The sequence below is a fragment of the Nilaparvata lugens genome, chromosome 1 (genome assembly GCF_014356525.2).
Source record: "Nilaparvata lugens isolate BPH chromosome 1, ASM1435652v1, whole genome shotgun sequence".
NCBI lineage: Eukaryota > Metazoa > Arthropoda > Insecta > Hemiptera > Delphacidae > Nilaparvata > Nilaparvata lugens.
In genome coordinates, this window is record NC_052504.1 from 9790560 (window position 1) to 9934738 (window position 144179).

General features: G+C 34.7%; 2 protein-coding genes across 3 annotated transcripts; one reads left to right on the top strand and one right to left on the bottom strand.

Moving 5' to 3' along the window:
• Positions 1–9560: 9560 nt before the first annotated feature.
• On the bottom strand, positions 9561–96693 carry LOC111050778. Of its 2 annotated transcripts, none has more exons than XM_039429733.1 (4): positions 96609–96693; positions 57778–57856; positions 23860–24115; positions 9561–12931 (listed from the first exon to the last, which is right to left on the bottom strand). In XM_039429733.1, exons 2-4 carry the CDS (start codon positions 57838–57840, stop codon positions 11373–11375), a joined length of 1878 nt encoding a protein of 625 aa, XP_039285667.1. In that variant the 5' UTR covers positions 57841–57856; positions 96609–96693; the 3' UTR covers positions 9561–11372. The 2 variants fall into 2 exon arrangements, with proteins under 2 accessions (XP_039285667.1, XP_039285663.1); XM_039429729.1 differs by lacking the exon at positions 96609–96693 and adding an exon at positions 69993–70409.
• On the top strand, positions 88475–98417 carry LOC120349512 (saposin-like protein 11). The gene is made up of 2 exons (XM_039419874.1): positions 88475–88599; positions 98030–98417. The coding sequence occupies exons 1-2, from the start codon at positions 88475–88477 to the stop codon at positions 98415–98417; spliced, it is 513 nt and encodes a 170-aa protein (XP_039275808.1).
• The last annotated feature ends 45762 nt before the right edge of the window (positions 98418–144179 follow it).

Here is a 144179-nt window from a genome sequence, read left to right on the forward strand (position 1 = left end):
TTTTAATTTATTTCCATGTTTTTTTTACCAAACTATTCATTGAGTAAAAAATACTCCAGTGAACTAACAGAAATGAATTTACCATATGATTTTGACACGGAAGATTTTTTAAAAAGATGATCAGGATATCAGGTTAAAATAAAAACAAAACAGCGAGCTGTTGAGAAGTATAAAAGACTTTGTTTTTATTTCCGGTTTCCTAGCAACAATTTCGAATATGATAAAACCTATTCGTGTCGTGTCGAGGGGGCGTGGGGTACTATGCGGTTTCTATTCGGTACCGAATTCAAACCGAATCACCGTTTCACACTTATCGGAATTTGCAGAAAACGAAACGAACCGAACCGTACCGAATGTGTGTGAAAGTAGCCCTTCGCTAGAAACGAATTTGAACCTGATGGAATTCATTAGAGTCAAATGGAAGTTCGGTTCTATGCGATTTCTATTCTGTACCGATTTTAAACCGAATTACCATTTCACACTCATGGGAATTTGCCGAAAACGAAATGAACCGAATGTGTGTGAAACTAGCTTAATAAGATAAGCTTGTACTTTTACTTAAAATCATTCATGGATGAAATTCTTCATATACTTGTATTCAGGCTCATAGCTGAACCTATCCAGCAGGATGTGAATTCATGCATTGACTTAAAAATATGATTAGTAACAAGTGAGTTATTCAAACATGCTATTCAAATTTGGCATTTCCAACTTTTCATTGCTGGGTGCGGAGAGATCCTGAACTTGTATGATAGCTCTATAGTTGAAAGCTACATAACGGATCTTCCAAAACTTACCCACATTTTAACGGTCGTCTAATATTCACATATAGTAATGGAACATCAGATACATCTCTCATAGAATCTGCAGCCCATATCATATCTTGTGATCCTTTTAGTATCACATTCGACATGGAAATGATTGCTGCTATTTCGTTTAGAAAAAGGGGAAAGAGAAGGATAAAGAGTGTGTGTTCTTGTGTGCGTGGAAGGGAGATAGAGTGAGAAGAGTGTACGTATCAGAAAGAGTACTGACAGATTGAATGATTGAGTACTTTATTTATGTAGATTACAATATATACAGGCTTATAAAATTATACACAATAGCAAAACAGCAAAAATAGCAAAATAGCAAAACTGGCTTACAATACAGCAAAATAATAGATGAATTTACATAATATAGACTAAGAAAATAATAATTATTGAACTGTATATGATATGAAAAAGCAATTTGTTCTATAATAACTATAGATAATTAAATTGTTATGCATCTACATAAATTGGCGGAGCTTTGGACATATCAATGTCCATTCTTCGGAAAGAATATTAAAAATATCCTTCCCACTAACTCTCTATCGAAACAGAGTGTACGTATGTATGGTAGAGAGATTAGACACAGAAGAGGAGATACATTAGAATGAGAGATAGAAATAGAGAAACGTTTGATGAAGTGGAGAAACAGCCAGTCTACAGATGGAAATGAATGAGATATTGCAATAATTATGGGGGTGAATTACAGCATTTAATTTGGATTATTGTTTAATAATAATAATAAAAGTGGAGAAAGAATAATGAGAAGGAATAATACGGCGAGAGAGAAAGAGTGATAGAAGGGTGACTTGAAAGAGTTGATGTTTAAGAGCGGGAAGAAAAGTTTGAAGATATGGAGTGCAAAAGAAGTGCCTGTTGACACCATACCAGCATAGCTATCGCCAATTAGTCGGTGAATTCAAAGGCCAACAGAGGGAGAGAGAGTGAGTGAGAATGGAAGATGAATTATTGAGGAGGAGAAAGAAGCAGAGGAAGCAGACCAGAAGAGAAATGAACAGAGAGGGAACAGTGACATACGCACGTGTGAAATAGGTATGTGTGTTACTGCTTTTGAGAACATTTATATATATCGGAGGAGAAGACTAAATCAGGAAGATGGCTAGGAAAAACTGATTTGAAGAAGAAGATGAAAAAGAGGAAGAAAAAGAAGAAGAAGAAGAAGAAGAAGAAGAAGAAGAAGAAGAAGAAGAAGAAGGAGAATAAGAAGAATTGGGGTTGGTGACGGAAAAAGCAGGAGTAAAGACGAAGCACAAATTCCAGCGATTCATTTGTTGATGAACTGATAAAGATAGTATAGAGATAAGAAGGTCACAGCATCATGACCCAATCAAATCCGACAATACATTATCTTCCAATACAGCAGTATTTTTATTTAATGGTTGATTAGAGAATTATCCAATTGATTAATACTGTGATAGAACCTCCCCGTTATTTCTCTACCTCAATATTATTAGTTCGTCGAGAAGCCACAAAGGTTGGATTATATTATGTAAATATTGTCGATTCTCAACGTTTATTAAGGACCACGTTCATATGAGAAATTTTCATATAATATTAAGCATAGTTGACGGGGCGAAGTGGGGTCTAAGATTCAAGTCGACGGTTTGGCATTTCTCTTAATGTTTGAATGTTTATATGTTGCGCATTTACGGCGAAACGCGGTAATAGATTTTCATTAAATTTGACAGGTATGTTCTTTTTTAATTGCGCGTCGACGTATATAAAAGGTTTTTGGAAATTTTGCATATCAAGGATAATATGAAAGGAAAAAGGAGCCTCCTTCATACGCCAATATTAGAGTAAAAATCAGACTATAGAATTATTCATCATAAATCAGCTGACAAGTGATTACACATATATATGTGTGGAGAAGCCAGTCTATCGCTGTATTTCCATAAGGTCCATAGTTTCAATCAGGTACTTGTGGATGAGAATACTGCGTGAGGTCTACTGTTCACAGAACTACTAGTTATGAATACATTGACATTATTTAGTTGATGCTACTTATCGGCCACCCTAATCAATTAGGGCCAAACGAAACGAAGCATTTTCCAGGCGTTTTCAAACGAGGCGGCAGGGCAGGAAGTGTTTTGATTGGCTGATAGGGTTGACTTTCGGGAATCAGTTGATAATCAGTCAGTCGGATAGCTTCCTACCCACCTCTGAAAGTACCTAAAATAACGCTTCATGTGGCTTGGCCCTTAAATTCTGGTATATAATTCTCTTCAATGGACGTTCTGCATGATTTTTGGCAATCTCAGTACAGCACAGTACATTTTCTTCTTTGATTTCCCAATTATAGAAGTGATTTGATAATCAAATCATTCATTGTCAAAAACACAAAGTGTTGTTGATGCTGTTGAATCGATATCCTATTATATTAAGCGAGAAATTTAGGTATATATTTATTGGTTATTTATATGGTTAATTATATGATTATTTGGTTATATAGTTATTTATGTTCAACTGATCTCGAAAACGGCTCTAACGATTTTCACGAAATTTGAAACATAGTAGGTTTATGATATACAAATTTGATTGCACTAGGTGTCATCCTTGGGAAAACTCGCTGAACGACATTGAAATGATAATTCATCCTTGGCTGAAACAGCTGAGACTTTTGTCGTCTGTGGATTGTAAAAAGTGAGCGAGCAATTCTGTGTGAAATCAAAATATTGCATCCCCGAAATTCATAAGCTGACGTATAGCCAGCTGTAAAATATAAACATGACCTGAAAGATAAAGAAACCTCAAGGGTTTGAAAGGTAAAAAAGCTGAACATAACATGGTACATCATTCAAAATTAAAGTATATCAGAATATTCAAAGTTAATCATTATTTTACAGTTTTAAGTGATTACTGAGTTGTTTTTTCTTATTCAATTTGGTTTGTAAACTATCTAAATTTGAACTTTTCTGTTTTTAAATGTTTGGACTGGAAATTTGACCTGAATTCAAGTGTATGGAACATAACCTACTTTTTCGACTAATTATAGTGTATAAAACAAAATTCGATGAAGAAACAGTTTTGGGCTTTGCATATTGTTCCTTCCCCAATCATTTTAAAGAATTGTGTTTTGTTTATCAATAAATAAATAACGAGCGAAGCTGGGTACCCCGAAATTTGTTTCTTTAATCAAGCAAGGCCTCCAAGGCTGGCCACTAATGATGAAACATGCATGATATACATGAAGTCTTACTTTGTTGCGTCATCTCAGCGGAAAGCTTGGAACAAAATTTTTGAGGTTAGATTTTTGTTACTCCGATTTTTTCCCCTTCACTATGTTCTCTTTCCTAGGTTAAATTATTATTCTCTCATTATAGCCTTATTTGTGACTCTCCATTGGTTTATTTATCTTTGATTCCAATTCTTACTGTATTTATTCACTTCAGTAGCTTGTCTATTATTTCGTTTTAATTTATCATTTACTTTTTCTTTCAGCAGTGAAGTAATTGAGTTTATTGGAAAACACTTTTTTTCAAAAGACTATCATTATTCAATATTGATCTCTCATATTTATTACATTTTATTGTCATTTCTTGCTATCTCTGCATATTTTGTATTGTATTGTTTGCTAACGACGTGGTTAAGTGGTAGAGTGGACATCATTGTCCAAACTTCGCCACGTCAACATAAATAAAAGAGTCATTCTATTCTATTCTGTTTATGATTTACCGTTAGTGGCCAGCCTTACATTTCAAGCTGCGTACAGACTTATGCGCCACGAACATGCGCATTTCTCCTCTCATCAGTTGATGCTATGCTTATAATGTAATGCACATTATGCTATATCATAATGTTCCTGTACGAATACAGATGTAATGAGGATATAGTGAGGTCCACTTTATAATGGCAGTGGATAAAGATAGGAGAATAGCGATGCCGATTCTCTGCATCAATTAATTATATTTCTACACTGTCAAAAACATAATTGGCATTGTTGTGAACCTAGAAAAGGATAGTACCACCGGCTTTGTCGAATGATAGACAAGTATAGCAAAACCAAAGTTGATCAAATACTGTCATTATAACGTGGACCTCACTATAGCATCAGTTGATCAAAAGTGAAATGCCTGAGTTCGTGGCGCACAAGTCTGTATGCACCTCTACATCTGCCCATTTCTGGCGTTTATTAACACCACTGATGCCCGGTTGCAGAGTCGTCACATAAAATTAAATACAGGCAGTTAACTCATTTACGAAGCCATAAATTCACCTTCCGTTGCACAGATGTCATTGTAAACTATAGCTCCTATAAAACTAGAAACGCCCATTTAGACACATGATTTCTGTACGGAAATGTACGGAAAAAGTGAATAGAGCTGCAGTGTGTCTTATGTGTGATGCTAATTCAAGATATAGCTAGTAAATGAGCTTCGGCAAACGACTGTGCAACGACCAACTATTTATGTCAGTGATTTTAAACTATGTCTTACATAGCTATGTTTGATTTTATGTAACGACTCTGCAACCGGGCATGAGGCCCGTATGCACTATCTGCATTTTTAACGCCTAATTCAGGCAACGTTAGTAGACAGACTATGTAATTCAGACTTACAACATATGATCACATTTACTATGTGATACAGTCCTGGTTTAAAACAACAGCTGATCAATCTCCGTTCAAACTCATTCGGTGGATATGACCCTAAGGGCCGTTTTCACAGTGAAAGCTTAAATTGAATTCAATCAGCTGTTGGCTTAAACTCAAAATGAATCAATTATAACAAACGAGACTTGATTCGGATTTAATCCAGTTTAAAACTGTTACAAGGGCCGTTTGCACAGTTACAAACTAAGTTTCATTATAACTAGTTTAAATCCATACTAGTAGTTCTGTGAACAGAAAACCTCACACAGTATTCTCATCAACAAGTACCTGATTGAAATTATAGACCTTATGGAAATACAGCAATAGACTGGCTTCTCCACACATCTGTGTAATCACTTGTCAGCTGATTTATGATGAATAATTCTTTAATCTGACTTTTACTGTAATATCGACTTATGAAGGAGGCTCCTTTTACCTTTCATATTATCCTTGAAATGCAAAATTTCCAAAAATCTTGTATATACGTCGACGCGCAATTAAAAAAGGAACATACCTGTCAAATTTCATGAAAATCTATTACCGCGTATCGCCGAAAATGCGCAACATATAAACATTAAGAGGAATGCCAAACCGTCGACTTGAATCTTAGACCTCACTTCGCTCGGTCAATCAAGTCTCGTTCGTTATAATGTGTTTCATTTCTGGTTCAAGCCACCAGTTGATTGGATTCAGTTTAAGCTTTGATTGTGCAAACGGCCGTAAGTGGAAAGCTCTCAATATCAATTATAGTCTTATCAAAATTTTATTTAAAAAATAGAGCCTTACGAATATCCATCCTTCATGAACGATGCACTACAGTAGATCAATTCTCAACCTAGTTTCAATACTCTTAAAATAGCATATCAATTTCAGAACAGTCTTCCAATACGGTAAGACCAATCGGAACAACTTTTTCATCATGTCCACTTCTCATCACCAACAGGATTTTTTCAGGCACCGAAATTTCTATCGGAGTTCAACTTTTCTCACGGCTGAAAAGTGTAACATCACAAGCTGCTACTTGGACTGGTCGCCAAATGGCCTCATTACGTTCTGCGGACGCAAACGGAAACGATCAAGCTTGATAGTTCACTTCCGAATTTTCTGTCGAGTAGAATCATTCAAACTGCCGAAGATTGTTGCATTCTGGACACATGCGGCGTTAATCAATCATCAACATTTTTGAGGCGCGCGATTCTAAATAACACTAGTGACCTGCATATCGACAAGTTCTGACAATTTCTCCTCCGTCCTGATCATTATCACCGTTCTCCTCTCACTTGGAGAGAAAGGAAAGGCGATAAAGCGGCGTGGCTAAAGAGACCAGCCCAGCACCTGACCTTCGCCTCTCATCTAGATCCGCGGAGGAGTGTTTACATCGTTTTCCAACCAGACGAGTAGTGAGTGTTTACATCGTTTTACAGACGTCAAACGAGATCATCTCCTGGGTTCAACCGCTCCACATCTGTCTTACTTCGATTATTATCACTTTCTCTGCTTAATATTCTGCTCAACTGCAAATCAGTGCCCCTATACGTTCCATGTAACTTGACAGAAATGAGAAAGTGTGCTGACCTTCTGTTGTCAGACATTCCGAGCTATCAATTTGGATTTCACACTTACAATCCAGCTTAGATTTTTGTCCTGGAATTCATTTTTTCATGATGTGGCTTAAAGCATTTTTTTTCTTTTTGGGTAGTTGAGGAGTTGATATTGTGGTAATTATTCATATTAAATGAAAAAGACTAAGAAATTGTCAAAAAACCACAGATTTATTGATTTGGTTATTACACCATTATCAGAGATTAACAATGGTGTAATAACCGAAACCGGTCTTTCCAAGTATCAATAAATTATTTTATTCATTATTATTATTTATTTATTTACAATGCAAATGACACTAATGTAATAACATTGTTAGATAAAATAATAACGTAGTCCTTGTGCTATTTTTCTTCCAAATTTATAGGTGACAAAAATCTGTGGTATTTTGACAATTTCTTAGTCTTTTTCAATTGATAGAGTAAATTTTACGATTCATATAACCATAGAAGAATAATATTGGCTAATGCTATCTTTCCTGCATCATATAACGTAGCATAATTTGGTTACCAAGCCTATAGCATCTGATGATGTGTGGTGTCATTTTATTCGAATTACACGATTTATTTCAATTATTTTAGTGCCAGTGTAATAACAATGTTAACTTTTTGATAACACTGTTACGAACACTTTCCGCTTTAATAGGAATATATTCAACATTTTCAACATTGTTTTCCTAAAGGCGTTTTCCTACAGACATATGCGTCAAGAACACACGCATTTCGCTTCTCAAGAGCTGATACTATTCCCATTATATATGTATCTTACTGTTCCTGTACAATATAATACATTGATATAGCATCAACTTATGAAAATTGAAATGCTCGTGTTCGTGGCGCATAAGTCTGTACGCACATTCAGATTGAGTTGGAATATTTTGTGTAATAAATCATAACAGATTATTGATAATAAAGAGAATGAACAAATACATAATTCAGAAGTTATACGTGAGAGTGAGAATTGATAGGGTCCTGTGATGAAATATATTTCGTTGACTAGACCTACTGATACTATTTCAAACAGCTAAATAATTTCCCGCTTATAACACAGCTACTTCATACAGCTACTAAATTTCGTAGACTACAGATATTAAAAATAAACAAATTTCAGGTAATATATGAGAGTGAGAGTTGATAGGGTCCTGTAATGGAATATATTTCGCTGACTAGACTTTCTGATACTATAAAAATGATACTATTTCACACAGCTTACTACATTTCGTAGACTACAGATACAATAAACATTTATACAGAAAGAAATTGTCAGAAAAAATTAGTTCTTTATGTACTTAAAATTTTGAAGGACATTAAGCAAAACATTAAGCAGAGTTCAAGCAGCAGAGATGCGTTTTCTTCGAAGTGTGAAAGATTGTACAAAGTTAGACAGCTTCGGCAATGATGACATTAGAAATGAATTGGGAATATCAGCATTAGCTGCACAACTTGAAATAAACAGATTGCACTGGACAACCCATGTGGAACGAATGCCAAATACTAGAATTCCAAAGGCTGTCATGAAATATAGACCCTACGGTAGAAGGGATATTGGCAGACCTCTAAAAAGATGGTAAGATAAATATTTGTATCCTTTGAAACCGGAACAGGTGTGTACGCCTAATCCTGGAAAGAAGAAGAAGATGAAGAAGAAAAAGAAGAAGAAGAAGAAGAAGAAATTTGAAGGAAATAAATATTTAGTAGAATATATTATTATTTTGATGGAAAAGCTGGAAAAATGTTGCTGGAGATGAAATTCTGTCAAATAATTCTTCAAACCATGGAGGTTTGTTTATACAGAAGGAAATTGCCAACTAATTCTGAAATTTGTGAAACTTATCATCTCAAATTTTATGAAAATGAATATGTAGTAGAACATATTTTTGATAAAAAAGCTGGAGAGGAATAAATGTTGCTAGAGCTAAGAAACTGTCAAAAAATAATCGCCAAAGTGAAGAAAAAGGTGAAAAATATACGGTACTAGATTTATTTTCACACACATTTCGATCTCATTGGACATCAGGAATGCTTTCACTGAGACAGTGCACCTTAAATAATAGATTATGAAACGGTATCAATTCGGGTCAGTGTCGCCGTGTTGTGATGATACTGAGGCACGAGAAAGTAGAGATATGAAATGATTGGATCATTTCATTTTAGAACTGGATCATATTTGTTACGCTCAAAAAACAACTTTCTTCCCTCCAATGTCGTCCGTGGTTCATCGTTTGAACGTGTTCGGTGTTCAGATGAGAGTAAAATTGCTGCCACAGAAAAATATCAGGTGTGAAATGCAGCGGCACTCATAGTGATAGTAGCCCACTGAGATGATGGATGTTGATAACATCCGACGAATCTTCCTTGATGACCTACTTCTTCTATCAATCAATCTGATCCTATCAATAAAGATCACTAAACCGTTTCCAACTAACTGCCAGATCACAAACCAGGGCGATGTTTTCATTCAGATAACGATGCATGCAAATCCGAATCCAAATCTGATTGTGCAGGAAATAATAGTTGCAATTGGTTCACTGATTACAAATAATTATTTATAATGTTTATTACACTAGATTATCGTCATTATTATACACAAGAACTATCTAAATGAATCTTGTTGCTTATTGTTGAGGAATTAATGTTGACAAAATTATTGATTTTGACTTCTTAAAATATTGTTTGAATATTCTGTAGTGATTGCAATGACTTAGTCGCCACTCAAGGTGAAATATAAAAATACATTCACGTGAGTTCTTCTCTAAAATTATTGTCCTATATCAAATAAATAAACTAAATTCAATCTGAAATAAGATGTTTCATGTGTTGCCTGTTTCTGTGCTGCTTCCTTTTGGAAGATTCATATGATTTCCGGTTTCTAATCTAACATATCCTATTCTAGTATGTACATTATACTAACAAGTCAATACAAATGTACAGATAGAATATTATGCTTTTATAGTACACTGTGAGTTGAGCAAAACAATATTTTTCACACTATAATCAATAAGGGAAGCTCCAAAAAACATTGAATCAAAAGCAAGTAATTGATATTTGAAGAGAATAGAGTGAGTTGATAGTTCTTCTCACTAATAAGATACATTTCCAATTTCAATTCACAATATTCCTTTCATAGATCCCATAAAAGCTCAGTTGTAACAAATCAAATAGATAATTGAGAAATAGCATGTGAAGTTTCCACAGAATAGAATATTCTATAAACGATTCAAAAATCATGGATTTCATTGGAAAAGTAGTTGATTTTAGAAGTTTTCTATAAACGTCGAATGAAGTTGACGGATTATGGGTTTTGATCGATATCTCCACATTTGCATTAAAAATTAGGTTCATAACATCTCATAAGCTTTGGCCACTGGAAACAGTCATTAATTCAAAGTGAAGTATAACTATCATTTTAAATACCTAAATATCCTATAATCTATTTACATATAACATTACATTACACTGTATCTTATACAACAATAAATAGCTTAATTATTATTTACTTAAGTATCAGTTCATCATGATAAAAGAGGAAAGATTCAATCATCTCGCTTATCATTTAATACTGCCTGAAAGAAATTTAACTATATAATATAGTGGGAAACAGATTCAATTATTCTAACTTCAACAGAAATAAATATATTGATTCATGAAAATGGCAAAAATTAGGCATTATATTCTCCTAATCCAAGACTGTTATGTAAATCATAATAAGTTTTTCCACAATAATTCTATACTGTTTAATCAAATGATAACGAAACAATTCAATAGACGAGTGAAACATGGAGTATTACATATTTCTAGTTTTACAAGACGGAATTTAGGGAGCATTATCATAATTTACTATTATTAAAGAATCTTTATATAATTGGAGTATGAATAAGATAATTATGAAAAGGTACTGATGAGTTACTTGATGATGGCCAGATAGAACTTAACAGTCCGTCTCACAGGTAACTTATAGAGTTATTTCAAAGTTATCTTATGCTCAGTCCAGTTATCAGTTTATGAATGAGAGTACAGTATTTCAAAGTTATCTTATGCGCAGTCCAGTTATCAGTTTGTGGATGAGAGTAGAGTAATCAAAGTATATAAAAACGACTAAACTTACATAATTTTTCGATTATTGTGTAACATTGAATGATGAGAGTAATGAATGAGTTGTTTGAATCTAGATTTGAGATTAGAATAATAGTGATAGCAAAGGGAAGGTGATAATAAATATAAGATTGATCATAGACCATACATACTCGACGGAACCGTGTTCCGCCCCTATATACACTCGCCTCCTCGGTTTGATTAATGGATAGTGGGGGAGAGAGCTTCCTGGAAGGCTCTCGAACTAAATCTTTGGGACTAGCTGGCCATTTTGACGAATTCAGCGTTATCGTAGCCGGGGTGCACAAAGGTGGTAGTGACACCCTTGCGGTCGATCTGACGCACTCTGACGAAGAGGAAGGCAGCCACCAGGCAGGCGACCACGACAACCACCAACAGCATGATCAGTCCAGCTACGAATCCAGGCAAACTCATGCAGATCGACTCGCCGTCGAACACACCTTCAGGCGAGGACACCACCACTGTCTCGTTGGCTCCTGCAGCTCCTCCTGCATTCAATGCGAAGTTCACGTCGCCAGGTGCCACAACCTGGATGATTCGGCTCGTGTTGACATCGGTCATCTCCTGTGCCTCACGCTTGTAAACATGCGACACAACAAATGTGTGGAGAATCTCACCAGCACCTGGCAGGTCACGTCGTCTCCTAGCTCCGGCCAAGTCGGGGAGACCCTCGACAGATCGTGGTCTTCCGCCCAGTGTTGCCAGATTACCTTCCAGGTCATCAGGTGCTGTTCCCTTACGTTTCATGGTTGTGTACTGAGCTTGATGTCCTGGGAGAGGAGGAGGTGGCAGGTGAAGGTCATTGTTGTGAACGTTGTTGTGTTCGTTGTTCTGTGAGCTGCTCGTGCTGGGTGATGTGTGGTGTGGAGCTGGTGATGATGGCGAATCTGAAGGATTGGATGTGGATGATGGAGGAGCCACAACTTCGGGCTTGTTCTCTGAGTAGGCTCCAGCTGGGCCGGACGGGTGTCGTGGGTCGGGGTAGGCGGCTGGTGCCCCATACTCGGGCAAAGGTGGGGGTGGAGGTCCATATTCAGAGTGAGCAGACAACGCTGGTGGAGGTGGAGGTCCATACTCGCCTCCCAGATGAGGCAGTCCGTAGTCGTTGCCACAACGTGGCTCGGGACAGTTGTAACGGCAGACCTGTATCACACACTGGAAGTGCACATTCATCGAGTCTGGGAACTTGAACGCTTGGAAGTAGGCGAACGACACTACCGATGCTGACGGCCCAAAGTTCTTGATCTTCTGGAACTTGGACATGATCTTGGGCCTGACTACACATCCATGCTGGTCGACCAGTTGGATGGGGGCCCGTTTGCCGTCATGAGCCACACAGTTCCTTACCAACATGTCGAACTTGTTCTCGTCATCCTTGATAGCCAACACCATGGTCATGGTCTGTCCAATCTTCACGATTCCGGACACCTCGCTAGCCCAGGGTCCTTTTCCCACCTGGATCTGCATCCAGCACTGCAGGTTGTCTCCGAGGAAGTTGGCGGTGACGGCGTGGAGCATGTCGACCTGAAAGGGCCGAAAGGTGACCGCCTTCTCGTAGAAGTCGTACCAGGTGCAGCGCAGCTTCCTAGCCTGGTCCCAGACCTCCTGGACATAGGGGTCGTACTGGATGATGATGGTGTTCTCGACGTAGCTGCCGCTCGGCGTCGAGTAGCCGCCTCCTGAGTTGTGATTGGCTGAAGACGACATGCCGCAGCTGTTCAGGAAAATTTCGAATGTGGCGCTGAGGTGGCCCGAACCCGGCTTCAGGTGCACGCAGTGCGGGTCACTGTAGAAACCTGTTGAGAACAAAAACACAATAGTTTATAACTAATTTTCATCATAAATAGCTACCAAAAATATCATATATTTAAAATACACTTATGAATTCATGTGTGTGAATATGCATAACACTCTTATTTCCGATTTGATTGTATGGTATGAGATGTTGTGGTATTTTTCCATAATTGAAAGAATAAGACTTTGATATTGTCAATACCACTTTTATTCATTCGAAAATTAATTTATAATTCAGAACCAGGTTTCATGGTAAAACCTACCACATCTTCACCTTCAGGTGGTAGGTTTTACCATGAAACCTGGTTCTGAATTATAAATTAATTTTCGAATGAATAAAAGTGGTATTGACAATATCAAAGTCTTCTTCTTTCAATTACTCTTATTTCCAGTCAAAAATAATTGTTTAGAGTAGATGACTATGTATTTTCGTAATGGGACCTCGATGAAACAAGCTGCTCCAGGATGGATTTCCCAGAACTCGGGTGAGTGTACATCATAAGAGTATATTTACAATACAAGCACAACTCGCATGTAATGTATTGCATTCTCAAATAAGTTGATACAATCATTGAAATGAGAGTAGAGTAGAATAGTGTTTTTGATAGGGAACAAGCAGTATTACCTATTAATTTTTTATCGTGACAGCTTTTATATATTATATGGATACTCCCAATAACCTCACATAGTTAATACTTTCTCATTAGAAACATGAAACACCTATTCAATCTGTCTGGTTAGTGACGAAACTTCTATAATAACCAACACTAATCCAATAGCTTTTCAAGTCATGATCCTTCAAAAATCATAAATCATTGTGCCTGAGACAATTTTTAGTTTCTTAGTTCTGGGTAGTTTATTTAACTCTATTTTCTTGTGATAAGTGTATGATTTATTAACCTTTGATTTGTTACGTTGTCAAATTTTGCCATAAATAATTGAATTGAATTGTCTTAATTGTCAGTTTAGTTCTCAGGTGAACACTGATAGTTGCCACACAGAGAAACTGTGGAGTAGCTACATTGATTGTTTAGAAAGATACAATGAATGTAACTGAAAACAATACGAAATGAATAGAGAAAGCATGGTATTTTTGTAGTCAGAATTATTTAAAGAAAACATTCCACTCCAGCTACCGTGTTCTAGTGTCCAATTAAGCACTGGTCAAGGCTCTCTGCTTAACATTATGGTGGCATTATTATTTGTGTTTTAGAAAGTGAAACGGAGAAATAAAAACGCAAATTTAATCTGATTGAACATATCCGCCCGACAGGCAGAATAATTGGAGGAGAATATCTTAATACGGAATCGTTTCGAAAGAGAAATCACGCTGGTATTTTTGACAACAATGGCTTCTGTGTTTGTTCAAGTGATGGAAACTAGAATCCACTCCTCGTCCTAAGACAACTTCTTTATTACTCCGAATAAGAGGGCGGTTGCGCTCCAAGTGACTAGGACAATAACCTACAAATCTGATATATCAAAGGTACTGTTATCCTAACCAGAAGTTATTCACAGAACAATGTAACTAGAATATTATTCAATTATTAGAAGGAAGGACATCTGAGTTGTGTCATCAATGGAACAATGTGATGACTATTTTCTGTCGTAATGTTTAGGTTGGAGTGAATTATTATGTAATATGTAAAGGTAGAGGAGCAAACTTTAAACCTAGAGAAGCGACACAATTTTGAAGAGCCATTGATGAATGATTTCAGATCTAAAAAAATTGGAAGTTTATGAGAGTGATTTGCTTATAATTAAGGGAAGCAACTAAAGTCTAGAGGAACAACAAAGTTGTGATAAGCCATTGAAGAATGATTTCAGATCTAAAAAAATGTAAGTTCATGAGAGCGATTTTGTAATAATTATAGGAAGCAACTTGAATCTAGAGGCGCAACCACATTTTGAAGAACCCTTGATTAAAGATTTCAGGTCTAAAGAATTGTAAGTCTAAAGGTGCGTACAGATTTACGCGCCCCGAACATGAGCAATTCACTTTCAATCAGCTGATGACAAGCTTTTTATATCTGTATCTTACCGTTTCTGTAAAAATAAAGTTATAGTCAGCTGATTTAAAGTGAATTGCTCATGTTCGCGGCGCGTAAATCTGTACGCACCTTAAGAGAGCCTGTAAAACATCAACATTCTAATTGATATTATCATTCATGAAAATGCTTCACTCTTATATTCTGTCCCATTGACACAAAGCTCTCATTGGTGAAATAAATATAACACTATTAAATAATAGTATAAGGTATTTCATGACTTGAAGAACAAGTGAAGAAGAACTGCAAAGTGTTTCGTATCAATTGTTAAGTAAATATTCAAGTTGTTCATAGAATTTGCATACTTGTTTTTATGAGATGGGAAGAAGAACTTTAAAGTGTTATTTTTTTGTTTGAGAAGAGAATATTGAAGTGGTTCATAAAAATAGGCTGAAATAAAATATGACCGTATAGTATATAGGATGATTGATCATTTAAGTAAAGGACACCCGTCCTTGAATTTGACTATTCTCCCAGAATGATTGTACCAGCCTCATTGGATTTAGATTTTATTGTTACAATCAGCTTATTTATATAAAAATAAGTCTGCAAACTGGAATATGCAGATATGCTATAATAACATACTGTGACTAATCATCAGCAACCGGAATAGTTTTAAACCATCAATTACTATATTGGAGAATCTGCTATGAACAAATCAATTACGTTATCAAATGGAATAAAAAGATTAAGAAATTGTCAAAAACCACGAATTTTATCGATAGTTATAAGGACCGGTTTCGGTTGTTACAATCTCTGATAAACTCCGTTTAACCGAAACCGGTCTTTCTAAGTATCAATAAAATCTGTGGTTTTCGACAATTTCTTAGTCTTTCTATTTAATATGAATAATTACTACAATATCAACTTCTCAACTACTTACAAAAATTAATTATCTATATTTTTATACAAGTTCAAATTTCGTCAAATAGGAAGGAAACAGATAAACTACTGGAATGAATTTTAAGGGTCGGTTTCCGAGCTCGGGATTTAGCTAGTTCTAGACTTTAACTGGCTTTAAACTCTGGGTCAGAAAAATTGGCTTTCCGAGTCAGAGCGTTAACGTAGCTGAGGATACTTAAATAGACTCTGGAGTTTAGAGATCACGTTAGACCCTGGAGTTTATAATTTCGCTTTTTGAGTGAAGGGCTTATAAGTCCAGGACATGAATTAGATTCTCGCCTCTTTTCCGAGTCGAGGATTTATTGAAAATCGTTAAGTCCAGAACTTGAAACAGCGTAATTTTAAACCCTCGACTGGGGTAGGGTTTAAATTTGAGTTCTAAACTTAACTGAGGAAACACAATTCAGTTATAGTTTTGGAGTAGATGAAAAGCCAAATAGATGTCATGGAATACCTAAATTATTTGGATTAGTTCATCTAAATTCATAATTTATAGTTTGCAAGTTTATTTTGCAATAAAATTGTATCAAAATTATGCGTACCTAGTAAAAAACTAACCTTATTTTACGAATGTGACATAACCTAAAAATGTTCAAGAAAAGTAATTTAAGGATTGGCTTGGAATTTATATTCCAATCTGAATGTTATTAATCAATGTTAAATTCAACATATTAATATAACAATAATAAATTATCATTCCAGTTTTCTTTTCAAAACAAATACGTTTTCAAACTCAATAGCCTAATGAAATTTCTATTCCAATATCACTGGTTAGGATCAATGATCAATAATAGCAAAAAGTAAAATAAAATGTTTATTCATTCATCTTTCGAAAGGTAGGTTTTGCTTTGAATAGGCCTACAAAGAAATCGAAACGTATTTTCACAAAATAGTTTGGAGAGCATGCTCATTTGAATTATCTTGCTGCAATCAGAACAATATAACAGCAAAATATTGTGAATTTCCCTCATGTTCACTACATTAAAGTCCTGGACTCAAATAAGTCAAGAACTTTATAGACCCCGAAGCTTAGAAGATAAAATCGTGTCTCAGAAAGTCGATTTAGACCCGAGCGCTAATTTCAGTCCTGGACTTTGTAAGTCCAGAACTTATAGATCCCGAGCTTGGAAACCGCCCCTAAAACTATTTGGAACAGGCATTTTGTATTTCATGCACTGTTGTATGGGTCTGTTTATTCTGATAACTAATTCAATGTATCGATATTATTTTAATAAAAAAAGAGATCTACGATTTACAAGCAGATATTCGAGGAGACATTTGATAATTATGAGACTCCATGTCCTATTCAACACTCCAGTACTCAACATCCATTTCATCAAGCACCAGTCTCACAATGATGAAGCACACCCAATTTGTCAAGTGCACTCGAATTCCATACCTGCAAATTCACATTTCGATAATTATTTAATAGCGAGTAAATGTTTCCAGGTCGATAGCACCTTAGATATAATGTGCGTGTTGTAAAGTGGTCGTTTTTCGAGGGCACTTTATCGAAAAGTGGGGCTTGGACGGAGATCAAGTATGACGGGCAGTTTAAAGTAAGTATACTCTTGTTTCGGGTTCTCAACTGTCAGTCATCAGTCAGTAGTGGCTTCAAGGAGCGGTTCAGGTGTATGACTTGGCACAACATTCCTATATTTCTCTCTTTCTCTCATGCGGTAGCAAGTTGGGAAAGGAAAGAGCAGAAGTTAGCATTTCCTAGGATCGTGCAGGATATGCCCCGAAGAGAGCGGACGTACGAATTCCTTTCTCTCGCCTTCAAATGTAGGTCTGATACGTATATCTCTGGTGAGAAACGACCTAAGACACTTCTGTTATCAATCACACCAGCTGCATACCTCTATAATGCTCTCATCAACACTTCCATTATAATTCTTTACCGCTGTAAGACACGTTCAATTCGATTATCTCCATCCATCTTTATCTAATCATTCCATCTATAATCTCTCCACCACCTTATCAGCGCTTTCAAACTATCTTCATATTTTCTATTCCATGCCATTTCTATTTTTACTCCTCCATTCCTCATCTTTCTCATTGAGATTTAACGTATCGCAGGTTTTGTTTCCTGATATATTGTTCATGGAATCATGGAATTACCCAATTATTCCATTTATCCCATATGAGATCCTAAGGTGCGTACAGATATAGGCGCCGCGAACATGAGCAATTCACTTTCAATCAGCTGACTATATCTGTATTTTTACAGAAACGTAAGATACAGATATAAAAATCTTGGCATCAGATGATTATATCTGTATTTTTACAGAAACGACAAGATACAGATATAAAAAGCTTGGCATTAGATGGTTATATCTGTATTTTTACAGAAACGGTAAGATACAGATATAAAAAGCTTGGCATCAGATGGTTATATCTGTATTTTTACAGAAACGGTAAGATACAGATATAAAAAGCTTGGCATCAGCTGACTATATCTGTATATGTTCGCGGCGCGTAAATCTGTACGCACCTCTATAGTCTCACGCAGGTTTCATGTCCTGATATATGATCATGGAATCATGGAATTACTCAATTATTTTATTCATCCCATATGAGATCCTAGTCTCACGCAGGTTTCGTCTCCTGATATATCTTCATGGAATCAAGGAGTTACTGAATTTTATGCCATGTATCCAATGAGATCTTAGTCTTACTATCACTAGCATTATTCATCCAATTTTATCGCGTGTACTATTCACTATTCTCTGTCCCTACTTATTTTACTCATATTTATGTTATTTATTTTATACTGTGATGCTTTTTTATTTAAGTAATTAATTTTTATTTCATATTGATGTATCTTATGTGTGTGTGTGTGTGTGTGTGTGTGTGTGTGTGTGTTAATAAATAAATTGAAATTGAAATTGAAATTTTCTCTTGATTTCATCTCACACCCATGAAAGCACATAGAGAGACCTGTAAATAGCTTGAAAACCTGTAAATTACTTGAAGTAATCAACGTGCATTGATTTGATTGAATCAATTTGATTAGTTCCATTATGGAAAACACTACTGTTACAAACTAGTGACCCTTTCTTTCATTATCTCTCTCTTCCTTTCGCCTCTTTACTTTCATCTCATTCGCACCCTCTTGATTCATCCAACCTATCAATTCTAACAATTTTCCCCGCAAAAGTAAGTATCTCATGAAACTGTGAACTACTTATACCTTCTATCATCTACTAACCTTTCTATCACTCCACACTTTATTCAATCCCATCCTCTTCTCTATCTCTCTCAATATATTCATATTCATAGTTTTATCTCTTCTGTTCCATTCACCAGTCGTATTCCAATTAATTCAAGAATTATTTATTTATTCATTCATATATTTATTTATACATTTATAAATACAATATAATTCTCAACTATGAATGATTGAGAAAGGAACAACAGGCTTAAAGCCCGAAACTGTTCCTTTCCCAAATTTAGATAGAAATTATCCAAAAATAGCTAATATACCTTAGGCAACATCAACATGCCAATGTATGAAATTGATTTATTGAACAGAGGAGAAATAATCTTTGTTCAGAATTCAATTGTTTTCATAAAAAGGATGTCAACGCAATGTCTTTGTATGAGACAGAAGTGGAAGAATTGTGAGCGATGAGTTTATTATTGTGTGAGGAAGGCTTATTATGTGCTGAATAAATATAATGTGATAAATGAATAAATATTTGTACACAATGCTGATTGTGCTGTAGGAAATTAATACTCTATGGGTGATAGAAGTATGTTACTATTCATGGATTATTGATGTGTTTATTACACGCTGGATGTGCTGTAGGGAATCAATCAATCTTCATGGGCATTCATACTTGAATGAGTATTAGTTCAATAGACTATCAATTCCATTGATAGTTAAGGAGTCTATTAAAACATGAAGCTATCATGGACTGGGATTTCAAAATAGAAAGTGACACTCAATAGTAATAGGTCTACTAATAAGGAATTGAATTATGTTCTCACCCAATCATTGTAATGTATATGATTTGTGCTTGTTTGTGAATGAAATCGAATCAAACATGTACTTCAAAATGCTACTGCATCATAAATGGAATTGAATTTTATTAGGAAATAGCATACAGTAACTATTGATTCATTGTCTCAACATAAATTATTATAGAAAAAGACATTCATATTCGTAGACAATGGTAGAATTAAAAACATGATCTTGCTAACAAAATCCATCGACGTCCATAGGAACTAGGAATGAAAACCGTGATCAAATGGGGGTGATAAATTTTTTCATGTATTCATATGATACGTGCGTGATTCGTGAACATGATTCAAACCATCAAAATATGATTGTATGGTATGAGGTGTTGTGGTATTCCTCCATAATTGAAAGAATAAGACGTTGATATTATCAATGAATTAATTTTCGAATAAATTAAAGTGGTATTGACAATATAAATCTTCAAAATATGATTCTTTTAATCATCAAAATATGATTGGACAAGTCGATACTGTGATGAATTGGAAACTGTAAATAGGAATCATTGATTCACTCGTATCATAACAAACTGCCTTTTATTATATGATCTTTAAGGAATGAAAATTGTTCCTCAATATATACTCCAATTGAACTAATTAGAATGCCCTGTCAAGTTAGTCAATTTTCTAAGCTATTATGATTCTAGTTGAATATATGTGCTTTGGATAACTACTCTTATTGTTAACTATAACTCAACTATAACTATAGTTATAGTTAACTATAACTTATTGTTAGCCACTCTTATTGTTATTAACTACTCTGATTGGAATGCATTTCCTCATGTATAAGTTTTTAGCAAATGAATTTCAATCTCAATAATGAACTGCAGCTTACAGTCATCTCTAGATCTGCCTTGGTCTTCTTATGGTGAAACTCAATGATTGACAATGAGTGATCACCGAAACTTAGTTGTCATTGTTAGCCGAATCCAGGCTCGACAAGATTTTCAACATACCCACATACAAGTTATGTAGTCATAAACTAAATTTCAAATTAGTTTCCTCTCCGTTTACGGCTGTCATTCGTGACACACTTTGCATCGAAATAAACAGTTTGAGTGGACTCTTTACTAAATGTTAGTTGGCTCACGATCTTGAGTAATATGCGTGTTGTGTGGGTATTTGTATTGTAATTGAATTTTTCTCGTTTTTTGTGTGCAGAGTGTAGTGGCTGCTAACCGTGAGTCTGTGACTGCGTTTGGTGCAAGTCACGCCCAAGGTTGATATACAGTATATATGCTACTATACTACAGTATATATTATATACTACTAGTAAAGATAGTAGTATATATTTTCCTTGAGTCACGCCGAATGGGTGAATGGGTGTCACACGATTCGCCATTTGCATAAGTTACGCTGTTGTACCACAAAATTCGAGTCGGGAAGCTTTTCCGGTCTCGGAATGTTTAGGACAACCTTGTAAAGCTTGTGTGACTTCTCTCACAATTTATTTCTGTGCCCTCATGCTTTACCCTCTGTGTTTAGTTCACTCTATAAAGGTTTGTATTTGAAAAATTAATGATCCCCCCTTGCTTAGTTTACTCTATGGAGGCTTGTTTTTGAAGAAAGAAGGTTTGTGGGGTGGTGGTCTGGAAGTTGAAACTGTAATCTGAATAGTCAATCTTTCATCCTCCATGTTATTTACATCATTATCATTTCTGAAGATAGATAAACAATACAAATCTGGAGTGGCTGAAGTTTAAGCTCAAGATAGTATGGAATGAATATCGATAATTGCTTCAAAAGTTGAACATATTGAATACTTGTGCTTCTTGGGACGATTTTTCAACTGCCTCAATGAAACAGTGTTAGCTCAAGATAGCATAGAATGAATATTGATAATAGCTTTGAAGTGGACCAAATTGAATACCTGTGCTTCTAGGGACTTGTGACGATTTTTCAACTGCCTCAATGAAACAGTGTTGTCGACGCGCATAGTCGAGGAAACTACAATTTTCCTGAGGGAGGAAAAGTATATTTTGCCTCCTCATAAATTCTATTAGATTAAACAGATGATTTCAAACAGATTATGTTTGTCAAGCTCCGTTTAATCTGATAGAATTTAAAAGGACGGCAAATATTGTACGAACAAAAATTGGTGTGTGTGTGTGTGTGTGTGTGTGTGTGTGTTGTGTGTGTGTGTGTGTGTGTGTGTGTGTGTGTGGTGTGTGTGTGTGTGTGTGTGTGTGTGTGTGTGGGGCTTAACGTACACATAATTTTCTTCTCCAGCTACACAAATAACTTCAACGATTATATAGTTTCTAAATATGCTCCAATAACTTCAACGATTTTATATTTTTAAGTTTTTGTGATAGTTCCATGTAACTTCCTCTAGACTACTAACTTAAAATGTGATCTTCAGAAATTTCTGCAGGGAGAATGTGTCAAAATAACCTCATCCCATACCCAAAGCAGATTAGCAACGCAGATTAGAACCTTCATCGTAAATAATAGTTCAATTTCATTTGTTTTCCAGTATTATCATCTGTAAGTTTTTTCCTAAAAGGAAGAATACAAACTCTCAATGTAAACATTGAAAACTGATAACAAAGCTACTTCTACTCTTAGCACAAACTATATTAACTTTTCAAAGAATGTATAGACAACAGTGTAAATACATCATCTACTCGTACAACAACTAAAGCATCATATTAAGTTCTCTAAACGGTTACTCAGGTGATGAAGCTTCCCAAGGACTGAAATACACAAGGCATTCTCTCAGACGAGTTGACACGGCACGACGGGACATGAAGCTCTCCTACTGGCTGATTCTCCATACGCAAACACAATCAGCCAATCAGAGAGCTACCTATCCTGTGGTGTCGTCACAGGACTGGAAGCTCTCCGATTGGCTGATTGAGTTGATGTTTCGAGAGTCAGCCAATCGGAGAGCTTCCTGCCCTGCAGTACTGTGTTGACTCGTCTGGTAAAACGAGTCGTATGTTTTGGTCCTAAGAAGAGCTTCATTTGCCGTTTTGAACTATATTGTCAATATTATATCAATATAGTATATAGTATATAATATAGTATATATTATATACTATATCAATATTATTCTTGACCAATGATTGTAGCTTACCACTATAGGGCCCGGTCGCTCCAAAGTTTGTCAAAATAATCATGGTCAGAATAAAATAAGGGTTGTGCACCAAGCCTTTGTTGTTTCAATTGAAGTCATCACAGGATTACAGAAAAACTTGTCATAATAAGATCACTTTGGAACTATTTAAAACAAGGTCTATAAATACAGGGTATGACACGTTCCCTGGAAGCATTGCAAAATCGCCATTTTGTGGGGTTCTTGTTCACAAATCTTCAAATTTATCAGCTGTTATCATTAGAGATTAAAATGATATGTTATTTGTATTTTTTCAAGGGATAATGCATGGCGTTGAATTGTAAAATGAATTCTTCCAATACAGAATAATAGTATTCAGAATCCAGCTAGGAACTGAATTGTTGATTTTTAGATTCAATTGATTGGGAACTTCGAACTAATTTTGAGGTTAGCCTCTTGTCCCAATTCCTTTTGAATCATTAAAACATATAGTTACAAGAATAAAAACAATTTTCTAAAATGAATAAATAAATTATTGAGCCATTTATTATAGAAATTTCAATATTAAAAATCGAAAACCTGAAATTACATATCATCTGATCCAGAATATTTTTTTTGATTTTGTTATGAGCAAATTGGATTTTCAAATATACCGCCCTAAAAACCTCACAAGATAACCGCTCCCTATGGAACACGGATGTCTTGACCTGTTTTTTATAGACCTTGATTTAAAATACCTGTCATATACTACTAATTTATCTTCTCCCATTTTATCTATATCTCTTGTTATCAGTGTGTTTTCAATAATTTCCATAAATTCTAAAATTAATTTTTGATAATAACTTCACCAAAAATGATGAATCTATACTTGACTGATATATTGAAGAATGTAATTAATTACCTTTGGAGAATATCATTCCATAGAAAGGCCGGTCGAACTCGATGTTGACGCGCATATGCGTCTTCTCACACTGAACCTGCAGATGCTTGATCTGCGGCATGTCGGGGGTGGCGAGAGGCCACGGGTCGTCAGGGCCCGGCCCCGAGGCGGGTGGTGGCCCATACTGTGGGCCCGGGGGCGGGGGCGGCCCGTACACGGCCCGGTGCTCCAGAGGCAGATTGGCCGAGTCCAGAAGTGGAGCTTCACTGCCAACTCCCTGTAACAATAAAATAGAAACGATTAAAGTTGAATTCTCATTCTTCCATAATAATACAGGCCTACACAACAAAACATAAGGTAATAAATAACAAAATTTTAGTTGAAAAATAAAACTGAAACACATTCCTATGCAGTATTAGAATATCTGTATAATAATCAGTCTATTCTTTAGATTGATTTGACCTAGATACATTTGTTAAATGTGGACTCGCTTACAATTTACGCTCATACTTTTTCTCTCTTTTTTCCTACCTTCTTCTCCAATTCTTCCCTTTTCCGCTCCTCTTTACCCTTCATTCCTTACTTTTATACCCTCTACCTGCCTATTACATGGGAAACAATAGTTGGCTAGGTATTTTTCCTCCTTTCTTTCTTTGCAGCACACCCCACCATAAAGCCTGTTTTTGTATTTCATTAAAAATTTATTCTTTATTGTGAATTTTTGTAGTTTGATTTCTCTCATCATAAGCGAGCAATTTCTGTATATCTGTTCATATTTTTATATATGGTTATTCATTATGTTCAACTGATCTCGAAAACGGCTCTAACGATTTTCACGAAATTTGGAACATAGTAGGTTTATGATATAAAAATTTGATTGCACTAGGTCTCATCTCTGGGAAAACTCGCTGAAGGACATGAAAAGGATAATAATTATTCATCCTTGGAAAAACAGATGATAAATTCGTCGTTTGTCGATAGCAGAAGATGCGTGTGCCAGTGTGAGAGATCAGCTGTGTAATCAATCAGCTTACCGTATCTCGCGAGAAATATTATCTAGAAATTTTAATAGACTCGATCAAAATAATCTGATTTGTTGACATGACATTGTCTATCATTCTAGATTGGAGTATAATCATAATATTCAATGTTAATCATTATTTTACAGTTACAAGTGATTAGTGAGTGTTATTTTGCTATTCGATTTGGTTTGTAAACAATCTAAATTAGCACTTTTTATTTTGAAATATTTGGACTGAAAATTGGACCTGGATATTAAAGTATATGAAACATAACCTACTTTTTGGACCATTTATAGTGTATAAATCATTATTCGGGGAAGAAACAGACTGAGCCTGTTAGTCCTTCCCCAATCATTTTGAATAAAATTATGTTATTTTTATCAGTAAATAAATAACGAGCGAAGCTCGGTGTCTCGATATTTAATAATAGTTCAACATAATAATTATTGGATAATAATTTGATCTCAATGATGAAGAATAAGATGATGTTTAATACGGTCAGCTGTTATGATAGAAATTCAATCTTTGAATGAATGAATGAATGAATGAATGAATCAATCAATCAATCAATCAATCAACTTTTACAAATTAATTCGAATTCCCTCCATGCTTGATGTTCAAAGTCGAATGCAAATCAATAAATAAAGTTAGAGTATGAACGGATTCATAAGTTCTTCCTTGAAGAAGTATTCATGTATTCATTGTAGTATTTCATATGTCATTCTAAGTATTCATTAAATGAATACTGATGGTCATTTTGATGCTGAAAATCGGACAATAAGAAATTTGCACAGTGATGTCATTCAAATGTTTTAGGATTGACATTATCATTAGAATAATAACCATTTTGTGGATTCACATGGAAAATGTGTGGAGTCATTTATGCCAGCAATAACTGGAAATTGTATATAGCATAATAAATCACGTAACTCTTATCAAGGTAGTTTATCTCCATAATAGACAGGTAAATATCACTGTTACTGCAGCAGCTAATTAAACTGCATAAGCAGGTAATTTGAAGAGAGAAACTTGGTGAGAATCCTCTCGTTTGTTAATCATCTCATTATCAGGCGGTGTTACAAATCTCGTTAATAGAGACGGACATTGTGATAAGCTTTTTACAGTGTTTTGAGGTCTCTCCTTCTCATGTCGTTTCATTAGTGAGTTGTGGTAGAAAAGTAACTGGGAGACACTGGCCGATTCATTAATTCAACTGACCTGGACAACAATATCATTCAGCCAGTTTGAGTTGATGAGGATTAACTTCTCAACTATAGTGAGGTCCACGTTATAATGACAGTATTTGATCAACTTTAGTTTTGCTATCTTTGTCTATCATTTGACAAAGCCGGTGGTACTATCCTTTTCCAGGTCCACAACGATACCAATTATGTTTTTGACAGTGTAAAAATATAATTAATTAATGCAGAGAATCGGCATCGCTATTCTTCTATCTTCATCCACTGCCATTATAACGTGAACCTCACTATAGATTCCTATTCGAGAGTTTTAGAGGCAATTGTCAAAAATTATCTACTTCATTCCAAATCAGGATGTGTTGGAACTTTTCTACTTTGCCTAAGTCTTTGTAAGTGCAGCTCTTGCATATTTGTTCAGATTGATCTATCAACAGCTTTAAGACCACATGTGACCCTTCTCCACAAGCAATCAGGTTTTTAATAAGGGCTGCAATTCAATTCAATTCAATCTTTCACATCGGAGTGTATGGCACTGTTGCACATAATCCTGTTGAATTTTAATCAGCATTAAATGTCATAATTATCGTCAAATTAGGTCAATGGATTATCATAGTCTTCTCTATCATAGTCCCATACTCTATAGTCAACGTTAATTGTCTGTAGTTCATAGTTCATAGTCTATCATAGTCAATGGATTATCATAGTCTTCTCTATCATAGTCCCATACTCTATAGCCAATGTCTATTGTCTATAGTCTGTAGTTTATAGTTCATAGTCTATAATATAGTCAATGGATTATCAAAGTCTTCTCTATCATAGTTTCATACTCTATAGTCAATGTATATTGTCTATAGTCTGTAGTTTATAGTTCAAAGTCTATCATAAGAGCTCAATGGTTCATCATAGTCTTCTCCATCATAGTCCCATTATACTCTACAGTCAATGTATATTGTCTATAGTCTGTAGTTTATTAGTTTATAGTCTATCATAAGAACTCAATGGTTTATCAAAGTCTTCTCTATCATAGTCCCATACTCTATAGTCAATGTCTATTGTCTATAGTCTTTAGTCTGTAGTTTATAGTTCATAGTCTATATAGTAAATTGATTATCATAGTCTCCTCTATCGTGATTTTTAATATCTATATATATAAAAGCGAAATGGCACTCACTCACTGACTGACTGACTCACTCACTCACTCACTCACTCACTCGCATAACTAAAGATCTACCGGACCAAAAACGTTCAAATTTGGTAGGTATGTTCAGTTGGCCCTTTAGAGGCGCACTAAGAAATCTTTTGGCAATATTTTAACTCTAAGGGTTGTTTTTAAGGGTTTGAAGTTCGTCTTTTAGCATGTATATTCTGCTTCTCCCAATCTTTTAATCATAATTGAAATTTCCATATCATATGTTACTATAGAACTATAATCTAGATAGAGTACCTCTTCGAAACAGTTGTTAACTGGCAACTAAATTAATAATTTTGTCAGGTTGGCGTTAAGTTGAGTTGACTTTGTTAGGTTGGCACCAAGTTGAAGATTTAAATGCGTTTATCGCGGAAAAATTGATTGGGCACTGCTATCCCAATCCTGGGAATATTATATTACTAGCAGTCAGGCTCGCTTCGCTCGCCATATCCGTTTAGCCAGCCGTTTAGTCTGGACCCCCGACTGGATTGTCCTAACATATGATAAAAATGCCCAAATGAAAAATGCAGGCGAGCGAAGCGAGCCTGATGATCTCATTCTAGGACGATTCAGCCGGGGGTCCAGGCTAGACGGATATGGCGAGCGAAGCGAGCCTGACGGCTAGTATGAAGTATAAGTATAATACTGAGGAGCTTTTAGTTTCGAAAATCGAGCCTATTGAAACTATTGAGAAACTATAGAGAATCGGAACTATTGAGCCTCAACTTCTCCAATAAACCACAACTTTACACTTATGACTATGACATCAGGATATAATATAGGTCTAATTGGTGATTTTCAAGTTATCGTGCCGGGACATGTCATTGGGCTCCGTGAAATAGTATTATTTAGGAGATGGAATCTCATATTCCAGTATGGAGGTTAACTTATGTGGCTTCAGAAAATACATGGAAGGCTTTCAGTTTCGAAAATATGAATTCTATCGTGACAAAAGGTTGGAAAATTTATTTTTACAGGACAATACTTGAATGCATTTGAGAACTAGGTCAGCACGTGACCAGAGAGAAGTCACTTTTACCACCTACAAGCTGTTGGGCACCCAATCCAACAACGCTCCCCGATTAGCGTCGCTCAACTAGGCAATTAGAGTTGAAAGTACTGACCAAATTAATTCTGTTGATGGTGACAATGGGATGGGAGCTAGTGGCTGTATTATGTATGCGTAACCAACTCAGCTTAACAGTCACACCGTGGAAAGTGGAACGACCCATGAAGGACAGGATACTTCTTCTCATCTTCCCCTTTTCTTTTCGTCATTTTTTCACTTCCTTTTCCTTTCCTCCTATTTTCATCATAATCTTTCATCTTATTTTCTCCCATTATCATCATCATCATTATCATCATCATCACCCACCTCCTTTAATTAAAGCTCTTCCACCTCCTTCGTATCATTCTCATATCAAAACCCTGGTCATTAATGATCTATTTATTCTTAATATTGGTTTTCTCCTTCACCACTGCTCCTTATTCTTCTTCTCCTCTCCTCTCCTCATTATTTTATATCCTTCTTAGAGAATCGTCAATTATTTGTTGAAACACCGCCGATTTATGAAGTTACATCATAATATAATATCATCGTTATTCTAATTGCAATCTTCATTCCCATTGATTAATTATTCATACTTTGTAAAATTCGTTGTATAATTAGCATTACCGTCATTTAATGTAAATTAGTGTATAAGCCAGTAAATATTGTAATATACATAAATAAAGACATAATCTAATACATAATCTAATCTAATGTTCTCTTCTCTCATCCCTTTATGACACTTCCTCTTTAACAGACTTTCTTCTCATTTTCACCTTTACACTCTTCTCATTTCCCTCTTCCTAAATCATTCTTACTTTTTCTCGATCACATTTTATATTCTTCTTTTCTGTTCATGTTAACAACACAAAATAACAAGTAAAGTCAGTTAAAATGCATTGATAAGTTCAAGTTTAATATTATTTTCATTGAATGAATTCCTTGAAATAATTTGCTTATTTAAGAAAAAGTGTTTCTGGAAATGAAATTTTATGTAACTTGATATTTTTTCCACATATTTTTCGATTCACTAACTTCACTTTTCTCAATCATCCAATCCTCTTTCTTATATTTCTTTCTCCACTTTCTTCCTGATATTTTATATCCTCCTCCTTCTCCAACTCCTCCTCCTCCTCATCCTTGAACTTCCACTCATTTGTATCAATTTTCCATTCATAATCTTTTTAGTCCATCATTGAATCTTCCTCTGCCCAACCTCCTTTATCCCATATTCTCGTGCTCCCTCTCCTCGCTTTTCATCTACTCCTCCATCATGTTCTTCCTCTAATCTATTTTCCTCTCCTTCTCTATTTATCCTTCTCTGTATTCCTCGCGTAACGGAGCCTGTAGCTTAGAATAGAGCCACTCACTACTGTTATTCAAATCAGTTGGCGGCTTTTTGAAATGGATAAGGGGACACCGAGATCGGATTCTCAACACTTTTCTTTCTCTTCCATACTTTCACTGTATGTCTTCATTGGGTCGAGGTGCTCCTGCGGAATAGTATAGTAAAAAGAAAATCAGTTCAGGGACTGCGTCCAGTTAGCCTACAATAGTTGTGACTTTTTCTATTATCGTATTAGATATTAATGCGCAATTGGTGGATTGATGCTATAAGTGCTATTTTATATACTATGCAAAAGTGAGATGATAATCTAGAAAAAACAGTAGCGTTGAAATAGATGGAATGGTATGAAAAATTATAGGTTCCTGCTCAACAATTTTATAGCCCAGCTACTAATTCGTATATTTTCTTATTCCAATATCGATTTAGTTTTGATTATGCACTCTTCACAAATGGTGACAAAAACAGCAGGTGGTACTCTATATAATATACTCTATCATTCCAACATATATGTTAACTCAATATTTTTTTTTGAAATGTATGAATTCAGGGCTACTTTTTTGTATTCATGGAATAGAATTATAGTAGCCTACCCTTTAAAATTGATGAAATATTAGAAAACAATAATGAAAACGTTACAAGTTGTATTCTTGTTTTTTAATATCTTAATAATTTCTAAGGGTACTATAATTCTATTTTATAAATGTTAACTTAATATATATATATATATATATATATATATATATATTATATATATATATATATATATATATTATTTTGCTTATTACCATTTCACTCTTTATTCACTTTTATTTTGTTATTAGCTTGCTTCTAGGAACTCTCCCCCATTCACAAACGTATAGTCTTCTTGGGAGATTCCACTTTTCAATGTTGTTACAATCTTAAAACAAAATAGTATATCATTATATTTATTATTTTATTGTAACTAAATAATATTGTACAAACTTGGAATTTCATGTGGAAATGAAATTTAATTGAATTGAGTTCGAACAACCAATGGTTCCAGATGGTTTCCAATGAATGATGGTTTCTAATTGTTCAACAATATATTTGATACATCGAAAATCGACTGCGCAAAGTTGTGAAGAATCCTATTTCTATAAGGATTGGCCAAACTAAATCAACCAATTTCCCAAAGAATTACAAATCGAGTAGACAAAAAGCATTGAAGCTATTGATAGATGTATATAAAAGTGCTTTATTATAATTTTCCGAGTATAACGTTCAAGATTGATTGAAATCTATTCTGTCACTTTCAAATCAGTTATGGAGTTGATATTGTGGTTGTTGTCCATACTGAATAAAAATACTAGATATTATCAACCGACAGATTAATTATAAATTGAGATACCAGTTTCGTTTGATATCTGGTGGTTTAATCATTATCAATCTCTCGTAAACAAAAACTCATATTAAAGAGCAATAGTATTCACACTAACGGCATCGCTATTGGTAGAAGCCTATCAAGATGAACGTCTGTCATTGGCTTAGACAAGACAATCCCTAATAAGCGGGTCAGTCTCGACAAAATGGCGGCTCAAACAGCTAACAGAGCAATGTAAGATCATTAGATTCATACATTTTACGAAATGAATACACGAGATCAATAGAAAAATGTTTCTGGTAAAACTGAATGAATAAGAGAATACTGTAATAAATTACAAAGAAATGCAAGATAAAACAAGATTGGTGGTGTTGTATTGGTTTAAATCAATCTGATCGTTCAAACTCAACTGTGAATTATTCTGTGTTAATCTTGTTATTTTTGAAAATCCTTCAGAATATGCGGAAGTCTGCCTTTGCTGTTTTAATGGAGAAACTCAACATTCTCCACGGACTTGAACTTTTGGATACTGGCATAGAGAAAAGATAGCGTAAGAGGAAATTTAAAGATTCAATTCAAAGATTCATTGAAGATACTAATATTTTATCAGTTGTCTCTGATATTTGTTAATTTAGTTTGTCTCCTGATACGATGATTTGCAAATTAAAAGAAGAATGTAGATGTAAATAAAAATTGGAGCATCCATAATCAACAGCATTTACTGTAGCTTGGATTTATTTCAATTCGAGTTGATGGTAATTTAAAATTGTAATCATTCACTGCACTAAATACAAAGGGGTCGAGCCCCCCACAATAAACGCTCTAGCTGGATTCCCACATAATTGTGACATTGAAAGTGGCCAAACAGTGAAAATGTGATTTCCTTGAGTTATATTGGACTGTTCCAACTCAGCATGGCCTGTAAAGTATGAATGATCTCATTTGAATTTATGGGAATAATATTCCCAGTGTGCCGGTGACTTTCACTGTCACTGGTGTGTGGGAAGCCAGCTTTAATGTGAGCAAAGCGCGTCAGCCGATCAGTACAATATAAAGTACATTTAGAACCAAGCCATGAGAGCCTTCTTTCTGCGTTTTCCGACGAGTCCTGAACGCCAACCTAATCAGTTGATAATCAGCCAATCGGAGAGCTTTCTGCCCTGCCGACTCGTCTGGAAACGCCTGGAAAAACGCTTCGTATGTATTGCGCCTTGTTCATGTAGATAAATCGATACAACCAAAGAATTATAAAGAAATCGGAAGTGTTTGCAATCTTTACCGGATAAAATACTGTTTGTTGTATAGGAACCAGAGTTCAATTATCATAGCCAAAACATTTTTCTATGTCGTCATTCTGCTCACATGGTAACTCATGATCAATAGTAATTTTAGAACTTGTATAGATAAACCATAATCCATTCAATATCCTAGATGATAATCAATGAACATTGTAAAACTTGAATAGATAAACTATAGATCCATTCATGTAGATGAATTGATTAAACATAAGAATTATAAAGAAATCGGAAGTGTTTGCGATTTTTACCGGATAAAATCCTGTTTGTTGTATAGGAACCAGAGTTCAATTATCATAACCAAGACATTTTTCGATGTCGTTATTATGCTCTCATGATAATTAATTCATCTATAGAGATTTTATAACTTGCATAGATGAACCATAATCCATTCACCATCCTAAATGATAATCAATAAACATTTTAAAACTTGAATAGATAAACTATAAATCCATTCACTCTGACAGAAGAAACATTGTTATAATCATTTGAGAAACGAGGTTGTGTCAACTAGAGGAGTCATCCAAATAAATCCAAGCTACAATAAATGGTGTTGCTTATGCTGTTGATTATTTATTTCATTTATTTATTCATAGACAAAAGCCTAGATACAATGCAGGTAAATCAACAGGCATTCGCCCAAATCTGCTTTAAACTTTAATTTGGAATGCACGGTCTAGAGGTTATGTAAATAATAACTTAATTCACACACTATTGTGAGTCTAACAAATGTATGTACTACAATAATTTTGGATTTATCAGATTAATTAATTTCAAAATACAAATCCAAACCAAAATCTTCCTTCACAATCACAAAAAATATTAAAAATTCCACTTGAATCCACAAATTATACTCATGTTAAAATTCCAAACATGTTAAAATTATTATGGATGCTCCAATTTTTATTTGCATCTAGATTCTTATTTTAATTTGCAAATCATCGTATCAGGAGACAAAATAAACCAATATCAGAGACAACTGATACAGTATTAGAATATCCAATGAGTCTTTAAATTGAATCTCCATCCTAGATGATAATCATCATCAGCATCATCATCATCCATCATGGACTAGGCTTGTAAAGCCTGTTCCGGTGTTCACCGCTTCCTCGGTCTTCCGACGTCCCTTTTCCACCCAACTGTAACTTCCAAGCTTGTAGTGGAAGACTAGTTGGTGGCATACGACGTAGGTGATTTGTCCACTTCATTCTGTACTTTTTAATGATTGGTGTTAGTGGTTGCACATTGCACTCACATCGAATTGTTTCATTACTTATGTGGTCTTGTCTCGAGTATCCTTGAATGCTGCGCAGAAACCTCATCTCTGATGCCTGAATTCGTGAGTCATCATTCTTGGTCAATGAACATTTTAAAACTTTAATAGATAAACTACAAAGCTATTCACTCTGACAGAAGACACATTGTTATAATCATTTGAGAAACGAGGTTGTGACAAGTAGAAGAGTCATATTATCCATAGCTTTCCATCTTTGTAGTATACCGACCGTAACTTTGAGTCAATAACTACATGACACGCTCAATTATTATTCGAGAAACCAGTAATATGAGGAACACAAACAACATACTGGGAGATGTACAACAGTCGGGAATGCAGCCCTGAAACTGGAACACGGATAGGATCTGTGCTGGTCAATATTTGAATAGGAGCTTCAAGCTTTGGGCGATGGAAAATTGGAGATGCACGGAGAAGGATGGTGGATATTGAAGCGAGAGAGAAGAAATACATTGAAGCTTAGGAGAAGGAGGATGGAAGACAAAATGAAAAGACCGAGAGGATCCTTGGAGAATTAGATATATTAGAGTGGAGGAGGAGGAGGAGCAGAGGAGGAGGAGGAGCAGGAGGAGGAGGAGGAGGTGGATGAGATGATCGATGACAGCAATATTATCCGTAGAAGAGCACAGTATCCTGAAGGGTCGATGAGATGAATGAGATGAGGAGGATGAGATAAATGAGATGAGGAGGATGTCATGAATGAGATGAGGAGAATGAGATGGATGAGATGAATGAGATGAGGAGGATGAGATGAATGAGATGAGGAGGGTGAGATGAATGAGTTGAGGAGGATGAGATGAATGATATGTGGAGGATTAGATGATGAGATGAGGGGGATGACATGAATGAGATGAAGAGGATGAGATGAATGAGATGAAGAGGATGAGATTATTGAGATGAGGAGGATGAGATGAATGAGATGAGGAGGATGACATGAATGAGATGAATGAGATGAGGAGGGTGAGATGAATGATATGTGGAGGATGAGAAGAATGAGGTGAGGAAGATGGGATGAATGAGATGACGAGAATGAGATGAGAAGGATGAGATGAATGATGACAGGAAGAGTATACTTTAAGGAGCACAGTATTTTTAAGGGTCGATGGAATGAGAAAAGGCGATACATGAATTAGAATTAAATGAAAACCAGGTAATGACTGAGATAAACACAAAAAATCTTGTTGAAATGAGGATGAAATACGTGAAGATGATAGAAGAAGTAGAAGATGAAGAGGAGAGGTGAGATGATTGGATTAATATATATGATGAACGAAGATGGAACTCAAATAATTGGTACACCATGGATTTGAATATAGAAGAATTGAGTCAAAGGTGGGGGAAGAAAGGCGAGGACTGGAAAGATAATGAGAAAAACTATTAGTATAATCATGATAGGTGTCAAAAAAAATAGAAGAAGAGTATAAGGTAAGAAGTAGGAGAAGAAAAAGGTGATACACAAAAGAGAAGAAGAAGAAGAAGAAGAAGAAGAAGAAGAAGAAAAACACCAAGTAGCAGAAGCATTCAAAATTAATTGGAATATGAGAAAATGAGAAGAAAAATAAGATTAGATTTCTTAATTTATGTATGTTACAATATTTACCGGCTTATACACCAATTTATATTAAAAAATGATAATTAATGATAATGATAATTAATTAATGGTAATGATAATTACAAAACGAATTTAAAAAAGTATAAAAAATTAATCAATGAGAATAAAGATTCAATGCAATAATTAGAATAACGATTATTGTGATGTAACTTCATAAATCGGCGGTGTTTCAACAAATAATTATTGTCGATTCTCTGAAAAGGATATAAAATATTATCCTTCCCATCAACACATGACCGGGTAACACAGAGAAGACAGAGGATGGTGTGTGTGAAAATCGATTTCGAAGACGTAGTTGAAATTTAATTTTAATTCCGAATTGTTGTTCAAATGATAAACCAGTCGACGTGTGTTGTTCAAATTCTTGATAGAATTGAATTAGTATGCTTCTTACTGCAAAACAGACAGTTACAAATACACATTCATGCAGACAGCCATAACATTTTTTGTAATAATCCTTGAAGCATTATCATCATCATCATCATCATCATCATCATCATCATCATCATCATCATCATCATCATCAATCATCATCATCATCATCATCATCATCATCATCATCATCATCATCATCATCATCATCATCATCATCATCATCATCACCATCATCATCATCATCATATCATCATCATCATCATGACCATCACCATTATCATCAACATCATCACTTGTATTTAGAGGTGGCGGCTGCGACAGGCTTAAAACCACTAACGCCGTTATGCGGTACTTTCTTTTCTCTTTCCCCTATAATTCTATGTAAATTGAAATTCTTTCGAAACCGGCAACTATCGGTGTAGGTATGTATGTATGTGTGTGTGTGTGATCTACGATAGAAAACACACTCTCCACAAATGCGATTCAATTATTATAAATAGAAACTGGTGAGCAGCCCACCTAGCCTAAGTGGGTCACCTGCTACCTGGAATGTCTGGTCCAATTCATCATCACCTTGCTTTTTGAGAGATGTTAGGAAACTGTTCATAATTGGTTGAAGAATCCATCTCAAGCTGAATGGAATATATCAATGTATATGGTAAAGAAGGTTCTAAAAAATCTTGAAGAATTTTCAAGAATAGTTCATAAGAACTGGTTTGATTGAGAATACCTTCGTCGGTTGTTCCATAAAGCATAGCTGATTGGATGAGAAGATAGCTCAGTCAAAGAGATGAGATGCATAGTAGGTATTGTCAGAGATTCAAACCAATTTTGCTTATATAGACTTTGGTATTACCCATGATCTTCTTCCGATCTTCTTCGTTTGGAAACAATATATTAAATTATTAATGATCATCTTCTAGGATAATGAGTGAAAGTGAGAAGTTTGAACTATTGGAGTAAACTTGACATCCAGTTCCAATCCATGATTCCAATTTTCTTGATTGAGACATGTTCTACTGATATGCTCAGTGAAAATTATCTTTCAAATATTGTCATATAATACCATAAGAATAGAACCTAGAATGTATCACAGTACTATTTATTATAGAGTATAGTCTAGAGAGTAGTATTTTCCCTCCGATATTACCAATGATATAAGTAATAACATCAATAATTTCTTCATGATTATATGAAAATGTTGAGTGATAACTTTTTGAATTACAAATTTGTTTCTTGTTTTGTTTTGAACTGTAAACAATGGGAGAATTTGAGCCATTTCGAGGGATTATTTTTTAGATATTGGAAATTTGTTTCTTGTTTCGTTTTGGACTCCAAGTTAAACCTCTGAGAATTTTACTCCATTGATAGAATCATCATAAATGAAAAGTTTCTATTATCAGTTATCAGGATTATCAGTTTATCCTCTCATCATAACCTAGGTTCAAAATACTTCCAGAGAGTTGCTTCTTAAAATGAATAAAAAATATTTAAAAATCCTTTTTAGCGAGAGGCAGAGAGAATAGATTGAATAGATTTCTATAATTGAATAGATTTATCGAAAAATCTTCCTTCAGATATTTTTGTTAGAGTTTTTGTATTAGTTTTTGTTGAGTTGTTGATAGTCGTTAGTATTCTAAGTTATTTAGATTCGGTGATCTAGACGCAAGTATTATTATTTCCAGTCATCCCTCTCATTTCAAATTCAACCAATCCCATTTTCATCAATTTTCTTATTTCTCTTAAGGCAGAAGTTTCTTTCTCATCTCGCTTGCTGGCTGACTAGAAGTCCGCTATTGCTTCTCCCGTCACTGGTAGTTTTTCTAGACTATTTCTTACAATTAGAATCGTCCACCGATTGAATTGTTCTCACTAAAACCAATTTTATTTGATCTAGTGATAATCATGAATGAGCTTGATCCTGATGTTCCATAAGATTAATAGAGTCCAGATTGATTTTCACGAATAATAGAGTCAATAGAATCAATAGAATCAATAGAGTCAATAGAGTCAATAGAGTCAATAGAGTCTATTCCAGGATTATTCGTCCAGGAGTCTATTCGTTAGTATTCCAGGATTTGCTAGCTTCTGCAATATACCACTCCAGAATTGAGACTAGAGAATAATGCAGAAGCTGTCAGAGCATGCATTCAGAGTTCAGTTTATTGTCCAATTAAGCAATGTCCAATTAAATCACCACTGAAAGCGGCTTCAGGCTAGGAAAGGAAAAGAGAACTCAGATAGGAATCATCATTTCCTGACCTACTCTTCTTTCAACCGAACAAGTTCACTCAGAGTCTGACATTGTGAGATTCAGTCACATATCCTGAGAGAAACTGAGTTTCAATTATTTATAAAGTGTTCTATTATTTCAAATGAAACGTTATTACAACCAATTAAATGTTAATTGACCGAGCGAAGTGAAGTCTAAGATTCAAATCGACGGTTTTGCATTTCTTTTTATGTTTATATGTTTTTCTATATATATAAAAGCGAAATGGCACTAACTGATTGACTGACTGACTGACTCACTCACTCACTCGCAGAACTAAAAATCTACCAGACCAAAAACGTTCAAATTTGGTAGGTATGTTCAGTTGGCCCTTTAGAGGCGCACTAAGAACGGATTTGGAAAAATTTCCAAAGATACGCCCAAAATCTGCGTTTTTCCAGCGCTTTTTAGCGTTTTCTCAGCTTTATCGAGAACAAATGAAAAGAAAATGTTCAAATTTACTACAGAAGCTCAGCTGGGGTGTAATAATGTGTGTTAGGAGGAATTTGAAATAACGTCAAAGATACGCCCAAAATCAGCGTTTTTCCAACGTTTTTCTCAGCTTTTCTGCGTTTTCTCAGTACTTTGACTTCCTGATGGAATGAAGCATGCTCAAACATGAAAAATGCAGGCGAGCGAAGCGAGCCCGCTGATCTCATTTTTGAACGATGCAGTCGGGGGTCCAAGAGGCAGAGTCCCCTGGCTAGACGGATTGTTCTAGACATTTTTAATTCTTTTTTAATTTTTGAGAAAACATAACAACAGGTCAATGTAACTTATTGAGCGCTAGGTCTACTGTTCACTTTCTGTCCTATCTTTAGTTCAAGTTGGATTGCCCGTCCTCCCACTTTGATTTCAGGTTCCATTATCCAGTCGAATAATGGAGAAGTGTTTCACTGTTGTACACTCAATTTGATGTACTACTTCCCTACAAGAAGGGCCTTATCAAACTTCTTCAAGTAGAAGGTCATCACCTAAAATCTAGTATCTGAATGTATCCAGCAATACTAAAGAATTGTTCAGGAATTAATCTATAATTACAATGTTGACCCAGTATAGCCGTTGATTTGGGCTGATTGGTTTTAAATATTATTTTTCGTTTAAATATTAGTCTTTCTCATGAATAATAAATATTAATATTAAGATTCTAATTGAGGAAGTTAATGAACATATAGAGGAAAAAAGGTTTCATATCTGGATAGTCTAATAGAATTTACAATTTTTCTCTTATTGAAAATAAATTATCATTTGAAGAAGGATATAGCTAAAGAAGAAACAATCAAACAATGTATAAATAAAAATACAATATGTAGCTATTGTCTAAAATTACTTTCATCTCTGAACTTACTCTCCCCCTTAGATATTCATAATTCGAAAGTAGTTGAGCTAGATGCAAATGAATGTAAAGTAAAGACTTTTCTAGTTCCTTAATATTTCAGATTGAAGATTTTAAATACAGTATAATTATTTTTGTACTCATCCGCAGTATGAGATAAAAATGATGGTATGAAACGTTGCTTCTTACTACGAAGTGTGAATTTTTTTCTAAAATTCTGATAAACATGGAACATGAGATATTCAACAAATATTGGAGTTGTCATAAAAATTTCAAGTTTTTAAAAAAATAAAGGGCACTTACTACAAGATGTTTATATTTATTTGGAGTTGTCACTCATCCCTGCCATTTACAATGTTAACGTTTGTATTCAAATTATAAAAAGAGAGAATACTCATAAGAGCTTATTTCCTTCATAAGGCTGAGCAACAAAATAGGAAAAACTTTTTACTGATTATATTTACCAAATTTTTTTAATTTGCATAGGTACTGTCAAGTTTTGACAGAAAAATGTTCTCATGAAAACTTCCGATTATTACTTTTTACTTTCCTTGCCCTATTACCATAGGTAAGGAAAGTATTGCTTTCCGAAAAAAATTAAGGTACCCAAATTTCTAAATTTCTATACGTTTCAAGGCCACCTGAGTCCAGAAAAGTGGTTTTTGGGTATTGGTCTGTATGTGTGTGTGTGTGTGTGTGTGTGTGTGTGTGTGTGTGTGTGGTGTGTGTGTGTGTGTGTGTGTGTGTGTGTGTGTGTATGAGTGTATGTGCGTCTGTGTACACGATATCTCATCTCCCAATTAACGGAATGACTTGAAATTTGGAACGTAAGGTCCTCACAATATAAGGATCCGACACGAACAATTTCGATCAAATGCGATTCAAGATGGCGGCTAAAATGGCGAAAATGTTGTCAAAAACAGGGTTTTTCGCGATTTTATCGAAAACGGCTCCAACGATTTTGATTAAAGTTATACCTAAAATAGTCATCGATAAGCTCTATCAACTGCCACAAGTCTCATCATCTGTAAAAATTCCAGGAGCTTCGGCTCATCTATGCAAAGTTTGATTTCAGATTCCCATTTATCATGCTTCAGATACAATTTAAACAAAAAAAAAATCAGGTGGAAAAGTTTGAGCATGAAAATCTCTTCAATTAATGTTCAGTAACATATTCACCTAAAATTGAAAATAAGCTCGAAATTCGAGAAAATGTGATTATCCAATTGCAAACTGTTGGCAACTGTTGATTCTATTGAATGATTCACTATGAAGAGATAGCAGACCTCATGTGTCTCCAGCGTTATTGCCCTGTCACCAGCTGGCTCAAATCTTTGAATAGTAGACTTGGGATGCGCGGGAACACTAGCGGCAGGTGATCAATTTTCATAACGGCAAGGAAAGTTGTGTGAGTGCGCTACACCAGATTTTTTAGATATGAGCGCCTAAGTTTACATTTTTGGGTCAGATAATTTCAAATTTGGCAAGAGATAAATTCTTTTTCCAGTAGGTTTATAGGTTTGGACCTCAAGGGACATTCTTCCAGGTGGCATTCTATCCAAATGACTGCACCAGTTGCTTCTATTTTTAGTGTCTAAAGTTATTCCATTTTCAAAAATATATAAAGGTTTTTTAACCTATTGCACACCCTTAAGGGAATAAACTGTTCCCCTTCATATTCACAGTGATACTATGAAAGACCCAAGAGATCGATGGGCAAGCGGCATGCGGCGCGCGGCACGCGGCACGCGGCATGCGGCACGCGGCACGCGGCAAGAGTGACTGAGGAGTGAAAGTGGCACAAATCGGAAACCACGCCGCCTCTGCACTGTTTTTGCGGTTGCTTCTTATCAACACTTCAACTCACTCTCTTTCAACCGTCTCTGATTCTTCTCTCTCACTCTCATGTGCTCGCCATCTATCTGTTCCTTTCCATTTCTCGACCCAGTTCGAGCGTGTGTGTGTGGATGCTCACACGCATGCAATGCATGTGTGGCTCATGTGTGTGTGTAAGTGACTTTGGCCGTGAGAGCGTGTCCAAGCTGGTTGCCACACCTCTGTCTTCATTTTCTCTCACTTTTCTTCTAATCCTTTTCTAATTTTTCTCTCAGTGTACGGTGGCCGACATATTCAACCAAAGATACAAATCATGTCAATGATATTACATATCTGTTACATCACTGTTTTCTATATATAAATATTCACAGATGGAAAATACTGATAATTGTATTTATTTAATTATTAATTTTATAAATTTTTATAAATAAAACGCCAACAGACATTTTATATATGTTTTTCGTAAATTTTTATGGATATATATTTTTTATTATCATTCCCAAAATAAATTTTATGGTATGCTTGTAATACTGTACAAACGTTATCGCTGTGATCTCAAAACTCAGATTATATTCTCATTTTCCAGCTATAATCTTAATTCATTTATTGTATAAAACACTATAATCAAAATACAATTATGACATTGGACGAAAAACTAGGATGAGTCTGTACTATTTCTCTCCAAACATTTCGATAAAATGTTAATATTGTCCAAAAGTTAAGGCTATGTAATCACACACTGCTTCGTCACTTGATTTTCGGTCCAGGAGTAATGATTTGATCGTGCGAATTTGCATTCAGCTATTGTTCCTGGGATTTTGAATACCGTTTAGCTATTACCAGGAACATATAATACAAGTTGAATAATTGATAAAAACCGTTAAATAATAATATATTCGACGGTATCTGTAGTTGCTATTACCTCTTACCAAGGAGGAGGTAATTATAAAACTTTACAAAATTTACACAGTTTTCAGAAATGTTGTGGAACTTCTCCATGGTGAAGTGAGGTGGAAAGGTAAATCATACAAATATTTTCAAATACACAAAAATAAGTTTATTCAAAAACCATACTCGAGTTTTACCGCCATACTTCAGTTTGCACTGAAGATGATGCCAAGTATGGCGTTGAAACTCGAGTATGGTTTTTAAATAAACTTATTTTCCCCTTTTTGTGTAGTTGAGAAGTTGATATTGTGATAATTATTCATATTAAATGAAAATACTAAGAAATTTTCAAAAACCACAGATTAATTTATCAATGTGAACTCAGTTTATCGGAGATTGACAATGGTATAACAACCGAAACCGGTCTTTCTAAGTATCAATCAGAGAAAACTTCTATAATTCTGTGGTATTGCTATAATTCTTGTATTCTGTGGTATCAATAAATCTGAGGTTTTTGATAATTTCTTAGTATTTTTATTTAAAACTTTTTTTGTGGATTTGACAATATTTGTGTAGCTACTTTTTCACTTAATTATGAAACTATGGAGGTTCCTGTATTGGATAAGTTCTAATAGATTATATCATCATATTATATTATGGCTCTAATATCATTATAGTGGATTATATCTGTGATTCATCGGTTATTCCATGCTCGAACTTTGACTATTGATACTATGAAGAAACTGAAGCGATTTTTCAGGCAAAAGTTAGGTTGTTTTCATCCTTGGCGGATGAATGGAGTTAACAGATCTTCAATAGCGAAGAGAATAAGAATAGGAATATTTCTATTTTCTTTATCTATAGTGGATGGGCACGCGACCGATAGACATTCCATACAAACCGTTTAAACACCACCAAAAACTAATAACACCTCCTTTCCATAAGCTGACACTTGGACAAGAATCATTATTTTGGTTAGGAATTTCTATTAGTTGGAAAGAGCACGGTGACTCACTGCACGCAATGCACCGCCTTCTAAATCATAAAACGAACTTGTCATGCACTAATAAACTCCTTTAAAACGTCCAAGGTATCCTGGATATAGGTAATTATCCACGTTCCTTTCAATATTCTTGAATTCTTCTCTCATTTTTGTGTTCACTGGGATCGACTCCCGGGAATCTCCTTCTTAGAAAAGCTCAATTGTAGAAGATCTCAGATCTAATCATCTTCATCATCATCATCTACACTTCATGGATTAGGTTTATTCCTAAGTTGAAAAATTTCAACTTTCAAATTCCATCTTGATCTAACATAAATGATACAGATATTGATGTGTACAATAATATTTTCAAGTTTCAGAAAATATGTGGCACTATACATAGAAACCTCAAGAATAAAACAAGACAAGAAACGAGAATAAAGTTCTATAATACTATTGCTGTTCCGACTTTCCTATATGGAGGTGAGAATTTGATTCACACACGTAGAATGGACAGTCGAATTCAAGCTGCAGATATGAGGTTTCTAAAGAGTGTATTTGGTTGCACTAGAGTTGATAGAATCAGAAATACTGATATAAGACAGGTTTTTTCGGATGCTGCTCTGCATGAAAGAATTATACAAAATAGACGCAAGTGGTGCAGTCATTTGAATAGAATGCCACGTCTGGAAGAATCCCCCTTGAAGTCCAAAACTGTAGACCTGCTGGGAAAAGAGATGTAGGGAGGCCAAGAAAGAGATGGGTACCGGAACAGGTTAATTAATAAACCTAAAACCTGAAGTGAAGATCTCAGATTTCTTACTCCACAAATCACCTGCTAAGTGTAGCAGATTTGAATCGTAATCCACTCCTCATTTGACAGCCCTCGCTAAAATCAGACCAGAGCTGACACTAAGGCCTGGTTGCACAAAAGCCGGTTAAATTCTAATAATGATTAATTTCATTCAGAGAAATGAAAACCAATCAGAGAAGGCTTCTCTGATAAGACGGATCTCTGGTTCTCGTGGAATTAATCACTGTTAAAATTCAACCGGCTTCAGTGCAACCGGGCCAAAGGGCTGTATGCTAACACCACGTTTATCACTGAACCACGTTTAGTAAAGTTGTAGATATGGTTGCATTTATTGTAATGTGTTTCATACGGGGTTTAAACGAACAGCTGACATTTCTCCGTTTAAACCGAGTAGGCTATCTGCATTCGGGCCTAAGTACTGTATACTATACAGTGTATATTACTTTATAAATCATAGTTTAATAGACTCGCGATAGTACAAATACTCGATGATTTTAAATACTTGAAATTTTTGATGAAATAGGAAGCAAATCTCTTATCCCTTAGAAAAATCTTGATGAATCGAATAGAACCTACGTATTTTTCTTCTTCAGGGCTACTCTTAAATATGAATAAAAATTAGAAATTCATTAACCCTTTTAAAATTGTTCAGTCACAAAATAGCCGAAACATGTTGTGATTGAACAATTTTAAAGGGTACTTAGATTTCTAATTTTCATCTATAGAATCTATGTAGGTCTATAGTTATTATTAACGAAAATCCTAAATAAATGCTGTAAATCACCCCGAAGACTTCTGCTACTGCAGACATTGACAACAGGGTTAACAGCTAGATGGAAATTCCATGAGAACTACTATACAAAAATTAGTTGCCAGCCCAGAAATCGAACCCGGTACCTCCCAATTGCCGGTCAGGAATGCTTACCCTTACACCAAACTGACAATCTCTGGATAGCAGCGCTCATTTTATACGAAGCCATAGCGGCCAACCAGTTACAGATGGAATTAAATAGAGAATGCATTTATTCAAATGCTAATTAATATATAATTATTATTAACGAAAATCCCCGAAAACTTCTGCTACTGCAGACATTGACAACAGGGTTGACAGCTAGATGGAAATTCGATGAGAACTACTATCCAAAAATTAGTTGCAGCCCGGGAATCGAACCCGGTATGGTGCTAGTCCGGTTTGGTGTAAGGGTAAGCATTCCTGACTAGCAATTGGGAGGTAGCGGGTTCGATTCCTGGACTGACAACTAATTTTTGGATAGAATTTACATCTAGCTGTTAACCCTGTTGTCAATGTCTGCAGTAGCAGAAGTCTTCGGGGTGATTTACAGCATTTATTTAGGATTTTCGTTAATAATAATTAAATATTAATTAGCATTTGAATAAATGCATTCTCTATTCGATTCCATCTGTAATCTATATATTGTATGGAACCAGAGTATTCTATGAAGGTGAGTAGCAAACGATCGTGTGGAGTGAAAAACTCAAGATTAACAAAAAAGAAAGAAGAGGAAGACGAGAAAAAGAGGGAGAAGAAGAAGAAGACATTGAATAAAAACAAACAACAAGAACAAGGAGAATTGCAACAATAATAAGATAAGAGGATAGAAAGGAGAAAACGAAGACGAAGAAGAAGAGGAAGACGAGAAAAAGAGGGAGAAGAAGAGAATAGAAAGAAGAAGAAAAATAGAAGAATGTGTAATATGAGGAGGAGAAGAAGAAGAAGAAGGAGAAGAAGAGAACGAATGAGAGAAGAAAGAGGGAGAAGAAGAGAATAGAAAGAAGAAGAAGAAGGAGAAGAAGAGAACGAATGAGAGAAGAAAGAGGGAGAAGAAGAGAATAGAAAGAAGAAGAAGAAGAAGAAGAAGAGGAGAAGAAGAGAAATAGAAAGAAGAAGAAAAATAGAAGAATGTGTAATATGAGAAGGAGAAGAAGAATGATATGGTGGAGAAGAAGATGGTGAGGGAGAAGAACAAAACAGAAAATAAGAAGAGAATGAATGAGAGAAAGGAGAGGGAGAAGAAGAAGAAGAAGAAGGAGAAGAGATCGAATGAGAGAAGAAAGAGGGAGAAGAAGAGAAATAGAAAGAAGAAGAAAAATAGAAGAATGTGTAATATGAGAAGGAGAAGAAGAATGAGATGGTGGAGAAGAAGATGGTGAGGAAGAAGAACAAAACGGAAAATAAGAAGAGAATGAATGAGAGAAAGGAGAGGGAGAAGAAGAAGAAGAAGAAGAAGGAGAAGAAGAGAACGAATGAGAGAAGAAAGAGGGAGAAGAAGAGAAATAGAAAGAAGAAGAAGACATTGAATAAAAACAAACAACAAGAACAAGGAGAATTGCAACAATAATAAGATAAGAGGATAGAAAGGAGAAAACGAAGACGAAGAAGAAGAGGAAGAAGAGAAAGAAGAGGAAGACGAGAAAAAAGAGGGAGAAGAAGTGAAAGTGAAAGAAGACGAAGCATACGAAGCATGAAAAATTAATTAGAATATGGAAAATGAGAAGAAAAGAAGAATTCAAAAGGACAATGAATTCTTGTAGATGGAAGGAAAGAGACCAGAAATGAGTGAGTAATTAAAGGTGGAAAAGAGTTAGCATACAAGCGAAAGTCTATGCGAATGCGAATTCACAAATTATTATAATAATTGAGTTACAGTTTATTTTCAAAGACGAGGAAATCAAAGGTAGATAATAGATAAAGGCAAGGCCAGATAAAGCTGTATGTATATGAGAAGAGAATTAACCTGGAAAACTAACATCATTATTGGTTCTTCAGAGTATAGATATTCATTCTATCCAACCAGAGAAATCAAGTCGCTTAATTAAATATGCAATTTTAAAGGTATGTTATGGAGGTAGATTTTCATTTACGCTATAAGTTGTAGTATGTGATGGATTAGTCAATGGATTGGGGGTTTGCATATGAAAGAAAAGTGATTTAATTTTTAAGTGACAATAATTTATAGGTACACTGATTCCTGTTGATATGGGTCATAAATTTCTATAAATCTCAAGATTTTCATAAATCTTACGATTTTTATAAATCTTAAAATTTATAATTCTGAGTACTTAAACATAATATGGACACCGATTTACCAGTATCCATACCAACCTCAAGATTCTAACCCTCTCAATGAAAACTCAACTTTCAATTAGGAGCATGTTCGACGACAAAATACTTGAGACATGTTTCAAACTTAACTGTGTAATTCTACACTTATAAAACAACAAGAACACGACATTTGACTAATTCAATTGTTTCTTTTAAAAAGGCCTTCTGATTCATAGATTTCAAAGTTCAATTGATTGACCGAGCGAAGTGAGGTCTAAGATTCAAGTCGACGGTTTTGTATTTCTCTTTATGTTTATATGTTTGTTTATATTATTCATGTTTTTATGTTCCGCATCTACAACGAAACGCAGCAATAGATTTTCATGAAATTTGACAGGTATGTTCCTTTTTGAATTTCACGTCGACGTATACATACGGTTTTTTGAAATTTTGCATTTTAAGGATAATACAAAAGGAAAAGTAGTCTCCTTTGAACGCCAATATCACCGTAAAAATCAGACTTTAGAATTATTCATCATAAATCAGCTCTCTAGTAGACTATAATACTACCCGTTCAAAAACATCGAACATCTTGAAAATGTATCTTTCCATCAACGTTGTATACAGTTGCAGCCAGACCTGATAACAGCGCTCACACTCACATTCCGGGACGACACGTTACGGTACGGTAGGACAGAAAGCTCTATGTTTATTTAGGATTTTTTCTAGACATTTTAAATTGATAAATTATTCAATTATTTTTGAGAAAAAATAACAACAGTTCAATGTAACTTACTGAGCGCGAGGTCAACTGTTCACAGAACTACCAGTAACTTTGATGAATATAAAGTATAGCAAGTTTTTGCAACTTCAGTTATGTCGCTTCTCGCATCCCAATCGCCATCTTCCATTGTTTATCCAGTCTACTTCAAAGAGACCTCTACTCTCCATTTGAATGTGGACATTGGATATCAATTTCTTCTGAATAACCTCCAAAGCTCAGAACAGACAACACGGATAATTCCGTTGACCAATACGTTAACTATATTGAAAGAAAATTAACGTAACTGGAACGAAAGTAAAGTAACTCTCCCCCATTCACAGACGTAGTCTTCTTGGGGGATTCCACTTTTCAATTATGTTACAATTTTTAAGAGAAATTAATAGTAATGTATTTATCTTTATTTTTATTATTTTATCGTAACTGAATTATATTGGACAAATTTGCAATTTCATGTGGAAAATAAATTGAAAAAGTAACTACTACGACGCCTTCAAGAAACCAACCGCAACCCACATGACATACGAGGAAAAGAAGGTTATTTCAGATCAGCCTTGGGCGTCAATGCCCGAACTTTTCAGTGTAGGAATTTGTTGCCCACTTTCACTGACTGGAATTTATTTTTCGTTCGCACATTTACATAAAAATTGTACTCAACAATCTCTTTGGTAATATGACTTTTGGTATATGGTATATACCTTGAATCAAAGAGAGTCTCAAAATACTAAACTATTCATGTAAACCCCAGAAATATAAGTTTAAGTGAATTTTAATTGTTCATTTTGTGATGAAACAAGAGAATTATGTACATGGTAATGTCTAAATCTGAAGACATTTTTCACAGAAGAGAAAACCTTCAAAGACGAGATAATTGAAATGACATTCTTAGGTAGAAAAAGGTGAAGATACATTTGAAAATAGATCAACAAAGATCTGAACGTATTCTATCTGAAAGTATTGCAACAGTGTTGTGAAGGCTATGTTGTAAATATGCATATTATCGAATAAAAATGACTCGATGTTGTCATAACCATTGGTTTATAGAACTATTTAAAAGATACCAGTTCCAGATACATAGCTGAATTATCTCATCTTAACGGATCAATCTGAGACACATTAAAAGAGTGTCCCAAAAATTCGAAGCATCAAAACATAACCTTCAAAGTAGTCATAATTACATTACATGGAGAGCTATTAATATTGATTCCTAGAAATCTCTATAGCAATCTGATAAGATGATTTTTCTTCTTCTTGTTCTACTTATCTTTCGAAAGTTTTGTTTATGTGTTAATGATCATTGTAAGTGCTGCCTCCTACCGACTACTGTGTCAAACAGCTTTGACCAATTACAGGCGAGAACGATGCATGCAGTACACGCCCATTCTCTATTCTGATTGGTCGACGCATAATGTAGACGCCATTTTGCGGGTCCAACTACACAATGTTTTAAATTATCTTCTTACATTAATTATATGTTATTTACATATTAGCCAATAAACTAGATTCTATCTAAAATTTATTACTCTCTCCCATAAAACGCTTCAAATAGATTATTTTGTTTTGAAAATATCAAGTTGTTTTTATAGATATTCGCTGATCTATTTGTAGCAATTGGGTTTGAATAGACTGTGCAATACCTAAATATTTTTAAAACCATTGTAAAACTTCAAAGTAGATCTGCCCGGTGATATACTTCACTTCCTCTTCTACTTATTGTTCTTCTTCTTCTTCCTTCTCCTCTTCTTCTTCTTCTTCTTCAACTTATTTTTCTTCTTCTTCTACCTCTTTTTCTTCTTCTTAGAAATTTTCATTCACAGTAATTGTTGTATGGGAAGGTATAAATATTAATTCCAAAGAATTTCTAAAGCTACCTGAAAAACTGGTTGGGAAGACTCATAAAACTTGAAATGTACCAAAGGAGACCTTCACCTTAAAAATGTTAAACCTATTTATTTTTTATTAACTGGCTTGTTCTTGTTTGATTTTCTCTTCAAATTTGTTGATAATAACATCTACATAATAGACTATAATCAAGTTTAACTTCTTGTCACATGTGGAAGGTAATTTATTGAGAGCTTGTCATGGTTTTAAAAGTTATTAATTCTCCAAAGAAGTTTACTTTCTTCGAAATTTATCAGTTGCCACAAGAAATACCGGTTTAAAATATGTTGACAAATTCTTCATTGGAAATTCAAGTAATAATACTTGATAGTAAACTTATTCATAGACATGGAATATGTTTTCGAATATAGTGTAAGTAGATAAGAAGAATTGAACTGTTGAAGAAATAATTCTAACACCATAGTATATCCGACTAGTTCATAAATAAAAATAGAAATCCTTTTTGAAATTTTTTACTCACATGTCTCGGCAATATAATGCCATTAACAAATCTTGACTTGCATCTATTTCATTTTTATACAAGATTAGGCCCATGAAAAAAAAACAATTCGACTAGTTCATTATCGCGATAAAAAATGATATGAGAATATTCAACATTAACATCTATAGAATGAGATTGTCATGAAAATTCCTAATTACTGAAAAGCGATAGCAGCTGACCACACGGAAGAAGGGCATAGACATCGTGGACGTTATAATAAAGAGTAGAGTTTGTAAACTTTGATTCATTTACTTTTGAAAAAGATATCATAATTGATCTTTCACCAGCTGCTCTTATCATGGATACTTCAGCAATACATCCTTATTCTAAAAACTGATTCTGTATTTTGGAACTACAAAGTCTATAAGATACAGTTTCGCTAACTTTTGATTCATCGGACCCTGCTCAAATTTTTCTCATTACATGTGCATAGAAAAGTGTCTATTCCGTAGGATATGATGCTCCGACTTCCTGTACTTCCTGACTTTCCGACTCTGAATATTTTGAATGCTGCATTTTTAAAGTTAAAATTTATGTCGGTTTAGATCTCATTTTCTGTTCTATCGTTAACCACAAACTTCGTTGACGTTAGCGTTAAAAGTTAAAATTTATGTCGGTTTAGATCTCATTTTCCGTTCTATCGTTAACCACAAACTTCGTTGATGTTAGCGTTAAAAGTTAACATTTATGTCGGTTTGGAACTCATTTTCCGTTCTATCGTTAACCACAAACTTTCAGCCAACGACACAGACAATAGGCGCGGTAGGCATTGTGGTTTGTGAAAGAACACTATTAGATCAAACATTATGATTGAGAAGGCGGTAGGTATGACACACTTTTCACTAATATTTTGACAATAAACTTGGGGGTTGAATCAAGATTAAACAGGCAGTAAGAAGTAATGTGACTCCGAAACAATCGGCCGAATATTTCCAGCTGAGTGGCTGAGGTTTTGGAGGCGGTTGCTTGTTACCTCTTTACCAAAATAATTCTTTTTGAAACTTCGAGGCCTGAGGGTGAACACATTTACACTCTCGAGCATGCGTAGTCACGTGGATTTATCTACTTGCATCTGATGACCGACTTATTCGACTGCAGCTATATTCTTCTTCTTTTTCTCCTTCATCTTCTCTCCTTTCTTCATTTTCTTCTTCCGGCTATCGACCCACTTCATGTCCGGTTTGTCGATGCCATCCGGATAGATTGTCGATCTGTTTGTCGGAACAAATCTTCTCCTCCTATTTCTTCTCTCTTCTCACTGTTGTACTGTTCTTTATCGGCGAAGCAGGTGTGAAGAAGAGTGTGATACGGCGTAATCAACGCTTCTTTTCTGCGTGTTCATATAATATCCTTTTTCTATCTATCGTTTAACTCTATTAATCGTTCTTCTCTCTCAATCTAATATGAAACCTCATGCATGCGAATGAACCCACCTCAGGCGGTGGGACCTTACCGCAAGGGACTCCCCACCAACAAAAGCCATACGAATTTACTTTTTTACCTTACCCAAGACAAAAATTGAGAACCATAACCTACTTTCAGTTTTCATTGAAAAAGTGAAATAAGTTATCGTAATCTTGCACCATTCATGATGAATTTTCAAGAATAATAATAATAATTTCTAAATTCTTCTCTCTCTTTTGAAAAAATGTGTAAACTTCAAGAAAATTCCAGAATGCTTCTTTCTTTCTTTGAAAAATGAGTAAACATCGAGCTTCAAGCATTCATCTTGGAAATTGATGATGCTAATGAATAAACTTAAGTTCATCTTAAATGTATTTTAATGTATTTCTACGGAAAAAATAACGAGTTCTATAGCATCAAGTCCTCATCCAGGAGACACCAGAAGTTACTTTCCATTTTCGTCCTCAAAAGTGTACAACTTTCAAGCTCAAATGGACTAGATCCAATTTATTTATTTCTATTTACAATGCAAATAACACTAATGTAATAACATTGAAAGATAAAATAATAAGGTAGTCCTTGTGCTATTTTTCTTCCGAATTTATATGTAACAAAGTCCAAGATAAGGTTAGAATTTCACGTGTACAATTTTTATAAAATTTTGGTCCAAAATAAACATTAAAACTATAAATTTTGAATTTAGATGGCTTAAATTGATAAATTAATTAGAAATATTCCACTCATTTACCACTTTTAACGAATAATATTGAGTTATTTAAGAAATTTGGAACTATTCAAGAAACACATACTCGTAAACACTAAAGCTCTAATATTGTAAAAACCCATTAATTTTAGAATATGAATAATACTATGAAGAGTTTATTGGAAAAAGAGGAGAAAATGAAGAGGGATAGTGCGGATGGAGGAAAAATTAACTTCTACTGTTAAATTTGATGGAAGCAACAAAAAAGTAAGAAATTATCGTAGGCAGAAAACAATGCTCTTTCCACGCAGACGGAGAGGATAGATTACAGTTAGAAGAAAGATAGATTAGGAGGAAGCAAGTTCAGACACTTGTCACTGAGCTTGACAAGTTCAAGAGAAGTCTGGTGCTAGCTTGGATACAGAATGACGAGAAAAGGCCAAGCCAGCACAGTAGTCGTTCACTATTTCAGTAGCAGACTTCTCGACTGGCAAGATCTAGTAGCTGGTCGGAAGTCAAACAGTCTGACATACTGGCTGAGTGACTGACAGAAGGCCTACCGCATAGAATGGATAAGCTCTAGCTTCTAGCATCAACTTCGAATCCAACGTTCTCGAGAACTTAGTTCGGTCTAGAACTGTCGTTCAGGTCAAATCTATGAGGCAAATTATCGAATCCAACGTTCTCGAGAACTTAGTTCGGTCTAGAACTGTCGTTCAGGTCAAAGCTATAAGGTAGAGTAAATATTGCGGGTTGAAAAGAATAGAGTGAATAGAATAGAATAGAAGGAGGGAATAGAATGCTTTATTAAAATAACTAGGTGTTCGGAAAGCAATATAATATAATGATAATAATGCTGAGGGTGATGCTCACATAAGCTCTCAGGCTTGTGCGTGGGTAAATGTCCACTCTCCCACTTAACCACGTTGTGAATAAAACTAATTAACAAGAGACTGGATGGACTAAATTGAACAATAAAGGAAACTAAGCCAAGCAAGAAGAAAATATATAAACTTTTAATCCATAAAGTCATTCAATAATCCATTTCACTTCACTAATTCATCAATATAACTCAAGAATCCTATTCTATTAAGCGAGCAATTTCTGTATTTATATATCTGGTAATTTTTATATCTGGTTATTTTTATAACTGGTTATTTTTAAATCTGGCTATTTTTATATGTGTTTATTATTTATGTTTAACGGATCTCGAAAACGGCTCTAACGATTTTCACGAAATTTGGAACGTAGTAGGTTTGTGATATGAAGATTCGATTGCACTAGGTCTCATCCTTGGGAAAACTCGCTGAACGACATTAAAAGGATAATTCATCCTTGGCTGAAACGGCTGTGGATAGTAAAAAAGTGAGTGAGCAAGTGAGTATGTGAATATGTGAATTCATAAGATGACGTATAGCCAGCTGTGAAATAAAAAACCCGATCATTTTAGAGAATTGTGTTCTGTTTATCGATAAATAAAAATAACGAGCGAAGCTCGGTGCCCCGATATTAATAAATAACTCAAAACTCATTGAAAACCCACGCGGTCAATTCCGTCGAACCACAATTCAGCTCTGTAGCATATTATTCAATATCTTAAAATCATGTCTAATGAATGAAAGTAAAAAGATGTGACCAGAACATATTCTTCAATTTTTGAACTTCTATGATTTGGTAAGAATAGTTAATGCTGAAATTCGTGTAACGTCTTGTCTATCTCTGGTGGTACGTACACTCAAGGTCGTAAGTCCTATAATGAGTCCTCGATGTTGAAATTTGATACTTGAAAATATTTGAAGAAATTCAATCTGAACACCAGGGTAGCCTATAGGTAACACAACCATATTAAAAATGATGAAACAATATTGTATTTGCTTTTTGGCATGTATTTGATAGTTTATTTACTTTTTGAATAAAGAATATCGAATGATTGGATGAATTATGTGGTAATTTTCTATTAAAATGAAGAAATATAAATACAATTTCAATATTACAACTGTACTCACTCCACTCTATTTCTACTCTTTTCCATTCCAATCGAAAAATTATCAAATTTACATCTATTAATACTCAGCTCCAATATTCAAGTAATGCTATCAAATCATACGAGTCCATAATTGAAATATACAAGTAGTGGTGTTTTTCTAAAAGTTCATAATAAATCGGAGAACTCACGTTTTTAAACCTTCTCCTAATGAAGATGATCTGTTTTGAAATACAATAGAAAGTGCATAGTCTTTTTGCTGATAGAATCCAATGAGAATAACTGACCCTATGAGAATAACTGACCCTATGAGAATAACTGACCCTATGAGAATAACTGACTCGGACTAATCGTATTATCATCGCTAATCGCGATTATCGTATATCGTTTACTAATCACTCTATTTGATTGAGAGGAAAGCAGCCCTATTTTCAAGGTCGCTGGCGCTGCTCAAGGTTACGGATTGGAGGCCGGCCACTGAACCAAAACAAATGCTACCGTTACAACGGACTGCCACTACAAATAATACCGTAGCAACGTAGCTGGTCTGAGAATACGGTAAGGTAATTTGCGTTACGTTTACTCTATTCAAAGCTGCCGATTCAAATGCTTACTTCTGGAATGCGTAATTCGACCAGAAAACAAGATTCGCTTGAGCTTCCGTTCTCAGACAATAGACAAAGATCGGTAATAGAGAAAATGAAAGTGAGCATTTTATTAGGATGTTTACTTGAAACCTATGAATATACGAATATCCATTGAGAGGCTCACAAGTGATATTAATAAAAATAGAAAATAAATAAATAATTTACTGTCAAAACATAAAAATGTCATAACAACGACATCAGCTTACGGCAATATCACATTTCATTTTCATTATTTTAATCTATTTTATTTTTTAAATCAATTGCATAGCACTCGCGCAAGTCAAAAAACAAACATTCACACAAATAACTTTCAAAATTGAATTTCGAAAAACTCATCTACCTTATATAAACATTTTCCAACGAGCAAATTCTTTAAACCCCGTTTAAATCTCTCATAGTCAATTACTCTTATCTCATTACGGAGAGCATTTAAAATTTTCATAGACATGTATTGCCAATTGCCAATCCCTTATCCACTATACCCCTTTAGTGTCAAACTTTAACTTGAGCTAGCAATAATTTGAGCTAGAATTGAACTGTTCATTAACAAAAAGTGTTAGAATCCAGTCGAATTGCAAGGAAAACAAATAGGAATATTCATTGAAAGATTCATAAATTATTGTTTGTTCATTTCCCACATAATCTTTCAAATATCAAAGATATTTTAATCAAATAAAACTAAATTGGACTATTTATATCAAAATATATTAGGGAGAGAAACAATTTGTGATATACCCCTTTAGTGTCAAACTTAAACCTCATAATTTAAGCTTGAATTGAACTGCTAATTAACCAGAGTGCTAGATTGCAGTCAAATTACAAGGAAAAATAGGAATACCCATTGAAAGATTCACAAATGATTGTTAGTCCATTTTCGACATAATCTTTCAAATATCAAATGGTTGGGCATCCAACAAGACGTATGGAGAGATAGAGGCAGATGGCGTGTTGCGTGCGGGAAACGGCCGGGAAGGATGTAAAAACCCGCGTATTATGTATTAGGTAAATAGATTTGAACCAAATGACTAAATTGGACTATTTATATCAAAATTAGGGAGAGAAACAAATTTGGGTTTATTATCGCCCAATTATTAATTTGATCTTACAGTTGTGTTGTGAGTGATGTTGTGGTACTTTTCCATAATGGAAATTTAAATTTGTGTTTTCATTATTAATTTGATATTGTAATTGTGGAATGAAATTGATGAATAATTCAATTGATCTATTTGAAATTTACATAAATAATCACCATTGACTAATGATCATTACCATTGAGATAACTATCTTTACTTTCACTGTGAACCGTTATTACTTAATGTAGCGCTGTTCTAATTCATGGGACATTAAAACTGCGTCAGGTACGGGTATGTTTCAGAAACACTGAAAGAACTGTCATTGCGTGGCATGAAAATTGCAAAATACCCTCATCATTTTGCATATGATGTGTACATCTAAAATCGACAACCTATTAATTACGCAATTTGAAATTAGCCATGTAGAAGGTCTTCAAACATAGTGGAGCTTATGAAATGTAACTGTAAAATGTTGCAACCAAAGAGTTTTTCATGGAACATCTGGTGTTTTTAGAACTATTCAATTAAATTCAATCTTATTCAGAAATGAATACATTACTCAGGAATTGATAAAAATAAATATAGAAAGAGTTCATAATCTGTTTGCTTACATAATTCTTTTCCCAACTTTCAGGATAAAAGACCTTAAAGAGATATAGACCCACAATGCCTATGCCTTCCCAATGATAGCTCTTACTTGAAATCGAAGGCCGCCATTGTGAGATTTTAGCACGAGATATTATATCTATTATTTGTAATACTATAGATTACAAAGGCATTGGTATGTAATAATCTTACAGGTTGCCCACTCAATGGCTGATTTCAATTCCAAGTACGAGACTAGCGCTGCATGTGAGTCTATGTATCTTTAAGGTCTTTGTTCAGGATGATAGTGATAGGATTCGATTATAGAAGGATTTTGATAGCAGATAAGTTATGATTTCCAGATTGGTTATTGGCCACTTGGGAGATAAATGAACTGAAAGTTTTGTTTGTTTAAAGTGAGCTAAAGCTGGTCATCCTTTCAATTGAACTACTAGGGGAGATAATATCATGAACACATCCTATTGTGGCTAAGTACTACAGTACCATAAACTAATATATTCCACCTACTGAAAGAATCTTACAAGAGACTGAATACTACCATGAAGAAACAATAGCTTGAGTAGATATCCCATGGTATAGGGCGTTTATGTCGCTACTTTTACTGTTATCTCAAGCCTATAGTCCACGTATTTCTTTCCCAAAAAGGTGTGTGACGCTGGTAGTCTCTCATATTGTGCCGTTCATACACTCTCACCCCAACAAAACAGTAAAAATCGACAATAATCGATAGTAATCGACTTGAGTTAACAGTAAAAGTTGCGACATAATCGCCCTATATCATGGGATATCTACTCAAGCTATTGTTTCTCTATGATACTACAGACTTACAATAGAATGACTGAATGGTCCTATTGAATAAATACAGTTTTACAAAAGACGGAATACGATAAGTAAACTACTTTCTAAACACTACAAACTCACACGAAGATGACACAATCTTAAAGGAATTATATTGTCGTAAAGGAATACAATCCAACAAGAGACTGAATACGGTAAGTATAATTCATTCTAAATACTACAGGCTTTCAAGAAAATTACTTAATGATCCTATTGAATAAATACAGTCTTACAAAAGACTAAATACGAGAAGTAAGAGAATAAAGTTGAGTGAGTTGTGTTTTTTTTGGCTCTAAATTTTGTCAAATTACGCAAAAATGTTTCAATTAATGGTGATTTGAGTGTGATATTTTTGTTCTATATTCTGTTTTCAACCATCAAAATTTAAGTTTCTTAGTTTTCGTGGTTTTTTTAGTGAAAATTGACTAAATTTTAGAAAAGTGGAACCATAACCCTATCTTGGACTTTTAAAATGTTATCTGAATTTGGGAGAGAAATAGTACAAGGAGTATCCTTAGTTTTTCTCTCCCAATCAGTGCTACTTTGTAAGAATTATAAATAAATAAATAAAGAAATACTGAAATACAAAAAGGAATGATGTGTACCTGGAGTATGGATATGGCTAGTAATGCGACGAAACTCGTCGCGAGGAGTCTTTCTAACGTCATGTCGCGTCCGACGGTCCTGAAATCAAACAAAAACTAATTAGGAATCAATAATATAATAAATAAACAATACTAATATAGTGAGATTGAAGCTATAAAGTCAGCACTTGATTTGCTATCCTTGACTTATTATAGAAATCAATAAATGAACCAATAACTTGATTTGCTATCCTTGTCTCATTAGAAATCAATAAACAATGTTACTATATTGAATAGTCAACCTAAACATGAAACATGTGATAAAGAAATTCAAAAAGGGTACTGAGATTTTTATTTCTTTCTATTTATATTACAAGTAGCCCTATAAAAAAGAGATAATTACTATATTGAGTTTAAGGTTAGCAACTGATTGCATTGGATTGATATCCTTGTCTGTCATTATGGACAAAGCAGATAGCTCTATCCCTCTCCAGTGTGGCCAAATTGTTAGTAGACTGTGTAGGAAAAAGAGAACTTCTAAAATATTTCATTCAACTATGAAAATGTGTTATTGTACATAATATAGTCCATGGAAAAATATATTTCCTTGACGAGTGAAATAAATTTATTAATAATGATTGCATTGGATTGATATCTTTGTCTGTCATTATGGACAAAGCAGATAGCTCTATCCCTCTCCAGTGTTGCAAAATTGTTAGTAGACTGTGTAGGAAAAAGATGAACTTCTAAAATATTTCATTCAACTATGAAAATGTGTTATTGTACATAATATAGTCCATGGAAAAATATATTTCCTTGACGAGTGAAATAAATTTATTAATAATGATTGCATTGGATTGATATCTTTGTCTGTCATTATGGACAAAGCAGATAGCTCTATCCCTCTCCAGTGTTGCCAAATTGTTAGTAGACTGTGTAGGAAAATGATGAACTTCTAAAATATTTCATTCAACTATGAAAATGTGTTATTGTACATAATATAGTCCATGGAAAAATATATTTCCTTGACGAGTGAAATAAATTTATTAATAATGATTGCATTGGATTGATATCTTTGTCTGTCATTATGGACAAAGCAGATAGCTCTATCCCTCTCCAGTGTTGCAAAATTGTTAGTAGACTGTGTAGGAAAATGATGAACTTCTAAAATATTTCATCTTAACTATGAAAATAATTATGTTATTGTCCATAATATAAAAAATAAATTTCCTTGACGAGTGAAATAAATTTATTAATGATGATTAGTTAATCATTATCAAGAGAAATCAATATCAGACCAGATTTATCGGGATAACTTCAATCACAGCCATCCACTATAGAAGGTGGTGGGAGAGGAGAAGTTGCAACAATGCCTTCCTATAATTTCCACTGACTCTATAGCTTGAATCTCAGTATAGATCATTACATAAAATTAAGTATGTGTAAGTGGCCAAAAAAATGCTAAATGATTTATTTTTTCTTATGATAATGAAAATATCATCAAGGAATCTACTATATTTGAATTATTTGGAAGGAAATGGAGCTTTTCTTACAGTCAACTCACAGTCAGAACTTATAAACTCTTATGTTGAGGAACGGAGAAAGACTTGGTGGGTAAAACGGAAAGTGATTTGTGAGTTCTGGGTGACCGGAGCGAGCACAATGAAGTGTGACGGTTGTCAAGAGAAAGAGGTCTGAAGAGAGTGAGAGGGTGAATGAGCGGGTGAGTGGTGCATTGACCAAGTGACCAGTTAGGAGCTTCCTTTCCCTTTCCATTTCAGAGCACCAATGCCAACCGACTGACCCATATAATATACGTGCTTCCTCTTTTTAAACAGTTTTCTTTTCACATAATAATATTATCCTTTCATCTTCGTTGCTTCCCATTCATACCCATTCTCTATGTCTTTACTCATTTCAAGCACAGAGGAAAGAAACACTACTTATTCCGTCTATGCTTATTCACTATGTGAAACACTATGCTTACACTATGCTAGTGTAAACACTATGCTTATTCCGTGTTTCAAGCTTCAATTTAATCCAATTCTTTTATTATATCTAGAATAAAAATATGTAAATAATAATATAAATCATCAATCAGAATTATTGAAGATTTGGTAGGTGTGGTTCTTGTTTCAAGATGGGTTTCATTTGTATGGTTAAACATTAAGCATAAACATTTCAAATGTTTCAATTCAATCCAATTCTTCAATTATATACAGTGTAAAAATACATAAAATAATATCATCAATGGGTAAACATACCTGTTTCAATGCTAACAAAAATATCTATGTCGTTGATAATTGAGCTCAATTTCATTCTATTAATATGGAAATTATTTTTTATACAAAACCCCAAAAAAGAGTGGTTGAAATCTCTTATACTACATTCAAGATGAACTATTAATCAAATTCAACAATCGAGGAATTGTTAAACTACAAAACAATGTTAAATAGAAGTGAAAACTAGTCTACCAAGTCTACAATGACCAATAAGAGTGGAATGAAGTTGAAAGTACAGTTGATAGAAGCTCAATTTCATTCTATTAAATATTGAATTTATTTTTTATACAAAAACCCAAGAAAGTGGAGTCGAAATCTCTCGTACTACATACAAGATGAACTATTAATCAAATTCAACAATCGAGGAAACTACAGTATTTATTGCATGATACATTCTTTTTAAAGCAAAACTTCGAGCTAATATAGTATTCACATTCCATTCCTTCTGAGGCTTTTACTTTTCATATCAACATTCAAGACTCAAACCAATGGAAATACTGAAACGAAATTTCACCTCATTAGGGGTGGTTATGTGACGTAATGTAAAGAATTGATGTATTAAGGGGGGGAATTGAATCTTGAAAACTTTGATATGTCCTTCTCTGTTCGATACGATTCTCATTGGTGTATTACAATCAATCATTGAACCCAAAATGAAAAGATTTTGGGAGCCTAATAAAAGGAACACTATAATACTGTATATCAAACTCTTTGTTCCTTTTCTTATAGAATTGGCAAGGAAACATTCTCTAGCCAGAATATATTGTAATTTATTTGAATAATGAAATCTGCTCTGCTCTACTCTTAGTTTTGATTATAGATTATGAAAGAATTGTGAACTGAAATTAAAAATTGGAACATTTTGTGTAGTTGAGAACTTGATATTGTGGTAATTATTCATATAAAATGAAAAAGACTAAAAAATAATTGTCAAAGGCAGATCTTTGAATATTCTAGAGACTTTAGAAATAACAAGAGTAATTAAGGAAAATAACCAGTATAGTTTAAATGACCAGATTCATTTCAACCAATACAACACTACGAATTTAGTTTTATCATAACATTGTAATCATACATTAGTCAATAGTTTTTCCACTTACATATTTGTTTTATTATCTTTGACTTGTTTTCTTGGTTCTTATTTTGTATTGAGTCTGTTGCTTAAGCCGCCATTTTGTGACACCGTTGAGTGGAAGGAGACTGTCTAGCTGGGCCAATGGCAGGCGTTCATGCCCTTGACCAATAGCAGTACTCGCCTACTAGTATAAATTAAATTCTGGTGCTCTTGTATTTAGTTTTAGTTTATCAGAGATTGACAATGGTGTAATAACCGAAACCGGTCTTTCTAAGTATCAATAAATCTGTGTTTTTTTGACAATCTTTTAGTCTTTTTCATTCAATAAAAATTGGAAATTCACATACTACTTCCCTATAAAACACATACGGGAGACGCAACAATGGGGAAACGTTATATGTAACTTTTATCTCTCTCTTTTATTTGTTTCTGCCACTGTCTATCCATACGACATATATATAAGTAACGTTATAGAGAAACGCTGAAGGTAACTCGTAAGTGCGGGAGGAATGTTATCATTTCCTTGTAAATTATGATTATAATAATGAATAATTCAATTAAACTACAAAACAATATTAAATGGAAGTGAAAACTAGTCTACCAAGTCTACAATGACCATGGAGTGAAATGAAGTTGAAAGTACAGTTGATAAAAGGTAGTTTGAAAACGAAAGTAAAGAAGGGATCGTACTATGATTAATGAAGATACAGTATTATTATAATGGGAAGTGTACCGTTAGACAATCAAAAGTCATCAATGCATGAAAATTAGTAGGTGTCCTAACGTCTTGAATAAATTATACCATAGATGAAGGATAAGTAAGGATAACTATATTATTCTTGTCTCTGATTATACTCAATAAGGACAGAGCTTGGAATAAATTATGTATTCTAACCGGAAATTCTAGATTAAAGATGAATCAATAATCGACTATTACCGCTGTTTCTAGCTGGTATTTGGGCTAATGATAATCAAAACACAGTTCATAAATACATACTGCACGTAACAATCTATTAGATTACTGTCATTTATACTAAAGAATAAATATGATATTGTCATCGTCATCTATAGAGATTAATTGAATATCCTTACGTCTCATTGATTCCAAAGTGTACCAAAAGCATGAAGCATGATTTGAGTATACTGGGTTTCAACCAGAAGACATATATGAAATTAATATTATATTTTATTTTTCTATTATTCAACCAAATAACGAAGCCAGAATTGTTCGACTTTCTTCACAGGAATGTCATTCAATGTATGTTTTAAAAACTGGTTATCAAATAATCAGGCTAAATTTTGCCTATAATTCTATGATTCTGCCTATTACATGGGAACCATAGTTGGCAAGGTATTTTCCCCCTCTTTCTTCCAGCACACATCATTTTAGCAATATTGTCTTTTAATGTGTTAATATCATTGTTACTGTTATTGTTTTGTTGTATATTGTCTTTTATCATTATATTTTTGTGTGTTGTGAATAAATTGAAAAAAATCACTAGACTTTTAATGGAACATTTGAATATTTCAATTTTCCCATTGTGATCAGTACTCTGATATTTCATTGTATCCGCTTATTTATTATCTGCGATCCGCGCAATCTTTTTTACAAGTTTATTTCAACAGAAAATGTGTTTCAATGGGTTGCTCAAAGTGGCTCTTCTACGCTATATTTCTGAGTTTTCAGCTTTGCTTTGATAGGAACAACGAAAAATCATCAATTCAGTTGCAAAACACTGTTTATATTTTACATTTTGTTTACACACTTTACACTGTGAAAATCTAACAACCCTGATTTTTCGTACTTCAAGTTTTCGATTTTCAACTTTCAATTCCATCACAATCGAATTAATAATAATGTTTTATTGGCAGGAATATAGAATTACAACATCTTAGAAATACATAATAAAAGCAATACAAATTTTACAACATGGGAAAATAAAATGCAATGCCAATTGAGTATTTGCATCTCGAGGTACTAGACCTGTTTGAGATGGTGATATAAAATTGATTACAAAACTAGCGCTGAAATGTAGTTACTTTAATTAAAAACATAGTCATTAACAATTAACAATTCAAATAATATTTTAACAAATACAGTAGTAACTATCGACCCAGTTCGGTGAGGCATATAGTCAGTAAACAATACATGAAAGTACACCGACTCTTATCCCACTTATCAACTTGAGGTACACAGAATTCATAATTTATGATTCACTTTCACCGACAGGCCGAACAGCATAGCTGATTATTTCAAAAAAGTGGGACACTGCTGATTTCGGAATGTTATCAGGCAACCGTGCAATATTATTATTATGGTGATACTATGATAGTAACAAGGTTCAGTTCTTCCTCTCCACTGCAAAGCCGGTTACTTTCTGGAAGGCGGATGGCGGATTGTCAGTCACTTGACGGTAAGACTACGACGGTTTCAGGACATGTCAATGCGCGGAAGGTCTTATCGGTCAACTACTGCTGATAATACGCTAGTTGCGTCCATTGACTGCTGTCCCACTTTGGAGCGGTATCAATCAAGAGCTTGCAACTTGAACTGTTTGGGAAACTGCTGTCTTTACTTAATATATATCCTATCTACTTATTACATCTTCACTCATATTACAGTATTTACAGATGAAATTAAATAGAGAATGCATTTATTCAAATGCTAATTAATATATAATTATTATTTAACGAGAATCCTTAATAAATTAATGATGTAAATCACCCCGAACACTTATGCTACTGCAGACATTGACAACAGGGCTAACAGCTGGATGGAAATTCGATGAGAACTACTATCCAAAAATTATTTGCCAGCCCGGGAGTCGAACCCGGTACCTCCCAATTGCTATTCTGGAATGCTTACCCTTACACCACACTGACAATATCTGGATAGCAGCGCTCATTTTATACGAAGCCTTAGCGGCCAACCAGTTTACAGATGGAATTAAATAGAGAATGCATTTATTCAAATGCTAATTAATCAGCATTTATTAAGGATTCTCGTTAAATAATAATTATTATATTAATTAGCATTTGAATAAATGCATTCTCCATTTAATTCCATCTGTAAACTGGTTGGCCGCTATGGCTTCGTATAAAATGAGCGCTGCTATCCAGATATTGTCAGTTTGGTGTAAGGGTAAGCATTCCTGAATAGCAATTGGGAGGTACCGGGTTCGATTCCCGGGCTGGCAAATAATTTTTGGATAGTAGTTCTCATCGAATTTCCATCTAGCTGTTAGCCCTGTTGTCAATGTCTGCAGTAGCAGAAGGCAGAAGTCTTCGGGGTGATTTACAGCATTTATTTAGGATTCTCGTTAAATGATAATTACAGTATTTAGCTTTGACATTCTCATCTTATTTACTTATTGTCACATCTTCAGTCATATTAATTTAGTAATCCATTAATGAGCTTTGAAATTGCTGTGAAATACCATTGGAATAAGATAAGGCCATTCCCATACACTCCGGAAAAATATAAATTTATCGTGTATTTTCATGAAAATGCAGTAATGTTACCTGAATTTCACTGTATTGCCAACATATTTTGAAACAAATGAATCTAGAGATTCTTGTAAAGGTCATTGAAATATTGATTACATTAGAGGAAACGAAATTATCTTTGTTGCATGTTCTACGGGAACAGTATAATGAAACAAAAATTCCAAATTTTCACTGTTTCTTATATTTGGACTGTAAGTGATTGTAAAAATTGTTATCATAACCTAATTTGGACCTACACATCTGAATTCGGGATAGAAACAGATTCAGATTGATTCTGTTGTTTCTCCCCCAATCATTGTTTCGGTTTTATGATTCTGTCAATGGAATTAATAAACATGACTATGGTGAAGAAAGAATTTTTTTCCTGTGCCAAAAAAATCTATGCATACGATATATTGCCTAATAGCCTGTTTCTATAAAAATTGACCTTCCATGTTATTATCATTCAAGAGTATTTCCTGTCACAATCAAACAAAATATGATCAAATTCACGATTCAATAGAATCCTCAATGATTCAATGAGCTTCAAAATTATTATTATCATTCAAGAGTATTTAAACTTGTCACAATCAAACAAAATATGATCAAATTTTCGATTCGATAGAATTCTGAATGATTCAATAGATCAAATTGAACTGATCAATTAAAAAAAATTAAATTGATCAATTTCTAATTTTGTCAAAATGATTTAAATGAATTCTGAATGAATGATAAAAGTAATTCTAATTCAATTTCTAATTTTGTTAAAATGATTTAAATAAATTATGAATGAATGATAAAAGTAATTCAAATTGTTCAATTTCTAATTTTGTTGAAATGAATCAAATAAATTATGAATGAATGATAATAATAATTTTCAACTAATTAATAATTTTCCAAAATCATGGTAATGGTATGAAACAAGAACAGCAATAAAATAGGATGAATAAATCGAAATGCATCTTGTGAGCAGTTGTTGTCTAGTAGGTGGGCGCAGGAAAGCCGCAATTATTTGAAGCTACTCGAGGGTGACACGCGACAGTAGACAGCCAGTCTACGTGAGAGACCACGTGGCCACCAACGTTTCAAGGTTATCCAGAAGAAGCGCGAGAAACAAAAGACAAGGAGAGATGTCTAAGGGCACTGCTTGTTTTGGGCAAGTGAAAAGCAAGCCACTTGAAAACTCATAAAACAGTTGTTAGGAAGGGGGATAGAGATGAGTCGAAAAGTAGGTCACTGCTCACACAGTGCGACCAGAGATATACGCGCCAAAGACCGGTCTTAACGCAAGGATAGTATATATCTATATACTATATACTATCTATATAGATAGTATATATCTATATATATACTATCCTTGGTCTTAACGGAAGTGTACCTTCTGTCGAGGGACTTGGTTTGGGGTTCCTGAGGGCACAGAGGGCGGGAGGAAGATCATGTTCCGGTGTGCTCCGGCAAGCATGACCGCCGTTTACACCACCGGACTTCTTCTTCATTTTGTTTTTCTTCACCTAACGGTACCTGGAAGCCCCTCCTGTGTGACTTCACTTTCATCCGTGTACACTTTTCTTCTTCTTATTCACTATTATTCTCGAACCCCCCTCTTTCCCTACTGTAGTCCTTCAAAAAGAGTCTGAGTATCTCTTTTTCTCCCTCCACTCCCACCCGCACCGCTTCAATTTGCGCCCATTCAAACCGGAGATGTCTGGTGTCAACAAGGAAAACATGATGTGGCTTATTATTTAAAGAAGAAAACATTCTCACGGTGATTGAAATTTGTCAACGTTTACTTTGAGAGTAGAAATGGAAATTTCTTCCAATGTTGCACTGATGCAGTACAGAATTTCTACAAATATATCTACAGAACTACAGATTATCTACAAATGAACATCATTGACTTGAATAGTTTTTTTCTAATGGAGATTTCCATTTTTCCATGATTGGAAATGAGTTGCATCTCTTCCGAGGGTAAGTTTTGGGCGTGGGTAATGAGACGGATGATAATGAATGATGAGGGGGAGCTTCAGTTTTAGGTTGGGTCCGAACCGTCGAGTCGCAATTTCAATACTAACAAAAATCATATTTGAAGTTATTGGCTCTTGTAATGATCAGAGGGATTAGCAAAGAAGCATGGATTCTAACTTATCTTCTGGTTGGCATATCTGATATTTCAGTGTTTTAAAATTATATTTATTTTAGTGATATTTTGATATTCTAGTGACTTCTGCAAGGAATGATTTGATAGGGGAAATTTATCAACTTCGATTTTTCAATAGCTTCCAGTAGTTTTCAGAATCCATTGATTGAATAGTAATCAAACTTTCCCAAGGAGACAGAACAGGAATGAGTACTTCATAGTGCACCACGTTATAATGAACTTCATCTAGTTAGAACATGAAACCGATAAATATCCTTATTCATTTCATCATCATCACAACTTGTCCACTACACTATTGTATGAGAATCTAAATTATGAGTTGAAAATGCATAGATAATACAAAAAATTATAGGAAGATAAAATATTCATAGCTCATCCACATGAGAAGCGAAATATAGTTTATCATTAGTTTCTGAGCCATCAAAAATCAGTATCCAATTAAAAACAGATTCAAGATAATCTTCTGAAAAAGGCAGAATGCCCTTGAATAAGAGCGGATGCAACACATTCTAAGATGATCTACTTTATAGTATAATAATCATTATAGTAATATTTGATAAAATCAAGATATCTTGCTTTTATTAGCTTGATATCTTGCTTAAATTATTCATATCTATGTTAACTAAAGTTCATCAATAGTTAGCTTGAAAAACAAGTTGAAATCTTACATCTCCTGTTTAGTTTCATAAGCGTTTTTTAGAACATATTTCGTAGCCTAATCAAAAAAACTTGATTACCTTAAGAAAATAAATTTTCAACAAAGACTAAATCCTAAGGTTGCGCCTTCTATTGTGGAGCTTATCTGAACAGTGTCTTATCAATTATTTTCTTGAACCCCAGAAGTACTAAGTTAAAGGAGTTGGAATAGGAAGCTAGGATATAGTTATATGAACATGACTTAATAGTTGTATTTATGGAAAGCATGAGATCATTGAGCTCGTATTCATTACTGATAAGCTTATTAAATTCCATTTGTTTCAAACTCATGAGTTTGAATAAGGAATAAGAAGTGTCAGAAATTACAGTTCCATAAAAACTACAGCTGGAGATGTGCTGGTTTCAGCACAAAACTGCAGTTCTGTATTAATGTCCAATAAATAATGTAGATGTGATAAAATAAAATTGGCTTTTCAATCATAAAAACTAATTCAAATGTTTTCCCTCCACAAGATTTTATGAATCCTAACTGAAAAAAATATCATCACAACATTACGAATGGGTCTCCTACACAATTCAAAAAACTGAACAAAATTCGAAATATAAAGGACCACTACAAAAGCACTGAGAGCCTGAGAGAAAGTTCAATGATTTTTTGTTGCTTCCAATAACGAGAGAATAATCAACATTATTGAGAGAGCGGTCAGACTTCTTACATCCTGGTCTTGTCAAAAGGCTGCTTCAATCGATCTACGAAAATCGGTTTCAGAGAATGTAAGTGAAAGTGCAATGAGTCAAACTGGAAGCTAATTCATTGTTCAAATCCAGATCTATCTCCTGCACTTCTGAAAGTGAATTCACAAGGAGATGCTCGTCTTTTTCTAGTTTGGTTGCAGTTTTTCTAGCCGTCCAAGCCTTCATAGATTTCCTCTAAATATCATTGGATTGCAATGAATGAGTTTCCTTTGTTATCATAAGGTTCATTTTTATCAACTTCCTCTGTTTGGTGACTCTTATTCTTGGTCGACTACGATTTTTCACTTGCTTTTCAATTCGGGAATTAGTTTTCTGATATTCATATATTTCACTCTTATTACATTCATCTCTTGATCCAATCCTCGAATCATTTGGGTATGTCATTTTATTGTTTCCAGAAAATTTTACAATTCTCTCATTTTTACTTCCATTGAAATTGAACATTTTCCTTTAACATCTTTATTATATGAATAATATTTGCTTTTACATATGATGAGACATCATTCGATATAAGAATATTTATAATTTTTCGATTGAGGAAAGAATAATTTGATTCAAATGAGTTTGTCTGAGCTCGGATTTAAGAAAAAGTTCCTCGAGCTCCAGCTCAGACATTTTATATTCAATGGAGTAGCAGTCTAACAATGCTGACAGTGTATTGCTCCGAAGATAAAAATGGAAAAAATTAGTCAATGACCAAGAATGTGGTATACTTGAATCGGAAATCTGAAAAACGTTATTGGGAACTGAACTATTGTGTTCAGCTAATTGAAAATAGATTTTATACAGTTCTCGAATAAAACAAGATGGTAGGCTATCTCATATATTCTGTATGATAGAAGGAAATTAAGAAAAAATGAAAAATTGTTTCATAGAAAAAAAATTCATTTTACTAGGTATGAAGTGAATCGTATTTTCATTCCATTACTGTCTCCTCAGGATGAAATTATAAAAAATTATATAATGAAACTCCCTTTTCAGTGAATGATAAGGTGTCTCCTTAAGAACACACTTCACTTATATTGCATACTTTTGTATAAATTAATAAAAACAATATAAAAACTTTTAGTACCCTTTATTATTAGAAACTTCAAAATATTTGAACGACCAGTTTCGACCATAGCTTCGGTCATTTTATAACTTATGGTCGAAGCTAATCGTAGAATTTTTTAAAAGTTTTTAATAATACAGGATACTACAAGTTTTTATATTGTTTTTATTAATTTGTCTCCTTAAGATAAATCTTCTGAAATGTTACTCTGGACGATTGCCTGTTGGGTTTGATTTTTTTCCTCAATTCATAATCATGTACGAATTCTAAGTCAAGAAAAAGTTATTGGAGACAATCTGACTAAATTACTACAACACCCTTGTGTGAGAACTGAAAAACTGTATCCGAAAATTTTGAATAAAGTTATTGAGGACTGAATTAATCATAGACTATGCTCCCGATATGTAGATAAGAGGTAGTAGAAGCGATTTGTATAATGATTTCCCAATAAATTTCAGTTGTAGGTATTACTGGTAAGTTTTTTGATTATTCCATCTGAAAATTATCTCCCCAATAGAAAAATAGATTGTACTTTTGCAAGTTATAAATGAATACCTGCTTCTTGTATAACAATATACCGGCTTCAAACAATTTAACTTTCAAAAACTGTGTTGTAGAAAATATCCACACACATTGACTGTTTTCAAATAATATTTTTCTAAAAACATTTCAGGTCTACATGAATATATTTCTTGAAACAGTTCAGATGCACAATTTTGTTGCATCCACAAATAGCTACAATAATGATGAAAAAGAAAATTCCAAAATTACCAGCTTCACTAGTAGAAACAGATGCACAAATCCTCTGGAGCAACAATTCTTCTTCAAGTTCTTTGGTTCACTAGTAAGCTAGTTGCACAAATAACTTTCAAAAACTGTGTTTTAGAAAATATCCAAACTACCAGCTCCTCACATTGACTGTTTTCAAAGAATATATTTTTCTAAAAACAGATCAGGTCTACATGAATATATTTCTAAAAACAGTTTAGATGCACAAGCACACACGCACAACACTTCGTTATTTGGAACGATGCCGGTTGTTGGAACCTGGAAACTTTTCTGATAGAACTGAGAATACGACCGTTGGAATCTAGAAACTTGTTGGATGGAACTGGGAAGTTGATCGGTCGCGTCGCGACGACCTGTATGTTGCGACTATGTGCGGACGACGGACCACTAAGTTGTGTGCCGACTGGTGGTGATACAGGTGCAAGTTCCCCCCCTCACGACGCGGCCCCCCCCCCACCTGACGGCCCACTTTCACCGGTGCCTCATCACCCCTTTCTTTCATCCGCCACTTGGGCCTAGTTCTTGCTGATCTGCCGCGGAAAATAATGGTTGCAGTTATGCACCTCTCTTCATAACCGGCGTCCGCCAAAATAATCAGCTGGAATTGGTTTTTTATTAGGCTGGATCACAAGCTTTTGTTTGTGCGTGTGTCATGGGAAGATATGAGAGAGAGAGCGAGAGAATATGATTCATGATATATGAATTCATGCCCTTTGACAATATTCGAGCCCATGAAATAATAATCTCTCTGGATGTTGGGCGACACATCCAGAGGAGTTTATTCATAAATTCAGGAACATTACATATTATTTCTCATACATTTTCAATAATATACCCTAAATGCCCTAGCAATGGAGGTTGTGAAGTTGCAAAGACTCAGACCACTCGACTATTTTACTCGGCAAAAATGTTTGTACTTTAGAGAATATAAAAACAATATAAAAACTTTTAGTACCCTTTTATTGAAAACTTTAAAATATTTCATCTATTCTCGACCATAGGTCATGTTCAAGTTGAACAATTTTTATATTGTTTTTATTTGAATCAAGTAGCCCATAAAAGAAAAGTGATTTAGAGATTGTTCATAACTAGTTCTCAGATTATTTAGTTATTTAGTTATTTTTTTTACATTGTGTACAAATACTTAACATGAGGAAAGGCACAACAGGCTCATGCCCAAAACTGTCCCATTTCCAATTTATACTATACTGTCCAAATCAAAATGTTGGTTATGTCACTTTCACTTTTCAAAATACAATTTACACTCTTCAATACTCAGATAAACGAGCAAATTTTGAATCTAATAGATACTATTAGAATCTGGAATTAAAAAATCTAGAACAGTAACTAAATAATTATTCAAAAAGTCTAAATTTTGAATGAAACTAGAACTTTTTGAGCTAAAAACTTCTCACTTTATAGAAAACTAGTCTTATTCGTTGTAATGTCAAATGTTGAATTATAACTCTTCATCCTGATTCATCGTTGCAAGTATGGCTCTTGATTTGAAAGTGGAGGGTTAGTGTGCATCCCTTGATCACTGAACGCTTCTCAAGGGAAAAAGTTTCACATCATTGTCACTCAAATCCACTTTAATAATAAATTATGCAGTTCTGGGGTAACGTTCATGTTCACACATTTTCATAATTTCTTCCAACCACAACAAACTAAACAAGAATGCTTCGTGGTTAAATTATTATTCAATAATATTATTTATCAATTTATTGGATAGAGCAAACAATACAATAGACGGAAAAGAAAACAGGCTATTGCCCAAAACTTCTTCTATTTCCTAATTGATGATTTACAAGATAATGGATACTTTTCTTCATAAATGTGAAATTTGAGAGTTCTTGTTCAAGAAAATCCACGGAGAAACGGGGTTAAATGGATTGTCTATCCAACTCCTTTTAAAGTTTCCTCCCTCTCTCGCCTAAATCCAAGTGTCCATTCTCATACAATCAAGATTTTAAATGACTTCAACCATCATACAATATCATCAATATTATCGAAAAAAATATATACAAGTAGATAGACTATTTTTTTGTTCAACTGAGTTCAAGGCGATACATTCTATACAATTATCGAAAAAAATATACAAGTAGACTTTTTTTTATTCAACTGAGATCAAGGCGATACATTCTATACAATGATTTTATAGATTGAGAAAGTATATGCTTGGTTCATATTTTGAGGGTTAGCGCTACATGGGTACATGTCTCGCGTGCCTAGTCTGGAAAGTTACCTTGTGAGAGAAATTATTTTCATTTTGCAATTACCATATTGGTTTTTTTGAAGAATGATATTACCTTCAGATTAGCATTTCAGACAATAACAAAACTTAGTTCCTATTCTATTGAAAACTCAAAAGTAATCTCATCCAATGATTCTCAATTAGAATAATCTTCAGTTTTGAAATAATTATATATGTGTCAATTATTATACCTGAGTACTATCTCAGAATATCGTCTTGGTCTATACATACATTATACCTCCCAATTCTTGAAGGCCATTTCCTCCACAATTGTTGTTTACATTCATAGCCTATTCAAGTTGAGCAGTACCCACATCGTTTCAGATCCCATCTAGGAACTATGATACAAGCATTTAATATTTTCCCATCGCTCGAAGAGTTTCCAGGGTAGTGGAGCAAACATTGCTTAGACAAACATGTGAGTGTGCAGACAGCATAGGCCTACATCAGACTACAGCACTAGCCGTCTCATACAATAACTGGTTACGCTACCTGAATGAAGAATGTACCCAGGTAATGACGGTGATAATTACTGAAATTTCTTGATGACGTTCATTAGGTAAGAAATATAGGAAGATCGGGGTCACTTATGAAGAGATGGTTCATCAAAGAGTAAGTCGTGGGATAGACTGTCAAAGAGCTTAGAGCGTGTAAACCTACCAACTTTTAATTACTGTTAACAACAGGTTATCACATGGAATAAGAGAGTGGGCTTTCAATAATTCAACTTTTTCACAACATTTATATTTACGAGATGGTTTCAACGGATATGTGAATGAGTGATTCTATTATTTGTCTATTGGTAGAATTATTTATAATGCGTGCATTCAATTCATAACAATGACACATTGAAGAAAAATTGAGAAATTCCAAGGCATGCGTGAAGGAAGGAAGCATTTGAGACCTTTGGCAAGGCATTTGAGACCTTCCTCAACCACGCATTCCTTTCCAATAGACAATGAGAAGTTCCAAAAAATAATCCTCTTCCAGTTGAATTAGATATGATTTTCCAAAAACTTCAAATCAAGCATAATGCAACAAAGTCACAACCTATCCTATAAAACTTTAAAGTATTTAATACGAGCCCTAAGAAAACGCGAATAGTTAATTGATCATCTTTCATCAATTTTAAGATTAGAAAGCGAGATTTGATAGTACCATATCACAAGAATACCTATTCCAACTTCTATTCAATCCGTATTTTATTCAATACCTATACCTATAGGATATAATACCTATCCTATTCAATACGAGCCCTAGGAAATGCAAATAGTTAATTGGTTCGATCATCTTTCATCAATTTTAAGATTAGAAAGCGAGATTTGATAGTACCATATCACAAGAATACCTATTTATTTATTTATTTATTTATTCCATTGGCATTACAGATCATAATTATAATAAATATAATATGATTGGGAGAAGACAACAGGCATAGCCCAAAACTGTCTTCTCCCAAATTTTTACAAATAAAAATTTTAGAAAAGAATGAGGTTAAGATTTCACTTTCACTTCAAAATGTCCAATTTCCACTTCAAAACTAATGAATAAACTAAAAATTTTGATATCTTAAAACTGATTAAAAACAAAAGTATTTCACTCAAATCTCTACAGATTGGAAATTTTTGAGTAATTTTGCAACTTCTATTCAATCCGTATTTTATTCAATACCTATACCTATAGGATATAATATCCTATTCAATACGAGCCCTAGGAAATGCAAATAGTTAATTGGTTCGATCATCTTTCATCAATTTTAAGACTGGAAAGCGAGATTTAATAGTACGATAACACGAGAATACCGTCCTATTCCAACTCAAAATGACAATATGATTATCACTCAATTATGTTACAAATTGAAGCTATTATAGAAATTGGAAGTCAATGTCATGAGAAGTCAATTCAATGAAAATGAAATTTTCAAATTTTTAAATTCAAAAAATTAGTCAAAATGTTCGACAGATCTCTCTGAACCTCCCTTAAAATTTATTTTGGAGAGAGAGAAGTTTTTATCATTAAACGAAAATCCAAATTAAATGCTGTAGTTTCCATTTTTGAATCAAATTTTGAATTTCCATCTCGCTGTTTACCCTGTTGTCAATATTTGCAGTAGCAGAAGTCTTATCAGACGTATTGACAACATCAACGTTTTATTCTTTCAAAGTAGCAAAAGTCTTCGGGGTGAATTACAGCATTTAATTTGGATTCTTGTTTTATAATAATTTTCAATTAATTAGCATTTGAATAATTGCAATATCTCAGTAATTTCCATCTGTAGAGAAGTTTTTGTTCCATGCTTATTGGTTTGAAATTGGTTTCCGAAATAGTCAACTTTATAGGAGAGCTTTTTGTTTCCTCCTCTCTAAAACTCTACACTAGGTCCAAAGAAGAAATTCCGTTAATGTTTAGAGAACTTTCACTGTAACAGCATTCAACTATCATTAATTTATCAACGAATATGTCTGTCTATTTTAACATTGAAACACTGAGCTACGTGCAAAAGCGATGCGTTACAAATTGGTGTCCTTGAAGGAGAAATTGCAATTTCCGGATCACGTGACTGCGTAGAGGCAGAAGGCATGGCATTCACTTTCGGCTCCAAATACGCGTGCAACAGACCAAACCAATGCCATCCAATTAGATCTTTATTCCTTTCTCTCTGTAATTCTTTTTTCTCATTCAGTTCAGTTCAGAGCAGTAAAACCATAAAAACTTGCATATTATCATGATGGTGCTGAAAGTCCATGCTTAATTTACTCTACTGATCAAATCAACCACTTATAACTTGAATCTGATGATGATATCAATCGTTATAGATCTATAAATGAAACTACTACCATAGAGTGGAGAGTAGCAAAGATAGCACCAATATTATTCGTCTTGGAGATTCGTCTACGTAATTAGTACATTTTTTAAAAATAATGATGGCTACAGAAGTTTTAAATCTTCTCTCTCATCCTCCTAGTGATCATCTCACTATTCCTCCTCATCAATAATTTATTTTTGTGGATTATTATTATTATTAACCCAGCCATCTGGGAAGCAAGCCAGCCAGCTCTTTGGGTTCCGTTCCCAAGCCCGGGAAAATGGGGAGGGTTAGCGTCAGGAAGGGCATCCGGCTGTAGAAACCCGCCACAACCAAGAATGATGATGTTGCAAAAATGATGATGAATGCAAAATGATTGCATTCCGGATTAGTTCCCAATTCAGATCTACGGGGAGAACATTTTGCGAGAGGAGGGCTTTGTGGAGGGGCAGACTGAGAGAGAGGAATGCTGACCCCATTTAAATGGGATAAGGCACAGCCAAAGAAGAAGAAGAAGAAGATTATTATTATTATTCTAATTTTTACAAGAAAAATTACAATGGATAATACATTTGTTCATCTTACTGTTACATGTTGTTCACTGTTACTTTTCCGATGAAATTCTCAATCTATGATGACTCTACAAATTCTATTACATTTCATAGGTCAATTTTATCGTTTTTGAGGTGTAATATACTGCAGAAGCGCTGCTTTCTCGTTGCAGTTCCATATGAAAAATTAATAAGGTAAGTAAAGTACAGACTTATGCGCCACGAACACTCTCATCAGCTCATTATATCTGTATTAGTACAGAAACATAAGATACAGATATAATAACATATAAGATATAAGATACAGATATATTTTCCATAGTTGGAAAACCCCTTCAATCTTCCATCCTTTTCTTGCACCACTTTCTTTTTTTTTGTTTTAATGTGTATTGTTGTTGTTGTTTGCATGTATTCTTTTTGATGTTCTATGTATTAAACTTGTATGTGTGTGTAAAAATAAATTTAATTGAAAACAGAATAAGCAAAGGATAATTAGTAGTCGTTAGGTCATGTCAGAGGCCCTGAAATTGATCAGTTGCGACCTGAAAACTCTGACACCAGACCTGAGCCAGCCAGGTCACTCGATATTATTTTTTAGCATAGCATCAGTTGATGGAAAGTGAGAATAGAATAATAGAATATAGAATAGAATAGAAAGAATGCTCTACTATTCAAGTTAACACAATATAAATATAGATAACCTTTTAAGACTTGATTCGACAATTGCCAGCCGGCTCAGTGAAATGAGCTGCACGCAGCTTATGATTCTAGAAAATCATTTATTTTTAATCTCTATCAAAAGGCAAAAGAATGAGAGAAACAAGAAGCAGAATAAGATAAATAAAGGAGAAGATTGTAAAAAATGAAACGTTTACATTGCCATAGCTGAAGGCTTCATTCGACAAGAGGAAAGGCTAGTTTGCACGCGTGAGCACACTTTCCCTATTGGAAAACTGCACGCGTCAGATTCATTGTCGCATATGGTCATCCATCCATCGGTCGTGGACAATATCACAAGGGGAGAAAGTTTTCGAATCGCTTTGCAAACCCAATTTGGAGGTGCACTGTACAAAGGAGTCATGCAAATTGATCTCTGATCCATTTTTGAAGAATGAATTACTGACAATGGTCGTTTGAATCTATCAGTCATCAGAAAAATGGATCCAAATTTGTTCCTTGAAGAAGAACCTCTTGGTTTCTCATTTGGTTTATAAGGAAGAGATTGACTTATCAATTGATATGAAAAGTTCTTCAATTGGTCAAGAATTTCACAAGACCTTGCTACAAATTTCAAATTCAAAATGTTTTTATTGTCATGATCAAAAACATGTTATCATGTGATGAACTTCAGTTCTGCTTGCAATTTATTTTGTAGTTCTGATTTTTTAATATATTATTTGGGTACATAAGAGAAGTCCAGAACCAATTTCTTCATGCAAAATTTCCTTGTACTAGATACAGAGTGGCCCAAAAACCTCGTATTTTCAGCTCATTCTCCAGTTTTCAGCTATTTCTGCCAAATCTCGTAATCGGACAGAAAAATTTGCTCTCGCATCTTTTCCAGATCATAAAATTCTGAATAAAATGAGATCATTCGGAACTCTCTATCTCCAATGAGTACTGAGTTATGATTTTTCAAAAGTGAGTGAAATTTGAAGAAAAAGTCAATTTTGATGAATTTTAGTTTTTGATCAACAATATCTTTCGATTGTTAACATTTAGATGTATAAATCCCTCTGAGCGTATTTTTGTGCTCTACAATCTGAGATCAGGGAGAGCGCTCTATCCCAAATAGATTTTTAGGTACACCTGACAACAATGCTCCTTGTATTGTGAAAACACCTAATTTTCAGCTTCAACCATCATACATCTTACATTGATATTTCGCACAATGACATGAGTTCATGATATCTTGTTCTATGAGAATCACCCGCTAGATGCACTTCATTTCAGTATTTCCTAGTGGAGAGGCGCGCTTAAGGACACCTCAAGGATCAAAATTTCAAACACTTATAACTTTTGACACAATCCTCAGATTTCATTGTACTAAACTTCATTCTTCTCGGCTCGTCAAGGCGGTCCAAAATAATGCATCATAAGTCAAATTCGGTCGAAAAATGAAAAATTATTGTTGAGTGTAGGCCTACTTAAGCCCATATTCCAATACACAAAAAATGGCCAATTTCCAGAGCTCGGAAACCGGGCCTTATAGTTGCTACTAATATTGTTCTCCAAGATAGCTGCAATTGACAAGCATTCCAGTAGATATCGCACACAGATTCGAGCTCAGGTTAATCAGCTGATTCTCTGGCCTAGTCCTAGTAGACCGATGTGGCTGTGCGTTCGCTTGTAGAGTTTCTCTCAAATCTGTCAGCATTCCCAATGAATAACCCCAATGCTTCCCGTTCAAACAATGCTGACAAGCGACATGAACGAGGCCAAGTCCGGAACTAGCCTCTTCTCGGCTGGACTTGCCCGCGGCTACTTCTCCCCCTCCTCCTTTAACTCCTCCTCACTCCTCATCCAACTCCAGTTGTGCTCCAGTTGAAGTGGTGCACACATCCTTCTTTCACATATCACTTATTTTCTTCTATTTTATCCCACTTGTGGTCTAGTAAAAACTTCACTTGTGCTGTAAATTCATTCATTCTACCACATTCAGCAGAATTACACCTCCTTGTGAATGTGATTATTTTTGGGTCTTTCAACATTTAATCGATCACCTCCTTGTGGATGTGCTTATTTCTAGACTCTTGCAATTCAAATTCAGTTATCGTTACGTTCTTCAAATTGAAAAAGTGAACATACCCGATTTTTTTAATCACGTTTTCAAATTTCTACACATATACTTTGCTTTGATATTTCTGGTGAGGAATTTGTGATATGGGAGTGAATTTAGACATAAAGTTGAATTTGACTCTTTATTGACTTATTCTGAGAAGGATGAAGAATAGAGCGAACACCAGTTTTCTCTCGTATCCATATTGCATTTTGTAACTCATATACAATATTTTATTAAATAATACAGATCTCTGATTTGAATAGTATTATTATATCGATGATTCTAACGATCTTCAGTGAACTCTATTGATGAATTATCTTCAATTTTATTAATTTATGATACTCTTCAACTTCTTTCCACATCTCCCATTTTTTCATATTTCAAACTTCTCCAATTTTTTCATGTTTCAAACTTCTCCCTTACATCTACTGTTTCTGAATATTTGCATGATTTTTCTACTTTCTAACATTTCTAAGATCAAAACAAATCAATCATTCATATTATACAACAGCGTTACATCTTCTGCAACCAAACAATCATAAATAAAACTTACAGTTGAACTAAAAATTAATTATTATAACTAATAGTTGCTATTATATCGTAGCTCCAGAAAATACAACATTATATTTTAAAGAACTTCATGAAAACTCTCCACAAAGGCAAAGCCTGTGTGTGGAAGAGGGAAGATCACTCCTCCTTCGTTTCATTTTCTGAATTTCCTCCTTGGAGAGTCTTTCCATCCCTCTCCCATCAGAATTTTACTTGCGTGGTCCTCTTATTCCATCATTTTCTCAGAAATCCTCTAGACAAAACTTTTTTGTCATTTCTTGTATTCTATTTAGTACACTTGTTCATTAAATTCCCTATCCATCTCATAATCCTCTCCAATAACAAAATAAAAGATCGGAAAGGGAGAGAATTGGGTAGGAGAAAAAGGAGGAGTAGATAATAAGAGAAAGAGAATGATGATGGGAAAGAAGGAGGAGAAGATGATGCAAAAGAAGGAGATGATGATGGAGAAGTAAATGAGAAAGAAGTAGAAGTAGAAGTGGAAGAAGAAGAAGAGAAGAAGAAGAAGAAGAAGAAGAAGAAGAAGAAGAAGAAGAAGAAGAAGAAGAAGAAGAAGAGAAGAAGAAGAAGAGAAGAAGAAGAGAAGAAGAGAAGAAGAAGAAGAAGAAGAAGAAGAAGAAGATGATGAAGAAGAAGAATGAGCTGTAAAATCAAGAAGAAGAAGAAGAGTAGCATATCAACAACAACCTGTTTTGATAGGATATACTCGCACTGAGAAATATAGACTGCAGTGGACTTATCTGCCGCATCCTGACCGGGAACTGAGTGCCCCAGGCTATCAGACTAGCTTACTTTGTTGACAGCTGATAGAACGTTACTCGACATACTACTCAGCTGAGCTGAGAACAGGGCACCTGACTTTTATCCACCTGCACCAACCATGATCATTTTCTATGATTTATGTAATCAGGATCATATCAATATTCCATCTTCAAATAATTATCTACCGCTAGTTACTATATTTAAGAGCTTATACTCTGTGCAGAATTACTTCTCACTCGGGATGGACATGCGCAGCAGAGAAAGCATACAGCGGGAGGGATACAGAGGCGCGATGTTGCCGTTTTGAAGCGGCCAGCGTTCTCCAACTTCTAGTGACTGGTCATGTGCTCATGTTACACATGCGAAGTTTCCTGTCTGGGAGCAGTCAGACGACTGACAAATTGGGAACTGCGCTTCTAATAGAGTCAATCACTGTAATTTGCTGATCTCCCTAAATTTCTCAGTAATGCATATTCCTCCAAGTCTGAAATAAATTTGCACAGAGTATAGCTGATACTGGTATATCTGATGTAATATTATAATAAGAAAGATATCATGGGGAAACAGAAACTTATATCTTGAGACTTATAAACTTGATTTCTAAATTCATATTATATTATTCCAGAACGTTTGTGAACTCGAGACAGAAGTTTGTACTGAATGGAGTTCACTTTTGGCTACTTTATGTTACGAGCAGTGTTGCCATAATTGGGTTCATTGAGCCGTAGCCTTGCAGGTCATTGTCACGGTCATGAGCATTGAACATTACGCGAATCCAGTCAAATAAGCGTGACGATGATCTCTATTAGCATAACTGACGAAACTGGTCTCAACAAAATAGTTCTGTAATACGGAGGTTATTCCTGGCTCAATTGGAATGTTATTGGATAGTGAAAAAAATTGAAGACAGTCACACTATAAACTAGTAGTTCTGTGAAGAGTAGACCTCACGCAGTTTTCTCATCCACAAGTATCTGGTCTCGCCTGTTTATCGGCCTCTCTAGACATCTGTGTAATGCATGCAATGAATGATCCACTTGTCAACTGATTGATTATGAAATCTATATCTGATCAATCTTATCTCAGTGCATACGATAATAAATAAATAAATATATATATATATATATATATATATATATATATATATATAATATATATATATATATATATATATATATATATATATATATATATATTCTGAGTAGATTTTTGCCCACACCTGTCTCTATCAGAGTTCCCAGTGTCGCTCTGGGCCGGCTAAACTCAGTCGGCGACTGGGGAGGGCCGCGGCAGGGGACGGGAGTCTCGGTGGGGCGTCCGTCAACCACCCTCGCTCGGGTTGGGGGTTGAAACAGGGCTTTGAGTGCTTTGGAGGAATGTTTCCCTCTTTTAGGAAAGAGGGGCCGTGCTTTCGCACTGCCAAACAGGGTTGGCTTCCATATTCCTCTTGTCTTTTATAATTTGAATACTATTGTATTTTGTTTATTTGTTTTGTATTGTACAGTTGTTTAATGCAATGAGTCTATCGAGACCTAGCACGTCATAATAAAAATCAATTAATCAATCAATATATTCTATAGTCCCTACAAATTCACTTCAGATTTGGAGGAATATGCAGTGCAGAGAATGAAGGGGGATCAGTGATTAATAGAGTCGATATCGGGGAACCGAGCTTCGCTTTGCTCGTTATTTTTGTTTATTGATGAACAGAACACAATTCTCAAAAATGATCGTGTTTATATTTTACAGCTGGCTATATGTAAGCTTATGAATTTCGGGGATGTGATATTCTGATTTTCCTCATAATCACTCCCTCACTTTTTACTATCCACTGACGACGAAAGTCTCAGCTGTTTTAGCCAAGGATGAATAATCCTTTAAATGTCGTTCAGTGAGTTTTCTCAAGGATGAGATCTGGTGCAATCGAATTTTTATATCATAAACCTACTATGTTCCAAATTTTGTGAAAATCATTAGACCGTTTTCGAGATCCGTTTAACTTAAATATCCAGATATAAAAATATATACAGAAATTGCAGGCTTAATATAATAGAATAGGTAGGAGCGCAGTTGCCAATTTGTCAGTCGTCTGACTGCTTTCAGCCAGGAAACTTCACATGTGTAGCATGAGCAAATGAACAGTCACTAGAAGTTGGAGAACGCTAGTAGCTTCAAGACGGCAACATCGCGCCTCTGTATCCCTCCCGCTGTATGCTTTCTCTGCTGCACATGTCCAACCAAAGTAAAAAGTAATTCTGCACAGAGTATAGCTGATACTGGTATATCTGATGTAATATTATAATAAGAAAGATATCATGGGGAAACAGAAACTTATATCTTGAGACTTATAAACTTGATTTCTAAATTCATATTATATTATTCCAGAACGTTTGTGAACTCGAGACAGAAGTTTGTACTGAATGGAGTTCACTTTTGGCTACTTTATGTTACGAGCAGTGTTGCCATAATTGGGTTCATTGAGCCGTAGCCTTGCAGGTCATTGTCACGGTCATGAGCATTGAACATTACGCGAATCCAGTCAAATAAGCGTGACGATGATCTCTATTAGCATAACTGACGAAACTGGTCTCAACAAAATAGTTCTGTAATACGGAGGTTATTCCTGGCTCAATTGGAATGTTTATTGGATAGTGAAAAAAATTGAAGACAGTCACACTATAAACTAGTAGTTCTGTGAAGAGTAGACCTCACGCAGTTTTCTCATCCACAAGTATCTGGTCTCGCCTGTTTATCGGCCTCTCTAGACATCTGTGTAATGCATGCAATGAATGATCCACTTGTCAACTGATTGATTATGAAATCTATATCTGATCAATCTTATCTCAGTGCATACGATAATAAATAAATAAATATATATATATATATATATATATATATATATATATATAATATATATATATATATATATATATATATATATATATTCTGAGTAGATTTTTGCCCACACCTGTCTCTATCAGAGTTCCCAGTGTCGCTCTGGGCCGGCTAAACTCAGTCGGCGACTGGGGAGGGCCGCGGCAGGGGACGGGAGTCTCGGTGGGGCGTCCGTCAACCACCCTCGCTCGGGTTGGGGGTTGAAACAGGGCTTTGAGTGCTTTGGAGGAATGTTTCCCTCTTTTAGGAAAGAGGGGCCGTGCTTTCGCACTGCCAAACAGGGTTGGTCGCGGAAAGAAGGGAACAGGAACCTTGCAGTGTTAGTCGTGAGAAAGGGCTTCGTGTCGGGACCAAGTCTTGGTCCTCGGGCACCGGGTGTCTTCCCGGGGTCCGGGTTGGTTGCGGGGCCCTGGTAAAGGCTTTCCCTGGCCTTCCCAGAGGTCCTCTTGTGATCCCGCACTGGACCGGTGCGCTGCGGCGGCCAGCACTCTGGACTTTCCTAAGTCCTACTGGCCGGGCACTAGCTGTCCTCCTGGGGTCCGGATCGTCCGCGGAGTTGCGGGAAAGGCTTTTCCTGGCCTTCCTAGACGTCCTCTTGCGATCCCGCACTGGACCAGCACGCTGCGGCGGCCAGCACTCTGGACTTTCCTAAGTCCTACTGGCCGGGCACTAGCTGTCCTCCTGGGGTCCGGATCGTCCGCGGAGTTGCGGGAAAGGCTTTTCCTGGCCTTCCTAGACGTCCTCTTGCGATCCCGCACTGGACCAGCACGTTGCGGCGGCCAGCACTCTGGACTTTCCTAAGTCCTACTGGCCGGCACTAGCTGTCCTCCTGGGGTCCGGATCGTCCGCGGAGTTGCGGGAAAGGCTTTTCCTGGCCTTCCTACACGTCCTCTTGCGATCCCGCACTGGACCAGCACGCTGCGGCGGCCAGCACTCTGGACTTTCCTAAGTCCTACTGGCCGGGCACTAGCTGTCCTCCTGGGGTCCGGATCGTCCGCGGAGTTGCGGAAAGGCTTTTCCTGGCCTTCCTAGACGTCCTCTTGCGATCCCGCACTGGACCAGCACGCTGCGGCGGCCAGCACTCCGGACTTTCCTAAGTCCTACTGGCCGGGCACTAGCTGTCCTCCTGGGGTCCGGATCGTCCGCGGAGTTGCGGGAAAGGCTTTTCCTGGCCTTCCTAGACGTCCTCTTGCGATCCCGCACTGGACCAGCACGCTGCGGCGGCCAGCACTCCGGACTTTCCTAAGTCCTACTGGCCGGGCACTAGCTGTCCTCCTGGGGTCCGGATCGTCCGCGGAGTTGCGGGAAAGGCTTTTCCTGGCCTTCCTAGACGTCCTCTTGCGATCCCGCACTGGACCAGCACGCTGCGGCGGCCAGCACTCCGGACTTTCCTAAGTCCTACTGGCCGGGCACTAGCTGTCCTCCTGGGGTCCGGATCGTCCGCGGAGTTGCGGGAAAGGCTTTTCCTGGCCTTCCTAGACGTCCTCTTGCGATCCCGCACTGGACCAGCACGCTGCGGCGGCCAGCACTCTAGACTTTCCTAAGTCCTACTGGCCGGGCACTAGCTGTCCTCCTGGGGTCCGGATCGTCCGCGGAGTTGCGGGAAGGGCTTTTCCTGGTCTTCCTAGACGTCCTCTCTCGCCTCGATGCCCCACTGGTGGCCTACCAATGGGGAGTCAGGTTTCGACCAAACCTGACGTGTTGTCGTTGGTCGAAACTGGCAACCCGTCGTCCTAACAGGTTAAGGGTCGTTCAACACTCGCCCAAACGAGTGTAGAGCAGTGGAGTTCACTGTGTGAGAGGCTAATCAACTTTAGCCTCGACACAACTCCCGGTCGCAGAAGAAATCGGAGGTCACGTAGTACGGGTGTACTGTGACGTTGCTAGCTGCTCGCTGCTTCCTTCTCACCTCTCTCGACCGCTCGACTTGGCTCTCCGAACTCGACTGCCTTCTGCTGGCCTTTCTCGAGCCTCCCTCAGTGACCGAGAGGGAGGGGAGAGAGGATGCGCAGCAACGCTGAGCGGTAGGCCAGTGGCTGGCTTGAACGTTGACCCCTCAGATTCTATGAAAGATAGCCGAGCGTCGAATAAATGAGCCCTAAATTCAATGCCTTTCTCTAGTTACGATATACATCGTGACAATATATATATATATAGAGGATAATAAATATATCATGGAGGAAATTCCTTTTCCTTTCATATTATCCTCGAAATGCAAAATTTCAAAAAAACCTTGTATATACATCGACGCGCAGTTAGAAAAGGAATATTCTTGCTAAATCTCATACAATTCTATCAACGCGTTTGGCCGTGAATGCATTACATACAGACAGACAAAAGAAAATCCGACTTAAAACATAGACCTTACTTCGTTCGATCAATAAGATTAAAGAAAAAAATTGCTATGTCAATTGGATGTTAACCTTACCTATTAATCTGGATGAAATTATTTAAACTCGATGCATATTTTTATAAGATATATAAAAATATACGTGGGTGTTATGTATTTTCAACGAAAATCAATTCATAGGCTCCATCCTTATCAACCCCAACATGTTCCAAACGGGGTACAGTATATTAATACTTTCAGAATCATCTTTCATAATTATTATGGTTTGTAATGGTGTGAATAGCTATAATGTTTGTAGCTATAATAGTATAGTTTTGTAATGGAGAAATTATCATTGATTTCGTGAGAGTAAATTCATCACACAAATAACATCAATTAACGTCTCTGAATAAGTTACGCAACCGGTATATTATTTATTGGCTATTATTAGGTAATGTTGATTGAAGCATTCATTATTGTCATTATCATTTTACTATTTACTAGTCCATTAGTTCAAAGCTCCATGTTGTAATTCAACAATGTTATAGGATATGACTTTCACTGGTTTGGGTGAGAAGGGACAAAGATAAACTATAAATTTAATTAAAATTGTATACTAAAGCAGTAGCAGGCTCAATATATGAATTGTTCATGCATTCATATCACAATAAATAAGTATACTGTTAAAACTTTCTTCATATTGTAATTAATAGTTTCTGGGCTGAGCATAACATAGTCAGAGAACCTGGTTTTAATTAGTAGAGTTCGTAGAAGAGTTCCCTGGGCAAGTACTAACTATCTTGTGAACTCTCCCAATGGAAACGTTCATGGTAGAGTACTAGTTTGTAGTAGAGTAGATTGTGATAGCACCGTGGGATAGTACTCTACCACTTGCCTTCTCCCACCATCGCTTCTCACTCTACTCTACCACTACTATGCTAATGAAAACAGTCTCGAGCTAGTAGAGTAGAGTCGTGACATAGGCTATAAAGTTTCAGAAGTATTGTTATTTATTAAAAAGTATATATTGAAATCTATTGAAAAGTGTTAATTTATTGAAGTTTGAATAAGTGTCAATTTATTAAAAGGTTAGCTCTGTTCACTAGACAACACACTTTACCTAATATTCTCAATAAATTGTGGTAAAAACGGTTACTCGATCAAGTAAGTAGAGTAGAGTTAGCTCGGTAGAGTCAGTATGCCAGTTACTTGACCACTAACTCTACTAGTGAAAACCAGGCTTTAGGGTGAGAGGTAGTTTCTTGCACAACAGCTTGTAATAGTTTTGTGAAAATCTTTGCTCGCTGATATGCATTTGTCTTTGAAAAGCTCTATATCTTCGATACATTACTATTAGAGAAAACTAATTCTTCGAGTTACGTCCTAGCTGTAGTTTGAGGGAAACTAGAAACATATTTTCACGATTGTTATTAGTAATTAACGGTAATTATACAGGTTAAGTTAACAATTTTCTCCGTTTCAAAAACTCACACCGACTGCATATTTTTGTTCAAATTATGGTCCCGTATTTAGTGTTTACTATCACTCTGCTGAACTTTCTAGAAAGCAGAAAAACTAGACTTCTTGACACAAGTAGTATCAATTTTGAATCTCTTTCAATTGAATTGAGAGTAAACTATGAAGGATCAAATACGATACAGTTTAAGCTTGTCGATAGTAAACATTGGAGAAAGGAGTCAATTTCATTTATAGCTGCAACACTTTCACTCAAGGAATGAGACCATAATAAACCGATCGTCTGGATACCGTGGATAGCCATTTTAAGATTCATTTCAAATTTGTTGACGTTCCAATCTGAAGTATTAATTCGAAGTATAATATAGTCTTGTCTTATCGTTATCGCTTCCTTGAATTCTGAACTTGAATACGCTTTTTTATCTTCCTCCACCAGTTTACTGTAGAGTCCTCCCTAATAACGAGGATTTCCATCCCTATATTAATTTTGTTTTTATTTGCTTCTCTACCAGGTGGTTGTTTAGACCTTAAAAGCCCGCACACACACATCGATTTTTGTTCGAACGATATTTTGCCGTGCTTATGAATTCTATCAGATTAAACAGAACTTGACAAACATAATCTAATGGAATTTATAAGTAGAAGAGAGTGGAATTTTTACGGTTCATGTGAGTTGCAGGAGAACAAATAAAACGAAGAAAAGGCTAACCGAAACCCAAAGAGGAATAATTAGGTATTTTTATGTTGTGTTAGTTGAATATTAACCTTATTAACAGCTATTTACAATAGTTGATTTACTGCTTCGGAAAACTTGAGAATTGATTGATTAATTGCCTTCATTAAGGGCGGAGTTAGGACTCCAGGTCCTCTCTGCCATACAACCCTCAACTTAATAGAATGAATGAGAATAATAGAATGAATGGGATAGTTACATCAAGTTGCGAAACAAAGGCAGGATTCACTCGATCAATGGTTACTTGGTTAGGTTCACCATGAATAGAGGAAGCTACTGCCACAAGAATATTAACAAGTTTGGAATTTATGCCAAAGCATAACATTTTAATGGAGCATAGAATTTATGGATTTTGCTATTCTACTTTTCTATGCTAGAGCAGAGGAAACCAACCTTCCACCTCCCCCTCTGACGATCTTAAGATCGTCAACTAGAGTTTAAACCTACCACCTCCCCCCTTATACTCAATATTGTTCATTTCTATGGCTAAATATTGAATAAAAAAGACTAAGAAATTGTCAAAAATCACAGATTCATTGATACTTAGAAAGACCGGTTTCGGTTATTACACCATTGTCAATCTCTGATAAACTCTGATAAATGTTTATCAGAGATTGACAATGGTGTAATAACCGAAACCGACAATTGACAATTTATTAGTCTTTTTTATTCAATATGAATAATATTAACACAATATCAACTTCTCAACTACACAAAAAGTCTATGGCTAAGGCAACCTGAAAGCTGAATTTCCAATTTGGAGTTATTGAAAAATACATAGTGGGAGAATTCTTCTTTGGGTTGAATATTTATGATTTGGATTTATTGAAATTTAAAAGTTGATACAGCAATCATAAGATGAAGAAAGTTTATCAAGAGAGATGAGAAGAAGAGAGAGAAAGAAAGAAAATAAGATGGAAGAGGAAGACAGTTACTATCTAGGTGACAAAAGATTTCGATGATGAAATTTATGATTTGGATTTATTGAAATTTAAAAGTTGATACAGCAATCATAAGATGAAGAAAGTTTATCAAGCGAGATGAGAAGAAGAGAGAGAAAGAAAGAAAACAAGATGAAAGAGGAAGACATTGCTATCTAGGTGACAAAAGATTTCGATGATGACCGCCCGTATAATATGCGTCGAGAGGAGAGAATTTAATTTCGCGCAATCTTCAAAGAGACATTGAAAAAGAGAGATGAGCTACTCACATAAATTATCTACTATACAGCACACGATGTATACACAGAATGAATGGGAATGAGTGAGAGAGAGTGAGTGAGGGGGTTAACGAACCGGCTAGTCGAATGGGGGTCAAGCGCAAGGCTTGCCCCAGTCCCCCTGTGGCCCACATCCGGGGATTCGCCCCCCCACCACCAAGGGGGCCCACTCCTCTGGCACACTTTGTGGTTTCACTCTCGCGTACATTCAAGTGAACCAACAGCTATAGATATAGTAGTTATACAGTCGAACTAGCTATAGTACTCTACTGGAGGTCCATTACTTTTCCCGCACCGGCTTCCTTCCTTCCGAGCTAAACACTCCTTTCCTCCTCCTTTCCTCCTCCTTTCCTCCTCCTTTCTTTCTCTCTTCTCATCATTGGTCAATGTCGGCAGCGACCTTGAATCTTGCAGTTTGGATTCATCTTGTTTACCACTTTTTTCTACTTCTTTTTCACCCCGTCGCTCTAGTTCTTGAACGGGTTGCTGATATTTGCAACAGTCGATCAAGCTACGAAAGCGATACGATGAAAATAAGACATCGAGAGACAAGAGAATAATGAAAGAGACTTGAAAATGGCATGAATGTACGGAACATGTTGTGATAAAATAATTCAAAAATAGGGTACTGGGATTTGTATTTCTATTTACAAGACAATATAAGTATAACTATTTTTTATACTAGTTATAGGTGATAGTATATGTGTATTAGGCCTATAGGTATATTGTGTGATCTTCCATCTTTATTTTTGGGCGACTGAATCACGATAAGAATTGAATGGAAAAGACAAAGAAATTGTCAAAAACCACAGATTTATTGATACTTAGAAAGACCGGTTTCGGTTATTACACCATTGTCAATCTCTGATAAAGATTTCTTAGTCTTTTTCATTCAATATGAATAATTACCACAATATCAACTTCTCAACTACACAAAAAGTCTATGGCTAAAGGCAACCTAAGTGCTGAATTTCCGATTTGGAGTTATTGAAAAATACATAGTGGGAGAATTCTTCTTTGGGTTGAATATTTATGATTTGGATTTATTGAAATTTAAAGTTGATACAGCAATCATAAGATGAAGAAAGTTTATCAAGAGAGATGAGAAGGAGAGAGAGAAAGAAAGAAAACAAGATGAAAGAGGAAGACATTGCTATCTAGGTGACAAAAGATTTCGATGATGACCGCCCGTATAATATGCGTCGAGAGGAGAGAATTTAATTTCGCGCAATCTTCAAAGAGACATTGAAAAAGAGAGATGAGCTACTCACATAAATTATCTACTATACAGCACACGATGTATACACAGAATGAATGGGAATGAGTGAGAGAGAGTGAGTGAGGGGGTTAACGAACCGGCTAGTCGAATGGGGGTCAAGCGCAAGGCTTGCCCCAGTCCCCCTGTGGCCCACATCCGGGGATTCGCCCCCCCACCAACAAGGGGGCCCACTCCTCTGGCACACTTTGTGGTTTCACTCTCAAGTGAACCAACAGCTATAGATATAGTAGTTATACAGTCGAACTAGCTATAGTACTCTACTGGAGGTCCATTACTTTTCCCGCACCGGCTTCCTTCCTTCCGAGCTAAACACTCCTTTCCTCCTCCTTTCTTTCTCTCTTCTCCTCATTGGTCAATGTCGGCAGCGACCTTGAATCTTGCAGTTTGGATTCATCTTGTTTACCACTTTTTTCTACTTCTTTTTCACCCCGTCGCTCTAGTTCTTGAACGGGTTGCTGATATTTGCAATAGTCGATCAAGCTACGAAAGCGATACGATGAAAATAAGACATCGAGAGACAAGAGAATAATGAAAGAGACTTGAAAATGGCATGAATGTACGGAACATGTTGTGATAAAATAATTCAAAAATGGTACTGGGATTTGTATTTCTATTTACAAGACAATATAAGTATAACTATTTTTTAATACTAGTTGTAGGTGATAGTATATGTGTATTGCATATATGTAGGGCTATAGGTATATTGTGTGATCTTCCATCTTTATTTTTGGGCGACTGAATCACGATAAGAATTGAATGGAAAAGACAAAGAAATTGTCAAAAACCACAGATTTATTGATACTTAGAAAGACCGGTTTCAGTTATTACACCATTGTCAATCTCTGATAAAGATTTCTTAGTCTTTTTCATTCAATATGAATAATTACTACAATATCAACTTCTCAACTACAAAAAAAAACGATAAGAATTATCAAGTACCCTTTATTTTATTTTATTTATTTACTACATTAACCAATACACACATCAAATACATGATTAGAAAAGGATAAACAGATACAAAAAATTTGATAATTTTATTGCAACACTACTAGTTTCAACTCATCAAGAGCCATTTGCCAGAGTAAAACGTTTTTCATACTTTTTTCTACTGCAATACGACTAGTCTCAACTCTCCAAGAGCCATTTTCTAGTCATTCTCCACACTTGAAATTGGATTTTGAAGATTTGAAGCTAGTATATTTGTAATAAAATAAAGCCTTCTTTATTTTTTATACTTTAAAATGACTCTTGGTTGATACTAGTAATGTTGCAATAAAATAGAGTGTACTTGATAATTTTTATCGTGTTTTAATATTGTATAATATATGACATGTATATGTATAGAGTCGACGCTTTAGAGCCAGGCCTAAAACGTGTAAAAATTTTAAGATAGACACAGATGAAATCCAATCGACATGAGAGTGACTGTGTAATGCTCTCAAAAATCCAGGCTCTTTCACAATAGGTTGTAATACTTTGCGTCCATTAATGATCAAAATTCTTATTGACCTCCCTTGTAAATATTTTCATGTTCTATTTCAAAATCGAAAAAAGAGTTTGAATCATCAATAAAAAGCTTAATTTGGGGATGTATTATCCATAGTAATAGGGAGAATGATGAGATAAGATAATTATGAAGAGAGATTGAGATGAGATAAAGTGGGATGGAAAACGAGAAGTTTAATACAGGCTCTATATTGAATAGATTTACCGATGATGGAGTGGGATGACTGTTTGGACAAATTTATTGTTAAATCTTGGATGATTAACTCATTAATTTTATAGTAATTGTATGATTGACCCTATTCATTTTTTATTATAATTTGTATTATTGAAGTTACCAATTGCCATTTTCTATGTGCTCGAAGGAATAAAAAAACATTATCATTCTGATGCTTTGCTTTGCATTTGCATTTTGTCAGAGTAAATATAAATGGAAAAATATTGATGGAGTTTTTTCAAAAATCAAACTAAAGGATCTTGATATTATTTGTGCACTCCATTCGGCTTTCCATTTTTATTTCACATTTCTACTTCTCTCAAAGATGAATTATTGTTTTGAGCAAATCAGCGGAAAATTTTAAACTGTCCTGACACTTTTTCTTACAAGAGTCACCTATGCGCTGAGTATTTTTTTCGGCACTAGTTGGTTTAAATATAAATTCTTTCACGCTTCAAGTAGTCTATCAACTATAAATTTGATATTTTCTCATCAAGTGACAGTGAATAGTGACAGTATACTTAACTTACACTTACTATACTCAACTTAGTTAAAGGTGCGTACAGATTTACGCGCCGCGAACATGAGCAATTCACTTTTAATCAGCTGATGCCAAGCTTTTTATATCTGTATCTTACCGTTTCTGTGAAAATACAGATATAGTCAGCTGATTAAAAGTGAATTGCTCATGTTCGCGGCGCGTATATCTGTACGCACCTTAACAGTGACAGTGAAATACTTAATTTATTTCGGACTATGTGTAACCTTATCTAAACTTAGGAAATGAATATCTCAAGGTTACCCTATTTTTTCCCTCCCTATAATTTTGATGATGCACTTATTGTATGAATCAATAAAGAATGAAGATCTGGTCAACTGGAATCGTATCGGCATCTTCATGACTTATATTATTATATATTATGATTATCTGTTCAGTTTGTTACACGGGCGCCTATATAGCAAACTTTAATCTCTCACGGAGACTCAATACCGTACCAGTATCCAATATTTCCTGAACTGGTTCATACATTATTTATCAATTTATTCAACTGATACAAGAGCACGCCCATACACAGCATTATATTATCCTGATTACAGTTTCGTCAAGCAGGGAGGAGTCTATGAATGCTCATCTCACATACATAAATTACAAGGGAATTAATAATTCGTTATTATGTACTCTAAATGTGTGTCAAGCAGATCAATGCTTAGCATTCATGTCGGTATTGACTCTTGTATAGCTAACGGATTCAACAATGATAATAATTAGCGATTCTTAATGATAGGTGTGAGATGATTCCTACTGACTTATTCATTAGCTGTGTGGCCTGAAACAGTTACAATCGCTGATAGGTGTTGGTTCCAAAGGAAATATTCTGGGCTTTGTATCTTTAATAAGAGACAGGAATCAGATAAACAAAAGTGCCGTGAATTGAAACAAAATCTATCTTGCAGGAATCACTGTTTTAGTAAGTGTGTAGCCAAATGTGACTGACTCTGAAATCTAATTATATATTTGATTTGTATTATAATGTACAACACAAAACATTAGGTCGAATATAAAAGAGCCAGATTATGTCAAAATATGAAAAAAATGACTGATGCCCTTTCAACATTTAGCGCTCTTGTATGAGATATTTGTAACTTGTCGTGTTATACTTTTGTTAATATTTTGTATGAATTTCGAGTGAATAAAATTTGATTTGATTTGATATGATGAAGATTTATTGGAAATTGTAGTAAGTAAGTTAACCAACTGCTGGAATATTATAACATGTTTAATAATTATTCCAAATATCCAATAAAAGCTATGTGTATCGAATTAAGTACTTTTGCTACTGTAAATATTGACCGAAGAACTAAATAGAACGGAGGAATTTGAAGAATGAAAATGTCAAAAAACTTTGCCCAGACCGGGAATTGAGCCCGGTACCTCTCTGTTGCTGATGTTACTTGATATGACTAAAAGACAGATAAATTAATGGATAGCAAAAAGCAACTGAAGTAATGTGAGGCACTAGGCTCTTATGAGCCCCTAAAATTTTGGTTAGACTAATATTATTCGACTTGAATACAAGAGGCAATGGAGAATTAGAATCACAGGTCATACGATATTATTCATTAACGTATTTCAGATTTTTTAACTTTGAATCAATCTTCATTACATGTCTGCAATGGAACATGAAATAAATTTCTAGATTATGTTTCAATCACTTTATAATACTATCATTTTATCTTGATTTGAAACACGGCAGAATAACTCGGTCATTTCTTTGACTTGATAATGGCATAATAGCCGAAACATGTTGTGAATAGACAATTTTAAAAAGGGTACTTGGATTTCCATTTCTATTTATACTCAGGAAGGTAATACGCATAGAGATAACATTTTAAAATCACTTCACTTATATGAGCTACTCAATTAAAATTAATAAAAACTTATAAAAATATTTTAAAGTTTTTAATAGAGGGTACTACAAGTTTTTATTAATCAGATAAGTTTTTATATTTCAGAGACGTACCGGTACTATGTGATCGTACTAAGGAAAACAGTAGGACATTTTCAGAATTCAGGTGGAATTTCAATTGAGTTCATCAGAGCAAACAGTTAACAGTTAATAGTTGTAAAAAACGACACGTGGTCAGGAAAAGTTTACAACGATTTTTATTTCACGAGAGTGGCCAACAGAATAAAACCGGATCGAAACATCGCGGTTGTAAATACTCGGACTACTAATGAGGAAATGGAGTGCAGATTGAGAAATAAGAGGAAAACTGATGAGCTTCCTTCGAGAAAGTGATATCAGTTCAGACGCCCAGATTTTACCCTGTTCTACATTCAAAATCCCATTGGAAATGGATGTAAGGATACAGATACTAGAATTTAAATTTAAAGATCAAATATCAATTGATAGGAATGATTTGAATCATAATTCGGCTTTATAATATTCTGTATGATGGAATATCGGGTGATTTATTTTTAAAACTTTGTTGTAGCTCAGACAATTTGTTACATGTAAATATTAAAAAAAATTTTTTTTTCTTGGAGTGTTGAGGAATGCATTTTACTCATGAGGAGGAGCTTCATCAGCCTGATTTTATATTGGCATTATGTTATACATTTGTATAATATATATTTTTACTTTCCTTGCCCTATTACCATAGGTAAGGAAAGTATTGCTTTCCGGAAAAAATTAAGGTACCCCAATTTCTAAATTTCTATACGTTTCAAGGTCCTCTGAGTCCAAAAAAGTGGTTTTTGGGTATTGGTCTGTATGTGTGTTGTATACGAGTGTATGTGTGTCTGTGTACACGATATCTCATCTCCCAATTAACGGAATGACTTGAAATTTGGAACTTAAGGTCCTTACACTATAAGGATCTGACACGAACATTCTCGATCAATTCAAGATGGAGGCTAAAATGGAGAAAATGTTGTCAAAAACAGGGGTTTTCGCGATTTTCTCGAGAACGACTCCAACGATTTTGATCAAATTTATACCTAAAAAAGTCATTGATAAGCTCTATCAACTGTCACAAGTCCCATATCTGTTAAATTTTCAGGAGCTCCGCCCCATCTATGCAAAATTTGATTTTATTTATCAGGCTTCAGATACAATTTAAACAAAAAAATTGAGTGGAAAAGATTGAGCATGAAAATCTCTACTATTAATGTTTTGTAACATTTTCACCTAAAATAGAAAATAAGCACGTAATTCGAGAAAATGTGATCATCCAATTGCAAACTAGTGGCAACTATTGATTCTATTAAATGATTCACTATGAAGGGATAGCAGACTCGTATGTCTCTAGCGTTATTGTCCTGTCACCAGCTGGCTCGGATCTTTGTTTATAAGTAGACTTGAGATGCGCGAGAACACTAGCGTCAGATGATCGATTTTCATAACGGCAAGGAAAGTTGTGTGAGTGCGCTACACCAGATTTTTTTGTTATTTATTTCAAAAGGGTTTCAGTTTAAGGGGATGTTGACCTATCCTGGAATTATTGGCTCATTTCTGTTGCAGTGTGCAACTCAACAAGTTTCTAATTCGTCTAGAGTACAAGTCTCTAATAATACTAGTATCCAGTAAGTCTAGGGACACACAGTCCTCTCTTTATAAAAAAACCCTATTACTTTTTTGGAGTTAGCACTAAATAGTATCTTCACTTCAGTTCACTTCAACACTAATTTATTGTCACTTTTCTGTCTCGACATTTCTACCTCACTTTGTCTTTCACAGTTGATGTTTCACTTTCATTCCACAAGAAAATCGCAGTTCGTTTCACAAAATTGTCACTTTTTCGCAGCACAGCACCACAAGTCATATGATTATCCACAGCTGTTGATGAGTCCATTGGTCATTTCTCCTGATGTTTTGATCCTCGAAAATGATGACTGGTTGTAGAGTTTTCCACGTTTCTGAAGGTTGATTTGAAGAGAGCAAGGATTCTACAAGTATGGAGATGATAGAAGTAATGAAATTGAAAAGAGGATGGAAATGAAGAGAGGAAAACAAAGTCATGATAGGAAGCATCGAGTCCAAGGTTCTTGAGAGAATATCTAAATAATTCATGAGTGAATTTTCCAGTTGTGGCCAGTAACATGAGAAAAATCAGTAACAAAACTTCAAGTCATGTTTAGTGATCATTATTATTTCTCGTTTTTTGAAATTCCAATCAAGGAGAGAATCTATATGAATCATTCACACGAGGTGAGTGAATAACTTGGACTCATCGATTCAAAATTACTGGAATCAGCGATTTATTAATAATTATATTGATTTATAAATTTCATTTCAATAATGCTCATGGAATCTTATCTTTGTTTGTATTTTCAACTAAATGAGTTATTAATTTGAAATTTACAACTGTTTAACTGAATAATTTCAGTCACTAGTTGAGTTGATAATTTTTTAAGATGTTAAAGAAAATTAGTACTACCTTCCAATTCTGAATCCAAGACACGGTATCGTCTGTTTTGAATTAGCAGCGATCGCTGTTAGTAATACACTGTTAATTCCCAAGCACTTTTTATCCAATTCACTTTCAGATAATTTTTTGTGATGAATTTCACTATCAATACACTAACAACACTATTGTCATTTTGCAGGCAGCTACAAATCACTTTCCATCAGTGCTGGGAAGAATTATCAGGGGCAGAAAAAACTGAAGAAGGAAAGAGTGATAGATAGTTTGGTGGAGAAAGAAGAGGCAACACTCACCTTACTGACTGACAGCCGGAGTTAATCCTTTCCGTAGCACAGCACTAGCACTTGTGAAACGCGGCGTGTTCCCGGGGCCCCAGTTATAATGGAAGAAAGTCAGTAGGCAAAGATCCGTGTCCCCTCTACCCACTTCCTCTTCGTACTCTCTCCTCTCCCACTCAATTTCTCTCTCTCCAACACGCTCACACACTCAGTTGCGTAACTTTCATTTTTGACTCATCGTACGTCCACCTCCAAAGGGGTGGTGGTGTAATGGGTCTGTATTGTTCATGCTTGATCCGGGTTCCTGGGGACTTTCCTTTGAAAAACGGCCTCGCATAATGTCCACTGATTTTGTAACTGGCTTACGTCGCTGACTGACGAAACGTGAAATTATGTAGGGATCTTAAAAAAGGATATTTTCTTTCAATTGTAACTGAGTTTAGTGATAAAATAGAATTGAAATACTGTTTTTAATTTTACCAGATAGCAGTGTTCTTAATATTCTCTCATCTCTAATATCCATTATCAACAGTATTGAAAAGTATCATCATTATTGATAGGCTTATGCACTTATGATAGAAAAGTGAAATGAGAATTTTGTGAAGTTAACAACTACAAGACTTCTCGGACCATGTGTAACCTTATCTAAATTTGGGAGAGGAATAGCACAAGGTTACCTTATTTCTTCTCTCCCTATCATTTTAATGATGTACTTATTATATCAATCAATAGAGAATAAAGAAAAGTAAGGGCTCACGAATTTGCGGGATAATTTGAATACACGAGATAGTAATGTATTCATTAAAATATTCGGGAATAGATTGCAAGGATAGGTATAGGTTCAGAATATATAGATTATTTATCATAGACATCTTGGCTTTCATCAATTTTAGACAAAATTGACTCTGACAATTAGACACAATTTTAGACAATAGATAAGCTTGATGAAATGTAATTAGAAGCTCTGATGGTAAATAGACATGATGAATGCCTCTGATACAAAAAACTGTTATTCCATTTCTTGAAGTCTGTTTCTGTTTTTGTGCAGGAAATACAAACATTTTATTAGTTTCTCCACATCAAATACTTCCTCATTATAACATTATTTATTCTTCCTCAGAAGAATATCTTCCATGGCTTTTACAACTAATTATACTTGCGACTCGTATAATTTTGAAGGTTTTTTATACAGAATGCTGTGGAGAATAATTCGTTCAAAATATGGAGAAAGAAGTCTTCAACGATTATCTAGAAATGCTGAAAATCTTGTATAAGGAATTTGATACAAGTTCCTTAATAAGAATAGAAATTCAAGTACCCTTTTTATAATCAATAGTTATTATTAAATGGAAATCCAAAGTAAATGCTGTAATTTCAACATCTCAGTAATTTCAATCTTTTTTAAATTATTTACTCACTACACGTTTCGACTACAGTAGAACTCGAATTATCCGAACTCCGACTATCCGAATCTCCGATTATCCGAACTCCGACTATCCGAATCTCCGATTATCCGAACTCCGACTATCCGAATCTCCGATTATCCGAACTCCGACTATCCGAATCTCCGATTATCCGAACTCCGACTATCCGAATCTCCGATTATCCGAACTCCGACTATCCGAATCTCCGACTATCCGAATCTCCGATTATCCGAACTCCGACTATCCGAATCTCCGATTATCCGAACTCCGACTATCCGAATCTCCGATTATCCGAACTCCGACTATCCGAATCTCCGACTATCCGAATCTCCGATTATCCGAATCTCCGATTATCCGAACTCCGACTATCCGAATCTCCGACTATCCGAATCTCCGATAATCCGAATCACTTTCAGAAAAAAAATTTGTCCAAAAAAAGTATAAGTGCGCTATAATTCTACCCCCCGCGAAGCTAGTGTTTAAAAAGCAATTATTTTTATTTCTAAACTTGTACATAAGTATACATTTTATTTATATTCAAAACATGTGAAAATATCATGTTTCTTTTATTTAATTCAATAAAAAAGTAGAGAAATATCAAAATGTAGCTTTTTTCTCTCCAATGGCATTTTTTTTTTAAATCCGATTATTTGGTTATCTGAATAGGTCCCGGTCCCCATTGATTCGGATAATTGAAGTTCTACTGTATATAATGCCATTAAGCCGAAACATGTTGTGAGTAGATAATTTCAAAAAAGGTACTCGGATTTATATTTTTATTTATATTCAAAAGTAGCCCCAACGGAAAAAAGACAGTGTCTAAACTATATACAACAAAGTTATTATGAATAGTGTTTCGTCATGGAAAACAAAATAAATTCCAATATCAAGATCGCTATCAGAGCTACAGAAAACCTCATAACTTTTGAAAGAATCAACTGATGGCAGTGGAAATAATATACCCTTAACTATATAAAACAGTACCTCCTCTTCCTCTAATGCATGCAACAATATGATTTTGGTCTTAAACTAGAAATTATGTTGCAGTCCTTAACAATAAATCATCTGAGTCTACTACGATTGTTGATCGTAAATTATCATCTCAACAGACAGGTCTGAATTGAATTAACAACTTTTACTGCGGACCCGGATCCATAAGTGGAACCATTTACAACGCGGAAACACGAATTGAAAGTAATTAAAGAAAGTCTGAATGGATATTGCTTGTCCACCGACATATACATTGTGGTACATGTCACTGTGACTGTCCATGTACGCTCCATGTTGACGAACTCATTCACTTTCACTCTACTTGTCCCAGGACAGGACGACGACCTCAAGTTGAATCTGTAAAAATTGAAGAACCAATAAACACTTTGAATATTATTGCCTGGAAATGATGAAATTTGTATAATTTGAATCAAGCTCACTTAAATTTGGATTATACCCTTCACCCGAAAACGGTCAAGTGTTGAAGAAGAAGAATAAACACTTTGAATAATTATTGCCTAAAAACGATAGAATCTGTATAATTGGAATCAATTGGTATTATTGGACTTCAATTTGGTTTTTACCGTTGACCTGACAACGGTAATATGAAGAAGGAAACCTATAAATACTTTGAATTATTGCCTGAAAACAATAGAATCTGTATTATTGGAATCAATTGGTTTAATATTGGACTTCAATTTGGTTTATACCGTTGACCTGACATCGGTCAAGTGTTGAAGGGTACCAATAAACACTTTGAATAATTATTGCCTGAAAACAATAAAATCTGTATCATTGGAATGAAGTTAACTTCAATTTGGATTATACCCTTCACCCGAAAACGGCAGAGTGTTGAAGGGAAGGGTATCCTCAGATACCCTTTCTGAGAATGGACAACTAAAGGTCTAAACTTCACCGTTTCATGTGAAAACATCACAGTGATACCTCAAAGTTCGCATATTCTATCATCTATCTCTGCTCAATATTACTGTAAAACTCTTTAGTAAGTAAATAAAACTTTGCTGTAAGTGAATATAATTCATCATGGTATTTTATAGAGAAACAATAGCGTAAGTGTTACGCTATTAAGTCTTACGCTATTGTTTGTCTATTACTTTTACGGTTGATTATTTTTAACACCAGAACTTTGTTCATTTGTTTTGAGTTGCATTTGGTTTTGTCAAACACATGAATAAAGGAAATTGAATTTAAATCACCTGTGAAAGTCATTCGTTCAGAAACTACACTAATTTATTGTTTCCATATTAATTCGTACTGCTTTTTATGCTGAAGTAATAGGATTCACAACAGAATGCCTTGTGCTTCTTTTTCAAAATCTTAAAATGACTACTCGTTAAGATGCTGCACTCCATTCAAACAGCTTATTGTGAGATCTCATTGGTATTTGGTAGGGGTGAGAGATCAATCATTGAGAGACGAGGATCTTTCATCTCACCTGTTCAATTCTTCGTGATGTCAAAAAGATCAGAAAATGTTGATTTCATCAACTTCATATGAAACCTGTCCAATTGAAGGGTGATTTCGAAAATTTGTAACAGATGGACTTGATATCGGATCTGTCTGAAATTTACATACTCTCGAAAACTTCACTTTTGTAAATCAATAGTCTTCAATTAATGTGTTCGTAAATATTGGTTTGCTAGAGATAAGTTTCATTTTGCTTGTTCGGAATGCACCTGAAAGAGTTGACACAATCCGCCCATGCTCCCAATATATCGAGGTGGTGTAGGGCTTTAACAACTAATTACCACTTAAATTCATTATACTATATCAAATTCAATTCATTTATCTGTCCTAGTTAGTAGAAATTCTAAACTGTCATTAGTCATAACTAACAAAGAACACAAAATAAATACAACACACTACATATCAATACACATAGGCCGACTCAAATCAAGAACCAAATTCTACTTTCTACACAAGAAGGCAACTAATAACAATTAAAAACCAGAATTAGGAAAAATAATCAGATGCTCTAGAGAATCATTTTTTTCTGCAGTAGCGCACCGTAACTTCAATTGAATCTAAGAGCTGATCAGTACCTCTAGAATGATAGTTGGCTTCTCTAGCCCTATGAAAACTCTGTTGGCTGTAGAAAAATCAGCCTTCAAACAGGCCGTGATGACTATATAAACATTTCGATTACAACCATTCCTTCACCCCATTATTGAATGACTCAGGTGACAGAATTCCTAAAGTTTCTTGGCAAGGAGTTGACGATTTCTAGAAGATAAAGTTAGTATAAAAATTAGTCTAGAATACAGATAATGTTTTGTAATGTATTGTTAGATAGTTTTAATGTGATGTAATATATTTTTACAAGATATTGTTTGTATAAAAAAGGAGTCTAGAATACAGATAATTGTATTATGTATAGTATCTCTAATGTATCTACATTCCTTGTTTTCAAAATTGTTTTAAAATATTGGTATTGTTAATAAAATTAGTAGAATTGATGGTGATGTTGTGAAATCTCTCCATGATAAGAAAACAAAGATATTGTCAAATTTCACTAAAAATTTATTAAAAACTTTAAAACAGAACCATGGTTTCACGTAGTTAACCAACGCATATCAGTACAGATGATGATGCGTTGGTTAACTACGTGAAACCATGGTTCTGTTTTAAAGTTTTTAGTGAAATTTGACAATATCTTTGTTTTCTTATTATTGGTATTGTATTATGTAAAGTATCTCTAATGTATCCTACATTCCTTGTTTTAAAAATTGGATTTGGAATGTCTGGGTGGATTAAGTACCCCCATTTCTATTCTCTCGGTATGTGTCATACTGATGTGCCAGATCCGTTACAGATCCACGGGGGTGTTGGAAAGTGAGCTCCATTACCAATGGCATCTGAGCACTGAGACACTACGCAATTGGCAACTGACTGTTTAGCATACCAACGAATACTTCCGAACAGAACACACCCGAGCGCATTATTCCGTTTAATACGGCAAGAGTGAAAGTGCGAAAGTAGATGAGTCATTTTTGCTTGCAATAATTCGGAACGCATTTGAATATTTCTCGCCGCCTAAAACAAAATTTTACCGTTGTTTTGGCTTTCTCGCACGTCCCACAGATCAGCTGTCAGCTCATATAGTTCCGCTAGTAACAATTGTAATTTATTGGCTATAGGAGGAGACGACATTGAAGATCAAGAGCAGGGTTAACTAGAGAGAAGTTGAAGAGGCGTAATAAAATGACTTACCTCTGTGCACACGAAATAGGTGTAAGTTGAGAATAGCTCTCATGTAGATATGAATTTCGAAACTGACTACACATCTTAATCCTAACAGTCACGACCCAATTCTAATTGGATTTGAATTTTTCTAAATTTGATAGACTAATGCCCGGTTGCACAAAACCTGTTGAGTTTTGATATGAATTTCGAAGCTCACTCTTATCTTAATCCTAACAGTTACGACCCAATTCTAATTGGATTTGAATTTTTCTAAATTTGATAGACAAATTCCTGGTTGCACAAAAACCTGTTGAGTTTAAATCGTAATTAAATGTCACGAGAACCAATTTAGAGAAGCCTCCTTTACAAAAAAGCCTTGTGTGATTGGTTCTCGTGTCATTTAATGATGATTAAGATGTAACAGGCTCCTGTGCAACCGGGCCTTAGCAGTGACGTAACTAGTCTGACTGCGCCCCAATGCTAGTATTCCTTTGCGCCCCTTTATCGATGGAAAAACCCATGCTGATTATGTGCTTGTAGAACATCAAATTCCTTTCAATTTTATCTATAATTTTACAAGTTTACGCATTCCCCCACAACTGTTGCAGCAGCTTTAGTGTTGAGTGTGAAATCTTCAGTTTTGCAAAAATAGACCAATTGACAGAGGAATTTGGAGGAAATATTTTGAACACAATTTTGGACTCTGCAGCTTTGTTGGGACCAGTTATGGAGTGAACATAATAAAATTCCCCATCCCTACACTTTGTGAAGGAATGCGGGTGGTTCAATTGAGTTTTCAAATGTTTTGCCTAAACGTTCATATTTTGAGAAAAATACGTTCACCGACATGACTAACTAAAAAGAGAAGCTGTTAAATTCTCTACAATTTTTGTTTAGTATGGAGTTTTGAGATTTTCCTAAAAATTTCTGAGATATACGCTCTTGAAAAGGTGAAATTGTTAAAATAACAACAATTTCACACTTTCAAGAGCGTATATCTCGAAAATTGTTGGGAAAATCACAAAACAAAAACAGTAGAGAATTTATCAAGCTTCATTTTTAATTAGTAATGTCGGTTGAACGCATTTTTCTCAAGATATAAACGAGTGAGCAAAACATTGAAACATTCAACTTTTAAACCTCCCTCACCCCCTTAGCACAGGGGTTGGGATGGGGACTTTAGATATGTTTATCCCGTCACTACCTTAAACAAAACTGTGAGGTCTCCCAAACAATTTCCCTATAATACCCTATTCTATACCCTTCTCTAGCATTCATTGCCTGGACTAATTATAAAATCTCTATCCAATTCGAGAAAGATTAGTCGAATAAATGTAATTAGTCTAATTATAAATATTAAGTATAATAGTCCATGCAATGGTATTGTTAGTAAAACCAGAGATGATCTAAATCTATTGTTTCTCTATGGTATAACGAATACAACTCCGTGACCAAATGTTTTGATAAACTACAAAGAGTTTTGCTTCAATTTCTTTTGTAATAATTTTCTATAATATCAGTTTTTCACGCCCCCCCCTCAGACTTGCGCCCCAATGCACCGCATTGTTGCATTGGTGTTGCTGGGCCTTAGTGTTTTTTGAAACCAGAATTAAAAAAAAGAATTGAATGCTGTCTAAAAAAATCATTCTTGTTCTTCCTGTAGTAGCGCACCGTATTTACCCGGCGTTGGAAAGTGTTCACTAGGGCGATTTGTTCACTACACATCGGTGTTCTCGTGGCGTGAAAGTAGTCTCAAAACAGCTCTATACGAATGAATAAATTTTTAAATAAGTCAACTTTGGACAATCATGTCAAAGAATGCTTTTATAGACTGCATTCAATTCCTCTTCCTAATACTACATAGTTGCAAAGGGTTGATAGAATTGGGTAACTCGGAAGTCGCTGACTCCATCTGCCGTATGAATCAAAACTGTTCTGATCATATGGTATTAATTCATATGGCGAATCAGCGAATTCCGAGTTTGCCAATTCTATCAACCCGTTTCAAATGCTCCTAGAGTCTCAGGAGCTTAAAAAGTGTTCTAAGGCATACTTTGAATTTTCTCATACCAGCGAAATAATCTGCAATTGAAGGCATATTATGCAATTGATGACGCAAGATTTGTCCAAAATTCTCGAAATGAGTTGTGCGTTGCATAAATGAAGGTGAGGTTGAAAAATGGAAGATTATTTAAGGACGAAGGGGGATTTGTGGAAATATCAGCAGGACTCTGGGCAAAAAAGCTAGGAAAAACACAATTATGAAATTTGATAGAGTAATCGCGAACGTTTAGTCTTTGTGGAGGAATTCCGTAATATTGAGCTATTTTTCATATTTCACTTTAAATACTTAAAGGAATAAAAAAATATTTGAATTTGAGCTCCAATCCTCCTCTACGGCAGTGAATTGTGGGTGACAACAAAACCACTTGAGAGTAGAGTGCAGGCAGCCGAGATGAGATTTCTTCGCCATACCAAGGGGTGTGATTTAAGAGATCATATCAGGAATGAGGATATTAGAAGTGAGTTAAATATCTTCAGTCTAAATGAGAGAGTGGCGCAGTATCGGCATAAATGGAAGGAGCATGTCAAAAGAATGCCTGCTGAGAGGTTTCCTTATAAAATTTTCAATTATCAGCCAGTAGTCAAAGAGAGAGGTTGGCAGACCACGCAGAAGATGGCAATAATATTAATTTCATATTGTCCTTAGAATAGGATATTTGAATTAGTTATTTGTATATCTAGAATCTCTCTCCCTGAGGGAAAAGTATGAAGCCCGGGGTGAAGCCGAGGGTAACAATTTTCCTGAAGGAGAAAAAACATTATTCACTCATGATATACACAACATTTTTCCTCCTCCTACATATTTATAAAAACTTCAAATGAAATAATTTTTAAAAACGTACGTGACCAAACAATGTGTTACAACATAATCTAAAAAGTAAACAGAAACAGCTGGCTTGTAATCACAGTTCTCCGCCGACAGCGCTATATGTCGGCAAAAGGTGTAACAACAATGGCCGCCTCAACTACAGCTATAATGAAGTTCCCGTTTCAAATTTTATTAGTTGAGGAATATTCGTTGGCTGGTATTTTGAATAACATGGAATAGAAAATTTTTTACATTTTTTTAGTATAGTGATATGATGTTTGTAATAATTTCAGCATAGAAACATAAATTTCATATATTGATCAAATGTCTGGTTGAAGTATTGAATTTTGTTGGTTTAATGACTACTCTTTTTGCTTCCTCATCTGAGCTTAGACCTTCTAAACTATTACAATGTAAGTTATTAAAATAGAGATGCTTCCCATGTTATTTAAATGGAGTCAATTTTCCTCCCTAGGGAGTTTTTCTGTTTTTTACTACCGTGAGCGAAAAAGTGACACTTTAGTATTATGTTTCAGGGAGTAAAGTAAGTACTTTAGATAGTAGGTGGAGGGAAAAAATATTATAGCACATAACAAATTGTAAATAACAGCTGAATGTGAGTCGGAACAGGCTATAATCTAATCCTTGATTGTAAGAAGAAGATGAGACAAAGGGATATAACAAACCTACTTTAGATAATGGTTGAGTGATTTCAAAATAAGTTCAGTTCAATCTTATCGTCGAACCAATGCATCATTTTGCAAAAATTCCTCATATCAGAATAATTAGTTCCACATGTTCTTTCAAAGAAAAACCACACACCTTTTATGGCGTCACCTGAGGTCTAATTTGAAACTAAACCTTTCCAGGGCCATCGCTTGGAAAGAATGCGACTGACGACCATTTACGGAGGACCGTTTTCACTGATGAGAGTGTGACTAAAAGGACGAAGGAGGCAGCTACTGTTCGTCTATATCGATAGATCGATGATCGATCAGATCGAGATCGAGTTTCGGCAGTCGGAAAGTGGCTTCGGCTTCCCACGTTCAAGTTCCGGGAGGTTGTGGCCTTGACCCACTCACTCACTCTAACAATCCTCCTTCTCTTCTCCTCCTCCTCCAACAACTCCTCATTGGGCTCCCTCCCGAACTTCCTGAGTCCGAGACCACCTGCCGATCAGCATCATATTACAAACATAAAGACAATGAAACAAAATTTAATTCATCAGTTTCTCCTCTCTACTGTAGTAATATTTCAGCTGGATTTATCAAATTGCTCTATTATATTTATTTTAAATCTATTATATTGATCTATATATTTGAATATATAGTTACTTCTAGTCCCTAGAGCGTTATGTGATCACTTCATTAGGGGTGACCAACCCCCCGTCACCAAGCCTATGGACGCACACTCCCCCCTGAATTTGGAAACAAATCACCTTTAGCTGCCCCTCCCCACCCTATAAAAAAAATTCCGTCAGTAGTCCAGAAGTCAATTTAAGCACTGCTGACCTCCTCTTTTTGGAGCCCCACAAAATTTGATTTTGAGTTAACCACCACCCACCCCCGAGAATCTGCGTCCAAACCGGAGAGGGCTAGAATTTCTTGATTTTGAAATTTTCTTGAATTGTTCTTGAGTTTTCTTCAAGACATACAATAAAGCTCAGAATTTCTTGATTTTTACTTTGTCTAACATTGTCTTGAATGTTGTTCAACGTTGTTTCCTCCCCTGTGATAATCCCTGATTTCAGTCTCTAGGGAAAAAGTATTGCTTCTGGATTTTGTTGCAGAGTGCAATTATTAAAGACTTTGGATAGTAGGTGGAGAAAAATGTTGTTTTTCCCCTCATGTTGTTTTCATTATAATTATGAACTAACTCGATTCAATTCATCCTGACTTGAGACGAAATTAATTCAATTTGAATAACATAAATACAGCACACATCATCAACAATATACTCTTCTCCATCATAGAGCTTAATACTGTATTAGATTTTTTCTTGTCTAAAATCTGGAAAATGTTCTTATTTGACTGATCATGTATTATAAAATATCCATAAAAGCTGTCCAGTAGTGCATCAAGTGACCTTATATACAGCACTCAAAGCATCAACAATTCATTTATCTATACACTGGATCATAAACAAATACAATAAATGATTAATGAAGGGAATACAGGTTCATCATCCCAAAACTGTTCCTTTTCTCAAATTCTAACAATTGACTCTTTTTAAATATATAACTTACAGTAAAAAATTCCTTGTCTCTAATCTAGATTATGTTTTTATACGATTGTTAATAATTTAATATGTGAATATTTCCTATTTCAGTCATAATAATGTGAAATATTTACTCTATGTTCGGTTTTCAAGCATCTAAATGTGAAAACCTACTTTGTAAGAATAATTAGGGAATGAAAAATTTGTAAATTGAACAACTACAAGACTATGTGAATATTTCCTATTTCAGTCATAATAATGTGAAATATTTATTCTATGTTCGGTTTTAAAGCATCTAAAATCTACTTTGTGAGAATAAGGAATGGAAATTTTGTGAAGTGAACTACAAGACTTTGCCTATTACGGACTATGTGTAACCTTATTCGAATTTGGGAGAGGAATAGCACAAGGTTACCTTTTTTCCTCTCCCTATCATTTTGATGATGTACTTATTGTATGAATCAATAGAGAATAAAGAATAAAGGATTTTTGTGCTCATATATAAATTATCCACGAAGGGTGATTAAGTGATCACGAGCTGTATTTCACGTGATCTTCCTGCTGTTTTGGCAATAGGCCCAGTGCTCGGCCAACCATCGAAAGATTGGAAGAAGCTGTTGATAGGGAGAGAAGTCGAACTGCGTCGATGAAAATTCAAACCCGAAATAAAAATGTAATTTATCTGCCTGTGAAGGATGGAAATTGGAGAGTAGCTGCACACTGTAGACAGCACACAGCACACAGTGGGTCGTCCACTTTCTATCAGGTTCTGGCCGAAATTTCTAACAATATTCTTCTCGCACGGTATAGACCGGAACCGTCGTCAGCTACACCACCTTCTTAAATGCTAGCCTCTCAATATTGAAACACTTTCTGAAGACAAGTTCAGGCTGAGGGTACGTGATTTGGAGAACTGGTCAATAGTGGAGGAAATTTTTTCTCTTCGATAAAGATGATTTTCGGCCTTGGGACTTAAGGACCAAGGACCTGTAACTTCAGCCAGGCAATTCATTCCTCTTGCTCTACCCAAATAATCACTGACGGTGAAGATATTATATAAGATAGTTGACCGAGCGAAGTGAGGTCTAAGATTCAAGTCGACGGTTTGGCATTTCTCTTAATGTTTAAATGTTTATATGTTTTTATGTTGCGCATTTACGGCGAAACGCGGTAATAGTTTTTCATGAAATTTGACAGGTATGTTCCTTTTTTAATTGCGTGTCGAAGTATTTACAAAGTTTTTGGAAATTTTGCATTTCAAGGATAATATAAAAGGAAAAAGGAGCCTCCTTCATACGCCAATATTAGAGTAAAAATCAGACTATAGAATTATACATCATAAATCAGCTGACACGTGATTACACAGATGTGTGGAGAAGCAAGTCTATTGCTGTATTTCCTTAAGTTCCATAGTTTCACTATTATGGTACTTGTGGATGAGAATACTGCGTGAGATCTACTGTTCACAGAACTACTAGTATATTGTGCCCCCTAATGAGTTCTAATGATGACAATGAAAGAGCTCTCTATCAAGTCAATAATATAATATGATCAGTTCAGGAATGAATCACATACACATTTCACACAAAATAAATATATTGGCAATTGTGTTAATGGGAAGGATGATGTCTTCATCCCAATATCAGCCCCTCATTAATTTCTTGAACGCTGTTTGTTCAGGAACTTGATTCCTGAATGATAATGATTGCATAGTTCTATGTACAACTAATAAGTGGTTGTGGTGAATTATTTATTCTACCTTGCAATGTTTTACAATTCATTAGGTGAATTTATAAACAGCTGGTGATAAAACAAAAAGTCCATCTATTTGTTCTGCAAATCATTTTGTACATTGATATTCTATTTTCTGTACTCAACTCAATAAGTATCTTTCCTCTCAAGTGTTTTACAAGAGCAGCATATGATCACATTCAAAATATTATTTGTGTTCACTGTATAGATCCATCGTTTGTTGATGTGTAATAATAAGTCTTATATAAATGTAAATGAGAGGATTCTATTTTTCATGACTTAACAAGAATACTGTTGATTAATAATTGTATAATTGGAAAAAAAGCCTATCAAAGCTAAACCAAGAGCAGTCGACGACATCAATTATCTCGTTCAACCTGTTACCTTCCACTTGAACCTCACACCTGAAGCCTTGAACCAAACTACAACAATGCATCTAATTGGCAACTAGTTTGTACGCCATTCGCCGATTGGTCGGCAGTTTGTACTACCGAAGTTCGGCCAAAAAACACACACATATCTACTGTAGATGGTAGTGACCTAAGCCTCAAGCACGAACACGTTCGCATTCCAGTACAAACTTGCCTCGCTTGGAAGCAGCTTATTATCTTATTGGCCTTATTCCGGACCTATCCGAACAATCGATGGTCTTCTGCCAAAGTTATGCTTATTCGGTTTCGAGGTGATGCAATTCGGTCATTGGCTGAATACTCGGCCGGAATAGGAGGCGAATAATTGCCAGAATTGCAAATTCAATCACTGATATTGAGCTCCTCTGCACCTACATGCTCCACTGGTACAGGTACAGTCAACATTCTTTCAGGGATTGAAAATTGGTGTTTGATTGCTGGTTGACCTACTGCAATACATTTATATGATATGAATTTACTTGATATGATTATAGAAAGTCGAGTATGAATTATATACTTCCAATGATTCAATGATAATATGATACATTCGAAGATACATTATTATTTGAGATGAGATTTTATACTAAATTAGATGAATTCAACTCCCTCTTGCATTAAATTATAGACAATATCGGGGCACCGAACATCGCTCGTTATTTTTATTTATTGATAAACAGAACACAATTCTCTGAAATGATCGTGTTTATATTTCACAGCTTGCTATATGTCATCTTATGAATTACGGTGATGCGATATTTTGATTTTTCACATACTCACTCGCTCACTAACTTTTTTACTATCCACAGCTGTTTCAGCCGAGGATGAATTATCCTTTCAATGTCGTTCAGCGAGTTTTTCCAAGGATAAGTCCTAGTGCAATCGAATCTTTATATCATAAACCTACTATGTTCCAAATTTCGTGAAAATCGTTACAGCCGTTTTCGAGATCCGTTAAACATAAATAACCAGATATAAAAATAGCCAGATATAAGAATAACCAGATATAAAAATAACCAGATATATGAATACAGAAATTGCTCGCTTAATATAATAGGATGATATGATACATTCAAAGTATTATTTGAGTTGAGAATTTATAATCCTCCTGCATTGAAATATTGTAGACTAGATCAATCACAAATCTATTATGAATGGTTCCGCATTGGTTATAATTTGATATAAATAATATACATAGAGAGAATGTTTTCTGAATTACTTTAATACTCTGTCCTTACAAACACCAATGAAACTAGAATACATAAATGTATTCTAGATTCCTTTGTTCATAATAAACTTGTTAAAGAATACTAGTTTTCTTCCACTTCCATGTTTTTGGTGACGATTGTTAGTGTCATTATAAAGAAGGTAGTACATTGAACGATTATGACTCAATCAAAATAGGCAATATGCTATTCATGAAAGTAATTCGTCAATATCAATCGGAATGAATCAATCGAAAAGTATTGAAATGTATATCATGCGAAAAGTCGTGTTGGGTATATTATTGAGTTCCATTGATTACAACACTACAATTGGCGATAGTTATTGATTGCTTGCGATAGTTTCAGCATATATTGATCTAGTTAATGAATATTCTATTGATTCCTTTCTCTTGAAAATGAAATTCAATTAAAATCAAATCATATCAGATGAATAAGCATCCTGAACAAATATGTGAAAATTCACAACCACTCATATCTACAATTATTTAATGGAGCTGATAAATAGTCGTTGCGTGAGAGTGAACCAGTAAGTGAAGGTGATGGATCACATTTTTCCGACAAACGTGACATTTTTCCGAAAAACGTGAATATTGGAATTCAACATTTATTTCACAGCTATTTTCGTTTTTATCCCAAGAGCTTGGTAATTCTCGATCAATAAAATCACCAAAAACCTGTTGTGGAGGTATTAGAGTACTTTTACCTTGGACAGTGGCACACATTTAATCTATGTTATTCTGTCACTCTCGTATCAAAAATAATTTACATGAGCCCATATGGATGGAGGATAAAACAGCTTTTGAAAAGGATGGACTTATCGACGGGATAAATGAGAAGAAAGTGGCGGAAAGCTGACAAAAATGAGAAATATTATGATGTAGTAGAAAATTGGAAAAGAAAGGACGGATGACCTTTCTATTCCGACTGACTCTTTCTCTTTCTTCCTCTTGACGAAAATATTTACAGGCTGAGACAACTGACTGTGGCGAGCTGCAAGAGGTATTGAGGTTCTATCATCGTAATGACTGTTCTATAGACTTGTGACTCTCTTCTATGATGTTAGCCTTGTCAAAATATTCTAATTGATCGTTGGTAGGTGCATGATATACCTAATTCAATTGACATTGTATGAAATCGGGCCAGTGTTTTTAAAATAATATCGACTATTGAATTGGAAATGAAATTATTATAGAGTCTCCAGATTACATCTTCCTCTTCGGAAATGTTCCAGTAATGTAATCCAATTAATTAATAATTGAGAAAGTATTCATTTTTGGAAAGGCACTCCTAACATGAATAATTTCTTAATTATATACTAAAATTATTGATTTCAATCAACTCCCTTTTACAATATGCTATACTATTAAACGAGCAATTTCTGTTTATATGTTTAGATGTTTAGATGTTTACTTAGATGCTTATATATTTAGATGTTTAGATGTTTAGATGTTCAGATGTTTAGATGTTTAGATGTTTGGATGTTTAGATGTTCAGATGTTTAGATGTTTGGATGTTTGTATGTTTAGATGTTTAGATATTTGGATGTATGTGACCGGATCTCGAAAACGGCTCACGAAATTTGGAACAAAGTAGGTTTATGATTTCAAAATTCGATTGCACTAGGTCTCAACCCTGGGATAACTCGCTGAAGGATATTAAGAGGATAAATACGTCCTTGGAAAAAAAGCCGAAAATTTTGTCGTCTGTTGATACCGTGGAAGTGAGTAAACGAGTGCATGTGTGTGGGATCATCCAGCTGATCTCACGAGAAAAAAACAACAAGAGAAACTTATTTTCGTTTATTTATCTTTTTCTAGAAAACATGTTTACTTCAGAAAGTCCAAAATAGTAACTAGATGTGTTAGTGTTCATAGTATATTAACAAATATTGTAGCAAACATAGTATATCATTCTAAATCGAATTCATAGTATATCTATTGGTAATTGATGATGTGTTTGTTTTTTGAAGTGTGAATGAATCGTTATTTTTATGAGTGATAATAGCTTAACCTAGATTTTGATTTGGACTGTAGTATAAATTTGAAAAGGGACAGTTTTGGGCATAAGCCTGTTGTGCCTCCTCATAAATTGTACCTCAAACTAATTATACAACTGAGAAAATAAATAAATATATATATAAACTATAAATTCAATCTTTCGTTACAAATTTTCTATACTTTTACACTCCAGAGCAAAGCTCGGTCCCCCGATATTTATCTTTAATTGAATCCAATTACATCATCTCCTTTTTAATACAATATTATCCGCCCATTTATGTAGATTATCTATAGTTATTATATTGCAAATTGCTTTTTCATATCATATACAGTTCAATAATTATTTTCTTAGTCTATATTATGTAAATTCATCTATAATTCTGCTGTATTGTAAGGTATTGTATTTAAGTGTATAAGCCAGTATATATTGTAATCTGCATAAATGAAGTACTCAATCAATCAATCTTTATATAATTTTTCTAGCAAATTATAAACTAGTACTTCAATTATGAAAAATAGTAACCTACGACAATCGCGCTCCTACTTAGCATTCTAGATAACCTAACTGGTTTATCCTTGAAAATCTTCAGCTCTTGAAAATGATTGATGATTCTTTCCTAACCTCAATGAATATGAATTACAATATACCCAACAATAAGAAAGTGTCGGAATTTAATTTGTGTGCCGGTTATACATTTTACCGTGTCAAAACATGAACTGTTGAGGCTATCACAACTAATGTTTGAGTCCCATGACCCAAAGGCCACCTGGTACACCCAAACTTTGTCGGTAATTATTCATGTCGTTTGAAAATCGATTCCATTGAAGGAGTATAAGAGGTTGTAAGTCGTAAGGCGGTTCCATTACATCAGCTCACTAAGCATTAGTCATCAGTCACTAGATCCGTGATAGCTGCGGCTGGAGGGTCTACAGAGAGTCGTACTCCCAGGCCTGACTTTCTAAACTTTCCAACGAGACATTTCATTGGTCGCCGTCATCAGTCAATGATGCAAGTTCGTTTTTTCGTGCTCGAACTCCCGTATCCGCTTAGGGACCCGCAGGTACGCTCTGTCACTATTCCGCGGGTACTTTCCATCAAACGTACCATGTTATGCAATGCTCTGTCACAACTAATCAAAATTCTACATGTCAGCTGGTGAATCATTCATTTAAAGCTGGAGGAAATGATGAACTCGTGTGTGCGAGAGGAATTTGGTTATTGGAATTAGTTAGCAGGTTATAATCCAGTCTACATTTTTCTTAGAAAGGTGTTTGGATTAGTTTACTATATAAGATTCTACAGGTCTGGAAAATTATTTATGCAATATTCCAAGTGCTAAACGCTTTCCTGAAAGCTATAAACTTGTAACAGTCAATCCAGTTCCAAGGTAGAATTCTATTCCATGCACATGTCAAATTCATTGAATAACAATATGAAATAGGTCAAAATTTTATTCATCTCTATCAACAATTGATATCAAATAATGTTGACTTATCCTCGCAAGACTCTCTAAAGGTAGTCGCACACAATTCGTCATCGGACGGACGGCACGCATCGGACGGTTAGATTTGATGCATTGTTTTCAATTGGAGTGCGCATACCTATACGATGCGGATAGGTATGCGCACTCCAATTGAAACCAATGTATCATATCTAATCGTCCGATCCGTCCGAAGCGTGCCGTCCGGCCGATGACGATCCGTGTGCGCCTACTATAAAGGGCCGGTTTCCCAGCTCGGGATTTAGCTGAGTTCTAGAATTTAAACAGCTGGAGTCAGAAAATTGACTTTCCGAGATGGGGCGTAGTCGTAGTAATAGCCAAAGTCACGTTTAAGTTGAAATTCGAAAATCTAGAATATTGAACACAAAATAAAATAAAGAGAAAATAGTGTAAATATTCAGCTATTTGGAATTACTTAGTAGGCCTAATGTTTCATTTCGCCAAGAAAAACGTTTCCAATTATAGAAATGAAAAAATAAAGATTTATTCTGAGTATAGACTGCAAATAATGAAATGAATTATATAAAAATTAAGTCCAATTAATAGTAAAATGAATCCTATTCCAATGAGTAAATGGAAAATATGAGGAAGAAATCTGCATTCCAGAGTATAATCACAATTTCGAAGTGAGAATTACGCGGTTTCCCATAACACAACATTAGGAAGGAATATAATTGATACAGGAAGTAGGCTATATTATTCGATATTTCCTTGGTCAGATACATTTACGAGCAAGTTCTGTTGATTGGTGTGAGCCGATGCAAGGTGTATGGATGAGAGAACGGGAGGAAGGATAGAATGCGAAATTGAGAAGGGAGGATGAGAGAACGGTAGGAAGGAAGGAGATGGAAGGTATGTGGGGAAGAAGGAGAGGAAGTATAGAATGCGAAATTGAGAAAGGATGATGAGAGAACGGTAGGAATGAAGGAGACGGAAGGTATGTGGGGAAGAAGGAGAGGAAGGATAGAATGCGAAATTGAGAAGAGAAAAGAGGAAGATGATACTAAGAAAGAGTGAGAGATGTGAAAGTTGCCTGCGGCGTCGCTAGTTTCATTAGTAGCCGACGTCTAATGACATACTGACACATATGAGCCTGTCCTTCCATAGCGGCAATGTTGCTTCTCCAACATGGCTATTCTGTCAACCGGCCTCGGCAGCCAGGGGAGTGGCTGCCCATACGTCATTCATGTTCTGCTTTAATTCATCATAATATCCCCGAAGCCGGATCAATGCAAAATACTCTCATTTGTGTCGGCATATGGTGTCCTAATAGGTTTCCGGCGTACAATTCAATTCGCATCATACAGAAATAAGGAACAATCTAGGTCTCAACCATCAACCAAGGACGTTGGAATAGAATTGAAGTGTACTTCCAAATCGAGATCTTGAAGATAACTTGAAGTGAGCGGTACGAGAGTACCGAGTTAATAGTTTCATAATAATATTCCTGTAGGGATACTTGATATTTTTATGACAAGTACCCTTTTTCAATTATTATAAGAATCACTAATACTCTCTATCAATTATTATGAAAGATTACTGGTACCTTTTGAATGAAAAAGACTAAGAAATTGTCAAAAAACCACTTATTTATTGATAATTACAATTTCTTAGTCTTTTTCATTCAATATGAATAATTACCACAATATCAACTTCTCAACTACTCAAAAACTGGTACCTTTTTTCATATAAACACAACTAGTTTCAAGCACTTATACTTTTTTCAAGTGTCAAAATTATCTATCTTTTATCTATATATATAAAAGCGAGATGGCACTCACTGACTGACTTAATGACTCACTCATTCACTCACTCACTCACTCACTCGCAGAACTAAAAGTTTACCGGGCCAAAAACGTTCAAATTTGGTAGGTATGTTCAGTTGGCCCTTTAGAGGCGCACTAATAAATCTTTTGGCAATATTTTAACTCTAAGGGTGGTTTTTAAGGGTTTAAAGTTCGTTTTTTAGCATGTATATTCTTCTTATTCTCCCAATTATAATTGAAAAAAGGCCATACCATATGTTAATATAGAACTATAATCTAGAGAGAGTACCTCTTCGAAACAGTTAACTGGTAACTAAATTAATAATTTTGTAAGGTTGGCATTAAGTTGAGTTGACTTTATTAGGGTGGCACCAAGTTGAAGATGAAATTCATTTATCGCGGAAAAATTGATTGGGCACTGCTACTTATTCAATCAGAGCTATTCCTGGGAATATTATATTACTAGCCGTCAGGCTCGCTTCGCTTGCCATATCCGTTTAGCCAGACGTTTAGTCTGGACCCCCGACTGTATCGTCCTAACATATTATGATAAAAATTCTCAAATGAAAAATGCAGGAGAGCGAAGCAAGCCTGCTGATCTCATTCTTGGACGATCCAGCCGAGGGTCCAGGGGGCGGAGCCCCCTGGCTAGACGGATATGGCGAGCGAAGCGAGCCTGACGGCTAGTACTATAATAAAGGAAAGAACTGGCTTATAGACTACACTTACGGGATAGAAAAATTATGTTTGACGCATCAGCACGTCTGAACTACTGGACTGATTAACTTGAAATTTTGCATATAGATTCTCAATTAACCGAGGATAGTTATAGGCCTATTTTTAATCCTTCAAGATTTCATCACGTCAAGTTTTCAATTTGTCAAGTTTTAAAATAAACCCTCGCGGATTACGGGTTAACTGCTAGTCCATAATAATTGAACATTACCTATTAAGTAGCCTGTTAAAATACTCCATTTGTACCTTTTTCATTTTCTATTTCCTTATATATGAAATGACTGGTTCCAGGTATTCATCCCAGTTGTTCATTTGTTTCCATTATTATGTAGTGTTAGTATGCAATGGGTATTCCAAGACCTGGCATTACATTGTCATTTGTGATAAAGAATCAATGAAGAATGAAAAAAGAATCAATGGAAATATCCAAAGGAACTCTAATAGTTTCATATAATTTTGTATAAAGAGGAAGCTCCAATTTCAATTTAGAACTTTAATGATCAACTTTGATCAACAGTGATCAACTTTCAATCTCTGATTTTTTTACACTATTCGAGATTAACTATCTTTATTCGTATTACAGTATCACTATACTGAATAATATCACTATTCAGTATCACTGTACTGAATAATATCACTATTCAGTATCATTGTACTGAATAATATCACTATTCAGTATCACTGTACTGAATAATATCTCTATTCAGTATCACTGTACTGAATAATATCACAATTCAGTATCACTGTACTGAATAATATCACTATTCAGTATCACTGTACTGAATAATATCACAATTCAGTATCACTGTACTGAATAATATCACTATTCAGTGTCACTGTTCTTCATGAACCAACAGAACCTAGTTCATCAACCTTGGATAAGCGTACGTTGGAGTGAAATTGTAAATGTGTTTTTGTATCAAGATCTTAAAGATCCTGTTCACAATCGTAGTAGCTTGGATTCAACATTGAGGAATAGGACGTAATTCAACGTAGTGTAGCTGAGTGTGTAGAGTACCTGAGGTTCAAGTTAGATTCGTATAGATTCTCGTTATAAAGCCAAACGAAATCCAAAACGAAAATCCAAAGTTAAATGCATTAAACCAACCCGGATACTTCTGCTACTGCAAATATCGACAACAGGGTTAACAACTAGATAGAAATATTCTATAAGTGCTACTATCCAAAATTTATTTGCCAGAACGGGAAATGAACCCTGTTAATAATAGCTGTTCCTGTTGTCAATATTTACAGTAGCAGAAGTCTTCGGGGTGGTTTACAGCATTTAACTTTGGATTTTCGTAATAATTTATCGATTAGCATTTGAATAAATGTAATTTCTCATCAATTTCCATCTTTAAAACTCTAGCTCTCGAAATCCTTGATGAGAGATTGTTTGAAAGGTTCTACGTGGATGATTCTATTACGACCTACTATATCTCATCGAATTATTTAATCCTTTCACGCCCTTTGTAATTATAAGTTCTAATCCAAATTCGGGGATGGAATAGTAAGGACAAAGCTCGTTTTTCAATTTCCAATCACTCAATAATTGTATACTGTTGAATAATTCACAAACTATTCTAAGAATCTTATTCTTGAGCGATTTCATTTTCGAAAGTGAAACAAGATACAATCTTCATAAATACGAATATGTTTGTAAAAATAACAACAACAAAAAATAGGTTTAACGGTAGAGTGCTTCTGCTAATTTCAGCCGGTACATAACACAAATAGAAAAGTGATCAACGAATCATGACCAAGGGCAGTGGCAGGGGGCAAAGGTGGGGGGTGAGAGGGGGAAATAAATTAAATAACTGGAGTCACGCTAGTCCAACTAATTGAAGAGATACTTGCCCTCTGTTTTAAGAGCAGTGCAGGGGAAAGTGTAGATTGCAAGTGGAGCATGCAACAAGTTGCGGCCTCAGTCATCCCTCATGTCAAGCTCCATGACAACATTCATCATTACTTTCAATTCACTTTCAACACTTGAAAGTAATGATCTACTAATGGAGAGCGTAAATATTTGATCTGCTGCTGCTCTTTCTGTTCGGAACCTGCATTGATATTCTCCCAAGCACTTGTTCTGTGTAGGCCTTGATTCTGTTGTTAAGAATACTTAAATACTGGGTGCGGCAGGAAGGGTGGATGTTTTTAGAACAGATAGTATTCTGATTTGGGTAGTCGGATTGGGCCAGCTGAAGTGAACATGTGTTCGGTAGATCATACCATTTTTTCTAGTCATTGTTTAATCGGCATCATGGATTCGTGGAATGTGCAACATCGTGTGTTTACTTACGACAGTTTTGTGCGTAATAATGAGAGTATCATTACAGTTCAGCGCGAGTTTCGTCGTCATTTCAATCTTGCGAGAAATGAAAATGTACCCACTCGTAACACCATTTTACGTTGGGTAAAATCATTTCGTTCAGTAGGAACAGTAATGAATAAACGACCACCAGGGGCTCATCGCACTGTACGCACTCCACAAAATGTGGAAAGAGTTCGGCAAGCCATACTCCGTAGTCCTAATCGATCTGCTAGGAGACATTCTTCTGAACTGAACATCAGTGATCGGTCAGTAAGGCGTATTTTACATAAAGATCTAGGATTTCATCCCTACAAAATGGCCATGGTTCAACAATTGAATCCTGGCGATTATGTAAAGCGGCTGAATTTTGCTCGAGAAATGGAGGCCATATTTGACCAAAATGAAAACATCATTTTGTTTACGACAGATGAAGCACATTTTCATTTGAATGGTACCGTTAATCAGCAGAACTATCGTTATTGGTCAGATGAAAATCCAAAATTAATGCATGAGAGACCATTACACAGTCCCAAGGTGACAGTTTGGTGTGCTGTGAGCAGTATATTTGTTATTGGTCCATACTTTTTTGAAGACGACAACGGGACCACTGTAACTGTAACCTCAGAACGTTATAGACAGATGTTCACTGAATTCTTCCTTCCTGAATTAAGAAGGAAACGTATTCCTATCCGGCAAGTATGGTTTCAGCAGGACGGGGCGACAGCTCACACAGCAAGAAATTCAATGGAAGCAATTCGGGCTGTTTTTCGTGGTCGCATCATTTCTCGGTTTGGTGACATTGATTGGCCTCCTCGTTCTCCAGACCTGTCCATGTGCGACTACTTCTTGTGGGGTTTCCTGAAGTCACGTGTTTACCAGCATAAACCACGTACACTTCAAGAACTAAAGGGAGCAATTCGTGAGGAAGTCGAACAATTGGCAGGGCAATGTTAGAAAGAGTACAATCCAACTTCCGAGAGCGGCTTGTAAAGTGCATTGCTGAAAACGGCCGTCACCTGTCAGATATTGTTTTCAAACATTAATTTTCTAAAATTGTAAAATAATGTGAATATTGTTCTGTAAATAAATGTTTTTTTATGCATAGGTAACGACATATTACTTTTTTGAAACTATTCTTCAAAGAAATAATAGTTTCGAATTACCCGTGGGGTCGAATTACCCCTATTTAAAAAGTTGATATTTTGATTTTGTCGCTCCTTGGTACAATTCAAGAGCGGATTACTGAATAACATCGTTAAGTGAGTGAATTTGAAGTTATGCTTACAAAATATGATTAAACACGTACTTACATGTCATCGTAAAGCCGCGTTTACACCAAAGTTATTAACATAATGTTTATTTCTAGATAAACATCCTTATAGAATTATAGGATGCTTTAAACGTCCTTATAGATTCTATTAGATTGGAAATAGTTTATCATACACTACATGATAAGCTTATGTGTTTGTCAAATTCCGTTCAATCTAATATATTCTATAAGGACGGAAAAATAAACATTTTGTTAATAACTTTGGTTTAAACGCAGCTCAAGGCTGCCAACTTCATGTCAAAGCTAGTCGTTTTGATATAAATCTATTTGGTATAATTACTTATTGAATGTCCCTGGTATGCTCAGCATCCAGTTCCGCTCATAAATTAACCTCAATAAGGAATAAGAAATTTCATAACATACTGTGATTATGATAACATCAATATTATTAGAATGAGATTTCCCCAATTCGCATCACTAACTACTTGCGTTTCAATTTTGCCGCTACTGGCTATAGGTATTCAAGCCTTCAAGCAAGGGGTAAAGAACTATATACTTACCTATGTCTTTTCTTGCGTTAGGGTTACTCTTGGATATAAATAAATATATAAATCTAATTAATTTTTTTTAAACTTGTTTACTCACTACATATTTCGGCGATGTTTTTTCCCTATCACTTGATAATGTCATCATATAGCCGAAACATTTTGTGAGTAAACAGTTTTGAAAAGGGTACTTAGATTTCTATTTTTATGAAAACAATATGAAAACTTGTAGTACCCTATTAAAGAACTTAGTTTTATTAAAAAACTTTAAAATATTACAACATACTAAAATAAATGAAACAAAATAAATCTTATAGCACCCTTTTATTCTTTAAAAATATTTAAAATAGTTGAACAACTAGTTTCGGTTTACAACATCTTCAGGTTATAAAATAAAGCAGCCCATGTCAATAAGTGTTTTACAAGATAGTAATATTTACAATAGTTGTAATACAAGTAATACAACTATAGAAAGTATAGATAGAAATAGAAACACTTCACTTAACTTATATGGGCTACTTTAGTACAAATTAATAAGAACAATTTTCCAATAATAAAGGATACTACAAATTTTCATATTGTTTTTATTAATTTGTACAAAAGTAGCTCATATAAGTGAAGTGTTTCTATTTCTATCTATACTTACCTTCTTCTGTGATTCAAGCCTATTGGTTCCTATCCTCGATCTAATAGCTTCAAGGCTTCAAGAAAAATAATTGAAACTTCTATGATTGAAATAATCACTCCAGCAATATCGAAGAGAAAGTCAAAGCCTACTCTTGGCATCTAGTTACAATACTTATTACTACCATAATAACTTATGAGAAACGGAATGGGCTGTAGACGAGCAATACATGGAGATGTTGTGCTCCATTGAGTTATTATTATGGTCACCGCCTGGTGGAAAGATGCATGCATACCGGTGCAATACGATTATTGCCTTCACAGAGCTCTAGATCTTGACTTTCACTGGCATCGTCGTATTACTCTAGGATTAAGATAAGCATCTCGTATATTAATGACTCGATTCATTGAAGATTCACAGGTAATTTCACTCTACATATACGATTTGATACATATTATCACATACAAGAAAATCTGTATAGAATATGTGGTATTATATTTTGACTGTTCACAATGCTTACTGACACTGAGAGTGTAGTATATGAGAAACATGCTCTCTCTTCTACTGTATTGACTCTCATTCAGGTTGTAGGCTAAGCCTGAAGATTTTTCATGTATAATAGATAATTGACCGAGGGAAGTGAGGTCTAAGATTCAAGTCGACGGTTTTGCATTTCCCTTTATGTTTATAATTATGTTCCGCATTTACGGCGAAACGCGGTAATAGATTTTCATGATATTTGACAGGTATAATTCAGTAACCTGGACGGGACTGGTTATTATCTAGTTTTCATGAAGATTTGAATTTATTTAATGAACTTCTTTAAGCTGAGTTTACACCAAAGATATTAACAAAATGTTAATAGCTTAATCCTTTTAGATTCGATTAGATTGAACAAAACTTATCATACACATGATGAACATATGTGTTTGTCAAGTTCAAATGAGCTCTATTGATATTAAAAGTGATTGATATTAATAACTTAATGATCATGTACGGACTGTTATAAAATAAAAATCTTATCTACAAAATTAACTCGACTTTTCAAATTGCTCTCTTCTTAGGACTGCTTCTTTTCAAATTGTGCGTCGAGGTATATACAAGGTTTTTGAAACTTTGGAATTTTAAGGATAATATAAAAGGAAAAGGAGCCTCCTTTTTAGCCAATATCGGAGTAAAAATCAATGTATCAAGAATACATTGAATAAATTGTATTCTATGTACCTTGTTGAAAATCAGACTATAGAATTATTCATCATAAATCAGATGTCAAGTGGACTATTAATTGCATACAATTTAATATTCCAATGTAACTTAGAAAAGATCAGCCATTGTGTGGACTATTAATTGCATGCAATTGATAACTCGAAGTAGAATAGTATCTTCTCCCGACTTTTCTCTGCTTTCAACTTGGTAAGCTTTTGATGATAATAGCATAGCCAAGCTGCTTACATCGAATTATAAGCAATTTCTACGCAACATCCCAAATAGACATTAGCAGTTTATACACCGATATCTTGCCGACACGACAGGGCACGACAGAATTTACTCTGTTGGACAGTATTAGAGGAGACTATGGTTTATAACTGCGCGAAGTCTACTATTCACAGAACTACTAGTAATATATAATATGATCGATTTCAATCCTCATTTTCCACGTCCCTTCATTTCCTCTTTTTGACTGGAAAAGCCCTCAATCTTGATTGTTACCAGGGTTGATCCTGAAAAGCATCGATTTACCTAGTGGTTGAAAAATTCTCGGACTAGCGAACAAACTGAAATAGTTAACTATAGTTAGCTAATGTAAACGTAGCTTCACTATACTTTAACCATAATTGGGAAAACTAATTTATAGTCCTCAGCACAAACAAATTTATTTGGCTCCTCCAATACACCTTCCCTGCAGTGGCCGTTTTTTTTCTTTTGAATATGAATATAAATAGAAATCTAAGTACCTTTTTTAAAATTATTTAGTCACAACATGTTACGGTTATGCCATGATCAAGTGATTGGAAAATAAAAAAAAATTTTTTTTTTATTTTCCTTGCTTGCTCTTGAGGACTTAAATTTTAGCAACAAAGCCGTAATGGTGACTTATCATTGGAAAATATAGTTACTTGTGTAGTATAGCAATGTTTGAGAATTGTTTTAGTCTGACCTGGACACGGAAACGAACGATTTCCTCTTTGTATTTTTCCTTTAGTTTTCCACTCTCTACACTTTTAGCTTTTCCAACTCTACGACATTAAAACGTTTTAACTATACGATAATTAACCATATTATTATATTATTATTAACTATACGATATTTAATAAATCGTTCTTCTTCACTTGTTTCCATCCTTTATTGCTTCTCTATCAGTACCATTTTTTCATTCATCCACTCCTTCTTCTTCTGTCTTTTTCAAAATCCGTTCTCCTTCCCATATTCTTCTTTTTTTCTCCATTTTTTATTGTTGTTTTTTCCACTTGTTTCTGAGTTTCTCTCAACTTTTTCTGCCCTTACCTTTCTATACATCCTCCACTTTTTCTAAAAATTTTAGTCTCTCCTTTCCAGTTTGTAAACTCTCTTTCATTTTTTATCTTCTCTCCATCCTTAGAGGGTTGATTGTGAGAGAGGGCCGGCTGCGCCCTAGCTTCGCCTTCCTAGGTTTTTAATAGAGGCAGAGATTTTCAAATCAATTCAATTCCTTTCTTCTCCCTCTTCACATTCGTTCTCTCCTCGGATCGGCCAGAATGGTCAAGAAAGCGAAACAGTATCCCAGTTTTCTTCTCCACATACACACGCACTTTCTTCTGTAGGTCCACACTCGTGTATTGGTGTGTTGGTGTGTGTGTGTTTGTGTGTGTGTGTGTGTGTGGTGTGTGTGTGTGTGTGTGTGTGTGGTGTGTGTGTGTGTGTGTTGTGTGTGTGTGTGTGAGTGCAGCCCACTACTAACTAGAATGAGGCAGGCGAGCGGAAAACTATACGTTATCAATTGCTGCAACTCAAAAGGTAATTTATCATTGCAGTTTGTGACGCCGATTCTCTCTAGAATGCACTCAGCCTTGAGAAATAAATTGCTCCAGTAATTGGCACACTTTTCCACAACTTCAATCTCTCCCAAAATTAGGTAAACATTATAGACTACAATGATGATAACAACACAGATTCAAGACTGATTCAAGTTCGTCCAGTCTTTGATAACATCAATTGACCGAGCGAAGTGAGGTCCAAGATTCAAGTCGACGGTTTGGCATTTCTCTCAATGTTTAAATGTTTATATATTGCGCATTTACGGCGAAACGCGGTAATAGATTTTCATGAAATTTGACAGGTATGCTCCTTTTTAAATTGCGCGTCGACGTATATACAATGTTTTTGGAAATTTTACATTTCAAGGATAATATAAAAGGAAAAAGGAGCCTCCTTCATACGCCAATATTAGAGTAAAAATCAGACTATAGAATTATTCATCATAAATCAGCTGTTTAGTGGACTATAATACTACCCGTTCAAAAACATCGAACATCTTGAAAATTTATCTTTCCATCAACGTTAGTAGACAGTTGACTATAATACTATCCGTTCAAAAATATCGAACATCTTGAAAATTGTATCTTTCCATCAACGTTGTAGACAGTTGCAGCCAGACCTGATAACAGCGCTCACACTCACATTCCGGGATGACACGTCACGGTAAGATATAGGACAGAAAGCTCTATGTTTATTCAGGATTTTTTCTAGACATTTTTAATTGATAAATTATTTATTTATTTTTGAGAAAACATAACAACAGGTCAATGTAACTCACTGAGCGCGAGGTCTACTGTTCACAGAACTACTAGTGGTAGAAGAAGCAATTACAGAGATGAGAACAATATAGAGTTTTCAATTTATTTTCCTCCTCCAATCATTCGTTTGTAATTAGTATTCAGGCTACATAAATTTCTGTGACAAATTTATTTAATGAATAAAGAATTTTCAATTCGAATATGGAGGAGTTAAATGATGTAAAAGTGAATTTGTAGGTGAATATTCGCATTTTCCAGAGAATTTATAAATCTTGGCGACAAACTCTTCTGGTACACTCATGGATTTCCACTACTATATGAGATGTGTGGATACTGTTTTGAAAAGTCATTACGTTACCATGCTGTTGTTTGATAATTCGGACGTCGATAATTCGGACGTCAAAAATCCGGACCGTCAATAATCCGGATTCGTCTCTGGCAAGAACTAAAATTTTCTTACCTTCTGCCCTCGGCGCTAAGCTCCTTACTTTAGAGCGGGCGACGGGAGAATGGCGCGAAGCGAGGAGAAAGGGAGTGTAATAATTGGAATAAGGGGAATAATTGAATACTTTATATGCAATTTTAACAGCTTTGATTCTTGAATAGTGCGTGCCGACCGTTTTTTTAACGTAATTTCGATAATTCGGATAATTTGATAATCTGGATGGGGTCCGGTCCCAATTATTAATCCGGATTATTGACGTTCTACTGTATTTAAAAAGAGCGGAGTTTCAGATGATTTCGCATAGAAACTGAAGTAATAATTAATATCGGGGACCGAGCTTCGCTCTTTAGTATAAAAGCATAAAAAATGTATTACAAAAGAAGAAATATATTATTATTATATTACAATAACATTCATACAGGAATGTTCTATCTAATCCCAGTAAATTGAGATTAATTCCCAGAGGAATGCAAAAATTTCCCTCACAAAGGCCCAGTTGCACAAAATCAAGAAGAAGAAGAAGAAGAAGAAGAAGAAGAAGAAGAAGAAGAAGAAGAAGAGAAGAAGAAGAAGAAGAAGAAGAAGAAGAAGAAGAAGAAGAAGAAGAGAAGAAGAAGAAGAAGAAGAAGAAGAAGAAGAAGAAGAAGAAGAAGAAGAAGAAGAAGAAGAAGAGAAGAAGAAGAAGAAGAAGAAGAAGAAGAAGAAGAAGAAGAAGAAGAAGAAGAAGAAGAAGAAGAAGAAGAAGAAGAAGAAGAAGAAGAAGAAGAAGAAGAAGAAGAAGAAGAAGAAGAAGAAGAAGAAGAAGGAGGAAATAAAAAAAATAAAAAGAAGAAGACGTGATTAACATTGCAGTGGCAAGCAAGCCAGTAGTAGTAGACGCTCCTTTGCGTAGCTTTGCCTTGTCCGCGCCTTGGCTTGCTCTGCTTTCTCCAGGCACCCATCTAGGTCATCACCAAACCCCCCCCCCCACCAACACACTCAACAGCTTCACTTTCGTACAAGTCCGTTGTCCTAATCCTTGTCCCTCCATTCCACTCCTTCATCTCATATTTCCACCAATCTCATTTTCCGTTTCCACCTTATCTTCTATAATAATTCTATCAATTTCTTCAAATTTTTGTTCAAATTTGACCATTTGAGATTGGACCAAAGCAATCTAGTTGATTGATTGAACGAGCGTTAGCGATGTTCTCACTTTTAACATAATAGAGCCCAAAGTCGTTTTCTGTCTGTATGTTCTACAATAAGTGTTGAGTTGTGTTTTTTCTGGCTCTAAATTTTGTAAAATAACTCCAATTTTCCAATTAATGATGATTTGAGTGTGATATTTTTGTTTTTTATTCTGTTTTCAACCGTCAAAATTTCAAAATCTCAGTTCTCGTTGTTTTTGAGTGAAAATGGACTTAATTGTAGTAAAGTGAAATCATAACCCTATTTTGGACTTTTAGAGTGTTATCTAAATTTGGGAAAGAAATAGTACAAGGAGTATCCTTAGTCTTTCTTTCCCAATCAGTGCTTCTTTGTAAAAAATATAAATAAACAAATGAAATGAAATAACTTTAGAAAGATTTGATTAATCAGCTTCAAATTTTGAACACAAATTATTCGAACCTTTCAAGTTCGTTGGACAATAAAATTGACTCCTTCGTCCTTTTTCAGGTTATAAAATAATATTGAAAGTGCATAAGAAAAAAAATGTTGTAATTTAGTCAGCTGAAGAATTGATTGCATGCAATTATCACAGTTTTTCCATTCATTCATTCATAACATCAGTTGAGGCTATTTGGGAGCTATCACACAGACAGTCCTTCATGCGCTGACATAATTATGATTTCAGCTACAACTTTTGCATCAACAAAATGATACGGGTTGAGATATTAAGGTGCGGTTTCCGCCATTTATTTTCTCTTGGAACCCTGTATCGAAATAATGTATCACATGACCACCTTCTCATTTCAAAAAAAAAAATCAATTTGGATCCATATGGGGTCAAAGATGTTAGGCGGCAGAGTAATTTTTTATTTCAAATAGGACACCCAATGGAACCTGCAGTCAACTAAATTATTCTTTTTAGATAAATATTTATGCTGTCTCTTTGATTTTCATTAATTCTTTATAATTGAAAGTTGTAGGTTTCAAAGATTACAATACAACAGTTATTGAGCGAGTTCTCCAACCCAAGGGGTCACTAGTGATATTCTCTTCCATATTCATTATCTATTGGAATACACCTTCCAGTATCTAGATTATAAACAGTTGAAAGATTGTTTTACTGTTTTCAGCTTCATTTATTAATTCAGAATTCATTTATACAATAAGTACATTATCAAAATGATAGGAAGAGGAAAAATAAGGTAACCTTGTGCTACTCCTCTCCCAAATTCAGATAACACATAGTCCGAGATAAGTTAAGTCTTACTAATCTTAGGATTATTACTAATGTTAAGGCCATATTCACCATCTACTCATGCGAAGTACGTTAATCGCTAACTACGATTAGAGTTAAGTGTAATCAAATTATTAATATAGTGTGTTTCGTTCCGGGTTTAATCCAGAAGATGATCTACCTCTGTTTAAACCGAGATGCTGCAAATGGGCCTTACTTTACCGATTTCTTCAAGCTCCAAAAAGCTACTGAAACTGAACTTTTCTCTATCACTTTCTTTACGAACGATGTTATTTTTTTTTAATACGAGAATTAGCCTAATACTGTATTAAGTAATTAAAGATTTTCATGAAAAACCCATATTTCTATTGTTAAGACGTTTTTTTTTGTTTTTCAATTTATTTTGTTCTTATTTTATTTTCCTCTTGTTTTGTTCTTAGCTTGTTATTTATATTAAATCTAATTTCTTAATGAAGAATGTTGTGATGTTTCAAGGGTTTAACCTGTTGTCTCCATGTATGTTTTCATGCAAATAAATAGAATGGACAAATAAATAAAATTTTCATCTACAATGTAATTATTGTTGAGAATATTAGATTGAAACATCTCATTTTGAGTGGTGTTTTGATCTACTTGTGATATGGAGCTAGCATTCATGTATATAGCATTCACATAGCATTCCGTTGCATTCTATACTCTTTATTTTTATGAACTCTACAATCACTATGCTGAATATGAATTATCATAGTCCTCAGCGTTGATAAGGTAATGTATAATATCATGAGTATTTCCATAGTCATATGTTACAGAGATTAGGATCTGTGATACTAATAAAGCTGCGTTCACACCAAAGTTATTAACAAAACGTTGATAACTTAATCCTTGTAGATTCAATTAGATTGAACGGAGATTGACAAACAAATAATTATGTTCATCATGTGTATGATAAGTTATGTTCAATAAAATATAATCTATAAGGATTAAGTTATGAACATTTTGTTGAAAACTTTAGTGTAAACGCAGCTTTAGTGAGTGAATTTTAAATGAAATCATTCACTTCTTTTCTGCACTAGAGATCCAACAGACAATCTGATATTAATTTCAAAGTTCGACAATAAATTTATAATGGTTTTTCAACTATGATCACTCTTTCCATTCAATCAAAATTTTTATTCACAACTCAAAATAATTGAGGGTCTGCCAAACCCAAAGGTTTTTCGGTGGCTGCCCAGTTACAAAAGTAAAATAAACTTGTCAGAATGAAATTATAAAACAATATTGAAACTTGAAGTACCCTTTATTATTTAAAATATTACAACCACTAGGTTCGACCATAGGCCATTTTCAAGTTGAAATGAACAGCTTATTTCAGAAAGGGACCTGAGTCACTTTTAGTGATTTTTCAGGAACTGCAAAAAACTGTCTGCATAGAACAATCCGAATTTTTTCGACCTGAAGATTTTTTTTATGCCAACTACATCTGTACAAGTCTGTTAGTACCCATAATATCCTATTTTATGAGATAGTTTAAGTATAAAAATTATTTTTGTCCCTGTATTTCATGGACTTAGGTACCTTTCTGCAATGAAATTATCAACTCTCACTATAAGAAATCCAATTTCATTTTATTATTCATAATTTTGACACAAATACAGCGATATAAGAGCAGATAACTTTACATTTTTTGATATTCTATAGACTACAATATTTCGTTTGTATTGCTCAACATTCACAACAACTTTTTTTCTTTGTTGAAGTTCTGACACTGTGCTACTAGTAAATATTTGAAAAAACACTTACTTTTGTTGGAGTCTTGAGGAATGCATTTCACTCCTGAAGAGGTGAAGTAAGTGTTTTTTCAAATATTTACTAGTAGCACAGTGTCAGAACTTCAACAAAGAAAAAAAGTTGTGAATGTTGAGCAATACAAACGAAATATTGTATAGAATATCAAAAAATGTAAAGTTATCTGCTCTTATATCGCTGTATTTGTGTCAAAATTATGAATGATTAAGTGTTATTATATAGTGTTTCGTCATGGAAAGCAACTTCAACCTTATTTTCGTTTTCTGGATTGCATCTCACTGCCACTATTGCTCATTTTAAAGAAAAAACTAAAATATTTGCAACAACAAAGGAAGGTTAATAAACACTGTGAATAAGTGTTGTTGAATTAATTGCAAACTTTATCAAAATTTTGTCAAAATAAATGTGACACTTCGAAAAATACATCAGATTTTGATAGAGAATTAATAAGAATAGGAAAGATAACGAAAATGTATTGGAAAATTATTATTTGACCACAAAATAAGGAGAGACTTAATTGTTACTTACACCGTATTTTCTCATAAACAAACTTACTGTAATATTGCTTACATCCTCATGCTCTGACCAATTTTACTAAATCTTCCAATTTCAGTCAATTACTGCAAGTAGTGTCAATTGATGAAATTACACTTGATGGCAGAAAAGTGTGACTGGCTTTCTTGAGTTAGGGAAATAAGTGAGGGTGAGAGAGAGAGAGAGAGTGAGTGAGAGCGCTTCACACGACGCAACTGGAACTGAAACTGAAAGACGGCATTAAGAGTGCATAGTTGGCCAAATCTCTCTCATTCAAGGTCGGCTGCCCGGACATGGCATTCACCCATTACCAACGCTCTAATCAGCTGCTTCTCTCTCCTTTCTGCTGCAACTACCTACTTCATCATTTTTCATATTCACATTTTTATTGGATCAAAGTACTATTCATATACAAACCCTTTTCAAATTCGAGCTATATATTGTCAAAGTTATGTCGTTGACCGAGCGAAGTGAGGTCTATGATTCAAGTCGACGGTTTTGAATTTATCTTTATTTATGTTTATATGTTTATATTTATGTTCCGCATTTACGGCGAAACGTAGCAATAGATTTTCATGAAATCTGACAGGTATGTTCCTTTTTTAATTTCGTGTCGACGTATATACAGAGTTTTTGGAAATTTTGCATTTCAAGGGTAATATAAAAGGAAAAGGAGCCTCCTTCATACGCCAATATTAGAGTAAAAATCAGACTATGGAATTATTAATCATAAATCAGATGTCGAGTGGATTGCAATGATGCATGCAATCATAGAGAAACAATAGCATAAGTAGATATCCCATGGTATAGGGCGTTTATGTCGCAACTTTTACTGTTATCCCAAGCCGATAGTTCACGTAGTTCTTTCCTATGCAGCTGTGTGACACTAGTAGTTTCTAAAATTGTGCCGTTAATACACTCTCACCCCAACAAAACAGTGAAAATTGACAATAGTCGACAGTAATCGGCTTGAGATAACAGTAAAAGTTGCAACATAAATTCCCTATACCATGGGATATCTACTTACGCTATTGTTTCTCTATGATGCAATTCAGTAAACGAGTTAACTGTAAAAAAATGAATTTTATACAGTCACTATTTCTCTTAAGCTTTAAGTTAGTTTTTGACTATTTTATGAACATTTTCATGTATGTTTTGGAAAGAAATAAATGATTGATAGATTGATTGATTGATTCAATATCTCAATGTAACTTATTGAAAACACAGCTGTTGTGTGTACTATTAATTGCATGCAGTGAGGAATGCAATTGATGACTTGAAGTAGCATAGACTTTTCTCTGCTTTCAACTCGGTAAGCTTTTGATGATAGCAGCATAGCTGTTTACATCAAATTATTAGCATTATCGATACAACAACCCAAACAGCCGTTAGTCTTTTATACACCGATATCTCGCCGACACGACAGGACAGGACAGAATTTACTCTGATGGACAGTATTAGAGGAGACTGTGGTTTATAACCAACCACAGGTCTACTGTTCACAGAACTACTAGTAGACAAACGTCTGTCTACTAGCGCTGATTTATGGTATCTTGTTCTTGAATGTTCTTGAATAGCAATCACACTCAGATGGGTTTCATGTGATGAGATGGATCCGTGGATGCATTTTATGTATTTTTGGCACATGAATTCGCATGAGGAAAGCGCTACAAACTAGGTTCCAGCATAAATATAGGAACTAAAACCTTTTTCCAATTTGAGAGCTAAATCAATGGATATTCTATTTTTATATAATTTTTTAATGGCATTTTATGAATTGATTGTACAGAATCAGAAAATTTACTGATAAATGTTGTGTTTTCAATTATTGCAGGGGCAAATTCACAAGGTGGGAATCTGGTGCTAGGTTGTGATGGCGGTAGATGTAGATAGAGACGTGACAAAGCGGATCTGATATTAATGTGTTTTTATTGATTAAAATACCTGATACTCAGTTCGAATATAATATATATAATATATATTATATTTAATATAATACTCTCATTCTGAGTTGCACAAATTGGGACCTGTTCATGATGAAAGAAGAAAAAGTCTACTATATATCTGATAACAGTCTTCAATTTACCAATGGCTATTCTCAATATACAGCGTAATATTAAGTAGGTTTAATAAGCTTATTTTAAGTACTTGATCTTGGCTGATAGGTCTTCAATCGAGCTTGAATTATTGTTATAATAGGTAGACAACAACTTTACTACTTAAATATGAAAATTGATTGTTTGGTTCAGTTGGTCCACTGTCAGATTCTATGTACTCGCTGTCATCATGAGATTGTGATAGAAACATGTAATATAACATTGAAAATAATTTGTAAAATTATGAATATCACCGTAACCATGTTACAATAGGCAAGCCTAGTAACAATTTATGAATAAAGTCTGTCTATTTTCATTCTTTATTGATTCATACAATAAGTACATCATCAAAATGATAGGGAGAGAAATAAGGTAACCTTGTGCTATTCCTCTCTCAAATTAAGATAAGGTTACACATAGTCCGAAATAGGTTAAGCCTTGCAGTTGTTCACTTCACAAATATTCAATCCTTAATTATTTTCACAAAGTAGATTTTAAAATCACATATAGAAGAAATATTTTACATTATCATAACTTGAATAGAAAATATTCACATACTAACTAGTAGTTCTGTGAACAGTAGACCTCACGCAGTATTCTCATCCACAAGTACCAGATATCAACTGTTTTAAATGTTAACAAACTCAGTTCACGTTTGAATTTGTATTCCATTATGATATAATTCATCCAGTTCCGTGATGATCGTTCTATCTGATGAAAATTAATTTTTTAGAATCAAAAATATTATAATTTCTCCAGCATTATTTAGTTCGAATGTGAGAATATTGATACTGATGGGCACGCATAACAATACCATGACTGCAAAACAAAATATTGAAACCAAAGACCTTAAAGCTGCGATTAGACCAAATTTATTAAAAAAATGTTAATAGCTCAATCCTTTTGGATTATATTAGATTGAACATAACTTATGATGAACATATGTGTTTGTCAACTTCCGTTCAATCTAATAGAATCTATAAGGATTAACCATTTTGTTTATAACTTTGGTGTAAACCCAGCTTAAAGATGCATACCTCTTTAATGTCTTTGATTGAAACTATAGACCTTATACAAATACAGTAATAGACTGGCTTCTCCACACATCTGTGTAATCACTTGTCAGCTGATTTATGATGAATAATTCTATAGGCTGATTTTTACTCTAATATTGGCGTATGAAGGAGGCTCCTTTTTCCTTTTATATTATCCTTGAAATGCAAAATCTCCAAAAACCTTGTATATACGTCGACGCGCAATTTAAAAAGTAACATACCTGTCAAATTTCATGAAAATCTATTACCGCGTTTCGCCGTAAATGCGCAACATATAAATATATAAACATATAAAAATTTAAACATTAAGAGAAATCCCAAACCGTCGACTTGAATCTTAGACCTCACTTCGTTCGGTCAATGAAAATAATCTATCTATCTGGATGCTATCAGAGGGAATAAAATAAGACTTTTACTATAGTAATAAAGTAATAAACTATACTTTTTTGTCTGGGAATAAAATAAAACTATTTTAAAATAATAAAATAATACTTTTTTGTCTGGGAATAAAATAAAACTATTTTAAAATAATAAAATAGTACTTTTTTGTCTGGGAATACACGTCGAGATAACACCAACCAACGGAATTTTAGGTTGTATCAATCATGTATGCGTGGTAGCGTCGAAGGACCAAATAATTCACTTCCATTCATCTTTCCTGGCAGATGAGCATGATAGACATATTCGGTTCACAGCAGATGGTTGATGAAATAATTCGCAGCATCTCTGAATGAGAGTGGCCAGGACAGAGAGCAGAGCAAAGCATTTGGTCAGCGCATATCCTGGGAGAAAGTAGCGGAGTGGTCTAGAGGTAAGAGGTACAGCGGTCCAGCGCCAAATTCAAGTCCGTGAAGTCGAAAAGAATCCCACCATACACAGCAATGTGTACGAATACTCACTTTTAGTTTTAGAGTTACTGAAAGTGTTGAAGCACAAAAGAATATATCAAGTACCCTTTTATCGCAACACAACTATACTGAGGTCTAGGTTATAAAGGCAGTGTTTGATTACCAATGGTATTGCTATCCATGTCTATCATACTAGTAGTTCTGTGAACAGTGGACCTCGCGATCAGTAAGTTACATTGACCTGTTGTTATGTTTTCTCAAAAATTAGTAGCTAATTTATCAATTTAAAATGTCTAGAAAAAATCCTAAATAAATATAGAGCTTTCTGTCCTATCGTACCGTGACGTGTCGTCCCGGAATGTGAGTGTGAGCGCTGTTATCAGGTCTGGCTGCAACTGTCTACAACGTTGATGGGAAGATACAATTTTCAAGATGTTCGATGTTTCTGAAGTATTATTAATAGTACACTAGACAGCTGATTTATGATGAATAATTATTCTATAGTCTGATTTTTACGGTAATATTGGCGTATGAAGGAGGCTCCTTTTTCCTTTTATATTATCCTTGAAATGCAAAATTTCCAAAAACCTTGTTTATACATCGACGCGCAATTTAAAAAGGAACATACCTGTCAAATTTCATGAAAATCTATTACCGCGTTTCGCCGTAAATGCGCAACATAAAATCATATAAACATATAAACATTTAAACATTAAGAGAAATGCCAAACCATCGACTTGAATCTTAGACCTTACTTCGCCCGGTCAACAACAAATGCATCATATCCATTTCTCGCTTTGCTCTGTTGCCAGATCGTCTTTTAACAATGTAGAATTTACAATTAAATGATTAAATGTTTCATCTTAAATTCTTAATTATGAAAACTCATTATGAAATTATCTAAAATATAATTTCTTGCTTTAAGAAATATAATTGATTATTTTAAACAAGAATAAATAGTTACTATTACATCAATAAACCTGTATCAGCTATCGTCTATAGAAGGCATTGACAAGACAGAGGATCGGCAACGTTTCTCTTCTTTCTCTACTGCCATTATAACGTGGACCTCACTATAGTTTCAAATCTTTAAGAAAACTTTTAAGTGTAAATTCACATGAAAGAAAAGATTACTTGAAAAATTCTGTTGTGTATCTAAACTACTTGAGTTTTGCAAAATCAACCACTTTATTGGATTATGGAAGATGACCTGTTCAATTCTATATCGGTATATTGTGCTGATTGTGTCGAAAAAGACCAATGTTTCTTTGGTGTGAAGGAGAAAAACCCACTTATTTTAGGGAAAAATCAGGGTTCACAACGAAACTGTCGATTATAAGGAGATATCAACCACTTCAACACATCAACCACTTCAACACTTCAATACTTCAACACTTCAACACTTCAACCACATCAATGACTTCTTTGAATCTATGTTGGTAAACCGGGCGATAGTATTTTTAGGATAAATGAGTTATTTATTCATTAATACATTCATAGATACAATATATCATCATGATAATAACTCATCATGAATGATTGAAAAGAAACAGTTCTGGGCTTCAATCCTGATGTTTCTTTCTCAAATTTTGATATAGATGATCTCAAATTGGTTTATTTTATCACTCAATAATTTATTATTATTTCTGTTCAATTTTGTGTACAACATAATAAAATAGAAACCAGAGATTCAGAATCAAGATGGGTTGAAAATGTAAGAGTAAACATAATAAGGCTGAGCGCACACCAGTCTATAAGAATCTGTAAGTGTCTATGAAAATGCACTAATAATTTGAGAAAAAGTTTCATGCTTTGCACGAAAACTCTTGATTATGGGGAGACAATAGAACATTCTCGATTGTTTATCTACTCAAACGCAAATCATGCATTTATAAGAAGGGAACAAGAGACTCAGGCAAAACTGCTCATCTCCCAAATTTCGAGATCTTAACTGCGTAAAGTGTTATGGAATGTCATTTTTGACTTTAGTCAAAGTTTTGATCAAAAGAGATTAACTGAATTTTCTTCTCGCAGAATGATTATTACATAATTGAGTGACTTTGGGGAATTTGAATGAGTAATTTTTGAATTTATGAAAGAATAATTTTTGCAAAATGATATCACTAATTTGAAATAACAATTTTCTGTATGGTTTTTAATGTATATGAAGGATGTTGTAGTTGATATAATCATTTTTAATCAGGATGATTTGATATCGTCTTGATTCTATTTGTTTATAAGAACAATTAGGAATACTGGTTTTGGTTTCACACCATTATCAATCTCCAGTAAACTGCAAACGTAAACAATGAGCAGCAGAATGAATTGGGTGAGGTCCTACGATTGGCCATTAGCTGTAGACCAATGAAGTTTGAGCTCAACTTCCATTGGCCGAGACAAGACACGCGCAAGTATGGACAATGAACAGATTTAGATAGAAGGCTACCAACTAATCAAACGATTGAGCTGAAAGAAAAAGATTAAATAAATACTGATATTTTGTATAAAAAGCATTTCTCAAATGTTTGGAACTAAAATTCACTAAAAATGTAATATTTGAATGCTGAGTTGTGTAATCATGTGAGATTCCCTTCTTGTCTGAATCATCAGGCAAAGCAGATTTCAACTCCATTACGTACTGAGAAGTTTTAAGAACCGGAAAAGGAACTGCATCCATTTCCTCTAGGATCTATCCCCAACTCTCAAAGTTATCATTCAAGGCTTGATGTGCAAAAAACATCATATAGAAAGCGAGAGTGTCTAGACATTGAATGAATTCTTTATTCAATAATAATTATCTTGTTTGCTTATTCATGCTCTGCCACCGCTATAGAAAGTGACAGACCTTTTTTCGTATCCGTTCGTCCCACACAAAAGCGTCTGCTTTCTTTGCACAACTTGTAATTGCTGTTTTTCTCTTTCTCTTTGTAATGTCGATGGAATTTCCATGTCTTCAGTCTTGACGTCATTAGCTGTAATGCAAATGATCAGAGATACTCCTGATGCAATGTATATTATTTTTTTTCCAGTAATAACCTGTATCATGATTCGCGATTGAATATTATTGTATAACAAGATTTCCGTAAAAAGTGAGGTTTCTATCAACAAATTAAAAGACAGTGAGATTGAAAGCATGAAATTTCTTATTCCCAGTAGTTAGAATGGAGTTAGCAGCGTTCATTTGTTTTCATGAATCTTTTCTCATTTAAAATAATCAGTGGCCAGTGGCCACTGTTGACAATGAATCCCATGGGATTCGAAAGCATGCTCCAATCAGTGATTAAATAGATATTGCATATTTTTCACAATAGTTATCAATTATCAATATAGTCTGCAAGTCGTCATTCTAGTGTGAGAACCTGTTGAAACACAGACTAATAAGAGTTCTGATTATTTTAAATAATACAAAATTCAGTCTCATGCTCCAGTCAGTGAGTATATATTTCATATTTTTCACAGTTATATAGTCTGCAAGATGCCATTCTAGTGTTGTAACTTGATGCAACATGGTTCTATGTAATGGCACAGTAATGGTTCGTAATGGGATAGAGAAACGAATACTAGATATTCGTTCATCCCTGGTAATGGGTAAAGAAATTCAAGACTACTTCTCATCAGCAATTTCAATGTAACATGTAAGAACTCGTTCTATGTAAGGGAAATACTATATGTAAAAATGACTTGTGAAAGAATATAACTTGTAGTTGAAATATTCTTAGAAAAACTTTACTTGTTATCGTTAAGCAGTGACCACACTGAACAAATTAATTTTCGAAAAACATGTTTGTAGAAAATATACTCACTATATATTTCATATTTTTCACAATTTAGTATATAGTCTGCAACATGTCATTATAGAGTTGAAACTTGATGCAACATGGGCCTATGTAATGGCACAGTAATGGTTCTTAATGGGATAGAGAAACGAATACTAGATATTCGTTCATCCCTGGTAATGGATAAAGAAATTCAAGACTACTTCTCATCAGAAATTTCAATGTAACATGTAAGAACTCGTTCTATGTAAGGGAAATACTATATGTAAAAATGACTTGTGAAAGAATATAGCCTAACTTGTAGTTGAAATATTCTTAGAAAAACTTTACTTGTTATCGTTAAGCAGTGACCACACTGAACAAATTAATGTTCGAAAAACATGTTCGTAGAAAAAGTTTGGGTAAATTGCATTAACAATGTTTGCCGGTGGCCAGTGTGCACGCGTCACCAAACAAAATATTTGTGAGGAGAACAGGTTTCATGTTTTACAGCTGTCAGCACTGAAAATGTTTGAAAAACAATAATTTTTTGTTTGACAAACAATGATTGTCCAAGCTTTTTTAAATGTTTGTCCCTGATCTCCTCAACAAACATGTATATCGAACATTTGTTCAGTGTGGACACGGCTTAAGTATCATATCACTTCCTTCTACATAATTAACTTTCATCTTTCAATATTCTACACGCTCTTAATGAAGACCTCATAAATTATTGTCAATCGCACATCTTGATAATATTAAAAACTGAACATTTTGTGAAGTGAACAACCACAAGACTCAACCTATTTTGGACTATGTGTAACCTCATCTAAATTTGGGAGAGGAATAGCACAAGGTAACCTTATTTTTTCTCTCCCTATCATTCTCGATGATGTACTTATTGCATGAATCAATCAATCAATCTTGATAGATTCTCGTCTTTCGATGGAGCAGCTGTGTGACAGGCAGAACAAAACTTGGATGAAGTAAATGGTTCCTGTATGACTGTTAGACAACACAGGACACTGATCTGCTTGTTTATGAATAATGCTTTAGCTCTGTTCACCAACAATGAGATTAGAAAGTTGTCGCTCACATTCCATACACATTACCTAAGTGTGGGCGCAAAGGATCCGTGCTGACATGATACAACTCAAAAAAGTTCGTTCACTTCGGAAAGTCAGTAAATCGTTCTACTTATTCATTAAAATGTCAAGGTTGGCGTTCTGCTATTTACACACACTGCTACAATCAAACTTTCTTCCAAAGTCTCCTATGAAGTCAATTATTTGAAATCAAAATAAACCCGTCATAGAAAATTCATAGAATAGTTAAGAAAACTTGGAAAATAGTCAAGAAAGCTTCGCAGCAGATGTATTCGAAAACAGCACATTCTCTGGAAAAATAGTAGTGTATTTAATGAATTTTCATATCATATGCACTGTTTCATTTCGAAGAAATTGGAAAATAGTCAAGAAAATTTCGCAGCCTTATTGCCTTATTCGAAAACAGCACAATCCCTGGAAACATAGTACTGTATTTACTGGATTTTCATATCATATATGCAGTACTTGATTTCGAAAAAATTGGAAAATTTCGCAGCAGACCAACTTATTCAAAAACAGGACATTCTCTGGATTCATAATAGCCTACTGTATTTAACGAATTTTTATATCATATGCACTGTTTAATACCAAACTCCTATAAAGGAAGTTGCAGAAAGCTCAATACACAATCAATTTCCTATTCATGATTGATTGAATACTGATTGAAAAAGTGTATTCTATCTTCTGTTTTGTATAGAGTTTTGTTAGCTGATTGAAAAATACCAGGGAATGTTACTGTACTGAATCAAAATCTGAGTAATAATATTGATGTGAAGATTGTTCGTGCAATCAATTTTCATATATATATTTTTCACCGACAACAATACAATTATTGTAGTTTGGTTTATTAAGGCTGTCAGGTACACTTTTTCTATTTAAATTGGATAATATCTTTCAATATAATTATTGTTAAGATAAGAAGAATGAGAAAAAGTGGCAACTGAAATTTTAAGTGGTCTAATAAGCGAGTTATGGGTTGTTGAAGTGCTAAATTTCCAGATTCCGTTTCCTTTCCAGATCATAAACGGTTTTGACTATATTAACAGAACTTCTCTTAAAAATTCAAAAAATTTATTTTTCCAAACTAAAACATTTTATTCCCCATATCGTTCATAAATAAAAAAGTAAAATTTTTTGTAAATTCGATAACTTGTTTATTTTGGCAAAAATCGCGAAAAAAGCATATTAGAACAAAGCCGCTAATGATATACTGAATGTATTAAAAAAAAACTCCAATGGAAAATTCGAAACCGTTTATAATCTGGAAAGGAAACGGAGTTAGCACTTTCAACAACCCATAACTCGCTTATTGGACCACTTAATAATTTCAGTTGCCACTTTTTCTCACTCTTAAAATGATCTTAACAATCATATTGAAAATGATTATCCAATTCAAATTAAAAAAGTGTACCGAACAGCCATAAACTATACTGTGTAAGCTTATTCCACATCGCTTCGCAATAATACTTGGTGAAATATATTTGATAACATATTATGAGGTTTATATTTATAAACACTAAAAAAAATTCACTACTGTATATGAGCTTTTCCCATTTTGTGCTCATTTCCTTGTAATCTATTGTATTATGGTATACAAAATTTCATGCTCTTGGAAAAGATTGATTTTTGAAAACATTTTTACTTTCCTCCATCATTGTTGTAAGATTATTCATTCTTTTTTTTATCATATTACTTATTATTCTATTTAAGATATTATTCCCTTATGTTGTGATGTAGATGCATTAGAATTGTATAGGAGGGTTAAGTGGGAGAGAGGGCCGGCTGCGCCCCAACTTCGCCCTCCAGGTTAAAATAAAGGCAGCCTATCTATCTATCTATCTCCATGTTCATCTCCGCCAATCAACATGCAACATGACTACACGAATAGAATCGGCCTCAATCAACAGTGTAGCTTTCTTTCCCAACATCTATAGAATTTATTCTGCATTGATTGATTCTATTCGCATTGATTGATTCTATTTATTGATCGCATTGATTTATTCGTATTCTAATGAATACCAATTCATGAATACACTTTCGATTTCTCAACTAATTCAATCGTTGATTACTACAGAACTGATGTGCATTGATACTGGAGAAACTAGGGAAGCCTACAGCATTATGTGTTCGATCTTGTGATCAGCCACATTGTAATCTATCTTCGATCAATAACCTTTTCACTCCACTTTGTGTATCACCTTCTCCTTCAATTCAGACTAGCAATCTCACCCAGAATAAAATAGCACTGACAATAGATGAATAGGCCTACTCCATAGACTCTGGTGTAACTGTTTACAAATAAGATACTCATTAACTTGGCGTAGAAAATCGATCGTGTAATCGATTACTGGAGAAAGTAGATTCGGCCACGAATTTCCCCAAGTCATGTATGTGTGTTGCATAACACTCACACACACACGCTAATTATTTGTAATTTTGTTGATCGACGATTCTGATGATAATAGTATTTTGAGGAAATTTCTCATTGAAATAAAACTACAATATGTTTTTACTGGACACGTTTATCTATCGTGTTTTATAATCTTCATTATTTTATTGTGTTTATATCTCATCATGTGGAAGTTCTACGTCATAACTGAATACAGTGTTAGATTCCTTATTTTATATTATATGAGTGAATTGTCGTGCTAAACATCAAAGTGAATTGATCGCAGTTAGTAATATGAACACACTAGCTTGGGAATGTTACAATGTTGCAAAAATGCATTATAGTTTTTGCGTTTGGCTTAGTAGTCGCGCTGATAAGCAATTACTAGGATAAGTTCATGTGGTAAAAATCTGGTGTGGCGCACTCACACAACTTTCCTTGCCGTTATGAAAATTGATAACGCTAGTGTTCCCGCGCATCTCAAGTTTACTACTATTCAAAGATCTGAGCCAGCTGGTGACACGACAATAACGCTGGAAACACACGAGGTCTGCTATCTCTTCATAGTGAATGATTTGATAGAATCAACAGCTGTCAACAGTTTGCAATTGAAATAATCACATTTTCTCGAATTTCGAGCTTATTTTCAATTTTAGGTGAAAATGTTACTGAACATTAATTGTAGAGACTTCCATGCTCAATCTTTTCCACTTAATTTTTTTTGTTTAAATTGCATTTGAAGCCTGATAATTGGGAATATAAAATCAAACTTTGCATAGATGGAGCGGAGCTCCCGAAATTTTTACAGATATGAGACTTATGGAAGTTGAGACTTATGGAAGATAACATTTTCTCGAATTTCGAGCTTATTTTCAATTTTAGTTGAAAATGTTACTGAACATTAATTGAAGAGATTTTCATGCTCAATCTTTTCCACTTGGAGTTTTTTGTTTAAATTGTACCTAAAGCCTGATAATTGGGAATCTAAAATCAAACTTTGCATAGATGGGGCGGAGCTCCTGAAATTTTTACAGATATGGGACTTGTGGCAGTCGATAGAGCTTATTAATGAATAATTTAGGTATGAATTTGATCAAAATCGTTGGAGCCGTTTTCGATAAAATCGCGAAAAACCCTGTTTTTGACAACATTTTCGCCATTTTAGCCGCCATCTTTAATTGAATTTGATCGAAATTGTTCGTGTCGGATCCTTATATTGTAAGGACCTCAAGTTCCAAATTTCAAGTCATTCCGTTGATTGGGAGATGAGATATCGTGTAAACAGACGCACATACACTCATACACAGACCAATACACAAAAACCACTTTTTTGGACTCAGGGGAACTTGAAAAGTATAGAAATTTACAAATTGGGGTACCTTAATTTTTTTCGGAAAGCAATACTTTCCTTACTTATGGTAATAGGGCAAGGAAAGTAAAAATGGGCACCATTTTACAGAGTTGTCTATAAATAAGAATATAAATCTTAGTACCCTTTTCAAAATTATTTTGTCAAGTCTTGATAATGGCATTATATAGCCGAAATATGTCGTGACAAAATGAGTTTTAAAAGGGTTCTCACATTTGTATTTTTATTTATATTAAAAAAAACCCTAAAGAAAAAATACAACTACAGAGTTACCATAAATGATCCATACCTTATTGCCTCTTAATAACTCTCATGACATTATAATATTATTAATTGCTTCCTCTGAATGACAAATTGCATAATCTGCCACCTAAATTATTCATTTTCAATAAAAATAAATAAGAGGTAACTTTTGTGTGTTTTTTTGTTTGTTTTGTGTGTTTTGATGAATAATTGGAATTGAAAAAAAATTTGAATTGAACTTATTGTTTAGTTATGCCTGAGATCCTCTTGCTCCAGCAATGGAACATGCTAATTTTAACTTAAAATGCTTCCCCTCACTTTTTACTGAGAGCTTGAACTAATAGGATAAAATTCAATTTATGAACTCGGTCTACATTTCTGGAGAATGTGAGAAAGTCGTATCTTTGACGCGCGTAGCGCGGAGGCTGCTATCCAACCCTATAAAGTCATAAAAGACAATTGGGCGGGCGAAGCCCGCCTCCCAGCCGGAGCGCGAAGCGCGGAGTCTGCTAACCCACACTACTGGGAGTGCAGGGGGCGAAGCCCCCTGCCGAGTGCGAAGCGCGAGTGATCATCGTGTAACAGCAAATTAATTATAATGATTAATAATAATGATAATATTAATTATAATTATAATTTTATAGTGCACATTAATTATAATGATCAATAATTATTGATCATTCGTAATTACTTTATTACTAATAAGTGAATCTCCTCTATTTAAGTGAAAATAATCTGAAATCTGTTCTATTTTTGGTTTTGAAGCATTTAAATGTGAAAGTCTACTTTGTGAACATATTGGAGGACTGAAAATTTTGTGAAGTGGAGAACTACAAGACTTAACCTATTTCGGACTATGTGTAACTCTACCTAAATTTGGGAGAGAAATAGCACAAGGTTAGGAAACGTATTTGTTGCTAGAAAGAGAGGCGAATAAG

What these genes read in the sequence shown, in the direction of transcription:
- LOC111050778 (XM_039429733.1), bottom strand. Translation starts at nt 57,840, where the DNA reads ATGACGTTAGAAAGACTCCTCGCGACGAGTTTCGTCGCATTACTAGCC. An exon ending in TAGCCATATCCATACTCCAG is followed by an intron (nt 24,116 to 57,777) that starts GTACACATCATT and finishes TTATTGTTACAG; the next exon opens with GGAGTTGGCAGTGAAGCTCC. An exon ending in TGGAATGATATTCTCCAAAG is followed by an intron (nt 12,932 to 23,859) that starts GTAATTAATTAC and finishes TGTTCTCAACAG; the next exon opens with GTTTCTACAGTGACCCGCAC.
- LOC120349512 (XM_039419874.1), top strand. Translation starts at nt 88,475, where the DNA reads ATGGGGGTCAAGCGCAAGGCTTGCCCCAGTCCCCCTGTGGCCCACATC. An exon ending in TCACTCTCGCGTACATTCAA is followed by an intron (nt 88,600 to 98,029) that starts GTGAACCAACAG and finishes TTTCGACTACAG; the next exon opens with TAGAACTCGAATTATCCGAA.